This window comes from Phyllostomus hastatus, unplaced genomic scaffold (genome assembly GCF_019186645.2).
Source record: "Phyllostomus hastatus isolate PE091 unplaced genomic scaffold, TTU_PhHast_1.1 phas_scaffold_1674, whole genome shotgun sequence".
In the NCBI taxonomy this organism is placed as follows: domain Eukaryota; kingdom Metazoa; phylum Chordata; class Mammalia; order Chiroptera; family Phyllostomidae; genus Phyllostomus; species Phyllostomus hastatus.
The window spans coordinates 31,331,458-31,475,636 of record NW_025334011.1 but is presented as its reverse complement, the minus strand read 5'-3'; the positions used below and the strand labels follow the sequence as shown (position 1 = coordinate 31,475,636).

Genomic DNA, 144,179 nt, shown 5'->3' with positions numbered 1-144,179 from the left:
AAGAGAGGGCCACGTTTCCCCACACAAAAGCCTGGAGCCACCAGAAGCTGGAAGGGGCAAGGAAGGATCCTCCACTCCTCTAGAGCCTTCAGAGGGAACATGGCCCTGCTGACAACTTAATTTCAGACTTTTGACCTCCAGAATCATGAGAAAATACATTTCTGTTTTTTTTATGGCCCCCAGTTTGTGGTTATTTGCTAAGGCAGCTGTAGAGAACTACTATAGTACACTAACCTAGATGTTGGGAGTCCTAACCTCATTCTTTTAAATCATGTCATTGAAAGTATGCCCAAAGCCAAGACACCTACTTATTCTGGATCTTGGTTTTCTTCATATCTAAAAATGAAGAGATTGGGCCAAATAATCTACAAATTTCCTTGTAGGCCAAACTGTTTTCAACCTAATTATGTAAAAGATATGCACCCTTAGAAGGTGAAACAACACATGGGCATGCATGATGGATGATAAATCAGTGAAAGGGCCATGCACCCCAAGTTCAATGAGAGTGGCTTCCATGGACAACGTGGTGAAGGTTCATAATAGGGTGGAGGAGAGGAAGGAAAGCCATGCTGGGTGATGACTGAGGTCAAATGTTAAGGTGTGAAGTATGATGAGTGATCTAGAGAAAACTTGATTCAGAAGGGCTCTTACTGAACCGGGACTTGTAACAATAAAATTATTTCCCTTACTTTGGGCCAGAGATAAGTGGCATTAATGAGCAGAAATTTGTCCTGAGGAAGTTAGCTTTGACTGTAAAGGGGACAAGAAAATTTGGGGCACTTTAAGTTTGGGGAATCATGGGAAACACTTGGAGAATGAGCTTTAGTTTTCCAACCACATGCAATTGGGTAAGGTAGACGGGGAGTGGGGTTATCTTCAAAATTGCACACAGATCTTGATCATTAGAAAGAAACCAAGGAGAAAAGTACTTATTTCACCAATGGGGTTTATTCTGGGTGATGAGCATATTTTGGAAATAGATAGAGGTGCACAATATTACTAAATGCTACTGAATCGTTCAATTTAAAATGGTTAATTTTATGTGATGTGAATTTCATCTCAATAGAAAAACAACACAGAAGCCTATGAAGTTGCACATGAGTTATATAAGTATAAACCACAGGAGAAAACAGGTGACTAAGTGTGTGTTAGGTTCAGGAAGGCCTCTCTGAGTAACAAATTTTCTCTGCTGATGTTTTGTCTGAGTGACTGAGGTAAGTGCAGTTGTATGTAGGGCCCCAAAGTTCTTGTTGATTTTGAATTTCCAAGGAGGCCAGTGCTTCTCCCCATGGAGGTGGGTCTTCATTTCAGGGTCAGACCTGGAGTCCGGGCTGTGTTTGTTTGAGTCATTCTTTGTGCATGTGTTACTATGATTTAGAAGCTGGGATAAAGAGCTATTATCAAAGGACTGCGTGTTCCCTGCTCGATCACGGCGGGCCTGCACAGCATCCCCAGAGGCCACAAGTTTACCGGGCAGGAACAAAGCTGCTGTTGTGTGGATGAAGCAGCTAGAAAGGACATTTTTCTCCGGGGTGAACTGCTGGCCCTGCAAGGCAGAAAAATATCTTTCCATTTCACAGAGTAGCTTGCTTCATGTCTGAGGGGTGGTGGGCCATCATGTCCACTCAGGTCTAGTCAGTATGGAGTGGAGAAACAGGGAAGTGAGGAGCCACTGGTTGCCCTGAGCCCCAAGGTTAGGTTGTCCAAGTGTTCAGGCCAAGTTTGAAGTTTTCCTTGGTAGGTCCTGGCTGGGTAGCTCAGTTGATTAGAGCATTGTCGAGCTACTTGCAGGTCTGAACCCTGGTCAGGGCACACACAAGGATCAAACAATGATAGATTAACAATAGGGTTGTTTTTTTTTTAAGAATCAACCAATGAATGCATAAATAAGTGGAACAACAAATCAGTATTTCTCTCTCTCAAAAAATCAATTAAAAAAAAAAAGACTTTCCTGGCAATCCCTTGATGACTGAGGACAGAATCACAGAACCAAATGGCATACGCTCCCCAAAAGGAGGGGCAGTTGGCCTGGCAGAGGTGAGGCACGGCCAGTTCTGCCATTGTCCACCTCCTCTGTCATTGTAAAGCCCCCATTCAGTTGCCTGGCCAAACCTGCCTGTTAACAAACACCTGACCACTCCTGGCTTCTCTTCTTCGCTAATGACAACCACTTGTTTTGTATTCCATTGCTCCATTCTTGCAAGGTCTTCTAACAAAAAAATCAAACTAGTTTCAGTTTCTATTTTGGCCAGGCACTAAGTAGGTATTTATCATATGGTGGTTCATTTAATCTTTGTTATTACCACATAAAGTAATATGTGTATTACTAAATCCAATCTATAATTAAGGAAACAGATTCAAAGAGATTGAGATTTGGCCAAGGTGAACAGCTAGTGAGTGGTGGGATAGGATTCAAACTCTAAATTTAATGTTCAATAAACTGATCCCTGCTAATAAACCAAATATTGGAGAAATTATCCCTTCCAAGTGACATAATGTTTCAACAGAGAACAAGTAACAGACTTTTGTGGTAGTAGTGGTATGCAGCGAGCTCTCACTTAACAGCATCAACAGAATTCTTGGAAATTGCCACCCTAAGAGAAACAACATATAAGGAAGCCAACTTTACCAGAGCTAATAGGTATAAACAAGAGTTAAGTTCCTATGGTGTAGTCCTGGTCATGGAAACATCACCAAACTTCTTAATAAAGACCTCGAACATTTCTAACAGTAAACATTGAAATAAATATGAATTACACATATATCTAAGAAAAATGACTATGAACAAGTAAAATTATTATTTTCCTACCTGCTGATTGCAGTTCAGGGTCCAGGGTGCCAGAATTGTTCCAGAAGCTCAGGGCCAAGGCAGGATCCACCCTGGACAGGTAACCCTTCCATCACAGGGCCACTCACACCCACCCACAGTCACTAGTCAGGAAACGATGTAGACACGACATTGACTTCATCTGGACATCTTTGGGATGTGGAAGGAAGCTGAGTTCCCGGGGCAAACCCATGCAGAAATGAGAACATACAGATGAGGCTGAATGAGCACAGGTACACTGAAGGCACTTCCTTCACCTTCTTACCTTATACTGGCCCATCCCTGACTTAAGATTTTTTTACTTTACGATGGTGCAAAAGCGTCTGTATTCTGCTGATACACCTTCAGCAGAAACTGGCCAAGCTAAAGTATCATTTTCAGTAGGTTAGGTGTATTAAATGCAATTGACTTACAATATTTTCAACTTTTGATGGGTTTATTAGGATGTAACCCCATCCTCAGTGGAGGACCATCTGTACACTGGAGAACTGAATCAAGAGTAAGACTCACCTGAGCTCAAGGTGAACTGGAACGCTCTTCCCAACTCACTTCAGGTGCTGTCTACTATGAAGCCCTTAGACTACCACAAAAGAAATGAAAGTGTACGCATATGATTGCACAAAAACCTGGAAAAGAATATTGCCCTGGCTGGGTAGTTCAGCTGGTTGAAGCATCATCCCATAAACTGAAATGTTGTGGGTTCGATCCCTGGTCAGGGCACATACCTAGGTTCTGGGTTCGATCACCAGTCAGAGTGTGTGTAGGAAGCAACCAATCAATGTTTCTCTCACATCAATGTTTCTCTCTCTCTTTTCACCCCTCCTCTCTCTCTAAAAGCAATGAAAACATTTTCCTCTGGTGAGGATAAAAAATAACCTTTAAAAGAATGTTCATAGCAGCATTAATCATAATAGCCACAAGAAGAAAACAACCCAAATGTCCATCAACTGTGTGGTCCATCCATGAAATGGAAATTCTGGTACATGCTGTAACAGGAACCTTGAAAACATTGTGCCAGTGAAAGAAGTCAGTCAAATAAGATCATGTTAGTTGATTCTAGTTATATGAAATGTCCAGAATAGGCAAATCCATAGAGATGGAATGTAAAATAGCAGTTACCAGGGGCTGGAGGTGGGAGTGAGGAGGAGTGAGTGTGATTGCTAAAAGGCATGTGGTTTCTTTTGAATGATGAAAATGTTCTAAAATGTGTGGTGATAGCTATATTTATCTGTGAGTATACTAAGAAACACTGAATTATATACTTTAAATGGACAAGTTGTATGGCATGTGAATTGTTTACAGCTGTTGTTTTTTTTTTTTAAGTTTCCAGAAGCCACTATACGCCTTCCCATATTTCTTTTCATGCATATTAAACTTAATTACTTGAGCCCTGGCTGGTGTAGCTCAGTGGACTGAGCGCCCACCTGTGAACCAAAGGGTTACAGGTTCAATTCCCAGTCAGGGCACATGCCTGGGTTGCAGGCCACATCCCTAGTAGGGGATGTGCAAGAGGTAACCACACATTGATGTTTCTCTCCTTCTCTTTCCCCTTCCCTTCCTCCTCTCTAAAAATAAATAAAATAAACTTAATTACTTGAATAGCAACTTTTAGTAACCTGATATATATTTTTAAATGCCTCATAAGTATTTTAATACTAAAATAGTATTTAATATCAATTCTTGAGTTTTCTAAATATATAAGCCATTTAATTTCTTAACATATGGTTTATATTTTCACAAAATAAAATATCTACAAGGAATTTTACATCCCAACTTCTTATAATAATCCAGGCCCTTAATTTTTTAAAAAATTGATTTTAGAGAGGGAGGAAGAGCGAGAGAGAAATACAGATTTGTTGTTGCACTTTTTTATGCATTCATTGGTTGATCTTTATATGTACCCTGACCGGGGATTGAACCTACAACCTTAGCATATTGGAACAATGCTCTAAGCTACTGGGCCAGGGCTCCAGGCCCTTGATTCTATCTTTATGTTTAGTGTTAAGAGTAATGTGTTTGCAGCATCTGCACTTGACATATCTTATAGGGTGTCAGTAGGGTGGTTCTGCATGAAAAAACAGTCTACTTCCTGCCTGGCCCCTAAGGAACAGAACACAGAGTGAAGTAAAATTACCAGTTAGCTATCACAATGCAATGGACACCCAGTCTAGCAATGCCCGCACCACCCATCCCTAGTATTCCCATGTGCTGTTGACTGAATAGCTTCCCAAAGAGGAAATGAATTCTACCCTTGAGAAAAGTGTCTGACAAAAAGAGCCTCCTCCATACACCTTGACTGGAGATTAGAGCCTTTTGATTTTTTAGGAAGACATTAAATTATAAAGCAACTAAAGATTCTTAAAAATGACATTTTGGCATGGCTGTTGCTGTGTGCTTTATATTCCTTCACAAAACTAGTCATGCCCACTTTTTAAGAAATGTCGGGACCTAGCCTTACATAGTGAGATTCAGAGAGAAGTTCTTGATTAAATGATCGACTGATGAAAACCTGTGTACAGATGGACAGAGGTATGAAAAAAAAACATGAAAAAGTAAACATACTATATTTTTGTAATGAGATTATGATTAAACTGAATTCCCTAAAATTGCTTTTTGGTATGATTAGAATATAGTTAAATGAAGTTTGGGTTAAAATACTCACTTGTACCCTGACCTGTATGGCTCAGTGGTTAGGCATTGTCCTGCAAAGCCAAAGGTCACAGGTTTCGATTTCCTGTCAGGGCATATGCCTGGGATGCAGGTTCAGTCCCTTGGTCAGGGCACAAGCTAGAGGCACCCAATTGATGTTTTTCTCTCACATCTCCCTCACTTCCCATCTCTGAAAATAAACAAATAAGATCTTAAAAATATATTCACTTGCAGTTATACCCACTGAGTGGAACCCTTCACAGCAGTTAAAAAGTATAAAGTATGTATATAAAGTACTAGCATGGAAGCATGTCCAAGATATAGTTATGAGAAAAGAGAAAGTAAATTTCAAAAAGGAAGTACTTAACTACAGTCATTTTTTTTATTGTACCCTCCCTGCAGTGTGTATTAGATTCAAAACATACAGAGATCTGGAAGCTGTCCACTGAGCCATTAACTCTGGTTGTTCGTGGGAAGGAGGAAAATAGGGAACTTTCCCTTTCTGTGTTCATATTTCTATACTGTTTGCATTGTTTACATGTATATGCATATATCCCCATTTGAGTAAACTTTTAAAATGTATTCTTTAAGTTTTTATTCTTTTTTACATTTTTTCTCAATTTAATTCTATATTAATTTTGTGGCTAGCAACAAAAAAATGGAAATCACCCATTTCAGCATTACGTTTTGGGGGAGGAATTTCATTTTAAAAATCTAATTCTTAGAACTTGTGTTGAAGTTGAGACTTACAATTTATAATTGAACAATTTCAAACCAGCTCTGTGTGTGACTTTTCAAAGGTCCCCTAGCTCTCATGATGGAAAGAGCAACTCTCTATCAAACAGCTTCTCCTTCTTGCCTCAGTGAAAATATGAAATCACTGCAGGCATTTTCATCTGCATAAGTAAAAATTTCCTTTCATTAATCTGCCTTCTATCTCTTATTTGCTATTTATTTGAGAGGAAACCTATGTGTATATTTGTCTTACTGTAGTTGGCCATCAGAAAGAATGATGACCAACCTTAGAGGAGATAACAAGAGGAAATGGACTTAATTGCTGGTGTTGTTTTTTCCTTTAATCCTCACTGAAGGACACACTTATTGATCTTAGAGAGAGGGGAAGGGAGAGAGAGAGAAACGTAACTTGACCAGGGATTGAACTTGCAATATTTTGGTGTATGGGACGATGTTCAACCAACTGAGCCACCTAGCCAGGGTATTGCTGGTCTTTTTATTAACAGGTATCATGTGAAACACTCTCATGTGTTAAAAAAAAAAAAAAGAGTAGTTAACTGTGAGTCTTTGTTTCTTCTAGGTATCCCTCAATTTTGAGGCATAGGAGTTGGTTCAGTGGCTCCTAATGATCTTTTCTCATTCTGTATGTGGCTCCCCTGAAAAAGCACCCCTTCTCTCTGGGTGCCTGCTTTTCCCTCAGGAGACACAGAGCAGACAGAATGTCATCATGATTCTTTCTCAGGGAATACCCTTTCAAATATTGTTCCAAAGGAACACTCTAAATCATAAACTTCACCTCATTCCTGTCAAAGATATTTTTTGAGCCTTCCTGTAGAACTAGATACTTCACTTATAGCCTTGAACATATTTACTTGCCACTCTGCTAGGGGGGCAATCTGTGTTGTAATTTGCCCTGAAATCTCTATACTAAAGAGTGGTATCTTGCTTCCCACTGAAAATAACTTGTAAAGAAGAACTAGTTCTAGAAGTTCTAATGGGCCAATCATTTTGAAGGGCATGATTTGCCTACATATTGAACCTCCTCATCTTTGTGTTAAAAGGGAACTGTTTTATCTCTAAGATCAGGGAGAATTTTTTATTGCAACCCCTGCCCCATTCTTGGGCACGAGCAGATAGGCAAGAAAACCCCAATAAGCTAGCCAAAGTTGCTGCAATCATTTATAAAGCTGAGACGACTGAGAAGTTCATGTCACATCAGTGGCTTCTTTTCCTGACCCACCCACACTCCCTTGTCACTTGAGAAAATATGGTGAAGACACATTCACCCGCTAACACAGTGCGCTGACCTCAGAAGGTTCTAAGTTACAGGGTCTTAGGTCCTGCTGTCAGGTCATGGCCAGTTGAGCCCCCTTAGCTGGTTCCTTGACATGGCATAATGAAACCAAGTTCAAAATAAAAAACACCAATAAGCAAAACAGGGGGGGAAATGTGGTCCAGCAGGTTGCCTGTTGTCATGGCAAACCATTTTTGGTCCAGATTGACATCTGAAATCTGAACAGTGGAAGTGTTTTGTTGCTATTACGGGGGTGTCATATGTGCTGAAAAAATAAGTAAGATCTCTGGAGGGTAAGTTCAGTCTTGCTGAGAAGTTGCACATGGTACTGAAGCTAGTGAGAAAGGCCAGAAATTTATCAGGTTTTCTTTCACTGGATTATATTCAGGCAATTGTGGTGAAAACTGAAATTCTAGCCCAGGCACAATTCTGGTACTTAAAAGAAAGAAAAAACCTCCCAACTATTTGGAAAAAGTAGCAAATGCAGCTGATCCATTCCTGTGGAACCACATGACATTTGTGAATGTTATACCCTGTTTACAGGGCAGCTGCTGCTCTCTGAGACACTTGCTCTAAGGGCTCAGCCAAGTTACTGAACTTTGCTGAGCATCGACTAGAATCGATGGTTTCTTCAACTGAAAAATCTACAACGTGAAACATTTTGATACTGCTTTCTGTGTTGCTATTGGGGAAACCAACACCACACAGCAAGTCATGGAGATACTTTTAATGACAGGTCACAGACAAAATAATAATACTGTAGTAACAACTCTTCATCTAGTAGCTTCTATGTGCCAGGCACTGTACTGACAGTACTGCAAGGTGGGTCTTGTGGCTTTTTTACAAATGAGAAAACTGTGTAACTTTGTCCAAAGTCTCATGAATAGTGATTTAAACACAGAGTTCTCTGGTGCCAAAGCTGTGTTCTTTCCTCCCATTCCACCCACCTGTTCTTTCTCGCTACTGAGGGCCCGATCTCTGGGAATACAGGAAGACATTTTCCAGCACTCCTGGGTCTGGGTGGAGCAACCTGTCTGGTTTGCTACTGGAATGTGGCCAGGGTTGAGGTGGATCATGTACAGGCCTGCCCACAGAAGAGCCAAATGACTTTTCACGCCATCTTTTCCCAGTTTGTGAGACCAGAAACCAAGATCTTCAGGTGGTGGTACACTTAGTGGACAGCTGCTCAGAAGAGACAAGGTTGCTATGTGAGTTAGCATCTGATTCAGTCAGGGTTGCCAGACCTTGAAAATGAACATACAGGACACACCCAAATAAATCTGAATTTCCGATCAACAACAAATCCTTCTTTAGTATAAGTACATTGTGTGCAATACCTGGGCCATACACTAAAAAGGTATTTGTTGTTAATATGGAATTCAAATTGAACTGCATTTTATCTGGTGCAGTATTGTGATTTATGAAATAGTGGGTCTTCACCAATAGTTCCTGGCTCACAGTTCCCCAGACCCTTGGAATGTCCTAAGTGCTGAGAGTGAAAAAGCTGTCTTTTGTTAAGGAGTGACTTTGGATCCTGCCCAAAGGTAGGGGCTGGTTGTCAGGAGAACCAACCCTATGATTAGAGGGTTGGAAATTTCAGTCTCATCTCCCTTAACCCTCCAGGAGGAGGACAGCAGCTAGATGTCGAGTTCAGTCTCCAGGGGCCAATGACTTGGTCAGTCATGACGACGTCATGATCCACAAAGCCCGGGACAGCTCATTGGCTCTTTTTTGGAGCTGATACATTGGAGAACAAGAACGCTTCCCAAGCTTCTTCTTTGGGGACCTCACCCTATTTCTTCATCTGGCTATTGATTTGTACCCTTTATTTTCATTTGTATAAATAATAATCTAGTGAGTAAACAGGTTTTCTGAATTCTGCAAGCCATTCTAGCAAATTGAATCAAATTAATTGATTCAGGGATTATGGGAATCTCTGATCTAGGGTTGGTCGGTCAGAGGTACGGGAAACGATTTGGACTTGCAATTGCCATCCTGAGTTGCAGGAGGTTGGAGCCCAGACTTGTGGTTGGCATCTGAATGTCTGTGTGGGGGTGGTAGTGGGACTGAACCCTTAACCTCTGCTGTGGACTCAAACGCTGTCCCCTGGTAGAGAGTGTCAGAATTGAGTTGAAATCTTGGACACCCTGCTGGTGTCTGAGAATTGTTTTCTGGTGTGGTAGAACCCCAACCCAAGCTGGGACTGGGTCCAGGAACCCTATTCACCTGACAACCCCCGTTTCATTATATCACATCCTTGATGTTGACTCTGTTTAATTAATTAATTAATTAATTAATATTGAGAGAGGGAGGGAGAGAAACATCAATGTGAGAGAGAAACATTGATTGGCTGCCTCCTATATGGGCCCCAGCCAGGGACCAAACCTGCAACTTAGGCATGTGCCCTGACTGGAAATCAAGCCTATGACCTTTTGATATATGAGACAATGCTCCAACCAACTGAGTCACCCTGGCCAGGGCTATGCTGACTCTGTTTAGAATGCTCTTTCCCATCATCTCCGCAAATCAAAATTATTTCCATCCTGCAAATCCCAGCCCAAATGCCACTTCTCTCATGAAGCTGTCTCCTGTAGTCCTTCCTGTGTACGGTAGCTTTTTCAAGGCCCTTATCCACCAGGTCCATCACACAGTTCACTACAACTCTTGCTCTTTTAGATCATATTCTTTTCTGGGGGGATTTGAGAGAACAATTTCTTGTTATAATAAACAGGAAATATAGTACAAGATTCCACTGAAACTCAAATAGTTGACTGAATATGGTTGAACTTAAACTTTCAAGGGAAATAAGAGGGTCATACAAAGCTAATGTATGAAGAAGGTCAAGATTGGTTGGGAGTAAACATAAGACTTGCATTCAGCATGGGTATCTTCTGACCCTTCTCTAGCAGGTATCTGCTATAGTTCCCCCATCTCTTTCCCTTCTGAACTTTCTACTTAACCAAATGGCTTTTTCCCCTCTACTCCAGGTATATGGCAAACCAATAGTGTCCCTTTATACATGATGCAAAGCCAAGAGGAAAGTTTATAAATCTTATTCCAGGGTAGAAAGTGTACACATACCCAACCCAGCACACATTATGTGGTGTCAATGTACATGGTAGCAACTTTACTCAAGTGAGAGCTGCTACCATGTATAACCTGTTATGCAGCCCTGTTGCTAGGTCAGTGTTTCTAATTTACTGTATGTGACAGAATGCATTTTTGAACTCCAGATTTTCTAAACACTTCTACGAGGCTTGATACAGAATAGAATGGTATCTCGGAACCTAGGCATTAGGGAGGAACATTGATGGGTTCTCTCTGGGAAGTTTTCAGGGGTACAGAGATAAACAGAGGAGACGTTGATGTTAGAATGTCAGAGCATGGATGGCAGGTGAGGGATGGCAGAGGTGGACAGAGGGTCAACATATGCAAAGAGAAGTCTTGAAGAAGGAAAAAGAAACCAAAACAACAAAATGAAACCAAACCCAAGTCATAGGGAAAAAAAGTTTCATATAATACAATATCAAAAAAGTAAAAGGAACACACTAAGTGCACAAACTGGTGACAAGTCCATAACTTATTGTGATGTTTAGAGAGGGAGGGAGGGAGGGAAGGAGGGAGGGAGGGAGAGAGATAAAGAGAGATCAGGTAGGTTTCCTCTCATTTGTTATCGCAAGGTTTTATGACATGATAACTTTAACAAGAGTCTCTCAGAGGAGGGCAGGCAAGCTTTAATCATTGTTTTCAGGATCTGTCTGTGCCACATAGGCATCCAACTCAGCCTCCCAGTGTCCTTTTGTTTTTTACATGTATGCATTCAGCTGTCTGTCCAGCTGCTCCTTGGTTAGTATAGTGAGAGCAAGAGCACCTCTCCCTTGTCCACAGACATAGCCTCGGCCTCAGCCTCCAAAGCTCTCTTTCCCAATCTATCATACCCCTACCTCTACCACCAATTCTGCCATGGCCCATAGTTCCATTTCTTGAGCCTCTCTTCTAAGGACCTCTACAACTTTGAACACCACCTCTTCCCAAGCCCATTGTGGGAACTATGGCTTGTCCACCTAGGAGCAGGCTTTGACCAGTGAAATCTTGCCCCTAAGAACATCTCTATGTAGTCCTCCTCTGGGCAAGACTCTCTGGATTGTGGGCAGGCCTCATCTTCCCATCACTTGCCTGGCCAGGGCCTCTATAGGGTGCCTGGATGTTACTCTTACCCAGGTGCTGCTTTAAACTCTTAGTTGAATGGCACCACCCTGCAGATGCCCAGCCACAGCTTGGACATATATCCTTCCACAGCCACTGTCCAGACTTGCATGTAAAGTCTGCTTAAGTTTTGATGCTGCCTAAATGGAGGGTCTATTCTCCATCTTCTGGGCCAGTCTTCTCTTTCTGGCACTGGCTAGTTCCTGTTGTTGCTGCATGGAAGCCAGAATATTCACTGGCATCTCTGTTTGTTTTTCAGCATATAAGCAAAGTGCTCATTTAGAGACACCTTGGTGGTGCTTTTTAGCACAAATTTTGGTGCTGAATGTGTGGCCATCTTCATATTCTGAGAATCAGAGGAAAAAGATGCCAGTGCTCCTCTCGGGGGTGTCATCATGGTGGCAGCAGGCAGATCGGGCTGGTGGAGACTGAGTTGACGGTGGAGGTGCTCAGGTTAACTTGTTTGGAGGATGGTTAGATACAGAAGTGGTTGACTGCTAGGTTAGCTTGTTGTTGATGGCTAGCTATCTGGTCAGCCCCTCTGCCTGCTCACCCAGTCTGCCCTTTCCTGCCTTTCCTCTGTCCTATCACAGCCGCTGCCTGCTTGGTGTCCAAACCTAGACCAGATTCCTGAGGTCAGAGACATTCTTAGTGCAGTAATCCTTGCCTATACCATCCATTCATTCAACAGATTTAAGAGGGCCTACACTATGCTAACCACAGACATAAAGACTGATCTTACAGTGGGGTTTACAGTTTTTTTAGGAAAGATGAATTTTATTCAAGCAATCCTGAATAGTTACATGAAGAAATATTACAAAGTGCTACAACAGAAAGGCCTCATTTAGACTGGGGTTAGGGAAGACTTCTCTAGGGGATGATATTCAGGAACCAGTACCAATAGAGTAAACCACATGACAAGACAAGAAGAGAAATTTCCAGGAAGATAGAGGTAGAAAAAAATTTGGTCTGTTTGAGGAACTGAAAGGTCTGTGACATGAAGTGTGATGTAGAGAGAGGGACGCTCTACACTGATGTACATGAGGCAAGCTTGGCTTTGTGGCCTTGTAGGCAGCTTACCACTGAGTTTTATCTCAAGCGAAGGATTGTGAGCCAGGAAAGGACATGATCTAATCTGTCATAGGCCTTTTCAGGCTGCTACATGGGAATTATATGAAGGGAAGTACAAAAGTGGAAGTAGCAAGACCAGTTAGAGGCTATTATAGTAATTCAGGCAAGAAAGTGGCCAAGTCTAGGTTTGAAAAGTGGTCACACACTATTTCCGGTCCCACCCCCTGTTTTAAAACTTGACCACTCTCTGTGAAGAGGCGGAGTTTATTTCCTTCCCCTTAAACCTCAGACCCAGACTGTTGCATTTAAGATTGTTGATCAGCTTTGACAAATGGGATATGGGGAAGTGAAAGTGCTTGATTCTCAGCCGGGTAAGAAAGGTGAGCAGCTTCTGCCTACATGCACACATACCCCTTCCCCACAATCCCATATACTCACCCTGGGAACCAGCCTCCACCCTGTGAAGCTCACACCAGTCTGTATGGAGAGGCCTCTGGGAGGAGCCCATGTGAAAACCTCAGGCTCCAAACAAGAGCGGCATGGACCACCAGACACAACTGAGACCACAGTCACCGTGAAGCAGATATGAGTTACCCTGACATGCCTTATCTCAGTTTCCAGCCCACAGAATCCATGAGTGTGTTTTACCCTCTTAAATTCTGCGGTCAGATGTTATGCAGCCACAGCACCTGGAACAAGAGGACACAGGCTGGAACTGGTGTAGTGACAATGGACGTGGAAAAAAACAGACCTATTTGAGATGCTGAAAGGAAAGAAAATTTACAAGATGGTCACAGAAGGGACAGAAAAATCAATTGAGAAGGCTCAGATGGAATACATTTTTAAAAATTTTTCTTTACATTTTTAATGATGAACTTTATCTTGAGAGCTTCATTCATTTGATTTAATAACCTGATCTCAGGGATTGGAAAATGTTTACTAAGGTCATATCCTCTTGTTGGATTGTTCCCTTGATCATTATGTAATGTCCTTCTGTGTCTCTTATATAGTCTTGGTTTTAAAGTCTATTTTATTGGATATAAGTACTGCTACCCCAGCTTTTTTTCCCTTTCCATTTGCAGAAAAAGAAAGAAAGAAAAGAAAGAAAGAAAGAAAGAAAGAAAAATATCTTTTTCTATCCCTTTACTTTTAGTCTGTGTGTATCTTTCAATCTGAGATGTGTCTCCTGAAGGCAGCATATATACGGGTCTTGTCCCTTATCCATTCAGTTACCCTATATCTTTTGGTTGAAACATTTAAGCCATTTACATTTAAGGTGATTATTGATAAATATGTACTTAGTACCATTTTATTGTTAGACTATTTTCCTCTTCTTTTTTTTTTTCCTTTCTTCTTCCTCTTAAAGCAAGCCCTTTAATACTGGTTTGGTATTTATAAACTCCTTTAGTATTTTCTCATCTGGGAAGCTCCTTATTTCTCCTTTGCTTTTAAATGTAGCCTTGCTGGGTAAAGTAGGCTTGGTTGCAGGTCCTTGCTTCTCATCACCTTGAATATTTCATGGCCCTTGCTTCTGGCCTGAGATGTTTCTGTTGAGAAATCAGATGACAGTCTAATTGGTGCTCCCTTTTATGTAACTACCTGCTTTTCTCTTGAGGCTGTTAGGATTCTCCCTTTGTTTTTAAGCCTTGACATTTTAATTATGATGTGTCTCAGTGTAGGCCTCTTTGGGTCCAACTTCCTTGGTACTCTCTGAACTTCCTAGACTTGTGTGTTTTTTCCCTTCACCAAATTAGGGAAGTTTTCGGTCACTATTTCATCAAATAGGTTGTCAATCCCTTGCTCATTCTCATCTCCTTCTGGTATTTGCATGATGTGAATGTTGTTATGCTTCATGTTGTCCCAAAAGTTTATTAATCTCTCCTTATTTTTTAAAATTCTTTTTCTTTTTGCTGCTCTGCGTGGGTATATTTTTTCTACCTTGTTTTCTAAATCACTGATTCAATCCTCTGCTTCATCTACCCTGTTTATTCCTTCCAGTGTATTGTTTATTTCAGATATTGCATTCTTTATTTCTAACTGGTCCTTTGTTAATGCTGTTGAGTGTTCTTATAATCATTACTCTAAATCTCTCATAAATTGCTGTCACCATTTCATCTAGTTATTCTTCAGAATTCTCTTGTTCTTTCATTTGGGGCCTGCTTCTTTGTCTTCCCATTTGGCTGTTTCTTTGTGTTTATTTCAATGTATTAGGTAGATCTACAAAGATTCTGTGGCAGACCTATGTCAAACCCTGCATGTGGCTGGCCCTGGGAAACCTCTTTGGAGCTATTAGCGATCCACAGCTTGTGGCTCCCTCTGCTGTGCCTAAGTGTGTGCAGAAAGAACCAGGCTGCACACCGAGGTTGGCTTTTACCAGCACCAGGCCCAGAGGAGGGACAGCTAAAGTCTCAGACCTCCCAGAGATTCACCTCTGCCTGCAGGCTTTCTGCCTGCAGTGTCCAACCCACAGCCTGTGAGCCAAATGTGGCCCAGGATAGCTGTGAATGTGGCCCAACACAAATAGTAAATTTACTTAAAAACTTTTTTTTTGTTCATCAGTTTTTGTTAGTGTTTGTGTATTTAATGTCTGGCTCAGGACAACTCTTCTTTCAGTATAGCCCAGAGACACCAAAAGGTTGTACACCCCTGCGTAGGATTAATCAGTGAATGTCTTCCAGCTGTACTCCTCAGCATCAGGGCTTAAGCACCACAGGGTGGGGCAGAGTAATTACTATGGTTGGAGCTATTGCTTCCCCTCAGTTGGATGCCACTTGGAGAAGAGTGCTGTGCCTGAGAAAGATGGCCTCTGCAGTATGGGGAATGACTCAGCACAGGAATCCTGGTGGCTCTTCCTTCAGTTCTCTCCCTAGTGCCACCCACCCCAGATTCTCCTCACGTGTCTCTAGTCTACTCTGAACCACCCTCTGCTGGAGCCCAAGGTAAGTGGCTGCAAATGGAATTTTGTGTGTCGGCAATTTATGAGGCTCTCTGTGTCTCCAGTTATATCTCCCTGGTGGACAGAAACCTCATTGCTTTTCACAGCTGTATATTATTTGGGTTCCTTTCCCAGTTCTGGTGCTACAGGCTGGGGAGCCATGGTTGGGGTTGAGACACCACACTTCTCAGGGGGACCCCCCTGTCTGTTGAAATATCCCTCCAGGATTTCAGCTGCTGCCTGTGCGAGTCCAGCTAGCCCTCTTGTGCCTTCTCTGCACTCCCTACCAGTCATGTTGTAGTGATGTGGCTTCTCCCATCTGTCTGTAGTTACAAAGCTTCTCTCCAGCTAGTGTTCAGTCAGTTATTCAGGATGATTTCTCTACAATTTGGTTGTAATTCCAGTGTGGTCCTGGAAGGAGGTTAGTGTAGCTTCCACTTACTCTTCTGCCATCTTGGGTTTCTCTCAGGGATTGGTAAATTTTGATTTTTTTCATTAATTAACATGTTGGCATGGATAAAGATTGAGCCCAAGTTTTCTTTTTGATAAAGAAAATGGAGCTTCTGGCCAAGATGGAGGCATAGGTAGATACACTGTGCCTCCTCACACAACCAAAAGAAGGACAACAACAAATATAAAAACAAAATGCAACCAGAACTGCCAGAAAATAGTACTGTATGGAAGTCCAACAAACCAGAAGCTAAAGAAGAAATGTTCACCTAGAGTGGTGCGCTGAGACAAAGAAATATGACCCAAGTGAAAGAACAGATCAAAACTCCAGAAAAAGAACTAAGCGACAAGGAGATAGCCAGCCAACTCTGTATCAGATCCAGAGTTCATACATTGGTCATCAGGATGCTCACAGAAATGGTTGAGTATGGTTGCAAAATAGAGGAAAAAGTTAAGGCTATGCAAAGTGAAATAAAGAAAAATATGCAGAGAACCAACAGTGAAGGGAAGGAAACCAGGACTCAAATCAATGATTTCGAGCCAAAGGAATAAACATTCAACCAGGACAGAATGAAGAAATAAGAATTCAAAAAAAATGAGGAAAGCCTTAGGAACCTCTGGGACAACTTTAAACATTCTGACATCTGAATCATGAGGGTGCCAGAAGGAGAAGAGGAAGAGTGAGAAATTGAAAACTTATCTGAACAAATAATGAAGGAAAACTTCCCAATCTGGCAAAGGAACTAGACATGCAAGTGTAGGAAGCTCAGAGAGTCCCAAAGAAGTTGGACCCAAGGAGGAACATACCAAGGCACATCATAATTACATTACCCAAGATTAAAGAGAAGGAGAGGATCTTAAAAGTAGCAAGACAAAAAGAAACAGTTACCTACAGAGGAGTTCCCATAAGACTGTCAGCTGATTTCTCAAAAGAGATGTTGCGGGCAAGAAGGGGCTGAAAGAAGTATTCCAAGTCATGAAAGGCAAGGACCTACATCCAAGATTACTCTATCCAGCAAAGCTATCATTTAGAATGGAGGGGCAGATAAACAGCTTCCCAGATAAGGTCAAGTTAAAAGAGTTCATCATCACCAAGCCCTTATTATATGAAATGTTAAAGGGACTTACCTAAGGAAAAAGAAGATCAAAACTATGGACAGTAAAGTGACAACAAATTCACAACTATCAACAACTGAACCTAAAAACAAACAAAAATAAAAACAAACTAAGAAAACAACTAGAACAGAAATAGAACCACAGAAATAGAGATCACAGGGAGAGTTATCAGGGCAGTGGGGGGACAAATAGGGGGAAAGGTACAGGGAATAAGAAGCATAAATGGTAAGCAAAAATAGACAGGGGAGGTTAAGAATAGTGTAGGAAATGGAAAAGTCAAAGAACTATATGTATGACTCATGGACATGAACTAAGAGGGGGAATGCTGGTGGGAGGGGGGTGTAGGGCAGAGGGGAATAAAGGGGAGAAAAAAAATGGGACAACTGTAATAGTATAATCAATACAATATACTTTAAAAATTAAAAAAAATAAAATTTCAAAAAATAAAATAAAAAGAAAGAAAATGCAGTTACCTGAGCACTAAGAAGGGGAGTTCCTGAGGAAGGAAGGGGTCAGAAATAACAATGGTGCCTCTGAAACTACTCTGGTGTTAGCCCTTCCTTTCCATCTTGCTGCTGTTAATGGTGATGGTGCTGGTGCTACTGTTATTAATGACACCAATGGCTAATATTCATGGTGCCAGGCATCCCAGGCATTAGGCCATCTCATCCTCACAATAAGCATGGGAAGCAATTGCCATTGTTGCTCCTTTTACAGGAACTGAACAGCAAGGAGTTGAAGTAAGTTGCGTAAGGTCACAGAGCTGGTAGCACTAGCGCAGGTTCCCACACTCAGCTCTGTGTGGCTGCAGACTGTTCTTCACCCTGACACCATCTTCAGAGATAGCCTCGTGTCCCTCACAACTTCAAAAGTCTTAATAAGAGGCACTCGCTGCTCTCTAGAACTTTAAAGCCTGAGCTTAAGGAGTGAATGTGTGTGTCTCTGCTAAGGGCATGTGGCAGAGACCCTAACTGCCCCCCACAACTTTACTTCTCTTCTGGGATAGTAGGGCTAAGCTGTGGTCAGTGGGACTCGAATGGAAATGATACATTTGCTTTCTTAAGAAAGGGGTGTGACTTCTACCCTGATCCTCATCATTGGCTGATGAGCAATCTGGGACCCCAGAAAAAAAGGGCCCTGTGCTGAAGATGGCAGAACCACCAGGAGTCTGCCTCACTGACCTAACTCACCCCAGGCTGGTTTTGCCCAGGCTTTTTCATAGGAGAGAAATAAACTTGTGTTTTATGCTTCTGTTATTTTATATCTTAGCTGTAGAGAATTTATTTTCTAATGTAGGCTACCAAGAAAGTGTGAATAGAGTGCTGTGGAGTCTCTGAGAAGAAACCATTATTTTTTGGAGTATGTGTTTTTCTTCACTTGCACACCTCTCTTACTGAGTGATTTTTATTTGTCTAACATTAAATAGTAAAATTTAGTTAGCTAAGCATGGGAAGAATGTGAGACACCCAGGGTGATGTTCGCAGAGGCAGGACTATCTTCAAGGTGGATTTTCTCCTTGGGTTTTTACATATACCTGGATCTTAGTTGTTGAGGATTTTCAATAAAACAGGGAAAATAAGGCCTATGCATACTATAGGCTGGCCCTGAGGAAAGCTCTAAGGCTCTGAGAGCTGCTTTAAAGTCATCACAGACTATAATCAAAACAGAACTAGCCCACCTGATCCTTGTCTGTGTCTTCCCATGCCAAGCATTTAGTTATTAGCCTTCTGTAATATCCATATTGAGGCATTTTTTAAAAAGGAGATGTATAGGTTATTTCTGTAATGCTGTAGTCTGTTTTTTTTACCTGTAAATATATACCAACAATTTTATAGTTACTTTCTGAATTTTGTGTAGATATAATTAATTCAATATAAAGAGGATTTTTATAAATCAACAAGACAAACAACACACCAGTCGACATATAATGCAAGAAATGAATTTCATAAATGGTCCCAACCAATGGCCTCTCCGTATCCAGGCACAGGGTAGTGCCCTGCCACACTAATGCTAATCTTGGCTAATGGGATGGGAATATCTGCTCAAAGAGAGCAGAGAACAGGAAAGGACGTGAGTCTTTCTCTTTCCCGTCATGGTCATGAAAATAAGCCTGAGCCAGCCTAATAAAGAAAGAGACCACATAAGCCAGCCAGCTTCATCTTAAGCCTGCCAGCTTGAGTGACCCACCAGCTGACCACAGATGCATGAGTGAGCCCAGCTACCGGCTGTGCTCAGCTAGGATCATCAAAACCACCAGGCTGATCTGCAGACTCTGAGAAATAATTAAGTTGTTGCTGTAAGTCACTGAGTTTTGAGGTAATTTGCTACTAGGTAGTGACCTACTAATATAGATGAAAATAGGAAAAAGAAATAAAAATGGCCAACAAACAAATCTAAAGATCTTCAATCTGACTTATAATTAAAGAAATGCAAACCTAAATCAATGAAACATTATATCAAGTTAGTAGAAATGAAGAGTGGTAGCACACAGCTTTAGTGAAGGTATGGAGGAGGAATCAGCACTTTCATAAAAGGCAGATTTTGGCGATTCCAAGTCTGGTGGGTGGACATGGCACTCAAGATCCACTCCAACCTCCATTTATGATTTCCTACATTGCAAAAGCCTTAAATTTATAAACTACATTTCCCAGGCTCTCTTAGAGCAAGATTTCTGGATGTGAACTGGATTCTGCCAATGGCTTCAGTTTGAAGAGGAAATGTCTCATGCTGGCAGACAGTGCTGGTCCATAGTCTACACTGATAACTAACCTCTGCTGCCTCGCCTCCACTCTGTGAAAGTCTCTGAAGCCATAAAACCCTGCACAAGGGTTAATTAGCACTGCAACCTTCTTTCTGTTGTTTGAAGTGCCTGAGATGTACTTCTCCTTTGTGATTATGCACCGAGCCTTTGCCAGCCTGGGAAGAAGCAACAAGAGATTGGCTGATACTGAAGGCTGGCTGATATCCCTGCACTCGGGCCAGATAAGGTGCAGTGGCAGAACCGGGGTGGCTGATAACATCATTATTTCCCTGTGTTTTTCTCAGGAATACCTAGGCCTGTCCACGTTATACAGTGAATTCCCTTTCTCAGGGATGTTGTAAAAAGTTTTGTCATGCACACACCAGGCAAATTGTTCCTGTTCAGCTAAGATCAGAGGCTAGCCCTCACGTCTACCTTATTTTTTTCTTAAAAAAAAAATCACATCACTCTAATTGGCTTTTGATCCCTTCCATACCCTTGCTAGCTCATGAAAGCAATTTTAAGAAATCTAAAGACTATCAGATATTCATTATCATAGAAACTGTACTGGGTTGGCCAAAAAAGTTCTTTAGTTTTTTCCCAGACAATGGCTCTAGTAGTGCTTAGTTATCTTTAACTTCATTTGAAACAATTTTGTTAGATTGTATTCTGACAGCTGTCTCAGCATCATCGTGCATTTTAAAAAACTTACCAAAATTGGTGAATTTTTGTGCAGCCATTTTAATACTGAAGTTGGAAGAAAATATACATTTTCAGTGTATTATGCTTCATTATTTCAAGAAAGGTAAAAATGCAACTGAAACACAGAAATTTGTGCAGTGTGTAGAAAAGGTGCTGTGACTGGTCAAACATGCCAAAATTGGTTTGTGAAGTTGCTTGGTACTATTGACATTTTGGCCAAAGAGTTCCTTGCTGAGGGTCTGTCTTATGAATTGGAAGATATTTAACAGCACTCCTGGGCTCCCCCCACTACAAGCCAATGTACTCAAAAATACCCAAATCAATAAAGTCATAGGTAAAAGTAAAAAGTATATCTTTTACTTTACAGAAAAAACTAAATGGACTTTTTGGCCAACCCAATAACATACATGTTCCATAAGTCCCACACCCTCCAAATAGTGATGTTAAATGAAATATGGGGGTGGCTTCCACCTGAAACTTTCCTATATCTTCAGCCTTTCTCCCCTTCCAAATGTTCCCTCTGTACTAGGAGCTCAGCCTCCCCCAGCTGCCTGCTGGACCTGCCCCATCAATGAGCCTTTGTTCTCTCACTGCTCCAGTTTCCTCCTATCACTGGATCCTCTCCACGTCTCATCTTTTCTACAAAAATCTATCCTGTCAAACTACCTTCTTATGTATTTCTCTTTCTTCGGCACTTGATGCATTAAAGAGCAGAGAGGCCTGCACAAGCTGCACCATTTCCCCAGTCACTTGCTCAGCCCTGACATTCTGGGGATGGGATCCAATAGCCTTTCTTCAGTCCACACCCCTTACATGATTGCTTTAAAACAAACAACAACAACAACAAAAAAACCCCAAAAACAAAAAACCCCAATGATTACAACATAAAAGACTAAATATGGACAATAATATGGTGGAGTACTAGGGAGTTAACAATGACAGTTCAGCATCTGGCTGTTGTGGCTCAGTGGATTGAGTGATGGCCTGTGAACCAAAAGGGTGCCATTTCGATTCCCAGTCAGGGCACATGCCTGGGTTGTGGGTCAGGTCCCCAGTTGGGGGCAGGCGAGAGGCACCAGATTGATGTATCTCTCACATTGATGTTTCTCTCCCTCCCTCCTTCCTCCTCTCTCTGAAAATAAAATATTTAAAAAATATAAAATAACAGTTCACAAAGTTTTGAAGAGCATCAGGATATGTTTGCAATATAACATTAGGGGGAAACTGCATAGGTAGCATCATCTCAACTATATACATTTAAAAGACTAGGAGAGAAAAAAGTGGTAACTTCTGAGTAGTGCAATTACAGGTTATTTTTGTTTTCTCCTTTACTTGTATATTTTACAATAAGCTGTAAAAAAATCTGGAAGAATAAAAGGGACATTTCTTTGATTTGCCACCTGCTCGTAAATTCTAGCAATGCCACCGTTAGGTTGACTTTAGTGACTGACTCTCGTATCTCATCACCTGAACTTCCTTCACAAAAGTTCTCCCTTTTTTCCTTTTAGCCTGAGTTTTTTCATTCTTTTCTCATTTTGTAATCCCTTTTCTATTTTTTAAATTTTAAAATATATTTTATTGATTATGCTATTACAGTTGTCCCATCCCCTCCCCCATTCCCCTCTGCCCTGTGCACCCCTCCCGTCCACATTCCCCCCCCCTTTAGTTCCCGTCCATGGGTCATATATATAAGTTCTTTGGCTTCTCCATTTCCTATACTATTCTTAACCTCCCCCTGTCTATTTTCCACCTACCATTTGTGATACTTATTCTCTGTACCTTTTCCCCCTCTCTCCCCATCCACTCCCCAGCTGATAACCCTCCATGTGATCTCCATTTCTGTGATTCTATTCCTGTTCTAGTTGTTTGGTTTGTTTTTGTTTTTGTTTTAGGTTCAGTTGTTAATAACTGTGAGTTTGTTGTCATTTTATTGTTCATAGTTTTGATCTTCTTTTTCTTAGATAAGTCCCTTTAACATTTCATATAATAAGGGCTTGGTGATGATGAACTCCTTTTACTTGACCTTATCTGGGAAGCTCTTTATCTGCCCTTCATTCTAAATGATAGCTTTGCTGGATAGAGTAATCTTGGATGTAGGTCCTTGCTTTTCTTGACTTGGAATACTTCTTTCCAGCCCCTTCTTGCCTGCAAGATTTCTTTTGAGAAATCAGCTGATAGTCCTATGGGAACTCCTCTGTAGGTAACTGTTTCTTTTTGTCTTGCTGCTTTTAAGGTTCTCTCCTTCTCTTTAATCTTGGGTAATGTAATTATGATGTGCCTTGGTATGTTCCACCTTGGGTCCAACTTCTTTGGGACTCTCTGAGCTTCCTACACTTGCATGTCTAGTTCCTTTGCCAAATTGGGAAGTTTTCCTTCATTATTTGTTCAAATAAGTTTTCAATTTCTTACTCTTCCTCTTCTCCTTCTGGCACCCCCACAATTCAGATGTTGGAATGTTTAAAGTTGTCCCAGAGGTTAAGGCTCTCCTCACTTTTTTTGAATTCTTGTTTATTCATTCTGTTCTGGTTGAATGTTTATTTCTTCCTTTGGCTCGAAATCATTGATTTGAGTCCTGGTTTCCTTCCCTTCACTGTTGGTTCTCTGTATTTTTTTCTTTATTTTACTTTGCATAGCCTTAACTTTTTCCTCTATTTTGCAACCATACTCGACCATTTCTGTGAGCATCCTGATGACCAGTGTTTTGAACTGTGCATCTGATAGGTTGGCTATCTCTTCATTGCTTAGTTGTATTTTATCTGGAGTTTTGATCTGATCTTTCAGTTGGGCCATTTTTTTTTGTCTCAGTGCATCTGTTTTGTAGTAAGGGGTGGAGCCTTAGGTGTTCACCAGAGCAGGGCACCCCATGTTGCTGCGTTGTGATACTGTATGTGGGAGAGCGGACAAAGAGGGAAAAATGCTGCTTGTTCCACTCTCAGTCAGTTTTCGGTCACTTCCCCCTCTACCCATAAGCAAATTGGGCCTTCTGACGCTGATTCCCAGGTGGGTGGGTTTGTGTACTTTCTAGGACCCTGTGGGTCTCTCCAGTGAACTATCTTGTGAGCCTGGGAGTTTCTCTCACTGCCTCAACCCCCACAGGTGTTTTCAATCAGAGGTTGGAGGCTTTATTTCCCACACTGGAACCCTGGGTTGCTTGGTCCGTCTCTCTCCCCAGTTGTTCCTCCTGGTTTATCTGTGCTTGAATGTGGGACTGCCCAGTCCGCCAGCTACCACCTTGTTGAGAGTCCTTTCTACCCAGCTGCCTGTCTCTGCCCCTCCTACCCATCTGGATGAATGTTTCTTTAACTCCTTGGTTGTCAGACTTCCATACAGTTCACTTTTCTGTCAGTTCTGGTTGTTTTTTGTTTTTAAATTTGTTGTTGTCCTTTTGGTTGTGTGAAGAGGCACAGTGTGTCTACCTACACCTCCATCTTGGCTGGAAGTTCCTCCCTTTTCTATTTTTGTCTTGTAAATATTTCTTGGTAATTGATATATGTCAGGGCCTGGCTATTTTCAAATATTTACAGTTCTTACTTATTTGCATCTCTTCCCAGGACTTCTGCCTGATCAGTCTCAGGAACAGACTGTCACAGTGGATCAGGTGCTCTTTCAGGACCAGCCAAAAGCTCTGAGGAAATGACTCTTTGTTAGGGCACTGAAAATCCCAGTGAGTGTGCAGGTGTGTTCTCTGGAGGGGAGACTTGGTGAACCCCCACAACTCAATGCACTTGGTCATGTGAGTGGGAGCTCAGAGCTGTATGGAGGATAGATTTGAAGAGAACAAGACCGAAAATAGGAGGAACAGTTAGGAAGCTGCCACAACAGTGGTGTGGACAAGAGTCTGAAGGCTTGAACCAGGGAGTCTTAGTAGGGCTGTAGCGGAATAGACTGAGCAGGGCTTCCTGCTGGAGTAAGAGTCATAGATTCCTGGTTTCCAACTTTGGTGACTGGGTGACTTGCAGTGTCATCAAGTTAGGCATTGAACATGGGCACACATGTAAACAGGTTAAGAGGAAGCCTAGGTTTTGAATGAATTGAGTGTGGGATAGTCTGAGAAGATCTATGCAAAAAAAAAATGTACAGCAGGCAGTAGAAAATAAAGGTTAGAAAATGGAGTGTCACCAGCATTAGCATGCAGGTGAAATGAGGAGAATGGGTGAGATGGCTCTGGGAGCATATGCAGAATATGGACAATGGTGAGCTGGAGACAGAAGCAGGCACACTAGCATTTACAGGACATTATGGAGATAAAAAAGGAACAGTCAGAAAGAAAAGCCCAGGAGAATGCTATTGGAGGTGAGAAGAACAAACTTCTAGAAGGTGAGAGTGATAGATAATTAAAATTAATGGATCAGTCACATGGCTAAAACTGTATTACTTGATTTGGTTATTGGAAAGTCTCTGGTAACCTGATAGAGAAAAGCTTTACACAGATTAGCAGCTAAACTGGACTGCAGTGGGTTGAGCAGTGCCTATGAGTTGATGGAACCGAGGGTAGCCCCTTTAAGGGATGCTGGGTGAGAAAGGATGCTTGGGATGGAACAATAAATAGGAGGGGCTGCATTGTGCAAGGGCCAAGGGATAAAATGAGACCATCTAGGTAAGGTGCTTGGCAAAGAATCTAGGATATAGTAAGTGTTCAAGAAACATGAATTGATACCATTCACTTGTTGATCATATAATAATTTCAAACATTACAATGTGCCAGGCTCTGTTGTGGGCCTGCAGATTTAGTAAGTAAGCAAGAGAGACCAAAGCCCTGCCCAAGGAGCTGACATTCTAGTGGGGATACAGACAAGAAACAAGATGAAGTAACTCCAAATTTATAGTATACTTGATAGTGGTAATCGCAAAGGAGAAAAAAGCTAAGGAGATATAAAATGCTGAAGGGAACAAAATTTTAGATTGGGTGGCTTGGGAAGGCCTCACTGAGGTGACTTTTAAGACTCAAAGAACTGAGAAAAGTACCTACAACTAGAAGTAGGAAATAACATTAATTATTATCACTATTGTCATTAGCATTCTTAATACATTATTACAGTAAGATGGTTATTATATTATCACTACTCTCTTTGTCACAATTGATGTTATCATCATTACTGCCATCTCTGGAACTCCTGGGAACAAACGTGTAACCAGATATTCCCTCATTGCTGCCTGGTAGTGAACTAGTACTAGTGGGTTCAGTAGAAGCAAGGCTGCATTTGTGAATGGGTCTCACACGTAGTCATTGCAAATTAACAGCAGCTTCACACATATGCTGAAGCCAGCACCAGACTGATCTTCTATCCTGCTTGCACATAACAGGGCCATCTTCATACCCAAGGGGCAGAGACACAGACATCTCTGAAGCCACCATGACTGCAGCTTGAATCAGCGCAGATGCAATGTGTATGACGTAGAGGTCACAAGATTATATAATCAAGTTATGTTACTGCCAGATGTTTACCTGATTGCTGGGGACAAGACTCAGCCAGTACCACCTGGGAATAATGAAGAAGAACTGGATTTTCTGGCTGTGCACCTAGCCTAGCACACCGCTGAGAATAGCTGGGTGTGTGACAAACTCTTAAGGGATTACACCGAACATGGGGACCAGGCCTTGCTTGTGATGAATGCAGTTGATCTTTCCACAGATTGACTTGGACTAATTACTATCCTCTGCAATTCAGAGAAAATCACCCCCCACCCCGCAAAAAGGAAAAGAATCCAAATGCCTGAGGACTCATCCTATTTTTAATATGTTTAAACTGCTACAAATTTTTTAGAAGGTACAACATCAAGTGTTCATTCCTTCACAGTCACAGGCTTCAGCGGCAGGTGGCATGGGACAGATGCACCCTGCAGGCTTCAACAACAAACCCCATTCCTCACTGAGGTAATAGAAAAGTTCTGAAAATATCTTAGATGCATTTTTAGGTGTATTTATTTTCCTAAGGGACTAAATATAGAACTTGTCTAATAAAAAAAATAATAACCTCAAGATCAAAGCATAGCTTAACTAGCAGTGCCTAGAATACAGAAATGTTTTCATTAATTCCTTGCAAATGTCTGTGTAAATAAAACAGATTGTAAGCACTTCTTTCCTGGCTACAACTAAAACCATTGTAACAACCAAGAAAATGACTATGAAAGAAAGTAAATAGGCCAATTATTTATTCAAGCTAATAGTAATCTGTTATATTTTAAATGTTATTATTGCCTAACCATATAATATTTACCATAAAACATTTCACATACACAAACATACATATATAAAAGTATGTATACTATATTATATTCATGCACATTACATGCTTCTCTAAGGAGCCCAGACACTGACTTCACAAACACCTAGTCTACTTGAAGGCCATGATGAAATGCAGGTAAGGAGAGATTCTGAGTGTGCCTGTCCCCAGCTAGGCAGCCAATGTCCACATCTTCTGCAAATTTCAGATGCAGTAGAGAGTGTAGGAGAGGGAGGGCAGAGATTTCACTGAACCTGGTAAAGACTAAACAGCAGGATAGAAGTTACCATGAGTTTATTGCCTTTGTTTAGAAACAGCTTCATGCTGTCACACTGTGGCTGAAGCGCCGAAGGATGTCTGCGCTCCGTGTGAGCTGCTGAGCCAGGGTGCCTGTGATGTCTGCAGAGTCCCTCAGCCCAGACCGCAGAAGAAGCTCGACACAGGCCACGTGCTGACCTGCGCAGGCCAGGTGCAGGGCTGAATAGAGAAAGAAGTCACATGAACTTAGTGCACGATCCCCAAAGCAATACTGACCTGGTTGGTAGGTTGCTCCTAACAAAAATACTGATTCTTTCAATTGTACAGGTTTTATTTTTCCATAATCTGCCCGTATGACTGCCTATACTAGATAAAACATTCTCCCTTTTAACCTGATTGGGTTAGAAATGGCTTAAAAATAACAAGACCAACTGGAGAGGATTTAAGAGACTTGTCTAAAGCAACAAAGCAAGTTTATGAGAAGTAGGAGACTTCAAGTGGTACAGAAAACATTTTCAAAGTTTCGTGAAATTTCTGTGTAAGTAAAAATATCACCACAAATAAGAATAACGTGTCCAAACCCCTCCCTCGCCCCCCCAAAAAGCAATAAAACAAAAATGGCTGACAAATCTTCCTGTTCTGGTTAGAAATTAGCACTGGAGGGACTCTGGCTCTGTTCTCATCTTTAGGACAAATCCATGTCCCTGGACTTAGTGACCACCTTCTGTGGCGGGACAGTGAGTAATTAGTTATCTATGAGGCTTTTTTTTTTTTTAAAATTCTGAGTCTTTGAAGCATCATGAAGCTCCCACTAAACTCCTGAAGAATGGTGCAGAGAATGTTACTGAGGTCTATTTTAAAGTCCGAGTTTAAACAATTAGCTCTGACAATACCCTTTTGAGCCCTAAATTAAGAAAATTGTAATGGCTGTAGTTTTTACATACATTTCAAAGAGAGATGACCTATGAAGAATCTATAGAATGAATACCTGGATAGCTAGTAGCATCATGGGTGAAAATAAAAAGTGCTTTTATGTCACATATATTGTTGCAGTTTAAAATAAAAACAGTAATAGTAATAACAGTAGTAATGAATAGTAGTCACCATCACTGCCATGGTAACAGCAATAGTTCTATAGCTTTGCAAACACAGATGTTATTTTAAGGAAGTTGCTAGCTAGCATTAGCTCAGTATTAGTTAGGATTAAAAAAATGTACAACTGTAAAAAAAATGTTTTTAAAAGTCCATGTATTGTTTACATGCCACTGACTGATAATTTCCAAGGCACACAGAAGTCGTACCTGATCGATTTCTTTCATCTTTACAGTTAATGTCAGCACCCAAGGATACGAGCATCTGAACTGTGCTCACGTGTCCTTCCTGAGGGTTGAAATAAACTTGTTATCACTGTGACAAGGACCTTTCAACATAAACACTAATGTGTATATATATATATATGTTAGGTCCTTTTTCTAAAATTCTCAACTGCTAAAGCTGAATTTTCATATCTAAAGGAAAACTCATTACATCACACTCAAATTCCAGTATAAATCATTAAAGATAGATTTTGGTGATAACTATATTCTAATAGTTATTAGAATATAGATGGTCAACTTTGTAGGCCAAACTATCAACTAAAATAGTTGGATTTCCTTCAGTGTAATGAGTGTAATTATTGTGATTGCTTGTGAACATACAATTCCAAATCATCTCAAGCACATACATGCTTTGCTATAATCTTCAGGGCAGAAATAAACTAGAAAAGATGGTCACTTCTCCTGGGTAGAATTCTTACCATAGCTGGCATTATCATTCATGAGGTAATTCATACACTTTCTGTCTCACCAATTAGTCCATTAGTGTGTGGTGAGACTAAAATTAAGGTTGGAGGTTCAATTTTCCTGTGGGTAGACCCAACAGTGTCCCACTCTCCCTCCCCCGTGGCCACAGATCACACTCATAGCCCACCCTCGTTTATCTATCCACTTTCTCAGGGGAGTGCAGGCAAGAATGTGTAGTTCGCCAGAAAATATTTATTCTTGTTGCTAGAAAAACAAGAAAAGGAAAGTAGCCAATTATGTTAAAGACAATAAGCAAAAGACTCCTAGTATTTAAATGGGAGAATATAAGCAGCTGCTTTTATAGTGAGAACTTTTTACATGTATTAAATATTTTATACATCGGAGAGGCCAGTAAATGCAATTCCCTTGCCTTAAAGAAATTTTAACTTCTGAAATCTACTTAGGTATAGAGAGCTAGGAATTTGATCCAATGGAATTTTATAGCTTCAAATAACACTATTCTTGAAAACAAAAAAGGGCTGGAGGAAACATAAACTCTGGGCATTTTATGGAAAAAGGAGTGTTTTCAGTTTCTACCTAGCAACAAATAAAAAGGCAGGTTTCTATTTAAAGGGACATGGGGATTCAGAATCATGAACATTTCGGGAGCATATCATGAGCAATTTCTTTCTTCCACAGAGATGGAGCCAGAGAAAAAGGCTGTGGAGCTGTTCATCAGTGGAGTAAAGCAAGCCTAAGGAACTGAGGACAGCCTTATGAAAAAAAAAACAAACCTTAGCTGCATAATGAAGTGCTGTGAGGTGGGTTGATGTAGCTCTCACATCTACATCAATGCCAAGTTCAGAGACCAAGAATCGGATGGCTTCATTCTGCCCAGTGACTGCTGCCCTGTGTATAGCCTGGGCCCCCAGGGAATCCTCAGCAGAAATGCAAGCCTAATAGATTGGGAAGAGATAAGAACAAAAATAAGCAGAGAAACCTGGGTGCACAGATCTTCTGACATTTTAGCTAAACTTAATGGGTTATGTGCATTTTTCTGGGATGATGTTATATAGCTTTTGTCAGATTCTTAAAAGACTCTGTAAACAAACAAACAAACAAATAAAATGGTTAAGATTTAATGCTCTAAAGCAGGGGTCCCCAACCCCTGGCTGTTAGGAACCAGACAAGGGCAGGGAAGCTTTGCTCACATTACAGCCTGAGCTCTGCCTCCTGTTCCCCACCCTCCCTTCACCCCCTCCCCCGGCCCTGTCTGTGGAAAAACTGTCTTCCACAAAACCAGTCTCTGGTGCTAAAAAGGTTGGAGACCACTGCTTTAAAGTGTGCTAACAGTGCACTCAGTGGGGAGTTTGTTGTTATTACTATAAAACAGCCACTGTTTATTAAAATCTTACTTTGCTAATTGCTTTATGTACATTGTATTATTTATCCTTTAGAATAACCCTCTGAAGAATTTAAATTTGTCAGCATTTTACACATAAAAATACTGACGCTCAAAGAGGTCAAGGGGTCCCATGTGGGGACCATGGCAGTGCAGGAATTTGAACCCAGGATATGGATAACTATAACTTCTGTTTATCCTATGACCTAAACTCATAGGAAATAACAAAGGAATAAAACCAAACCATTACTATACCTTATGTTTTTCAAGGAGCAGCCTGGCTATGTTGATGTATCCACACTGAATTGCATCCATAAAGGGTGTGAGGCCACACTTGTCTCTGCAGTCTGGTTCATACTGACACCTAGGGCCCAAACCCAAAATAACAAAGCTGAGAAAAGCCACTGCTTCAGACCCAATGAACAGTTTAGTCTTGACCACCTGCAGTAGGTGACATGCCCTACAAATGATCTGTGAAAATCCAGAGCACTCTCCCTCTTTCCACCCATCTCAATATCAGAACTTAGGTCTTCAACAATGCGTCCATTTCTGGCAGTGAATCTGCTCCTCCTGTAACCTTTGTCACCCCACGTTATGGACTAGCAGCTGTCCAGCTTCTCGTGCCAGAAGCCCCGCAGTCATCCCTAGGCCCTCATGACTGATATATGACCAAAACCTCTCAATGCTTTCAGAATTTTTTTTTAAATGTATCTTTTTATCTCTGCTTTCTCCCCTTAGGACCAAGTCAATAGACAATAACCTCCTAACCATTTTCCTCACCTTGGCTTCTGCCTTGCTAATCCATTCTCACAGCTACCAGAATAATCTTTTCACCATGCAATTTGGGCGTGGCCACTCCTGTTAAAAACCTTTAACTATATACTTTCCAAAAACAAAGCACAAAATCTGGAACCTCAGCACAACCTCTGGTGGCCAAGATAATGTGGCACAAACTTACCTCTCCAGGTTTCTCTCACCCACATACCCCGAGCTTACAGCAAACTGTGTTCTTCCTGGTTGTCCTTTTTTCTAGGTCCTGCTTATTTCCTGGTCCTATCTGTCCTATCATCATCTTAGTCCCACCTCCTACCTATCCTATCTTCTTACATTCCTACCTTCCTTACAATCCTACTTGCCCCACTGCCTTCCTGATCATACCTTCTTCTTGGCCTATCTTCTCCTGTCCCACCTCTCCTTTTCCCGTTCCTGCCTTCAACCTCCTGCCCTATCTTCTCAGTCTCACCTCCCATAAGTCCAGTCATCTTCTCTCCTACCTTCTTCACGGTCCTGCTTTTTAACTGCTCTCTCATTTGCCCAGATCTTTGCTGCCTTTGCACTTGCTAATGCCCCTGCTTGGAACATTATTTCTCCATTCTTCAGCAAACACCAACTTATCATCACAGCTTCAATGTGACCTCACAGAGGCCTGTCTTCTCTCCTGCATCAACAGTACCCTTGCTTCCCCACACCGTTGTATACATTTTTTGTAGTATTACAGGTTTCCCATTATCTGAAAGTAGAGCATTCCTATGAAACCATTTGTAAGCCAAAATGGCATAAAGTGGTATCTCTAGCTTCCTGAAAGTTTGCATTACCTATACCACTTACTCCACTTTTATGAAAGACCTATATTAGTACAGTAACTGCTTTTCTTGTTAAGTAAATTTCCTCTTTGGATTTCTTTTGGTTAGTGAAAACAGGTAGTAATGTAGGTCTCATGTAAAGGCAAAGTGGGATAATGTGAACTTTCAGAAAGTTGGGATACCTGTATTACAATTTATAATTTTATGTTATTTATGTCTATGATTGCTTACACTTGGCTTCCACACCAGCCTACAGGGAAAGAACTGTTTGTTTTGCTTACCACTGAGCATCTAACACATAGGAAGTGCTTTAAAAAATGTCTGTTCAATGGATGAATACTTAAAAATTTCCAGACAACCAAGTATGTTCCAATATGCAGCAGATAAGCTTTACACATAAGCAGTGCTTTCAAGGTACTGCATTAAGTTCTCTTCTTGTGTTACTATATATTGTCTCCTCAGGTAATCTGTTGTACTCTTATGAATTCAGTCATCATTTCTATGTTGATAAGGCCCACATTTCTATCTCAGTCTATACCTTTCCTTTGGGCTTCATATCTGTGCCTCTGACTGTCCCCTTGATGTCTTTGCTTGGATGTCTCACAGGTACATCCAACTCAATGTGTCCAGAAGTGAAACTGGCATCTTCCCCACAAAACCTGCTCCTCCTCCACTGCTCTCTACCTTAGTAAATGGCACAAGCATGATCATACCAGCTGCTTAAGTGAGAAACCTGGAAGTGATCCTTGACTTTTCCTTCTCCCTCATTTGTTTTATGGAATTATTTCCCTAGATCTATTGATTCTATGTAAACATCTCCAAATCTTTTTCTTCATCCCTACAGTCAGTTTCTCAGTCCAGCAACCACGGTTTCTCTCCTGTCTAACTACAACAGCCTCCCAACAGTCTCCCAGCAACCTTCATAGCACCCACTGTTGCTTCTCCTCCAAGTCATTCAATATTTTGCAATCAGAGGATCTCTGAAAAATGCAGATTTCTTACCACCCATCTCTGTGCTTAAAACACTTCAGTGGAATCTTATATGCTTAGAATAAAGCCTAAAACCTGGCCTTCCTCTGCAGCCTTACCCTGCACCATTCCCCCATCATTACGGGCTTCAGCGTATATTGAGCTTTCAGTTTCTTATGTGTACTATGTTTTTTCTAGGCTCTGAGCATTCCCAGGTACTGTTTCCTCTGTTTGGAGTGCCCCCCTGCTTCCTACTGTCTGCCTCCTTCAGGTCACAGTTTAAATATCACTGGGGCTGAGATTCCTTACTCTTAAACCTAGTTGTGTCTTCCTGTCATATGCTCCTGTAGGGATCCTGCAACTCTTTGTAATGGTCGCTAGACTAGCACGACTTGTGCACTGTCTGTGACTTCCATGAGAGGGAAGCCACATTGTCTCATTTCTGTTGCAGCCCCAGCATCTGGTACAATTCATAATAGGTACTGAATAAATAGATGAATATTGTTGAATTAACAGACAAATGAATGATCTTCTCTCATGTTTGTCAGCTATTTTTGTTTTATGTTGAGCTATCTGCTTATATCCTTTCTTCACTTCTCCCTTGGTGCCTTAGTTGCTCTATGAACAATTTGCTTGAGTTCTTCATGTAGCATTGATACTAACTGTCATAAATAGCAAGTATCTTCCTCAATTTGCTGTTTTATTCTTACCTCTGAAGAAGCACCTTTACTGCTTCTAAACAGCCATGCATTGCTGGGAGAAGAGAGTGGAGAATTAGAGCTTTTAGGTGGACATATAAAAGGCTTCTTTCCTCCTGGCACTGGTCTCTGTCCCATTTTTTAGCTATGACTTACAGGAAAGTATAATTATATTAGGTACATAAATAAAAATTTGGCTGGATAACTGGTAAAGAATGTTTTTACTGAATAGGTCTATAGCCAAAACTGATTCTCTTTTTTAGTACTTTTACAACAAATTTTCAGTCCTAAACTTATCTCCTCACTTTTTTCTGCCTAGAAAATGTAAAACATTTTAAGAGTAATCTATGACAAAATAACCAGGAATTTAATTCTCCTACTAAAAATAACTATAGTCAATAATAAAGATTTTTGACTCTCTGTGCTCTAGTACTTTGTGTGAACGACAGGGTGCTGTTTCTCCAGAAGGGTAGGGGAGCTTGCTGGACAATCTGCGAGCAAGGAAACATTTGCTACCCACTGGCAAAGTTTTAAAAAGAATTCCTTGGTCTCTACCTGCCCACTGTAGGTAGAACAAATGCATGCTTATTTTCTAAGCTATATTATGTCACGAGCATTGACTTTTAGAGAAACTAACAATCCTGTATTGTAACTCAATGCACTCTCTAGAAGGCTGAAGATTATTTTCTAACTTTCTTGGTCTGGATTGTTGAGCTCATTAACATCTATTTCATCTTATGCCATCGCATTTTTGCTTGTTACTAATTTTAAATACTGTACAAATAGATAATTCAGAATTAAGAATAATTATTCAAAACAATGAAAGCTATGCCCCAAATTTATGTTTGACATCATCACTAGATAAATCAAATACACTCAGATCCAAGTATTAATTATAAGCACCCATATTTATTTAAATGGGTAGTGCTGTTGTAGGTATTGCTGAGGATATTTAAAAAAACCATCTCTTTTCCTACTGCCTTTAATAATACAAACAATGTAGAAATGATAAGGTAGTAGCAGCTAGTTCTGTGCTCACGTGTTAAGCACTGTGTTATGGGTTTTACATACATCTGTCTCCTTAAACCCTTTAAGAACCTTGTGATATGGGTATCAGTATCATCAATATCTTGCTGATGAGGAAACTTGCTAGTGAGGAACAGAACCAGCTTGCCATCTAGCTGGGGAGAGTAGGAATGATATGCACGAACAGTGACCTAATATAAGAAAGAAGAGCATGTTAAGTGCCAAATGGCATTAGCTTCAGAAACTAAGTATATGCCAAAACACCCAAAAGCAGCTCTTATTCCCTGATCTCTTTTCCAAAACCCTCCAACTTGGTGACATTCGCCAGTGCTGGGAAGGCAAGCTGCACATCTGTGCTTGCATGCCTGCCGAACTCTGGACCATACCTGCCGTGTGCAGAGGAGTTCTGCCAATTTTGCTCTCTGTCTTCCAGGAATCTGGGCAAACAGTGAGCAAATACTGGAGGATTTGAGGGTCACCTTCTCGGCAGGCAATGTGGAAGCTGTTCCAGCCATCTTTGTTCTTCAGAAGTGGATTTGCACCATGTTCCACAAGGTCCTGGATCACCCCAAGATTCTTCCTTGTGCAAGCCATCATCAGAGGAGTCCTGAGGCCAAATAGGACAAGCTGTCAGGTGGAGGGGCAGCTGAGACATGAGAAGGGTGTGACCAGGTTTTTAGAGAAACATACATCCTTCATAGAGATGAAAAACCTAGAGAACTCAGCAGTCTTGGAAGCTGGAAAAACTGGCAACTTCTCTGCCTATCCTGATGACCCTGGGTGAAATAACAAGGGGAAAATGGTTGTGATATAGGCACGCCTACAGGAAGGGGATACTGAAGAGGCAAAGCTGCTCCTGAGCTAGTTTATAGTATGGCACCGAATCTGGACTGAGCTAATACAAACCATAAAGTATGTCCTGAAGAATACTGCATAAGAAGTACTCTGCTGGCCTTATCCCAACCACTTCAGTCAGAAACCATTTATTAATTACATTGTGCTGAAAAGGAGTTTAAAAAGAGCATTTGACACAGCATCTAGCCATAAAAAGCATACACTGGTGAAGCAAATAAAGCAATGTGATTACAATAAGTTTCTGAACTGACTTGTGTCCACAACTATAGGAGAGTGAACATATGATTTGGGGTAAGCCATTTCACTTCCATGAGTGTCTTGGTTTTTTCTCTGCAAAACAAAGGGGCTATGATTTCTGAAGAGCAGGGGCAGGTCTTGTTTATCTCCTCATTCCCAGGGTAAGAACCTCTGTCTGGCACACAGTGGGAGCTCACTATACTTGAATGATCTCTAAAGTTTCATTATAAAAAAGGTAATGTGGTAATGACAGTGAATGAGAAATTATGGGGGGAAACCCCAGATAAATGAAGGCTTAAATCTTCAGGAGCTTCACAGAGGGAATGAATCTTGAGCAAGGTATAACTGGATAATTGGAAAAGCAGAGAATGTATTTCAGAAAGCCAAAAAGGTAAGAATGGGAAAAATGTCTTACTGTGACTACACATATCCCAAATACATGATCAAATAAACCTCCTCCTTTTAGAGTGTGTGTGTGTGTGTGTGTGTGTGTGTGTGTGTGTGTGTTTGGAGGCTCCTTCCTTATCTGAAGAATTACTTTAAGGAATATATGAGGTCATTGCCTCTTGGAACTGTCTTTATTTTATTTTATTATTTATTTATTTTTTAAAATATTTTATTTATTTATTTTTAGAGAGAGGGTAAGGAAGGATGAAAGAGAGGGAGAGAAATATCAACATGTGATTGCCTCTGGTGTGCCCTCTACTGGGGACCTGGCCTGCAACTCAGGCATGTGCCCTGACTGGGAATCAAACCAGGGACCCATTGGTTTGCCAGCTGGTGCTCAGTCCACTGAACCACACCAGCTAGGGCATATTTTATTTTTTTAAACATCACCCAAGGGTGTTTATTGATTTTAGAGAGAGTGGAAGTGGGAGCAGGGGGCGATAGAGGTAAGGGAGAGGGAGATAGAGTTTGGATCAGTTGCCTCCAGGGACCAAACCTGCAACCTAGGTATGCGACCTGACCCAGGATTGAACCCACAACCTTTTGGTATATGGGACAAAGCTCCAACCAACCAAACCATCCCGCCAGGGTTTAGAACTGTCTTTAGATCAATTTACTAGCAGCACAAGAAAATAAATCTTGTGCTTAGTCACAGCCAAAGTGCAACCCTCAAAACACAACCGGGCCTACTCCCCTCATTACTGTAAATACTCTTTACTGCATATGGTTGTATGCTGTGTTTCTTATTTATATCACATCAGGAATTACTTGTAAGCAAGAACTTCATTATGTTATGAATCTTAAGGCCTTCATAATCTCTAAGGAGCCGGACTCAGGGAGTACTGAAAACATTGGTCTAACAAAATGCAATTGGTTTGTGTGATAGTAAACGTGAGTATCTTTGACTATGGAAGTGGTTATGCAAGGTTTTATACATAACAAAAACACAGAGAGCACCACCTTCACACAAGTGTATGTATAATCTGGTGGACTGTGAATGAATATATTGTTTGCAGCAATGTCAGTTTCTTAGTTCTGTTATTATGATGTAACTGTGTAAGATGTTAACTTTGGGGGAGCCTGGGGCAAGGGCATGTGGGACTTCCCTGAACATTTCCTTGAATATAACTTTCTGTGAATCTATAACTATTTCAAAATAAAAAGTTAAGTCAATGCCATTGGTGAAGTAATCATTTACCTAGATGTCCCTAGAAGAACTACATATCCTGGGGCTCACGTTTTATGTAGTACAGACAATTCATTGTTTTATATTATTCTATCTGGTAATATTCTGTACTGTTCCCTGCTTTTTAAAGGGAAGCAAATGCCTGGACCAGTTGATTCTCCAAGGGTAGGAACAATGTGTCCTAATGGGGAAGGCTGAGAAGCTATGCAGTAGAGGCAAAGTAAATGAGAATCTATGATTCTGCGGGAAAGGGGTATCTTTCTGGATACCCCTAAATATTCCGCCACCTACCAGTCACCCCTCTTCAGGCAGTCGACCATGGCTCCCCCGCACAGCAGGTACCGCACGCAGTCCCGGTGGCCCATGGAGGCAGCTTCGTGTAGAGGCCGCTTGTAGTCTCGGTTGGCCGACTCGATGTCCAAGTCCCAGTCCTCAGCCAGACAGGCAAGAATGTCCCGACGCCCGTGACGGGCCGCGCAATGCAGCAAGGTGTCGCCCGCTAGCCCGGGGCAGCCAGCGCCCCCAAGTCTCTGCAGTTCCTCCCGCAGGATGCACAGCCGGCCTTCTTGCACCAGCCTGAAGAGCCGCCTCGGGTCCCCGGGTGCCGCCATGGTCACTGGGGCCAGACGAGGTGTCAAGAGTCCCCTGACCTGCCCTGGGGTGGGCGTACTGTACGCCACCCGGGTGTCCGTTTCTCACTCTGGACCCCACTCAGGGGTGGAGCCGGGAAGAGACCGAGCTTCCCTAGGCTGGGTGGTTAGTGCACCTGCAAACTCGCTTCGCAGGTCGCTGGTAACCTGTGCTCCAGGTGTGGGCAAAGCAGTGTTCCCGGAAGCGCGGCACTTAGGGAAGCTGCCGCCCATGTGGGTTTCATTTTGGGGCAAACCACTGGATAGTGCGTTAGCTGTTGTCAAACCCACCACCTGGCCGCCCCGTGCCCGTCGTGCCGCCTGGCGCCCGTCGGGGACCGCTCTCACTCTGCGTCGTATCGGGGCAGCCCGGGATCTGACTTCCTCCAGGGAAGGGGGTTAGTGAGGTACCCGCACTAGCGAAGAGCTCCGATTTTGGCCTACTGGATGGCAGCTCCGCGCCCACGAGACACTGGTGAAGGAGCCCGCTGGGAGCCACCGCCCACACTCTTTACCAGGGAGACGCCGCTCTTGGGGATGGGGTGGGGTCCCGCACGTCCCGATCCACGGCCAAGCCCTCATTAAACCGTAAGCAACCTCCACCCCACTGCTGCCGCTCCGTAGGTCCCCGAGAGCTCGGAGGAACTCTGGGAAAGTTTCCATTGGCCACTAATCCGTAGCGGAAGCACGGGCAGGAGGGGCCGCTGGCCTAGGCCGCGCCCCCTCCACACTCGCTTTCCGATTGGCCGCGGGGGAAGTCCGTCAGCCCAGGGCTGGCCCTTCCCGGGGCAGCTTTGGGGCCGAGCTGTCAGAGGAAGTCCGAGGCCTGCTCTGTCTAGCGCTGCCTTGTGGACGCCAGGGCTGGGAGTCGAGACTGCCCCGGTCCGGGGGCGACGGCGGTGGCTGCAGCCCCCGTCCGGAGCGCCATAGTGCGTGAGGCCACGGACGTGGCACGGAGCGCGGGCGGGACCCTGAGCTGTGAACACTTAATCTTTTGGGGTCCTGAGCAAGGGTCTGGTATCTCCGGGCGGGGGGCGGGTCTGCGGGGGGTGTGAGGACCCCGGGCCTGGGCTGTCGGGAGGCGGGTGAGCTGACGGCTTGTGGCGGGGTTTGCAGGGTGGAGGCCGAGGGGCGCACCTACACTATGTTCTAGCGCTCGGGAAGTGGGGAGGTCGTCGTTTCTCGGTGTTTCTAGGAGTCACGGGGAATGTGGCCTCTGCTGCAGGCAAGACAGCATTCTTTTTTTACTCTGGTATTTTGACCTTGGGCAAGTCATTTTATTGCTTCCTTTTGCCTCTTTTACTTGTAGTCTCCCTCCCCCTTACCTGAATACTAAGAAAAACTGAGGTAATGTGGGAAGGCCTTGAGCTTGTGGAAGATACGTTAAGATCTCAGCAAGCTGTATGGGGGGCTGGAAGGAATTTGAGTAGGTGTTGAGTTCTTTCTCTTTCTAATTAGGTACTAGTTATTTAAACCTCTTGGTGTTTTCAGTTCCTTTAAAGGTAAAATGGGAGTTGCTACTATTTGCCAGACCTAGAAACAATTATGCTCTACATATTATTTTGCACTCTCTGGTGTACAAAGCACTTTATGTAACCTGCAAACAGCCCTTTGAGGCATCATCATAGATGGGGCCTAAAAAGTTAGTGATTTTGCCATGAAAGTATAGATTATAATAAAGTCCGATGGAAGGAAGGATGGTAACAGCTAGTGAGTGCCTGCTAGTTCCTGGCCCTGCGCTAAAGTAAATTGAGGGGATAAAGTGGAAAAAAAAAATGCCTCTGGTATGGGCTTATGAAAACCCATTTTAACAGTGAGCAGATTAAATTCGGTTAACTTACTGAACAATATCGACATTCACTGGAGACAATACCAGGTCCTCTATCAACTTTGCCAAAATGTTTGCCATTGTGTCTTGCCATTTAAAAAAAAAAATAAAGAAGGCACGAAAGTGATTTGAAATACATGAAGTTTTAGAAAATGCCAAGCATTGTTCCTTCTGCTGCTGTTGGAGTCAATGTAAATGGAAGTTAAGGCATCTGGTAGCTTTACAGTTTCTGCTGCAAATGCTCTGCTCGTCCTAATTACAAATCAGTCCACCTTCTCTTGCTTCATGCCTCCAGTTTCCCTGTTTTAAAAACAAAATTGAAAGACATTGGATGCACGATAGGATGATTTTAAATCCAGATGATTAGTTACTTAGCTGCTATCAAATGCAATTATTCCCTTGTCTTTTTAGAAACTTATTTTGATCTGTATCCCCCTTTAGATAACTAATTGATAATGTATGTAAATATGTCCACAGTCCCTGTGATTTTCTGGAGCAAAAGCTTGGTGTACAGGAAGCAAATGGATGGAGCTATTCTGGGCTCTTGCTGATTTTCCATTTGGGTTGCCCATTTCCTTTGTACAGGCTTTTGATATTTGTGGTATTTTGTGGTCTGGCCTTTACTGTGTCATTATGCAGGGAGTCATGTTGCCATTGTGGTTTGCCTCTTGTCTGTCTGAGTTCCTTTCTCCTGCATTGTATTTCATGGTCATGTAGCATTCAGCAGTAGTCATTGGTGTCTTGATCATTTGACATGTTTTGTGATCTGTGAATGTGTGAACACCAGACTATTGGTGTTGGACTTAGAGCTCTAACTTCAGACCTGTTGTCATCATCTTTTCTCTGCTTGTCATATCCCTCTGTCCTTCCTGGGCTGACTTTGTTTGAAGACTGAATTTGGTTCTGTCTTTGCCCTTCTGGCTGTGGAATCATCTTCTAGAAGCATCTCACCAAAACACCTCAAATCTTATGTCTCAACTGTCATTCACATGCCCTTTGAGGACCAGTCTCATCAAAGTACTTCCTGGAGCTTTACTTAGTATTCCACAGATAACTTTTTTTTTTTTAAATCTCACCCAAGGATATGTTTCTTATTGATTTTAGAGAGATGAAGGGAGAGAGAGAGAGAATGATGGATCGGTTGCCTTCTGTACATGTCCCAGGTAGGGTTCAAACTGGAGACCTAGCCATGTGCCCAGACTGGGAATTGAACCCATGACCTTTTGGTGCATGGGACTACACTCCAACCAACTGAGCCACACAGCCAGGGCTCCACAGATAACTTTAAAACAAAAACAAACAATTATTTTCAAAACTGAAAACTTTTACCCTCCCCTCACTCCAGGAAAAAGTGATTAAAAGAAAAACACTGTCTCTCCTTTATTTCTTAATGTGTTAATGACATTATCATTAAGTTCCAGCTGGAAATGTCAGTTATCTTTGTTCTTTCTTTTTTTATCTTTCTCTTCTAGTCTTGTTAGAAAAGATTCGTTGATCTTCACTTTTCCCTACTCCTTATTTCTGTTGCTGCTCTCAAGCCTTTACCAACTCTTGCTTTGGTTAGTAAACTCATGTTCTGCCTTGTTTTCCTGACAATCTTCGTGTTTACCGTATATCCAGTGTTACTGTTCTAATGCGTAAATTTGATTCTATAATATATCAACCCTGCTTAAAAACTAGATGGTTCTCTGAATTGCCTACCCAATAATGTCCAATTTCCTTAACATTATACAGGTGTGGGCAAAAGTAGGTTTACTGTGTGAGTACATGAAACACAGAATTTATGCTTGTATTATTTATTAATTATTATAGTATTTTCCATATGAACAACTGTAGACCTACTTTTCCCCACTCCTGTTAAGGACCTTTATAGTCTGTGCCTCCAAGTTCCTTTTCCAGCTTTGTCTCCCATTCACAAATCCCTTGTTCTAATGAAACTCAACTTCCCATCACACACTTGCTGTGCTATGTCTCTGTGATTTTGAACATATTATTTCTTTTGCCATACTGAATCCTACTCATGTTTTGAGGCTGAGCTCTTCATAAAGGCTTTTTCAACTTTCCTAACTATTCACTTTTGTTTACATATTATCATAGCACTTCATGTGTGCATTTGTGTGGAACTTATATTGCCTTATGTATAATAATTTGCATTTGTTTTGGTAGTTGCCTTGTGGGCAAGCTAAGTCTTACTGATTTTTCTACCTTCAGTGCCTAAAATGACATTTGACGCCAGAGATACCAAGAGAAGAAGCATTTGTGGTGTTTATAATGAATTTTGGACATAGTGAATACTTAAAAGTGGTTGTAGAATGAATTGACCATAGAAAAAGTCTTTCAAATATATAAAAAACATGCTTTAGCCTGTAAAAAAATGATTATTTTCTTGTATTTCCTTATTTAAAAAAATCATTCTTGCCCTGGCTGATGTGGTTCAGTGGACTGAGTGCTGCCGGGCCTGCAACCAAAGGATCTCCGGTTCGATTCCCAGTCAGCACACATACCTGGGTTGCAGACCAGTTCCCCAGTAGTGGGTGTGCGAGAGACAACCACACAGTGATGTTTTTGTCCCTCTCTTTCTCCCTTACTTCCCTCTCTCTAAAAATAAATAAATGAAATATTAAAAAATCATTCTTTTCCTGTAAGAAGCATTCACAGAGAAAAGCTCCTGCCATCTTAGTTTGCGGTGTTAAGTGAACGTGTCTCTAAGGGAGGAGCAGGCATCTGCAAGATGTGTAAGGACTTAAGGATGAGTGAGCCTGGAGCTTAGTTTTCAGTTTGGAGAGAAGTAGGCTGTGGTGCTGGGGAAGACCTGGCTTTGCATCAAGAGTGGGTACTTGGGAAGGAGCTAGCTTGGTAGTGTTTTCTCTCTGTGTTTGTCTCTTTTAGAACTAAAGGGGACAAAAATATTTTGAAGTTTTTCCATTTTGAGTCTACAGTATTTAGTAATGTTTTCCCTGTAGTTCCATTATTCATATACTTGGTTGTTATTAATTCATTGGTTATGATATTGCACAATGATTTTTAAAAAGTGACAAATTAAACCTAAGGTTTTTAGAAGCTGCTTTAAATCTTTCTGGGCATGGAAGGGAGGATGTTATAGCTGGAAGAACACTGGACTCAGGGAGTCAAAGGAGCTACGTTCTATCATCTACAAGTTGTGTTGTGACTTCAAGCAAGCCTTCTCCGAGACCCAGTTTAATCATGGCACAATTGTAGGATTGTGTGAAGATTGAATGAGAGTATGTGAAAGAACTTTAAAAGCTAAGAAGCATTTAGGAACTGAAAGATACTACAGGATTTTGAAGACAAGCTAAGTTTCTTTAGAGGAAAGTGCTGTAGTTGGGCAGCTGTTCATGTATTTTACCATTATTTATGGAGGGATATGCAGTCGATGCTGGGGCGGCATGAGTTTCTCATTCTTTCCTCCCACCAGACCATAGACGTTTCAGTCCAGGGCTGGAAGGCATATCAATACACACTTACACAAACAATTGTTAATAATACAATAATAAAATATGCCCTAGTAATAATTATTTGTATATGACACATATTAACCACATAGTTATACAAATAATTATGACAAGTATCTCAGAGACATATGGGGTGGTTTTATTACAGCAGAGTGCTTCCTGACTGGAAAGAATATTTTCTCCTCTGTTAGAGTTGAGGAATCACACCGTTAACTGTGTTTAAATAGTGCTCTTATGTCTCACAGGTGGCATCTTGGCCTGTGAAGTACTTGAATCCTGGTAATAATGAGCTACATTGCAGTTCTCTTCTGACATCTCCACAGGAAATGCAAGAGGGGAATTATCTACTTGTTGATCTTTATGGAGTCCCTCAGAGAAAAGTGAGAGACTTGTGGGGCACTAACAAGATGAGGTTAGGGAGTCAGTAAGTTTTCTAGATTAGCAAAACTGCCCTCAGTGGTTTCTTGTTAAGGGGAAGGGAATCTCTCTCATCAGGTATCTTGTACTAGAATTGCCTTGATTAAAAAAATAATAATAATAATCTTTTCCTCCAGGAATTGTAGGTATTTATTATCTTCATCTTGTCCATTTAGGGTTGTAACCTATAAATTTTAGAGGACTTTTTGGTATAATTATGATTAGTAAAGTTAGGGGAAGAAAGGAAATTATTTGGTATCAATTTCAAATGATCCAGGAATGATTAAGGTAAGCCTGGCTACAGTAACAGATGGAAACATACAGGAACCTCACAATCAAGAGTTCAGTCCTCAGTCCCATAACAGTCTAAGGTATGTCCAGATTGCCGGGGGTGGGGGAGAGAGAGAAAGTGTAAATTCATCACTCTGTAGGCTATAATCTGAGGACCCAGCCTGCTGGAGGCTCTTTCTTTTTGAATGTGTCTTCTAAGGATGCCCTGGGGAATTTGCTTCCCCGTTCACTAGAAGGGGAGCAGAGAATGGAGGAACAAGCGTGACAGGTATCTATGGGCTAGGCCTGGAAGAGAGACACATCCCTTTATTCACTTTCCTTGGGCTAGAGCTCAGTTAAGACAACATCCTTGGCTAGCAGAAGTGTAGACTAGCTGTGTGCTGAGGAAGAAGAGGAATTATGGTCTTTAAAGACCATAGCCACAAAACACAGAGCAGTCTATTTTACTTTCAGCAACTTGTTTTGTAAATTGTTTTACAATAAAAAGATTAAAAACTGGAGCCAGGCGGGTTAAAACAATTGAGGAGTCAGCCACATACTGCTCATTCAACAAATATTTGAGTATCTGTTATTTGCAAAGTATTCTGTGAAGTGCCGTGGGGAATAAAGTGATGAGACATGTTCCCTGTCTTTAAAGGGCTTGTAGTCTAATAGAGGTTTAGTGGTAATTATAGGCCAAGGGGGGCTGATCAGAGTCTAATCTCGTCAGTGGGCCTGACTGGTGGAGGATGGGGTGGGGGCTGGAAGTAGGGTGAGGATGAGATGATCATCATCATAGTGAAGAAGAGATTGATGATGGGTAAGGGCCAAACTAGGTAATCACCAGTTTGAAGTCATATGGCAAAAACCTGGGACCAGCTGTCTGAGCTGGGGGCTTTAGAAAGGGGGCCATGGGAATGGGGGAATCAGAGGGATGTCACCCTGTAAGAAAGCCATTGCAGAAAAAGTGTGGGAAGGGGAAATTGTGTTTGACAAAGTGATTTTCATATGGTCTCCATTTTTTAATTTTTTTGTCCTAACACCTGAGGGATATGACACATTTCTATTAGTTACTGTGGTAGAGTCTCCCATAGGGGTTCAAATACTGACTTAGGTTTGGAAGAGACCCAGTTGAGCATCTTTGGGGCCTTATAGATTTTGGAAGGTCCACAAGTGACTCTGACTCTCTCTCTCCCTTTCTTACTGGTGCACATTTATCATGGAGCCCTCTTTGACTTTGCTCCTTTAAGAATCTTGAGCAGCTTCTAACAATAAGTGTCCTTTAAGAGAGGTGCAAAGTGCACTTGCTGTGTAGAAGAGGGAGGGAGAAGTACGATGGGCTTTGGGGGACTCAGGAGGAAGAGGTAGTATTTGAGCATCTTTATTTTGATAAAGTTATATTTGTACTGCTGGTTTAAAAGCATATTAAGAATAGAAGGGTGGTTAGAATTTTACTATAGTTCTAAAAATAATGTTGCAAGAGTATTAATGCTATTAAACCTCATGCACCTTCTAGAAGATACTCAGAATGGTGTGGTTGATTTATAATTCTGACATTTCAGCTGATTGGTTTTGTCAGCTTCAATGTGGGTGTCACAAAGCATTTTCATCTATATTGTCTCATTTGAACCTCATATAATTATTCTGTGAATTCAGTGTGGCGGGTTATTATAACCCTCCTTTTTAATAGTAACGAATTCAAGGCTTTTAGTGATTAATATACCTACCAAGTGGAGGAGGTCTTCTGGCTCCAAATCTGAATATACTGTGCACCTTTTAGTGAAATGATTTGTTCTACACAGGGCTCCTGATTTCCAGTTCAGTGAATCATAGCACCTCCTCTCTCAGAGATCTGAGAGGCAGACAAAATGCAGTCCAATTTTTCTGAATGCTATGTAGCTAAAGTCAGACAAGTAATTTTGGACATATAAATACAATGAAAGTGTTAGCTCCGCATCCCAGGTAAGCAGTCATGGCTCAGGTGATGCCATTCCAAATCGACAATATAGGTAGCCATTTTTAGTGCCCAGAAGCCAGATTACCCTGTCTAGGTGCCCTTCCCCTGATTTGTTAACCTTATACTCTTCCATGGTGGCTTCCTGCCAGAACACATTGGAATATACAAGAACTCTGGAAGCAGAACTCTGTGTTCTTCCACTCCCCTTATCCCTTTTCTTTGGCTCCTGTGCCTTTGTTAAATTTTAAACATTTAATCTTTTCAACAAGCATTTAAAATTCAGACATATTTTACAAAATACATCCTTAAATAAAAGTCTACCTTTGTTCATATTACCTACTTTTCCAGAATAGTTTCTTTGGGCACTTTTTAAAAATTTTATTTATTTATTTATTTATTTATCTATCTATCTGTCTATCTATCTATTTATTTATTTATTTATAGAGAGATGGGAAAGGAAGGAGAAAGAGAGGGAGAGAAACATTGATGTGAGAGAGAAACATCGATTGAATGCCTCTCGTGGGTGTGCTGACCAGGAACCGAGCAAGCCAGCTGGCAACCTAGGAACATGTCCTGACCAGGGATCTAACTGGAGACTTGTTGCTTTGAGAAATGATGCCCAACCAACTGAGCCCCACTGGTCAGGGCTCTCTGGGTATTTTTGATGTACTTGTGTCTGTCTGGTGTACTACATTTAAGGATACTCCCATGTGGTTTGCCCTTGCCAAGTTCTAAATGAATGCAGTTCTAGAGCAAATTTCTAGTGATCTAAGGCTTAGGTTCCTCTGCCACCCAACTTTACCATTCTGACTTTTCTGTTTTCTCATCATCCTTCATTCTTTCAGTATTTATTGAACATGTACTGTGTGTCTGGCATCATGCTACATGCAGAGGGTACAACAGCGGAAAACACGGAATACTTCCTACCTTCTTGGAGCATGCTTTGACTCTTAGGCATGTTATTAAAACATCACTATCTTGTTAATGGTTATTTTCAGTGCTTCTGTGTTTTTACTGTGCCATCATTATTATAGTTAGTTGGCTGGGGAAAGATGGGATAAAGCCATTCTTATGGACTCTTTACAGAAAATGTTCCAAGGTACATTATGTATGTATGTGTGCCTGTTCCATACAAATCTGCTGACAGCTTCTGTCTTGTATCATTCCAAAAACTGAACTTAGAGGTATATTGTATATTTGGGTGGGTGACTGAGGACTTGAGACAGAATTCTAGGTACAGTTGCTAGAATGTGTTGCTAAGAGAGAATATGAGATTTTCTCCTTTGAGATTCTTACAGGTAGATTTAATCATCTTCTACTTGGGAGCCTTGCTTCTATCCTATATCCAATGCTGAGATCCTCTAGATGCTGAAAGGAGGACAGTGTGGTCTTCTCTAGTAATTTACAATGTTTTACTAGTCACTGCATTCTGGTCCTGAGACTTGGAGAAGCTGGTATATACCGTGTAGGGGATGATTAATGAGTTTATTTTTGAAAAGCTATAACCTACTCTTAAATATTTATGGTTATTATGGGAACATAAACATCTGGCTAAAGTCAAGGAAAAGATGCTAGATCTTTATCCATTAGTGATAACTTCTTTTTGAGAGAGTATTTTATGATCTGGGCTTGGAGAAAGTACAATAAGTGAAAAAGATGTCTTTTTAGGATCTTATTTTAGAATTCTTAAATTTTGAGGAAGAAATGCTAACAAACTATGAAATGACTAAAAGTTGATGGGAATATAAGCAAAAAGAAAAGGGCTGTCTGGGGTGGTCCACAGTCACTGTATTCCTTGAAAATGAAGGACAATTCGCTGGCCTGCTTGTAGAATTGGTGGTAACTAACAAGTGTCCCATTTCTTCTGCCTTTTTGTACAAAACAGTGAGACGGTTTAAGCGGAAGCATCTTACAGCCATCGACTGCCAACATTTGGCTCGGAGTCACTTAGCTGTGACCCAGCCCTTCTGTCAACGATGGACAAACAGAGACCCAAACCATGGTCTCTATCCTAGACCCAGAACAAAAAGAGGGACTAGAGGTATGTCTTCCAAAAAAGTACCTCGCATGTCAGAATCTGTAGTGTGTATGGCCTTTGAATATCTCCCAAGTATTTGTAAGTACTACTGCTGTGTTTCTGTCATCCTGTTGCAATAGTTAGACACTTTTTGAAAAAATTATTTGTGAGTTTTCCATGAAAATCCCATCCTATTATAGTTGTTGGTAAAGGCCTCAGGAAAATGTGAGCAAATGAACTGCTTAATTATAACATGGTAGGAAAACACATACCAGTATCACCACCATTCCAATCTAGAACCATTATGATTTCTTGACTCTGCAGTAATTATCTTTGTCCAGTTGTTACTGGGTCCACTGTGTCATTATTTTTCTTCAAAATGTTCCCTCATTCAGTGACTTCATGGTAGGCCATGCCCTTGGTCACCTCAGACCTGGACTGCTACAGTGACCTTTCTCCTTGCCTTTAGATTTGTTTCTTTCAAATCAGCTAGAATATACATCAAGTTAATACTTTGAGTACCATTTCCTGTCACGTCACTGCCTCTCTGAAGACCCACAATGAAAGGTCTCTCTGTTACTATTATGGACTCAAGCTCAAACTTGCCACCACCTGATATGTTGTACTGATTACACACAAGTTCTATTTCTGACACTTTGGTTTTCTTATTACCTCTCTATGTGCTAGATGAAGTCCTACTTTTGCTAATATCTATTAGTATGATCCAGATTACCTTAGTTCCCCCTTGAGATATCTAATCTCAGAATCCAACTCAAATCTTAACCTAATTTTCTGTAAATATTGTAATTTGTGTTTATCACATTTTGGAACTGCCATAGCAAATTTATGAGGCAGTTTTAAACTAAATGGTTATATTTTGTTTGCTTTGTGTGTATATTATAAGTCAACTTCTCCTCTTTTGTGAGTTCTTTACCAGCAAAGACTTTGTCAGCATGTGTATGTTTCAGTGCGGAGTCCTAGCACTGAGAATGCAGTAGGCTCTTAATGGATACTGCTCTGATTGAATTCCACAATTAGAAAAATGTCAAAAAAATATAAAAGATTTTATTTGTTTATTTTGAGGGAGAGGGGAAGGGAGGGAGAAAAAGAGGGAGAGAAACATCAATGTGTGATCAGTTGCCTGTTGCCAGCCAGGGGACCTGGCCCACAACCCAGGCATGTTCCCTGACTGGGAATCAAACAGGTGGCCTTTTGGTTTGCAGTACAATGTCCAGCCCACTGAACTACACCAGTTAGGGCAGAAAATGTCAAGATTTAACCGAGGCCTGTTGACTTCAGAACTCTGGGTTTTTATCAAATTGCCCCAGAGAATTGTAGGTTTTCTTTTTCCTAACCTAGGAAAAAAACATTAAATTCTATTAAAGGCCAGACTTAGTTTTGCTCTACTCTCTCATTTTCCAAAGTAAGAATTCTGGCTATAGTCATTTCAGAAAGGAACCACATAGTTTGTTGTATGTGATAATGTGTTTAAACACTTCATTGGCATTTTACAATAATTTATAGGAGTTTAAAATGCAGTGGTAATCTGTAAAATCACCATTTGATTTTCCTTGGTGCTTGAAAAGCCTGTGAGGTCAGGGACTATATATACCATTTTTCATCTTATTTTTGTCTTAGAATCATAGGTGCTTATGAATAAAATGTGTAGATTAGGTAGCACTCTAATAATATGAAGAGAATTATGACTCCCTCCTTTTTATTTCAAAATAATTGTGTCAGCTTCACAGGAAGATATGAAAATAAATGGGCTTTAACTCTGTCACAGGAGAGAGTAGGTTTTACTGAATCCTGATAACATAAAGTACTTTTCTTTCTACTTGAGCAAACTTAGATTTTTTTATAATAGCAAGCCAAGAGGCATAAATTTTTATAGGTGGATGTATGAATGAATGTGAGCATTTATTTGGTTTTTGTCTGTCCACGCATGTATTCAGTTCACATGTATTACAAGGTATAGTGTTGTCCTCACATCATCTGAAGATAGGTCTCTGTCTCACTCCATATGTGTTTGACTATATGATAAAGCCAAATATAACTTTTTATTAATTTTTTTAAAATTTATTTTTTTAATTTTTATTTTAATTGTTGTTCAAGTACAATTTTCTGTCTTTTACTCCCATCCCAGCCCACTCCCCAGTGCTCCCCACCTCCCTCCCATTTCCACTCCCCCCTAGCTTTTGTGCATGTGTCTTTTATATCTGTTTGTGTGAACCCTTCCCCTTTTCCCCTGAAATTCCCTCCCCTCTGCCCTCTGGTCACTGTCAGCCTGTTCTCTATTTCAGTGTCTTAGGTTATATTTTGATTGTTTGTTTTGTTGATTAGGTTCCTGTTAAAGGTGGGATTATATGGTATTTGTCTTTCACCACCTGACTTATTTCGCTTAACATAATGCTTTCCAGTTCCACCCATGCTGTCGCAAAGGGTATTAGTCTTGTTATATAATCAATTAGCCAATAACTATGTACTTGTTTCTTAACTGAAAATTGTATCCTTTGGGTCAATAATGGTCAGCAGTCATTATTTATTTCTCATTATTCTGTTTGGGTTCTCTGTACAGGTCAAGGATCTCAAAGATACATCACTGAATTCCTCCTACCTGGCCAGAAGCGATGCACCAATGACATGGCTAAAAGCAACTCTGTGGACCAGGACCACTCTCAGGACTCAGAGGATGAAATGATCTTTGCTGCAGAAAGCAATTGTGCCCTGCCTCAGGAAGGTGATGGAGAAGCAAGGGTGGGCTCATCAGGCTCTGCTCTGCCTGCAAGGAAACGCTGTCGGTCCCTTGAGGATGAGAGGAATCAAGCTATAGGGACCAGTCAGTGGGGTGGGGTTTCTAAGAAAACCCTACGGCATCGATTTTCCCTGTCCCGCTCAAAGGCCAGGGAAGCCAGGCAAGAAGTAGAGGGCACTTTGTCATGGCTCTCTGCAGAGTTGGAAGAATCCAGCCAAGAAGTAGAGGACATGGGTCCTGATCCCATCCCTGACTCTTACTATGGGCTTCTTGGGACCTTGCCCCGCCAAGAACCGCAGAACCACATCTGTAGCTTGCCCAGTGAAGTTCTAAGGCACATTTTTTCTTTCCTCCCTGTGGAAGATCTCTATTGGAATCTCTGCTTGGTGTGCCACCTCTGGAGGGAAATAATTAGTGATCCACTGGTATGTAAAGCACTTGGAGTTCTATGATGTTTTCTCTAAAAATACATAGATTAGCTTCCTTTAATGTATACTTCTGATCTTAGTGTTTAGTTTCCATTTGCTTCCAAATAAAATCCCAATTCCCTGGAAGCATGTAAGCCTTTCCATGTTTGTCCCACCTTATTATCTCAGCCTCTTTGCTCACTTTTTCTCAACACATCCCTGTGTTCTGTCCACAACAAATGATTTGTTGCATCCTAACCAAAGACTGCATATTGCTTTTCACATGTTGGTCTAATGCCCTGACCCATACGCCAATGTAAGGACTCCCTCATCCCCGTTGGCATCTTACCTCTTCTTCAGGGCTTTATTCTATGCCTTCCCATTTCACTCTCTCTTACTTGCACTACTGGAGCAATTTTTACCTGTTACAAACTTATCACATTCTGTATTTCACTTTAGAGAGCCTTCCTCCCCCCTTTAAATTATTAGTTCGTTGATAGAAGGCAGTTTGTCCTATAAATGTTTTCTGCATTTTCCATTGTGCCTCATGACATTTTACTTATAGGTGAATTATAAATGAGTATTATGTCATAGAACTCTCTTAATCCTTTTTATTTCTCTGATAGAAGTTGTAATGTCCACTTTCTGATTTCAGTTATTGAAATTTCTTTTCTTCTTTATCTACTGAAGGATTGTCAACTTTGTTGATCTTTTTTAAAAAAACCACTCTTAGTTTTATTGATTTTTAATATTTCTTCTATCCCTATTTTAATTGTATCTGCTTTACTTTTTATTATTTCCTTTTGTCTGCTAGCTTTGGGTTTAGTTTGCTCCTCTTTTTCTGGAACTATTTTTCTAGTTCCTTTGGGTATAAAGTTAGGTTGTTGATTTGTAATCTTCTTTTTTTTTGATTGTCAATGTTAATTTATTTTTATTTTGTTTTTTAGTTAAAATTTATTGCAGTGACAATGATAATAAAATCATACAGGTTTCAAGTGTACAATTCTGTGATACATCATCTGTACATTGCATTGTGTGCCCACCATCCAAAGTCAGATTTTCTTTTGTCAACATGTATTTGAACTTTCTTCTTTTTACTGTAAGTTTTAACAGCTATCAATTCTGTGATACATCATCTGTACATTGCATTGTGTGCCCACCATCCAAAGTCAGATTTTCTTTTGTCAACATGTATTTGAACTTTCTTCTTTTTACTGTAAGTTTTAACAGCTGTAACTTCTTCCTTAATACTGCTTTCATTTCATCCCATAACTTTTGGTATGCTGTGTTTTTGCTTTCATTTGTCTCAAGGTATTTTCTAATTCTTTGTGATTTCTTTTTTGACCCATTGATTGTTTTAAGAGTGTGTTGTTTCATTTTCACGTATTTGTGGGTTTTTAGGTTTTCTTTCTGCTATTGACTTCCAGTTTCATTCCACAGGGATTTAAAAAGATTCTTTCCATAATTTCAAGCCTTTAAAATTTGTTAAGACATGCTTTGTGGCCTAGCATGTGATCTATTTTGTAAATTGTTCCATGTGCACTTGAGAAGACTGTGTATTCTGCTGTTGTTGGGTGGAGTGTTCAACATAAGTCTGTTTGGTCCAATTAGCTTACTGTTGTTCAGGTTCTTTGTTTCCTAATTGCTCTTCTGACTGATTGTTTTGTCCATTCTTGAAAGTGGAATACTGAAGTCTCCATTGCTGTTATGTTGCTGCTTGTTTCTCGCTTCAATTCTGTCAGTGCTTGCTTCTGGGATTTAGGAACTCTGTTGTGGGTACATATGTGTTTATAATTGTTATATCTTCTTGGTGAATTGACCCTTTTATCATTATATAATCTCCTTCTTTGTCTCTTATAATAATTTCTGATTTAGTCTCTTTTGTCTGGTATTAGTATAGCCACAGCTTTCATATTATTTAATCTTTGTTGAAGCTGTGAGCCTTTGTGTCCCAATATTTCAACAGGGAAATTAAAGCACTATCTTTTGCCAGATTCTATACCAAGTTAGTGTTCAAACCCAAACCAAGACCTGGTTCTCCTAGTTTCCCACCAAAATTTGTGTACTGATTGTACCATACTTGCTCAGCTTTTAAATTGTTAGCTATAATTGCTTTTTTTAAAAAAAACAAACCTCACCTCTGGACATGTTTAGAGGAGAAGAGAGGGGGAGAGAGAGGGAAACATCGATGTGAAAGAGAAACATTGATCGGTTGCCTTGCATGTGTGCCCCAACCTGGGACTGAATCCACAACCTACGCATGTGCCCTGACTGAGAATCAAACCTACCACCTTTCGGTTTATGGGATGATGCTCCAATCAACTGAGCCACACTGGCCAGGGCTGTAATTGCTTTTTAATTGGTAGGAGAGTATCCCTATGTTTGTGGTCTAATCTGCTAATAGTCATTTCCTGCATGTTATTTTGGATTTTTCAACTATATAGTTCATTCCTTGGAAAAAGTTGTATCATCGATACCTGATGAATGAAGAGCAAGCCGTCAGCAAAGTAGATGGCATCCTGTTGAACTATGGTATTGAGAAAGAGTCAGACCTCTCTGTGCTGAACCTCATCCGGTGAGTTGTTTTTCTTCTGCAAGGAAGACAATTTCTGAAGTCCTTTCCCATATATTATCACTCATGACCATCTTTTTCATTGACTCCTCTGTGAATGTCTTACAGCTATACAGCCACCACTAAATGCTCCCCAAGTGTGGATCCTGGAAGGGCTCTGTGGAGTCTGAGGGATCATCTCCTCCTTCCTGAGGCAGAGGCATGTGTGCGTCAATACCTCCCTGACCTTTACGTTGCTGCTGCGGTATGTGAAGAAGCTGTGGAGAATTACTGGGGAGTTGACACATTTTTCTCATTTCTCAGTGTATTGGTGATGAAGTTTGGCTGAAGGTTGTTTCAGATTTATTTTTAAAATCTTTCTTTTATCTCTTTCAAAGCCTTAATCTTGTCGTTGGTCCCATTAGAGAAGTAAAAGGCCACATTGTAGATGCTTATATTTGGAAGAAATTTTTAAGAGAAGTTAGTCCAATGCCCCATGCTGTTGAGAAATCCTCAACAGAGGATGGTCATCAAACCTCTGAACACTTTGATTAATAAAGATTTCTTTACAGGACAGCCCATTCCATTGTCAACAATGTAGGGTGTGTGAGGACCAGAGAAATTCAGGGTCTTGCTATAGATGCATGTGAGTTAATGAGAAGGTAGAAATAGTCCTCAGTTTCCTGACTTGAGGCTCCTCATTTAGATCATGGATTTTCAAAACTTATTTTAGAAGCTATATGCAACCCCAGCCTGCAACCAATATACTGAGAAATTAATCCATGTGCATTTTTCCTTCTGTCTTCAGTGATTGTTGATGATGGTAGAGTGAGTTTTCTTTCACAGGATAATTGTCATGAAGGTACATGGAATGTACCTTTTTTGGAATGCATTTTTATTTTTATTTTTTTATTTTATTATTTTTATTGTTTATTCTATTATAGTTGTCTCAATTTTTTCCCTTTTGCCTCCTCCACCCAGCCCACCCCTTTAGCCCAGTCAATCCCCTCTCCATTGTCCATGTTCATGTGTCTTTCATCCATGTTCTTTGCCTAGTCCCTTCTCCTTCCTTCCACCATTCCCTCACCTCTCCTTTCCTCCTACAGCTATCATATTTCCATGTGCCTCATTCTATTTTTCTCATTAGTTAGTTTTGTTTATTATATTCCAGTTATAAGTGAGGTCATATGGCATTTCTCTTTCACTGCTTGGCTTATTTTCTTAGCATAATGTTCTCCAGGTTCATCCATGCTGTCACAAAAGGTAGGGCTTCCTTCTTTCTTTCTGTTGCATAGCATTCCATTGTGTAAATGTATCACAGTTTTTTAGTCTACTCATCTACTGATGGGCACTTAGGCTATTTCCAATGCTTGGCTATTATAAATTGTGCTGCTATGAACAGAAGGGTGCATAAGTTCTTTTGAATTGGTGTTTTAGGATTCTTAAGGTATATTCCCAGCAGTGGAACTTCTGGATCATGAGGAAGTTCCATTTTTAATTTTTTGAGGAAATTCCATACTATTTTCCACAGTGGCTATACCAGTCTGCATTCCCACCAGCCATACCCTAGGGTTCCCTTTTCTCCACATCCTTGCCAGCACTTATTGTTGATTCATTAGTGATAGCCATTGTGACAGGTGGCAGTATCTCATTGTGGTTTTAATTTACATTTCTCTGATGGCTAGTGATGTTAAGCATCTTTTCTTATGTCTATGGACCATCTGTATGTCCTCCTTAGAGAAGTGTCTACTCAGGTCCTTTGCCCATATTTTAAGTGGGTTATTTGTCTTCCTGGTGTTGGGTTGTATGAGTTCTTTATATATTTTGCAGATGAAATTGGAATGTATTTTTAAACAGGGAGATTTGTAAAGTTAAGATTGATAAAAATATATGTCCATTATTGACTATTTCCAGGTCAGTGAACATTTTCTTAGACATTACTAAATAGAGCATACTGTGTTTGTAATAATAACTTTTCAATAATTTATTTAATATTTATTTAAATTAATATTTAATAATTATTAAACAATAATAACAAAGTAAATTGTAAATTAATATTTTAATACCAGAGAATTGTCTGTCTTGCTTTCACCCCTGTGGCCTACTGTCTTCTTTTGTATCTCTCATCTTTTGTGCCTTGCAGGCAGACACACATTTAATAATGATCCTATTGTGATGCTGTTGAGTGTGTGTGGACCTGAGAACTCACACTAACCTGGAGAGGAGGGGTGGGGAGATGAGAGCATCATCTCTCGCAAAGTTCTATGTTAAATAGTTTATAAATGTTATTAAATTACACTAAGAACTTAAACCCAGAAGTGATTAGAAGAAAGGAATCCAGGGCAAAAGAAAGGGTTCCCATTGTTTCCCTCATATCATTTGGGAAGTTTGCACTCAGGTCAGGCAATATGTACCTGGCACCTGAACCCCAAACTTGGGTTTCCTCACTGATTGTCTGATGTGATATTTATTAATCGTGACCTGTATTTTTGGGTCTTTTCTCCCTTTCCTGATCCATCTCCCTCCAGGGTGTCAACGTGTGGGCTCTGGTAGCAGCCATTGTTCTCCTCTCCAACAGTGTAAATGACATCCAGCAGCTACTCTTCTGCCTCAGGAGGCCTAGCTCCACTGTGACAATGCCAGACATCACTGAGACTTTATACTGCATCGCTGTGCTTCTCTATGCCATGAGGGAGAAGGGAATTAACATCAGCAATAGGTAAAGTATTGGGAGGGAGGGTGGAGACTCTGACAGAGTGAAGGTCCTAGACTTGTGACAAGTCCCAGCTCCACCACTTTAACACTGGGCAAGCCATAAAAGTCACACTGCTCAGTTTCTTTATCTGCAAAATAAAGGAATTGTGAGATTTAAGTGGAGTGGCGCAGGTAACAGTGCTCTGCAAATATAAAGTGCTGTACAACTGTAAAAAGAATACCCTTACACGCAGTTACATGTAAGGGTATCAAAGCTCCAAGTGAGGTCTCCTCACTAAAAGATGCCTTCTTTAGTCATTTGTGGCTATATTTTCCTAGGAAAATGTTAGGATTTGGTTCCCCTATTTCTCACTTTTTTTGGGATATGATATAAAAATTGTGATTAAGTCTTGTCTGTTTATCATCTTAGTGTGAGAAAGGCTATAGCTAATGGGTTGCTAATTCTGACTGACCATCATGGTTTCACTCACCAGCAGATATTCACAGGTCGGTTTTGAGAGGGATGTGTACATTCAGCAGAATTTTGAACACCTATTACATGTCAGATAGGTTTCCAGGCACTAGCAATGCCTTTCATGTGGACTGTGTGTTCTAGTGAGGGGAGACAGATACTGCATAAGTAAATAATTTAAACAAGATTATTGTAATGAGTGATTAGTGGTGCAAAGGAAAGAACAGATGATGGTCAAGGGCAATGGGGAATAATGCTTTAGAACGGGTAAGAAAAGTTTCTCTGAGGAGGTAACATCTGAATTGAAACCTGAATGTCAGGAGGAACTGGCCATTTGAAGATTTGTGGGGAGAGCACTTTAGCAGAAGGCATAGATACTTTAAGGGCCCAAAGATGGGAATAAATTCAGTGTATACAAATAACAGAAGAAGCCTAGTGACAAGAATGTAGTGAATAAGAGGGAGACTGGTATATGATTATGAGAGGTCTACAGTGACCAGATAAAGGAAGTTGTAGATTGTATTAGCAGTTAGAATGAAATCCAAGGTATGAAGGGCAAATTCTAGGAGGCCCTGACCCCTGGCATGGAGACAGGCAGTGTGACAATGCAGCAGATCTTGGAGAAGGAGACATTACAGAGAGGATTTCCAGATTTCCTGTTCTGGAGTTAATGAGCCTTAGGAGGAGCTTCTGGAGGCACCAGGTGAGCTGTGGCCCAGCCATTCATGGTGAAATTTAAGTATGGAACATTTATTCTCCAGAAAAGAGTATTTGCTGTGTTTCTGAGATATATTTCAATTCATTAAATATAGTTTATGTTGTATCCCACTCCCTGGCATTGAGATGTGAGGCAAGGAGCTTTATGACACAATTAGGACTAGACAAATACAAAAATGATGAATAATGACCATAAGTACAAATAGTAACCTGTAAATAATCTGCATGTTTACATGGACATAGATGAAGAATGAGAGATATGATATGTTGTGTTTATATATTTTTTCCTGCTTTACCTGGGAGATAATCTTTTTTTTTTTTCATTTGTAGCAAGGATTACTATCAAACTCCAGTGGCTGGGCCAGAGCCCCTTGCAATGTTAGCAAAAACTTGCCCCTTATGTAGCACACTACCTCCACTCATGAGTTCCTCACCACCAGCGGCCTCTACTCTGAGCTCTAACAATGTGCAGTCCTGAGAAATAATCTTAGTATGACCAGAGACTGAAATGTTGTATTATTAAAAGTATTTGTTTCATCAACAAGATTGATGTGTGGAAATCATCTCTTCTCCCTTTGGGAATGGGGTGCAATGCCCTAAATGGTGGGCAAAGGGTGATAGAAGGATATGAGTTTGGGTTCATGTAAACACAGAGAGGTTTGGAGTGGCTTGTGATGGGACATGTTTAACCATGTCAGGTGCCTCTGTTGAGTGCACTGTGTCATCTTTGGTCTCTCTTGGTGACTTGCAGGCTGTCTTGTTTTCTAGTTCTTGGTAATCTTATCTTTAAAAAAAATTTGTTAGGGTGACAGTATTTAATAGGGTCATATAGGTTTCAAGTGTACATTTTTATGACATATAATTTGTATATTGCATTGTGTGCCCACCATCCAAAGTGATATCATCTTCTGTCAGCATATATCTGACCCCCTTCCTTTTACTACCCCTGACCCCTTCCTTCTGGTAACCACCATAGTGTTGTCTGTGTCTGTGAGTTTCAGTTTTATATCCCACATATGAGTAAAATCATATGGTTCTTAGCTTTTTCTGACTGACTTATTTTGCTTAGCATAATATTCTTGGGGTCCATCCATGTTGTCGCAAATGTTGTATTTCATCTTTTCTTATGGCTGAGTACTATTGCATTATATATATGTACCACATCTTCTTTATCCAGTCCTCTATCTAAGGGCACTTTGGTTATTTTCATATCTTGGCCACTTCGAATAACGTGCAGTGAACATAAGGGTGCACATATCTTTGCAAATAAATGTTTTTGAGTTTTCAGGTAGATACCCAGAAGAGGGGCTGCTGGGTCATAGATAACTCTATTCTTAATTTTTTGAGGAACCTCCATACTGTTTTCCATAGTGGCTGTACCCATTTACATTCCCAACAGCAATGAATGAGGGTTCCTTTTCCTCCACAGCCTCCCCAACATTTGTTATTACTTGTCTTGTCTAACAGCCATTCTAGCAGAAGTGAGGTGGTATCTCATTGTAGTTTTGATTTGCATTTCCCTATTAGCTAGTGAAGTTGGAAATCTTTTCATATATCTGATGGCTGTTTGTATGTCTTCTTGGGAGAAGTGTCTGTTCAGGTCCTCTGCCCACTTTTTTTAAATGAATTGTTTGTTTGATGTTGAATTGTGTGAGTTCATATATTTTGGATGGTAATCATGTCTTGTTACCCATGTAGCAAACTTTCTTTGGAACCTTAAAAGTAGGAATGTTCTTCATGCTTCTAAACCAATATTACCTCATGAGACTCAGGGAACAGAGCAGCAACGGAGGCTCGGAAAGATAAGATGACATTATGTTGATGCTGAACAAGAATCTCACCAGTAGGAACAGAAAATAGATTTTTTCAATTGGTTCATACTGCTCTTATAATTATTTGTCTCTTATGATCACAGCTAATGCCTTGTTTCCCCAAAGGGCATGCCCTGGTCTCTCTCCTTTTGTCATTGCACCTGGAGCTAGGTGTCTTTCCTAGAACTGTGCTCTCTGAGAGAGCTTTGGTGAGCTTTAGGTATACTTAAATTCTTTTCTTTCCTTTTTTTCATAAAATGGTGGTAGAGTTTTATTGATTTTGGGTTTTTTTTTTTTTTTTTTAAGAAACAGTAAAGAGTCTAAATATATCTGAGAAAAAATAAGATACAGATTGGGACTTAATTTGATAATCTCTAAATCTGCTTTTTCCCTGTTAGGATCCACTATAACATTTTCTATTGCCTGTATATTCAGGAGAATTCTGGCACTCAGGCCACAACAGTTAAAGAGGAAACGTCAGTTTGGCCAGGGTATGTACACAGATAAGTAAGTGTGTGTGTGTTGTCTTCCATTCTTGACTCTCATACTTAGGAGGAGAGGTGTTTTAACAACTTTATTGAGGTATAATTTACATTATGTAAAATTTATCATTGTAATTGTATAATTCAGAGATATTTATTAGTTTTACTAAGTGTGCAGTCAATATCATATTCCAGTTTTAGAACATTTTTATCACACTAAAGGGAGGTCTTGTTTTTGGTTAAATTTTGTTCATCTGATTTAGCTGTTTGCTTTTTGACAGTCCATTTCCTGGTCTTTTCAATTCCTTTGTATTTTTCTAATGTTTCTTCTGTAATGATTACAGCAAGAAAACAACCATCCAACTTACACATGAACAGCAACTGATTCTGAACCATAAGATGGAACCTCTCCAGGTGGTAAAAATTATGGCATTTGCAGGTAAGCGAACTCGCCAGTACTGGAATAGAGGGTCAGGGTCATGACTCATATCACTACACCCCGCTTCCCTGTTACCTTCCAGAGTATCTTTACTTTGATCTGTTGTTAAACTACTGCAATGAAATAATCATAAAAGCAGTTGCCAAGTAGATCTTGCTTTTTCTTACAACTCCAGGGAGCATCCACACTGGAGTTCCCTGTGAGACCAACAGTTCATAGGAGTTAGTTTGCTGGGTAGTTACCAAAGGGGTTGATCCAGCCTGTCATTTATCATTATATGTGCTCAGTCACTGATTGCTTATATACTGGCAGGTCGTGTTAATCTCTTCTCAGAGAGTTTTAGTAGCTCCTGATTTCTATCGGGTGAAGTCTAGAAGGCCTTTCCACCATTTGTTTCTAACCTACATTCCTAAATATATTGTGTACTGTTCTCCTGCTTCAGTCAGCTCATTGTCCTCACAGTCTCATAAAGTGTTGATTATTCTTTTGTCTGAAACTTAGCTCATTCTATTTTCTCTACCTGGAATTCCTTCCCTTTTTTTTCTACCTACATATCCTAGTAAAAACAACAACAGCCATTTCTTAAATGCCTGTCACATGTCTGAGAGAAATTAAAATGACTTGCCCCAGGTCCTGGCTGGTGTATCTCAGTTGATTGGGTGTTGTTCCATAAACAAAAAGGTCGCAGGTTCGATTCCTGGTGAAGGCACATGCCTGGGTGCAGGTTCCATCCTTGGGCAGGCACATGTGGGAGGCAACCAATCTATGTTTCTCTTTCACATCAATGTTTCCTCTTTCTCCCTCCCTTCCTTCTCTCTAAAATCAATAAGCATGTTCTGTGGTGAGGATTAAAAAAAAGAAAAATGACTTGTCCCAGGTTAAATAGCACAGTAAAGTGAAAAAGAACATGAATTTAGAAACAAAAAATTGTCACCAAAGAAGAAAAAATAGTACCGCTTTTTCAACCTTACAGGGTTGTTGAATATGAATGACACAGAGTGGAAATATTTATAAAATGTGCATTTTAGCTATTCTGCCCTGGCTAGCATGGCTCAGTGGATTGAGTCCTGGCCTGCAAACCAAAGGGTCGCCAGTTCAATTCCCAGTCATGGTACATGCCTGGTTCGTAGGCTGAGTCCCCGGTTGGGGGTGTACAAGAGACAATCACACATTGATGTTTCTCACCCTCTCTTTCTCTCTCCCTTTCCTTCTCTCTAAAAATAAATAAAATAAAATATTTTTTTAAAATGTGCATGTAGGCTATTCTTACTATATGGTTACTATATGCTTACTATATGATTATTCATACTATATAACCATATAGTAAGAATTATATAGTACATAATATAGTATATAATATATGAATTAAAATTCAAAGCTGGATTCAAAGTGTGATTTAAATTAGAATTCAAAGCTGGATTTGTTCCTCTCCAAAAACCTTTCCCCCTCTTCCTCTCCTTCTCTGTTTCCTCCCTTTCTCTCTTATTCTTTGCCCTACCATGGTGACTCTCGTCATTTCTGGTTTTCCCTGATGGAGGCTTCTTTAGTCATTTGAGTCCTACATGATCTCTGAACTCTTCCCTATAACTAATTATTCATATTAACTATTTGGTACCTGATTATATAGTAAGAATAGCCAACACACACATTTTATAAAATACTTCTACACTATGTCATTCATATTCAAAACAGCCCTGTAAGGTTGGAAAAGAGGTACTATTTTTCTTCTTTGACTGGTGAGAATTTTTTGTTTCCAAATTTATATTCTTTTTCACTTTATTGTGTTATCATCATACTCTCATTTTGTTCTAATTGTTTCAACTGTGTTGGTATTTTATTTTCAACTAGATTATAATGTAGGAACATTGCTTTATGTCTTTTAATATACTCCCAATACTTAACATACAGCTGAACATGTAGTATTACTCAATAAATATTTTTAAATGAATGAGAATTGAATAACTGAATGACTGGATGAATGATGGAGAGGTAGGGCAGACAGAGTTCAGAATGAATCTCATTTGCATGCCCTTGCCATCAAAGCGTTAATGAGCCGTAGGCCAGCCATAGCTACCATGTATTGAGTTCTTCTGTTGGGTACCTTGATGATTATCTTCATCCTGCCTGCCGCTACAAAGTCATTGTTACCCACTCATGACTGAGAAGCAAACTGAAGATTGTTGAGGCCAAGTAGCTTGCCCTTCATTCCTTGACTAAAACCTGACAGAGCCATAATCCCCACACAGGTTAACCTGGTTTAGAATCTATTTTTTTTTTCACTATACCATTGTTCATTTTTATCGGTATTGGAAAACTTGTCACAGTCTGGTCTCAAACAAGAGGCGAGATAAGCATGGATAAGCCCTGATAAAGGCATCCTTTGGAACAGTTTTTCCTGGTCAGAAGGTCACTTCGTTTCCTCTTGGCTTCCCCAGGCACTGGGAAGACCTCTACCCTGGTCAAGTATGCTGAGAAGTGGTCTGGGAGCAGGTTTCTTTATGTGACATTCAACAAGAGCATCGCAAAGCAGGCCGAGCGAGTCTTCCCCAGCAATGTCACCTGCAAAACCTTTCATTCCATGGCATATGGACACATTGGGCGGAAGTGAGCATTACATTGCCACCATTGTTATTATATCTAACCACTGTTTTTATGTTGTAATCCTCATGATCACATATGGACTTACACCACAATGACACTAAGAAAATTTAACCTTTTTGTCTCCATTTATAGGCAGGAAATATAGATTTAGCAATTTGTACTTTTACTCAATAAAAACACATTGTTTACAAATAATATCCAAAGGGGGAGCCAAACTCATTTCTCTGGAATTGAAGCACAGAAACTAAAAGACTTGTCTAGAGTTCAGGGTATCGGCAATCTGATTGGTCACTTCTAGGCTTCCTTGGAATGGGGCGAGAGGGAGAAAACTAAGCTGAGGTATACTTGCCCCAGGTCTCTCAAGGCCTCTGAACCAGCATTCCCTTAGATGTGAAAGTTTCAAGAAACTTTGAGTTTCTGCCCTTAGGGGCCTCTTGGGGAGTCTGTTTCACAACTTAGAATAGTAGTGTCTGCCATGACCCACTTCATCTTCTGAGTTACTGTATGCAAATTCCTGAAAGCTTAATGTGAAGCCATTTCAAATGATACATGGACCTGGCTCAACCTCTCTGGTTTTCTATTTTCCCTCATCTGTATGTGACACTGAGAGTGACCTTGTGGTGTCATTGTAGAGAAGGGGATTGGGAGTCAGGGGGCACATTTTATTAGCATTGTCAATAAGGCCAAATACTATTCATTTGGGGTATGTATTACAGGTACCAAACAAAGAAGAAATTGAATCTCTCCAAGTTAACACCCTTCATGGTCAATTCTGTCCTTGCTGAAGGGAAAGGTGGATTCATAAGAGCCAAGCTAGTGTGTAAGACTTTAGAAAACTTCTTCGCCTCGGCTGATGAAGAGCTGACTATTGATCATGTGCCTATTTGGTGTAAGGACAACCAGGGACAGAGAGTCATGGTTGAACAGAGTGAAAAACTGGTGAGTATTTAAATATCTTTAGAATAAGGGATCAGGGGTTAAATGAGAAGAGTTGATATGATACAGTGTTATGTTTGTCTTTCATTTCTTCATAAATGCTGGTAGAAGATAAAGGTAGAGGGGTGACTGTAGGTCAGTTATAGTTGTGGGTTGTAAAGCGTTTTCTGTGAAGAGTATTCATGGACAGCTCACTCCATATGGTCTTCCCATTCAGCAGTGAGGCACCTACCTAGGATTTATAAGAACTTTTCAATGGGGCTGCTAGACAAATCTAAAGATTAGGAATCTCTTCTAATTTTTAACAAGTTTTTTCAATCCTTTCCCATTCTTTTTATGAATTAATTATTAGTCATAAATCTAGAGAAATAATCTAGCCTTTTCTGGTCCATCAGATTTTGTGCTGTCTGAGCAATGTTCTGTCACTGGGCTGTTGTGAAGCCGGAAGGAAGTTAGGGAAGTGACTGCCACTCATCGAACTGTGATGGTGCCTTTATTCTGACCTCTGCTCTGTATGTGGAAACGAGAAGTGTGATTTCAGGGTGCTATCTTTTCCAGGGCCTTAAACTAGGAATTACCGATTACTTGTTTTCTAGAACAGTGTTCTTGAAGCAAGCCGCCTTTGGGATAACATGCAGAAGCTGGGGGAATGCAAAGAAGAGGCTTACCAAATGACTCATGATGGTATGCAAGTCCCCAAATCTCAATATCTGTTAGATGTAACTGCTTTAGTTATAAGTTCTGACTCTTGCTACTCCCCTTTTTTAGGCTACTTGAAACTTTGGCAGCTGAGCAAACCTTTGCTTGCCTCTTTTGATGCCATCTTTGTGGATGAGGCCCAGGACTGTACCCCAGGTGATAAACTATTCAGGACGTCAGTAGTCTCAAATACATAGAAACAACATCATGATTATATAAGAGGACATATGCATGAAATGAGTTGATCATTCTTATTTGTCCTAAAGAAGAGGAACAAATGATATTCAGTCACTCAGAAATCTCTTATTGACTTTGGATTTCAACAATTGTCCTTTTCCCCCACCCAAGGCAGATTAATTTTCCTCTAATGTTTTGCTCTGGGTTATTTTTAAATGTTGACTAAGCATAGGTCATCAGAGGGTAGGGACCTAGGCTCATGCCGAGTGGGAAGAGATTGTCAGTTTAGAGTGAACAATTTGTGTTATATATATTTCAGATGGCTAGTAGAAAATAGTGTGACTTTGTAGGTCATTTGGGGAGTTTAAGTTATAATATTAAGAGAGAAAAGACAATCTACTTCACTTTATATTTGCCTATGTGGTTTCTTATACACAAAAATTTGTCTAGGACTAAAAATAATCTACTTTCCTGGGATCAGAAACTGTTCTTTTGTCTGTTCTTAAATGATTTCTTTGGATTGACTATGCCTATACTGCAGGAAAACACAACTCTGTTAGACAGTGTGCCCTGGCTTAGTTTCACGAAACCATTTTTATCCTTTCTGTCTGAAATGTGGTTTCCTTTTGCCATGTGGGTTGGTACTCTTTTAGATCTCTTACTTTTTCCATCTTATTGGTTGCAGCAATCATGAATATAGTCCTGTCTCAGCCGTGTGGAAAGATCTTCGTAGGGGACCCACACCAGCAGATCTATACCTTCCGCGGTGCAGTCAACGCCCTGTTCACGGTCCCTCACACTCATGTCTTCTATCTCACACAGGTAAGAGTTCTCTTTGCTTCCAAGTCCCCAGCAGTACGTAAGTAAGCACTGTGGTTCTCCACCCTTGTTTTTCAGTGCTTACCATGTGCCAGGACCTGTGCAAGGTTTTGTATCAGATTCACAGTATGTAGCCAATCCTTGCTTCTAAGCAGTGGTTCTCTGGTTGTTAGGGGACCTCCAAAGTCAAAACAGTTTTCATAATAGTAATTTGCCCTTTTCACTGTGTTGACATTTGAACTGATAATGCAAAGCAGCGTGGGTGAAACTGCCCATGCCTTGCCATGAATGAAGGCATCCGCACGAAATGGTACCAGCAGTCATTGTGTTCTTTACTGCCATGCACTCATACGGGTTTAAAAACAAACAACAACAACAACAACACACACAGTTCACTTAAGAATGTGCTTTACATAGCAAAAATGATTAATTTTATTAACTCCTATTTCTTGAAGATGTCTCTTCAGTGTTCTGGGTGATGAAGTGGGAAGTATGAATAAAGTACTCCTGCATACCAAAGTATGTTGGTTTTCTAATGAAGAGCACTTTTGTAACTGAGGCGGGAGCTACACTGGCAGCTTTTTTTTCTTGTAATACCACTTGTCATTGAAAGAACAGCTGACAGACTTACGGTTATTCAGATTTGGGTTTTTAACATTTTCCCAAAAAGGAATGAAATGAGCTGTGACTCAAGGAAAACAACTTACAATTTTTTGTTGCCAAAGATAAAACCTTTACTTTCAAGTGAAATGAAAATTTTGGAAAACTTATGTCTGCCATTGTGAGCATGACAACTCATGGTGTCCTTGATTGTCTGGAAAGGTTATTAAACTTCCCCCCCCTTTTCTATATGCATGTGTGTAAGGCTGAATTTCCTTTATGTCGTTCAACTAAAACACCACAGCATCGCAGATAGAACACAGACAGAATGAGAACCCAGCTATCTTCTGTTCAGCTGGGCATTAAAGAGATTTGCAAAAATGTAAAAGAGTGACATTCTTCGTGCGAAATTTTTTTTGTTTTGGAAAATATGTTTTTTAAAAAATGTATTATTTATATTATTATGCAGTGGGTTTCTTATTGTCTTTTTATTATTTATTTATTTTTGTTGATTGATTTGAGAGAGAGAGAGAGAGAAACGTTGACTTATTGTTCCACCCATTTACTCATTGGTTGCTTCTTGTATGTGTCCTGATTGGGGATCAAACCCACAACCTTGGTGTATCAGAACAGTGCTCCAACCAAATGAGCTACCTGGCCAGAATCATTATTGTTATTTTTATTTATTTACTTTTTTTTAAGAGAGAGAGAGGAAAGGAGGGAGAAAGAGAGGAAGAGAAACATCAATTTGCAAGAGATATATTGATCAGTAGCCTCTTACATGCCCCCATGTGGGGACAAGGCCCACAACCCAGGCATATGCCCTGACTGGGAATTGAACCAGCGACCTTTTGGTTCACAGGCCAGTGTTCAATCCACTGAGTCACACCAGCCAAGGCTATTGTTGTTTTTAAATGAATCCAAGTTTCTAGTGATTACTATAGTTAGATATAACTCATGTAATTAAAACTCTTTTAGGGCCTCAGCAGTTTTTGGAAGTGTAAAGAGTACTGAGACCAAGAGGTTCAAGAAACACTGCTTTTAAGAAACTCTTTTCTAGTCAGAGGATATAAGATGTGCCAGCTATTCAAGTATAATCTGAACTATTTTGTTCTGTTATAGAAAGTTCTGTAACCTACTCTGATACTTTATTCCTTTGAGTTCCTGTTGTATCCTACAGTGATTTGGGGTAACATCAACTCAGAGTAACTTTTTTTAATAGGCTGTTTTTAGTTTCAGATTTACAGAAAAATTGAGAAAGTAGTACGGAAATTTCCCATATACCGTGCATTCAGTTTGCCCTATTATTAACATGGTAGTGTAATGGGTTTGCCACAGTTAATGAACTAGTATTGACACATGATTGTAAAGCCCTTTGTTTATTCAGATTTCCTTAGTTTTTATCTAATGTCCTTTTTTGTTCCGAGATCTTGTGAGGGTTACTGTATTACATGTAGTTGTCATGTCTTCATAGCCTCCTGTTGGCTGTGACAGTTTCTCAGACTTTCCTTGTTTTTGAAGATTGACACTTTTAGAGAGTATTGCTTAGGTGTTTTGTAGGATACCTATGTTAAAATTTGTCAACTGTTTTTCTTATGATCTTATGAGTGTTGAGGAGGAAGATCTCTCAGAACAAAAATTGTCATTAGCATCATAATATCGAGGGCACATACTATCATTTTTATCACATAATATTGAGGGAATATGATTTATGACTGTTGATATTGACCTTGATCATCTAGTGGAAGTAGTGTTTGTCAGGTTTCTCTACTGTGAACTTACTCTCCTTGCCTCTTGCCCTTTCCATACTATAATATATACTTTGGAAGGAAGTCACTATACTTAACCCTCACTCAAGGAATAAGTGTTGGAATGGCTACATAAATTATTTGTAATTCTTCTGCAAGGGAGATTTGTGTCTTCTTTCCCATTTATTTATTCAGTCATTTATTTATATCAGCACTGACTCACAGATACTTATTTTATGATTTGGGTTATGGTTTACTCAGAAAAGCTTTATAGCAACAAAGTACTATTTGTTGAAAGTCTCATTTTTCTTAGACTGTACTGTTAATGTTCACCAAAGCACATCATCCTTTATTACCTTAAATTAGAAATGCATGGAAAAGATAATGAATATCATGAGTTTGGGGAAGAATGATGTCTTTCCAACTGCAGTGGTCAAGGAATTAGGGTGTTAGGCAGAATTTTGAGGGGTAGGTAATTGTTTTGCCATGCACCAAGGCAGAGAGTGGGCAGGGAATGCTCAGGAAATTATTATATAATACTTGTGTATATGGTTATATAGGACAGTATTTTTAGAATAATGTAGAGATAATTTCAAAGGCAAGGAGAGAAGCCTTCCCTAATTTCCCTTAATCTTTTGTATAATTTAATACTTCTTAGATTTGATTTGGAAAGAAGGGTAGAGTTGCTTAGAAATGTTTGCTATTGGTTTTGGGAATAAAAGGAAATAGGTTGTTGAGGCTGTGATAAATCTTGAAAATGTATGCATCACTTTTTCCTCCTGTATTGCTCTTCCTTTTTGAGCAAATGCATGGCTTGAGGACAATGTGTGGGAAAGATTGATCTAACTGCCCTGGCTGGTGTGACTCAGTTGGTAGGGCATCTTCCCACAAACCAAAAGGTTGTGGGTTTGATTCCTGGTCAGGGCACATGCCTGGGTTGCAGGTTAGGTCCCCAGTCAGGGTACATGTGAGAGGCAATCAGTTGATGTTTCTCTGTCACATCTGTGTTTCTCTCCCTTTTTCTCCCCCCCTTCCCTCTCTGTCACTAATAAGCATGTTCCTGGTTGAGGATTAAAAAAAAGATTGATCTGACAGAGGTGTAGAGGTTTTTGGCAGTGGGAAGAAACTAGAGGGGAACAGACCAAGTAGGTGAGGCATGAAGTTTGAGTTTCTGAGCTGACCTAGCAGCAATGGTAAGAAAAATAGTCTAAAAAATTTGGTGGACAAATTGTCAAGATTTGGATTTGGGGACAAGAGGTAAAGAAAAATAGGTAACTCTAAGGTTTCAAGATAGAAAATGCTATTCTGAAAACTTAGAAATAAAGTCTTTGATTCTTTGTCAAGTTCCTATTCAGTACAAGTGAGTTCACAGTAGAGAATTTCCAAATATACTTTCCAGGTAAGATGAGTCAGGAAGGATTAGTTTGGCAAGGCCAGGACTTGGCAGTGATAGAAATATGCTAACATACTTCAGGGGGAGGTTGTTAACTCCTTTCATTTGCTGTTTTCCAACAGAGTTTTAGATTTGGTGTGGAAATAGCTTATGTGGGAGCTACTATCTTGGATGTCTGCAAGAGAGTACGGAAAAAGACTTTGGTTGGAGGAAACCATCAGAGTAAGGCTTTCAGTTACTTTTCTCTTATTTGTTACAAAAATTGGTTTTCCTCTTTATTTGGGTTTGCTGTAGAGTTTGTGCTCTCTCCCAAAAGGTGGCATTAGAGGTGATACAAAGGGGCAGGTGGCCCTGTTGTCCCGGACCAATGCCAATGTGTTTGATGAGGCTGTACGGGTGACTGATGGAGAAGTACCTGCAAAGATACATTTGATTGGGGTAAGAGTAAATTTCTCTTGACTGCTTCATGCACAGAAACATTTCAGACAAACATAGACAATGAAAACGTTTGATTTTAATTAGGATTATTATGCAAGCAAGCATTTGGGTTTTTGACAATTTTCACCATCTGCACCATGACTGAAGTCTTTCTCCCTGAACATTCTGATTATGCTAGCCAAGTCGGCTCCATTCTGTAAAGTCGGATCCAACAAGCACTTGAGGATCTTTTCTCTTACTCTTTAAAAAATAAAGCCCTTCTCATCTTTAACTATGCAAAATGAGGCCACGGGCTCTCTCTGAGTGTCCCAGTGTGTGTTGTTCATTAGTGTAAGAACCAGTGAGGGACAGCACAGCGGGACAGGCTAGCGGGCTCCAGTGAATAGAGTGTGTGTACCTGGTTCTAGCTCGGGTTCTGTCACTAACTTTGTGTGGCTTGTGGCAAGTCACAGCCTCTGTGTGCCTCATTCTCTCCATCTCTAAGATAAAGATAATGCCTTTCCTTTACCTGTTTCACGGGGAAATTAGGGATCAGTGACATGTATGTGACACTTTTGACTCTTTGAAGCCAAGATATGTAACTAAAAGATATTCACTCATTCATTTATGAAAAAGATATTTTCCATGTGTAGGCACTCAATAAATGTATCGAGTGAATTATAATCAAAAGATGTTCTGACTTCTCCTCTTTATTTATAAAGATTATATTAGGCAAGTTATAGGAAAAACTTCAGCATTAATCTCAGTATTTCATATCATTCTCTTTTTGCTAATTATTTCTCATTGTTCTTCTAGATGTTTATTTTTACATAATTATAATTATAGTGTACATTAAAAAGATGCTGTTTTAACTCAACACATAAGCATATTTTTGTTCATGTTGCCACCATAATGACTATAATATTTCATGCAGTGGGTATAGTATAATTTAGCCATTTTTGTTACTGTAAGAAAATAATACATACTTGGGGAACATCATTCATGCTGGGCATGATATAACATAAGTTGCTCTCTTCCCTTCACCTCATCACCTGTAGCATGGATCATTACACATGATCACATCTGATTTCCAATTATGTATACTGTCTTATTTTGGTCTCTGTTTTATGTTAATGTGTTATGTGTCCCTTCTCATAATTATGCTAAAGCCTTTGACATATGTTTCTTCTGTACTGGGACCTGGTGCCGTGCAAATGCTGGGCCCCAGCCAGTGCTCAGTACACACTTCCAGGTAGAATTGGGCTGAACTGTGGTACAGTCAGGCCCTCTCCTCCAGGACCTAATAACCTTTTAAAACACAATAATCTGGACCTATAGACATTCTGTAGTTCTTTTCTCAAAAGAAACAATGGTAAGTATTCATATTTCACTCTTTGTCTTTAGGTATCATTTAGGTATATTCTTCATTGCAACCTTTTGTATTCCTACAAGATAGATGATTTAAATTGCCCTTTTTTTATAAGAAAGAATGCAGCTGGTTTCTTGTCTTTTTTAAAATGTAGAAGGAGTTTGAGTAGCAGCTAAAACTTAGCATTTGGTAATCCTGAATTTCCAGGCTGCATTATAGCCTAGTGTTTTTATGCCCGATGAAGTTTCCTGCTTACTATTGCATTGCTCTGGATGCAATTTGAGATTCGTTTCCAAGAAAATATCTAATTTCCAAAACCACATCTCTACATGTGGTTTACTTTTGTTTTGTTAAGACAACAGCAAAAACAAAAAATGAAAAACAACCAAAAAACCTCAAAAATCCCACCAAAAAAACTTTTTCAGGGGATTAAATCATTTGGATTGGACAGAATCATTGATATTTGGATCCTTCTTCAGCCGGAGGAAGAACGGAAGAAACGTGAGTACCTTCCTGGCTGTGGTGCAGTGGATGGAAGCACTCCAGTGATGAGGGATGGGAGAAGGATGGGCATGTTCTAAGTCAGAGTTTTTTAATTCTGGAGAAGGGTGGAGCTTGTATTGCTCTTTTCCCCATCAAGACTGGGATGCCTGAGGCCTTCTGTTTTCAGAGGTACTGATAGCCTTTTCCAGATCCTTCTTTTAGGAGTCTAATTTTTTTTCTATTGTTGGCCCCTTAGGCTGTTTTCCCTCATCATCTTTTCTGTCTGCCTGGGCAACTTTACACGTGAAAACTTCTGCATGTGCCCCAAATAATCATTGCTAACATTTGTATAGCACTTTTCTTTTCATTACTGTGCTATTTCAAATCCCTGTGAAGTAGGTAAGGATCTCAAAGGTAGGGCTCTTGATCCTCAGTTTGGAGACGGAGAGGCTAAAGCACAGGTCATTTCACTGACTTGCCCAGGAACACACAGTTGGTTAGTGATGTAGTCGTGACTAGAACCTGGATCTCCCAATCTTAAGACCATTCACTTATGCTATTAGGAACGTATAGGTTAGGAACGTGTAGCTGCTGCCACCGTATGTCAGTGTAGCCTGTATCACATTAACTTGTGTTTGTATTTTCCATAGGAAACCTCATTATTAAAGACAGATTTATTAGAAGATGGGTGCACAAAGAAGGCTTTAGTGGCTTCAAGAGGTATGTGACCACAGCCGAGGATAAGGAGCTTGAAGCAAAGATTGCTGTTGTTGAAAAGTATAACATCAGGATTCCAGAACTGGTGGAAAGGATAGCAAAATGCCACATAGAAGACTTGGACTTCGCAGGTGAGGAAAAAGTTCTTCACTTCTCACCAGGAGAAGGAACAGATGGTCTTCTGATGCTTCTTGCCTATATGAATATCCTGTGTAATCAAGGGCAACTTTGTTGCATTCCTGGCATTGCCTAAGAATAGGGAGCAGAGCTGCCATTCTTTCTTAGGGGTCCTTTGCTTCTGCTCTACCTCCAAGCTGGTAGAATGGGACTTCCGGGTGCCAACTCTGTTGCCGTTTGACTTTGGGCAAAACATTCACTCCTTTTCTGGGCCTCTGTCCCTTTGTGTGTGAAGCATAGGAGGTGGGCAGGTCACTGTGAGCTCTGGAAGGTGGTTCTGAGATGCATTAACTGACCTGCAATGACTTTTCTACTTTTCCCTTCATCTTTTTATTTTTCTCTTTTTTTCTTTCTGGCTGTATTTTCCTCTCTCCTCCTTTTCCCACAAAGCAACACACAAGTGGGAAAATGAAGTTAGAGTCTTAAGGGTACAGTAGGAAGAGTACATTTTTTGCCTCTTTTGTTTCTCTTCCTGTCTCTGCCCCATCTAATGCTATGCTGTGTTTTTATTCCAGAGTACATTTTGGGTACTGTGCACAAAGCCAAAGGCTTGGAGTTTGATACCGTTCATGTTTTGGATGATTTTGTGAAAGTGCCTTGTGCCAGGCACAACCTTGCCCAGCTGCCCCACTTTAGAGTTGGTAAGACTGGTTGCACTGAAGATCCTCTGTAAGAGTTGACTAGAGATGCTTCCTTAGGATGACTTCCTTTTTGTTGGGTTGTGTAGCCTCTTGGAAGGATTCTCCTAGAAGGAAAAAAAAGCACCTCCCAGTCTTAAATTTGTTATTCATATACTACATTTTTAGAAACTGTACTTCCAGAGCCCACCTCTTTTGGTGCTGCCTCTAGGGCACTTCGGTTTATAGTGTCCCTTAGTTTAGATTGCATCAATTCTTCAACTTTCGGTTTTCACCATCAGACTCGTAAAAGCCTTAAAACGTACAGCTTACCTGCCCACCAAGGTGTTTTTTTTTTCTTTAACTAACTCTCCTTTGTATTAAAGAGGTCATAAAATCATAAAATCATAAAAGCTCTCTGTTATTTGTCTACTTTTGTATAAATTTATACTCATGGCTAGTAATTAAACTGTAAGCATAAGTGCTATTGCTTTAATTTTAAATTTTAGAATAAAATCATTTGAAGTTTCCCTACTAACAAACAAACAAAAGCTCTCACATAACTGTGGATTCAAAATTTGGGGCATAGCATACATTGGTGGGCTAAAATAAAAATACTAAAACCTCCTTATACTGATGAATATATTCATAAAATTAAGAGAAAGGAATGGTATTGAACATAAATTAAAGTGGGGTGTGGAAAAATGGCTGTAGAGAGTTATCAGTTGCTTTATATTGGGGAAGAGAAATTTATTTAATGTACTACTACCTTTTTTCCCCTCTGCTGATCATTACACATTTATATATGGACAGCTCTTTGAGATACCATCCATTGGCATTCATTGATTTAAAGTATACAGTTTAATGGCTTTTAGTGCATTCACAGATTAACTGCTCTTTAATGAATTTTTACCATTGTGCTAAGTATTATAAATGAGAGAATTGAGGTGTACGGTAGGCAATAAAGACTTGTAAGCTGTTTCTCTCCTCTGCTTGTCCTGTAACAACATAAGGCATTTCCCCATTGGCCCAAGTAAGAAAGTGTCAGGAAAAGGAAAGAAGTTGGGTTTTAGAGACTTGGGTTAAACTCCTGGACCTTTGACTAGCCAGGGCCTATTTATCCAAATGCTTTACCCTCCTTAAGCCTCAGTTTCCCTATCAGTCCCGCAGGTCATACAGGAAACTGGGAGAATGAATAGAAAATATACACTGGGGTCATCATAGGTATCGACTAACCAGTGAACCAATTCCCAGGATTTACCAGTAATAGCACTAACTGAAACTCAGCATTTTGTGCCACTAGTCTTTAGGTTTTTTTTTATGTTTGGAGTTGGTGTTTATAGGAAAATTTTGTATATATAGCCAGCAAATCTTGAGTGGGTTTTTTTTTTCTTTTTTGGCAGGGCTGGGTGAGGGGTAGTTAACATTTAGATGAGAACATAAATTTTTGTGAGCAGGCTTTTGAGTTGATATATTTCTCCCCTTTACCTTATTTTTAGAGTCATTTTCTGAGGATGAATGGAATTTACTGTATGTTGCAGTAACTCGTGCCAAGAAGCAGCTCATCATGACCAAATCATTGGAGAACATCTTGACTTTGGCTGGGGTAAGAGGAACTGGTAGCACAAATTAGCTTACCACATTTGGATTTTATTGGGTTTGAATAAGGGATCAACCTACCCTGGGTTGGAAGAGAAGGGCTTCTCTTTCTTGAGTGCACAGAGGCCTACTGCTAGTGCAGGAGGCGTCTTAACTAAAGAAACAGAAATGTGGGTTCTCTTTTAAATTCTTTCCTAGTTCAGTTTCAAAAGTTCTTTTAGCCCTGGTCTGGGGGCTCAGTTGATTGGAGCATTGTCCCATATACCAGAAGGTTGTGGGTTCAATCCCCAGTCAAGGCACATACCTAGGTTGTAGGTTCGATCCCCAGTCGAGGCATGTATGGGAGGCAACCAATCAATGTTTCTCTCTCCCCGCCCCACTCCCCTCTCTAAAAGTCAGTAAATGTATCCTCAAGTGAGGATTTTTTTTAAGTTCTTTTAAAAAATATCAACTATGTTCATGTATTTTTAAATTTCTCCCTTACTCAATTAGTGCTCAACATTCCTAGGGGGCGCGGGGAAACAGCAAGAATGTTTTCTGCACTTGAACCTTCTCCCTCTTACTCCCTAGTTTCTCTTGAACTGGCAACTGCTGTTGCCACCAGTAGAATTCTCCAAAAAGAACATGTCCTTGCCCGGGAGAATGAGTATTCCTGCATCTGGCCTCTTGTCCTGAGTGAGATGCAGGAAAGTATCAGCACTCACCCTTTACCCTGGCAAACCAGCCTTCTCCCACACTCTCCCATTTCTACTGCCTTTCTGCCTGCGATGGGCTGGGGTATAAGCCAACTTTACAACCCTGCTGGAAATTAGAATGGAAATTTGAGCTAACAGTTACTGCTTAGTCCATCTTTCCCTTAACCATAGATACTTAAGCCTGAGATCGAAAACTTAAATATAGAAGTTATTAAAAAATTCTCCTTCATCCTTACCTATTTCCAAAACATGTAAAATTTTTTACTGCAGGATGATTTAGTCCCAGTGCTATATTTCATGTTCTCTCAAGGAGCGGAGAATACGTGGAGCTGTAGAATCTAAGCATTGCTACCAGTGGCTTGGAACCTCTGGATGGGTTGGAGGTGTGGGACAGTAATCATTTTTAATAAATGATATTCACAGTCTCAAATTTGTTAAGTGGTGGTAAAACAGAACCCCGACCCTCAGACTTGAGTATCTATTGAGTGCCTAATATGTGCCAAGCACATTTCTAGGCACTGGAGCTACAGTGGTGGGCAAGGGAAATTCCTGCCCTCACAGAGCCTGTATTGTAGGTGAAAAGATAGTAGACAAGTAAGCAAACAGGGCTTCTCTTCACATTTTGAGGAGGAGAATATCAGCTTAAAAGGGAGAACTTTGCAGGTAAATACTCTATATGACCAGTCAGAACAGCAAAAACTTCTTGCCTAAGACTGATTACCTTGCATTTTTATTGAACTTTGTTCTTTCAAGCCTCCTTCTCACATTTTCCCCATACCTCTCTTGAGTCAAGCCTACTTGGCCATAAGAATGTTTCCGGAATTTGAAATCAGCTGCATGTTCTCCCAAGCAGTTTTGCTTCACCTGGGCCTCACCTTGTGTGACATCTCACCTTGTGTGGCAGCTCACATGGCAAAGCTTCTACTGAAGACTTTTTGCTTGGTTGGATCCTCAGTGGCACCTGGGTCACCATTGCAGATGAGTTAGAGCAGAGCTCTGTGAACTTTTCTGTTAAGATCCAGACAGTAAATATGCTTGGCTTTGCAGGTTATGTTATCTCTGTTGCATCTACTCAGCTCTGTTGTTGTAGTAAGAGAGCATCCACAGGAATTCATTAATAAATGAGTGCAGTTGTGTCCTAATAAAACTTTATTTACAACAGGTGCTAGTCTGGATTTGGCCCCCAAGTTGTAGTTTGCTGACTTCTGGTCAGCAATGGTCTAACCTCTGGTTAGAGATAAATGTGGCTTTTCCCAATTTTAGGGAGTGCAATAGAATAATAATTATTATGTGCAAATAATCTATACCTATCACATAACTTTTTATATAAACTTTGATCTTGAGTATACCTGCAGTATGCTTTTCTCATAGAAATAGTGTTACATTAGTGGTTAGATCTATAAAAAAAAACAAATTGTCATGTTCGTAATTTTTCAGATTTTATTTATTTATTTTTAGAGAGAGGGGAGGGAGGAAGAGAGGGCAAGAAACCAGTGTGTGGTTGCCTCTCTCACGCCCCCTACTGGGAACCTAACCTGCAACCCAGGTTAGGTTGTGCCCTGACTGGGAATCAAACCAGCGACCCTTTGGTTTGCAGGCTGGCACTCAATCCACTGAGCCACACCAGCCAGGGCTCATGTTGGTAACTTTTAATGGAGGTATTGTAGAGCAGTAATATCATTTCACAACATAGGTTAAGTAGAATTTTCCTTTAACTTGAGACATTTAAAAGTTGAGAAAATGATATATTAAATTACCATATACAAATTATCTCTGTATATATTTGGAGTATGCATCTCTAAAAAAATGAGCCATCTTTTTTCATAGCCAAAGAACCATTATCATCTTATAAAACTTATAATAGTTTCATGTAGCCTCTACTGCTCAATGCATAATCATCCATTTTGTTGTTAGGTCTCTTAAGTTTCTAACTATAGAGTGGTCAAGACCCCCTTCCTCCTTTTTAATGCTTCTGAGTTTTTGCAGAAACTGAGTTCGTTTTCTTACATAATGTTTCACATTCTAGATTTGCTTCTTTTTGTAGTTATATAGCTTATTTTACTATTACCTACTTTGGATTCCCTCTAACTGGAAGTTGAGGCTTAATTAGATTCAGGCTTAACTCTTCTGGCAGGAGTCCTTTATTTGGGGGTTCTAGAGGGGTTTTGCTTTGTATTGCCTAACATCAGAAGACAGTGATATCAGGTGATCTCCCTTTCAGCGATGCTAAGATCATTCAACTTTTTAGTAGACAGAACTTGGAAATCCATATTTTTGAAAAGAAAGAAATGTCAAGCATTCATACTGATAATTCCAACTTTTTGTTTAAACTCTTTGTGGTTCAATATAACACAAATGGAGAAAACAGATGTGCACTTTGCAGTTCAGATGATTGACTGTTTCCCCCAGGTCAGGAGGCTGGATTTGCCACCAGTCCCAGCTGCCCCCCAGGGAGCCTCGCACAATCAGCACCCTACCCAGCCCTCTTGAGAGTAGTACCATCCTAGCTTTCACCATGAGGACTTTTTTTTACTTTTTCTCATAGTTTCTTCCCAAGTGTGCACCACCAACAATATGAGTAAGAAAAAGATTTGGGCACACGCCGTCTTCATCCTTTCATTATTGTAAGGCTGCACTGTGTCTGTATCGTCAGATCCAGAAACCATTTTTTACATTAGAACTCTTAAATCGATTATAGTTGTACAATCCAAGTCAGATGAGCATTAAGGGATTTTTACTTCTTTTACATTTGAAGCTTTTCTCTTACCCTGAAAATCTTGGTTCTAAACAGTATTTATTAATTGCTTATTTATACTATTCTACTGTATATAAGATATTTTTAAATAATAGCAATATTACTGAATGCTGAATGGAATTTATGATTTCCTAACAGCCCCATTTCTCCAAATTCCACTAAAGATGTATAGTCAGAATATCATATTCTTTTTAAAATTTTTTGTTTATTTATTTTTAGAGAGAAGGGAGGGAGGGAGAGAAACATCAATGTATAAGAGGAACATCGACTGGTTGCCTTTTGCATGCCCCCAACTGGGGACCTGGCATGTGATCCAGGCGTGTGCCCTGACTGGGAATCAAACCAGGGACCTTTCAGTTCACAGGCCAGCACTCAGTCCACTGAGCCACACCAGCCAGGGCAGAATATCATATCTGAAGGCAATTGAAATAAGTCTTTTTACCCCTGTAGTTTGAGCATCAATTTAATTACAGTTAGATATACATTTGTTTGTTTATAATCCCTATAGGAATTGGTGGCTTCTTTTTGACTTAATGATCTGTTTTGAATGAGTGGGACATTTATGTTTTCAACATCAAAATTTGTAACAGATACATCAGAGAAGTCTCATTCCATCCCTGTCCCCTTCAGATTTTTTCTCCCTCTGTCATTAATAGCTTATTTTTAAACTAGTTTTTGATCTATTCTTTACGGGGTTTTTTTTGTAAAAATGTATATATTTTTATATTCTCCTTTTTCACAAAAGGTATCATTCTATTTATAGTGCTCTATATCTCACTTTGTCACCGAGAAATATGCATGGAAATCACTGTCAGTCTGTGAAGTTCTTCCTCATTCTTTGTACAGCTGAGTAGTAGTCGCTGTGTTGACACATCATGATTCATGCAGTCTCACACTGACGGGTACTGGGTTCTTTCTGATGTTTTGCTTTAATAATAATGCCACAATGCAGTCATTTTCTATTCTTGCTTGTGCATTTTGGGGAATACATTTCTAGAATCTAAATTTCTGGGCAAAAGATAAATAGTTGTATGATTTTTCTGGATATTGCCAAATCCTTCACAGAGATTGTATGCCTTAGAGTCCCACCAATTTATGTATAAGAATCAAATAGGCTTTTTAAAGCTAACTGGAAGCTTATCAATTGGGTACTGCATACATTCTTGGAGGGAAGCGAGTTTTCTTCATAAAGAGTATGGACTCTAGAGAGAGACTTACCCCTTATGAGTTGAAGTTGGGAAACATCTGTTGGCTCCCAGGGTGCTCTGTGGAACCCCCTGATACATGGCCCATTTTGTGAAGATGTTTGTAAGTCTCAGAGACCTTGGGTGAGGTATGAGTACTTCTGTTTTTTCTTTATCATAGCTTATGAATCAATTTGGGGACATCCTGTTTCAGAAGTGGCTAAGTACACCTTCTGCTCAGAGAGGAAGACTATAGGGGATCTCAAAGGCTCTGACAGAGGGGAGGAGGGTTAATAATTTAGAGAATATGAAAGCGTGTTGTAAACAGTATAGTCATACATGGTGAGGTTTTAGAACAAAAGTGAGCCATTGTTTCCCACTACATAGAGTGATAAATCATTTGGTCTCCCCTGTAACCAAGAGTAGGGCAGCCAGTCTACTTTTTCTCTGACATTCTTAGAGAATCTAGCTAATCACCAGGAACCTATTTATTTGTCCTTTGCTTATTTTAGTTTTTGAGGAAATGAAGGGAATCACTACACTAACGAATTGTAAAGTGACATGTAGTTATGCTAGTTGCTCATAAATAGCTTCTTAGCCTCCTAGCATCTTAGATCCTTAATCCAAATCTCACAGGCATATCCCTACAGTAGTGCCTGGTTGGTGCTCAGTTGAATGGTTGAAAGCAGCATCCCCTCGCGTTCTGAGGCTGAACATAATCAGGCCTCAGACCAGACTGCCTCCATTCACATCCCAGTTTTTCCAGCTGGACACTTGGTGACTTTGGGTGAGCTGCTTATCGCTCTGTACTTCTGTTGACTGTACCTCTGAGGAGGGAGGTGAAGGGCCACATGGAACTGGTGAAATAATTGTTCTACAGTCAATTGGGGAAAGCACAGGGGACACTCAAAGGTGGTTAGTTGTCTTTGAGACACTGAGCCCCAGCAGTGAAGCATCAAGGGGAGAACTGGCATTTTCAGCAGAGCTGTGTGGTCATGGCATGCATGTGCTCATTTATTCAGCAGTAATTCTGAGCACTTTCTACACGATAGAAGTGCTGTTGAGTCAGTTTAGCTTTGTATCTGGAGATGATAAGAGAGATGGAGAGACTCTCTGTTGCTTGGTGATTAAAAGCACAGGCTCTGGACTTAGGCACACCCAGGCCTGATCCTCACATCTGCCACAGTCTAGTTCTGTGATCTTTTGCCCAAGTCACCTAATTTCTTGGCTCTCGTGCCCTCATATGTGCAATGGGGATGAGGACAATATCACCCCCAAGAAATCATTGGTGAGGATTATATGTACAGTGCTTTATAAGCAAAGAACCTGACTGCTAGTAGGGAAGCGAGGCATTTAAAAACAAAACAGCCTGGCATGGTTTAAGGAGGGAGGTGTAGGTGGTGGCATCATGTGCCTTTGGATTCCTGAAGGCCAGGGGTTCCAGTGAAGCTTTTCACCTGTGATTGTGTTTGCAACAGTTGGCAGCAGTCCCTCTGCCAGTGTGTAACATGATTTGATGTATGCCCTTCGCAGTTCTTTGAGTGATGGTGTTTCCCAACAGTTACTGGTCTTCATACTTGTGAAAGCACTGGGCACCCAAGATGTCACTAAAGAATGTGGATGACTTGATTAGTTGATTTACCTATTCATTTAATTGACAAATATTAATTTATAGAGCCCTGTTCTCACTGTAGTTAGCACTAAGAGGTTTTGGTAACAAAACAAGGTGCTTTGTGATCTCATGGAACTTATAGTCTAGGAAGGAAGCCATAAGGCAGTTTCAGATCTAGCAGCAAGATTTTGGGAGTTGGAATGTTTCCAGTTCCTTAGCTATTAAGAGCTTCCAAGTAGCAGAGGTATTGCTATTGTTCTCTTTCTCACTCTTTTCTTTCCAGGAGTACTTCTTGCAAGCAGAGCTGACGAGTAATGTTTTAAAAACAGGAGTGGTTCGCTGCTGTGTGGGGCAGTGCAACAACACTATCCCAGTGGACACTGTGCTCACCATGAAGAAGCTCCCCATCACTTATGTATGTGGTCTTGGATGCAGCTCTGGTTTTCTGTAGAATTTAATCTAGTCATTTGTGTTTTATTGCATGTGTGCTGTCTAGACTGTGGGTGAGGGAGGTAAAAAGAAATTGATATAATCTTTCTCGAGGGCTTTTCATATATAAGGCACAAGAGATGCCGGATCTACCTCTGTATCAGAGATGATGATAACAAATTAGTATGGGTAGCACAGGCTGAGAGGTTGGATTGTGACTGACACTCTGAGGAGAACTACTTACCTGGTGAACTTGTTCTTGTCTCCTCGTCCCCTGCCTTAATAATTCCGTTTTCTGCTGTAAGGGAAATTGATAGAGTTGAATCTACCCTAGATGACCATGCAGTGGGAAGTACAGTAGTGCCTCGGTACTCGTCGTTCATTCATTCCAGAACTTGTGACAAGTGCTGAAACTGACAAGTAGTACTGAGCAAGCGACAAGTGATGAAGCCCTTTCTCTTGTGGGGCAGTGTTGTGACTCATCCAGGTTCTAGCAAGTGAGATGAGTCTCTAGCAAGCGCCAAGTGCTGAAACATTTTTTTCTTGTTAAAATGTGACGAGTACAGGGTTTGGTGAGTTCCGAAGCTAATAAGTGCCAAGGTATGACTGTATTACCTAAGGGTTTTGCGCAAGTCTGAAAATATCAGAATCATAACACAAAGTTCCTTGGCAGTGCGACAGCAATTCAGCACTTCTTGGTGGAAAATGCTTGTTTTTTGATTGTTTCTTTTCCCTCTTTTCCTTATCCCTCACTACAGAGCAACAGAAAGGAAAACAAAGGTGGCCACCTCTGCCACTCCTGTGCAGAACAACGCATCGGGCCTTTGGCCTTCTTGACTGCCTCCCCTGAGCAGGTGCACTCCATGGAACGCACCATTGAGAATATAGTGCTTCCCAGGCATGAAGCTCTGCTTTTCCTTGTCTTCTGAAAGCCAGGAGGAGCATTCTCCATGGTACAGATTGCCTTGTGTAGACTTCAGTTACTTGAAGAAAGCCAGTAGGTAGGGTTCTCATTTGCCTGAGACTCTAAATTCACTCACAGAACATTTTTGGGGAAGATGAAGCCAACCAGAGTTGGACCTGCCATTTCTCCATTCCTTAGAGGTTGCCGGTTTCCACTGCCCCTCCTCCATGCACACAGGCTGGGGACAATCGGGAAGTTCTTTTGATAAAAAAAAAATAAGAATACAACATTTTATGTATTTAAACTTTTATTACAAGGTTTCAATTAAACAAGCATTGTAGAACTGACATACCAGTGTGTGACACCTGCCTTCAGCCCTGCTGTTTTGAGCTTTTTCCAGTTCTCTTTTTTTCACTCACTCTTTTTAACAGCTTGGTCACTATTCACACAACACACCAAGCAGAATGTGAGACTTAATATCCAGGGTGACAATTGCTGCTTCAAAAATGAGATTTACATGCCGGGGAGACTCACACATGTATGACATAATGCACACTTTTGTCATCATGGAGTTCACATTCTAAACGAGGAGGCAACATCATACAGAAAAAAACAACCACAAAGTGACAATAGCAAGACTTCTTGTGTTTCCAGAAGTAGAACTAAAGATCAGAAATACCTGAGAGGGAGTGGGTGAAAGGGGTCAAAGGTAAAGAGATAAATAAATAAATAAATAAATACAGGCATTACTGAGCAATACCAGAAAGTAGCTTACTATTATCTAGTAATTTGTAACCAAAAGAAAAAAATACTTTAGAGGGAAGTGGAGTTAGCCAGCCAAGGGCTTGGGGGTGGAGGAATGGGAACAGGTAGAGATGGAAAGTTGGTGCCTGGATGGCTGCCTGGGGATTTGGGGTGGTTTTAATAAAGCTATTGTGATAGAAACCAGTGAAAAAATCACATTGCTTAGATGTACACAGATTTAGTATTTTTACATTTTTGCCATATAACACTTCAGGGATGTAGATGGCAGGTGAGGGGGTAGGCATGCCATTGCCCAAAGAGTTCACCACATCTGGTGTCTGAGCCAGTTGAGTGGCGTCTGACAGCATCCTCAGAGCTTCGGTTGTTGCAGCCTCCCTTTGACCTCTCCTACCTTTGGGCTCTAGTGGAGCTTAGAGAGTGGGCGGTGAGTACAGCAAGGATGATGTTGGATTGGGCCAGGGGTGTTTGGAAAGGGTGAGTGCCAAGTCAATGTTTGCATATTGAGGAAAATTCACAGAATTGAACTTGAAGACAAATTTAATGAGGAAGAGGTTTCATCAACTTGGCTGATATTCCTGGCCTAGCTTCATTTGATGCTTATGGATAACTTGGAATAAAAGAGCAGGTAAAAGGAAGTTATTTGAATTTAGATTGGTCACAGTATTCAGTGTTGTTCAAAAGAGTGGTTGGGAGGAAAGGTGGCAAGGGATGGCGCATTAACATGTTTCATAGAAATGTAGTTTTGCCAATCAGAGAGGAAGCAACTTACATCTATTGGAAGACAACTCATTAACTCAGCAAAACTTCACTGAGCACCTGTGGTGTGTCAGGAGCCATATGAGTGGGTATATGGAATCAAAATGTGGTCCCTGACTTAAGGAGGTTGCAGTCAGTGTACCTGCAGTTCGAGCTGAAAGTGTTTGGAGAAAGGGTTGCATAAGTGCTCTGGGGATGGGAGTCCAGGGCCAAAGGCTGCCACGAAGTGGGTGGTGCTGCAGCTGTGTTAAATAATAGCCATTAAAGAATGGAAGAATGTTCTGGGAAGAAGGAGCAATATGAAGGGCACAAAGGATGTGTGTGGTAATAGCCCTACAAGAGCAAAATGTCAGTCAGTACTAGTATTTTGGAACTTATTTTGGAAAGTAACAGAATCTAGGAATTAGTACTGGTATTTCATTTTTAAAGAATTTTTTAAAAATCAGTACAACTAAATATTTGGTATGTTTCAAACAGAAAAGCATTTTTAAATACATAGTGAAGTATGAACTTTTAAAGTAAATTAAATGCCTGTTATCATTTTAATATAAGTAATTAGATGAGAATAAAAACATAATAAAAAATAAACTTTTAACTACATAAAAATGAAAATATGTTAGATCTTCTAAAAAGTATAGTCTTTAAAATAAGAGGCTCCCATGATTTCATGTTGTGAATATACAGGGGTAGGCAAAAGTAGGTTTATCATTGTTCATATAGAAAAAGACATGAAAGTTGTGATTATTATAGTAGCTTTATTAACTCTGTTTTGACTAACAACTGTAAACCTACTTTTGCCTACCCCTGTATTTTTGTGCAAGATTTTCTGTAGAATTTTTTTTTAAACCAGTGATTGAGAGAATGAATATAAGGAAAATAATTATAAGCTAGTTCCCAATATATTTTTTGGTTCAATGATATTTGAGTAGTTCCTTTTATTTGATAACTTAGAGGAGATCTTTTTAAATTTAAAAATCTGCAATATATTGATAGTAAATTCTAGTTTATTGTTTCAGAGAAAGCATTTTTTATTTGTCTTTATCTTCTTTGATTTTTATCATGTACATGGATACCCTGATGCAGTTACCTATATGACAATAAATGTTTTGTCATATTCCATTTATTTAGAAGGTATTCGCATAAAATAAAAATTATTTTTGCAAGAGAAATATTAAAATACCATAGTGTATTGTAGACTATATATTAGTTTGTCCTTTCACATAATTATTCTGAAGACATATTTCAGATTTTAGATTTTTTTAAATAATAAGGTGATAGTATTAGACAAACCTAAAATATTGGTATATGGATCTTTTAAAATATCACAGAATACCAGTAACTGAAACTTCAGTCACTAAGGGTATGAAACTAGAAAAATCTTGAGTAATTAGATGCATATGTGGCTAGGGTGTATCTTCTTCAGTAGTAGCAGGCTAATGAGAGAGCCAGGTAATAAAGGTCCTTGAACACTAGGCCAAGGATTTTAAGTGGTGTTCTGAAAAATTATGAGGAATCATGGAAAAATTTTAAGACATTTTTTTTTTAAGGAAGAACATTCCGGTTGTAGATTGGAGGATGTTTTATGAAGATCAGATAAATTAAGAGGTTAAGAGTTGTAATCCCAGCAAGAAATGACAGCTGATGGGCTGGACCAAAGCATTTGAAGTGGGACTGGTGAGGAGGGGGTGGATACATAAGTTAGTGGTTCTGAAAGTGTAGTCCCCCAGTGAGCAGTAGAGTTCTCAGTCCTCACCCCAGATCTACTGGTTCAGAAACTATGAGACTGAGACCCAGCAATTGGTATTTAACAAGCCCTGTAAGTGATTTTGGGAACTTCCACTTCTTTTTAAAGATTTTATTTATTTTATGTTTTAGAGAAAGGGAGAATGAAAGAGGGGGAAGGAAGCATGGATGTGAGAAAGAAACATCTATTGGCTTCCCCTCATACATGCCCCAAACAGGGACCAAACCTGCAACCTAGGCATGTATGGGATGAACTGCAACCAACGGAGCCACACCGGTCAGGGCTGGAGAACTTCCGCTTTGAGATTAAGTGGTAGCCTCACTGAGACTCAGAGAGTGCTTACATGGAGATGGTGAGCCAGTGAAAGGAATCACAATAAAACCTTCAATTTCCTGGCTTGTTCTACAAGGTAGTTGAGGGTACCTTCATTCAAACAGAAAATAGGAGATGTAGTAGGTTTGTGTAAAAACAGTGATAGATCTTGTTTTTGACATGTTGAGTTTGGGGTGCTTTTGAGAAATCCATGTAGAATTGTCCAGAGGGCTATTGGGAAAATAGGTCTATATTTCAACAGATTGCTTTGGGATGGAGATACAGGTTTTAGGGTTTTCAGTATATAAGTGATAGTTATGTACTAAAAAGGTAGTCCAGTTTAAGAATCTTAAATTTTTTTTTAAAATGTATTGACTCTGAGAGAGAGAGAGATTGATTGATTCATTTTTCTACTTATTCATGAATTCATTGGTGTGTGCCCTGACTGGGGATCAAACCCACAACCTTGGTGTATTGGGATGATACTCTAACCAACTGAGCTACAAAGCCAGGGCCATTTAAGGGACTTGATGACTTTTTTCCTGCATATTATCAAGATTGAAAAGAGCAGAGATCGAAGAAGCAAACCTGAAGGACATCAGGTTTGGGATTAAAAAGGAAAGAGGATTTTGTGAAGAAAGTGATAATGGATTCCAAAAGATAGACATGCCACCAAATTTGAAAGAGGAAAAGGTTTAAGCAAAAGGGTCTGCAACATCTAGTGCTATAGAGAGACTAAGGAAAATAAAGATGGACAGGTGTTCTTTTAACTTACACTCAGAGTCATGGCAACATTAGCATGGTCAATTTCAGCAAAGCTAGAAGCCAGACGGCTGTGGGCTAAAGTGTGAGTGGAGGACTTCAGGTATTCTGATGAACTAAACATCTGTATTTACTTTGGTTGCTTTCTGGAACCATATTAAAATGACAGTAAAAGGATTTTTTAAAGGCCTAAACCCATAAGGGCAAAGAAAGCAGAAAAGATGACAGTCTCAAAATTTTTGGAAGTTGGAAAGCAGATAAATGAGTAATAACTGAATTAGCTCACTGATAAAACAGTCTTCAGCCTGAGAACTCTGAAAACATGTGGAAATTGATGGCACTGGGTTAGTCTGGAAGGAAAGTGTAAAGGTGGAGCAAAAAACCAGGAACATTGGAAGAAAGTTTATTTAAATCCTTTGATTTTTTCCCCCTGTTCTGTGTATCTGGGCAACTTCTCATCCTCAACACTGGTAGAAGACTAGAGGTTTAATCTCTGAAGAGGATAAAATAGAGGAATACCTTATGTAAGACACTAGCCACAGCTAAGGACAGGGGCTATATTAACTTAGGCCACTATAACAGAACACCACAGACTTGGCAACTTATAAACAACAGACATGTATTTCTCACAGTTCTGAAGGCAGGAAGTCCAAGTTCAAGGCACCAGTAGATTTGGTGCCTGGTAACAGCTTGCTTCCTGCTCCATAGACAGCCAGCTTCTAGCTGTGTCCTCTCATGGCAGAAGGGGTAAGGGAGCTCTGTGAGGTCTTTTTTATAAGGGCACTAATCACATTCATGGGACCACATCCTCATGACCTAATCACCTCCCGGAGGATCCACCTTCTAATACCCCTTGGGGGTTAGCATTAACATGAATTTTATACACACAAAAACATATGCACATATATACATGTGTATACACATGCTTACAGACTCTAGGTGGGAAACTGACATTTTCTTCTCTAGGGAATATGACCAGCTTTGGGAGAAGCACTAACAGTGACATTAAAGGTTCTTAAGGAAAGTGGCCAACTGTGTTACCCAAGGAAAGAGCCTACAATCTTAAAACTACCCAAGTGCTCAGTTTCAAATATGGTTTTAGTGCCTCACTCTTAAATCAGAGCACTAAACCAAGGATAGCCAAACATCTTTTTTTAAAGTATATTTTATTGATTATACTATTACAGTTATCCCATTCCCCCCTTTATTCCCCTCTGCCCTGCAGCACCCCCTCCCACAACCATCCCCCCCTTAGTTCATGTCCATGGATCATACATATAAGTTCTTCGACTTCTACATTTTCTATACTCCTCTTAACCTTCCCCTGTCTATTTTGTACCTACCCTTTATGCTTCTTATTCCCTGTACTTTTTCCCCATTCTCCCCACCCTCACTGATAACCATCCATGTGATCTCCATTTCTGTGATTGTGTTCCTTTTCTAGTTGTTTGCTTAGTTTGTTTTTTATTTTTTTTTAGGTTCAGTTGTTGATAGTTGTGAGTTTGTTGTTATTTTACCGTTCATAGTTTTGATCTTCTTTTTCTTAGATAAGTCACTTTAACATTTCATATAATAAGGGCTTGGTGATGATGAACTCCTTTAATTTGACCTTCGAAGCACTTTATCTGTCCTCTCATTCTAAATTATTGCTTTGCTAGCTAGAATAATCTTGGATGTAGGTCCTTGCCTTTCATGACTTGGAATACTTCTTTCCAGCCCCTTCTTGCCTGCAAGGTTTCTTTTGAGAAATCAGCTGATAATCTTATGGGAACTCCTTTGTAGGTAACCGTCTCCTTTTCTCTTGCTGCTTTTGAGATTCTCTCCTTCTCTTTAATCTTGGATAATGTGATTATGAAGTGCCTTGGTGTGTCCCTCCTTGGGTCCAATTTCTTTGGGACTCTCTGGGCTTTCTGTACTTCCTGGAAATTTATTTTCTTCGCCAAATTGGGGAAGTTCTCCTTCATTATGTTTTCAAATAAGTTTTCAATTTCTTGCTCTTCCTTTTCTCCTTCTGGAACCCCTGTGATTCAGATGTTGGAATATTTAAAGTTATCCTGGAGGTTCCTAAGCTCTCCTCATTTTTTTGAATTCTTGTTTATTCATTCTGTTCTGGTTGAATATTAATTTCTTCCTTCTGTTCCAAACCATTGATTTCAGTCTTGGTTTCCTTCCCTTCACTGGTGGTTCCCTTTATTTCATTTTTCACAGCCTTCACTTTTTCCTCTATGTTGCAACCATACTCAACTATTTTTGTGAGCATCCTGATGGCCAGTGTTTTGAACTCTGCATCTGATAGGTTGGTTATCTCTTCATCTCTTAGTTGCATTTTTTCCGGGGCTTTGATCTTGTCTTTTATTTGGCCCATGTTTCTTTGTCTCAGTGTGCTTGTTATGCGGTAAGGGGTGGAGCCTTAGGTATTTGCCAGGGCAGGTCAACCCACATCGCTGGATTGTGGCACTGTATGTTGGGGAGGTGTGCAAGAGGAAACAGTGCCACTTGCTCAACTCTCAGCTGGCTTTCAGTCACTTCCCCTGCTACCCACAAGCAAATTGGGCCTTTTTGGTGCTGATTTCCCGCTGAGTGGTTTTGTGTACTTTCTAGGATGCCATGGTCCTCTCCAATCCACTCTCTCGTGAGCCTGGGAGTTTCTCCTGCCACCTCAACCCCCACAGGTTTTTTTAGTCAGAGGTTTTGGGGCTTTATTTCCCTGCACTGGAACCCTGGGTTGTATGGTCTGTCTCACTCCCCAATTGTTCCTCCTAGTTTATCCACATCCCAGTGTAGGACAGCCTGCTCTGCCAGCCACCACCTCACCCAGTCCTCCATCTTGCACCTTGCCTCAAGTATTCTCCACCCCTGCTACCTATGTACACCTCTCCTACCAGTCTGGATGAATGTTTCTTCTTTAACTTGTTGGTTATCGGACTTCCATATAGTTTGCTTTTCTGGTAGTTGTGGTTATCTTTTGTTTTTAAATTTGTTGTTTTCCTTCTTTTGGTTGTGTGAGGAGGTGAAGTGTATCTACCTATGCCTCCATCTTGGCTGGCAGTCCACAATTTTTTTTTCTCTTTTATCATTTTTTATTAATGTTCCACTATAGTTATCTCAATTTTTCCACCATCACTTTCCCCTGTCCACCCACCCCCATCTCCCACCCTCAATCCTCCCCCCTTTGGCTTTGTCCATGGGTCCTTTATACACATCCATTGATGACCCTTTCCCTTTTTTCCCCTGTTATTTCCTTCTCCCCTCCACTTACTGTCATTTTGTTCTTAATTTCAACATCTCTGGCTATATTTTGCTTGCTTGTTTGTTTTGTTAATTAGATTCCACTTATAGGTGAGATCATATGGTATTTGTCTTTTACTGCCTGGCTGACTTCACTTAGTATAATGCTCTCCAGTTCCAACCATGCTCTTATGAAGGGTAGGAGCTCCTTCTTTCTTTCTGCTGTGTAGTATTCCATTGTGTAAATGTGCCACAGTTTTTTGATCCACTCATTTACTGATGGACACCTAGGCTGTTTCTAGAACTTGGCTATTGTAAATTGTGCTACCATGAACATTGGGGTACATAGCTTCTTTTGAATTAGTGTTTCAGGATTCTTAGGATATAATCCCAGCAGTGGAATTGCTGGGTCAAAAGGCAATTCCATTTTTAGTTTTTTGAGGAAATTCCTTACTGTTTTCCAGAGTCTCTGCACCAGTCTGCATTCCCACCAACAATGTACTAGGGTTCCCCTTTCCCAACAACCTCACTAGCACTTATTGTTTGTTGATTTGTTTATGATGGCCTTTCTGACCAGTGTGAAGTGGTATCTCATTGTGGTTTTAATTTTCATCTCTCTGATGGCTAGTGATGCTAAGCATCCTTTCATAAGTCTCTGGGCCCTCTCTGTGTCCTCCTTGGAGAAGTGTCTGTTCAAGTCTTTTGCCCATTTTTTAGTTGGGTTGTTGTCTTCCTGGAGTGGAGTCATATGAGTTCTTTATGTATTTTGGAGATCAAACCGTTGTCTGAGATATCATCGGCAAATATATTTTCCCATACAGTTGGTTCCCTTAGAAATACAGAACACTTCATGAATTTACATGTCATCCTTACACAGGGGCCATGCTAATCTTCTCTGTATCATTCCAGTTTTAGTATATGTGCTGCCAAAGTGAGTGCAAGGCCTCGATTTGTTGTTCCATTTATTTATGTGTTTATTGGTTGCTTCTGCATGTGCCAGGACCTGGAGGTTGAACCTGTAACCTTGGTGTATCGGGAGATGATGATCTAACCAACTGAGCTACCTGCCAGGGCCCCAGGCCCATCTTTTAAAGGACCTTACCTAAGGCCTTGGGAAATAGCCAACACAGCGTGAACATCCTGGGATTCCCCCCTTTTTAAATGTCCAATTCAATGGTTCTGAATTTTTTTAAGTAACCATTTTACTAATATTACATTTCCCTAATCTGTACCCAGGGTAAAACAGGTAACATTTTAATCAGTTGTTTCAGAACTGCATAACAAAGGGACACTGGCTTCCTAACCTAAAGTGGTAGGCACCTTACTAGCCTCTGTCCCACCTCCTCTGCTCAGCAGTTCCTCATTTTAGGGTCTATTATAATACCTCCACTTACAATTACTAAATTCAGTATCAGGATATTTGGGCTATGAGTAACCCCAAACAAAAACTCTTGACAGGCATTGAAGAGGTGACATCAGCTGTTCAGCACTGTTGTTAGGAAGCCAGGTTGTTTTGCCTCTCCCTGCCCCAGGCTGGCTTCTCTGCAACAAGCTGTTTGCAGCAGTTCTGGCAGTTCCAGGTATAGCAGTGTCAGAGGGAAGAAAGCCTGTCTTCTGTGTCCCTTAGGAGCAAGGAAACCTTACCCAGAAGCCTCCCTAGTCAATCTCACATCTCAGTGGTCAGAAGCAGGTCACTTGCCCATTCCTAAGCCAATCACTAGCAAAAAGTATGGTTTAAAATAATGAGCGTTTTGTTTCTCGAAGCTTGAGATGAGGTCAGCTTCCTTTGATGCACATGACTGTGTGGAAGAGGGTAAGTATGCAAAATGTTGGGACTCACTAGAGAAGGAAGAAGAGGAGTAGGCAGCCACCCAACCATATTGTCCAGTATACAAATAGATCTCATTTAGGAAATGAATTTAGCTTTTATCAAGTACCTCCTACATAGTAGACACACTTAGGAATTTGTGTATATTGTTTCATTTAGTCATCACAGCAAACCTGGAGGAGCAGGTGATGGAACAGGCCATACAATGACTGGGCCCAGACACCTGTGCCCTGGCACATGGAGTAGAGCTTGGGTTAAAATTCAAGTGCCATTCCAGACCCATGGTTTTTCCACTACTATCATATAAACAGTTGGAGCTAGACTCTTAAAAAAAAAAACCCACATTTGTTAAAAACAGAAGGCATAGATGTTCTTAGCCGCGACAATCTTTAAGCCAAATTTTACCCCTGTTTGAAGAGTGTAGCTGCTCTAATTAGACAGGACTGGAATTCTTTCTAGGCTCCCCCCTGCCCCTGGGTAACCACTAAGGTGCTTCGGGAGCCTCTGAAACTTCATGAAACATGCTGAAGACACCATCAGCCACATGCAACTCAGGTGAGCCCGGGCCACTGGGTCCTGGAGCAACTCAGGTGCCCTCTGGATTGCATTGATCTCAAAGGGGACTTTAAAGATTACATATTTGTTTTATAATCAGTTCTTTGGCTCTCTGCCCAGAGAAGTGACGAAACAACCCTGGAATTTAAATAACCATCTAACTTTATGATGGTGACACCTACCAGGAGGGGGCCATTGGGTAGAACCAAGGACTTGGGGTGAGACCCTACAGTTCTGCTGATTGTATTCAGTCCCTGCAATACCTTCATTCTTAAGGTTTCTTAAAAACAATTCATTTGACATATAGTTACTGAGCAATTCTCCTGGAACTCTAGCTAATGTCATATACAATCCCAGGGGGTTATAACAGAAGCATGATTCTTCACAAATAGACTCCTGCCTTGTCTGTAATGTCCTACAAATAGTTTGTCATTCCAACTGCCTTGCTCTTTCTTTTCTGAACCTGTCACTTGCATTCCTGTCTGTCTTTGCCTTGTCAGTCCCCGTGGGTAGAACCCTCCCTCCCTGCTTTTGTTTATTAAGTCACACCCACCCTTCAACTCAAGTCCCATTATGTGTGAGATACTCCTCAAATATCCAGGCCAATAAAATGAGCAGAAGCAATACATGGCAGTTCCTTCTCCAGCCTGTAAGGGGCCTGGCAGTTTCTTCTTTGTTACCATGTTAGCAGTCTGACTGCCCCAGGCCACCATACTGTGAGGAAGTCAAAGCTAGCCATGTGGAGAGTCATGTAGAGAAGTGCTGATGCAACAGACAAGTGAGTGAAGCCTTCTCAGACCTTTGAGCTCAGTCCGGCCTCTAACTGAATACAGCCAAATGAGTGATTTTAGTTAATTGCACATAAAACAGAACTGCCTTGCAGAGCCCAGTCAGCATGGAGATAGGAAAGAGTGGTGTTTTGCTATGCAACTAGAGCAAGTAGCATCACAGCAGGTCAGTTAGCAGGATTCTTCCCAGATAGGCTGAGTCTGAGGCTTTCAGGTAGCATGGGAAAATGGTGATCTTGGAGATCTCTGGCAGGCAGTCTACTGGTAGGGGGAAAGGGGTATGGGTTAGGAAGGGGGCACTGATGCAACAGAAAAAGTATGCCTCAGTTCCCTATGTACTATATATCTTCCAGCATAGCTTTTTATTGCTGTCCATGTACAGCCCCTCACTTCCAGGTCATGTTGTGCCTTCTCAAGCTAAACCCTCTGGGCAATTTTACAAGCCCCATTGTGTGTAAAAATGGGGACAGCGATATAGAACTTGAGGCAGTGCTTGGAACTGTCAGAGAAGCATGGGGAGATGGGATGCACAAAGAAAAGAAAAGTGGCTGAATGCCCCCAAATATCACCTCCTTTGTAGCTGTGCCTGGCAACAGCTTTCCCTGTCCCAGAAAAAATTTTCATACTTCATTTAGGAAGCTTTTAATTTATTGATCTAGCATTTCTTAATCACCTTCAGGGCACTGCATCAGTCTCTGAGAATTCAAAGATGAAGATACAGTCTTACTTTTGAGATGTTTATCACTGCTTGATAGATAAATTCTGGGACCATACTATATTTTGGCATTGTAAAGTTATTTAAACATTTTTTTAGAAGAACTACACCACCTGGTAAAAGAGTTCATTTTACCCCTTTAAGTCTTTGGGAGAAAAAAATCCTGACTTGTTTATTTAGTCATTTATCCACCCCACTCCACTCTCCCTGGTCCTTTCAGACCTCAACTCCACCCCATCCTGCTTGCTTCCATGTCTAGATCTAATTATCTAGATATAATTTTTGTCATGTAATTTACCCAGCTTGAACTCGATTTGTGACTGATGGCCCATGGGCTGCCTCTGTGATGGACGTGAGCCAGTGATTTCAAAGCTCAAAAATGGGCCCCCAGAATCATATCACTCGCTTTTCCAAAAGCAGTGGTGAATTCAAACCACAAATCTGTGAACTAGCCCTGTGACTTGGCCCTCTTACACTTTATAGAAACCTGTCAAAATTTGATTCCACTGAATATCTGCCCAATTTTTTATGTAAGTTGTGTGTTCTGTCATATTACTTTTACAAATAACAAGGATCAGACTCTTAAAACTCCTTAAAAAGAACAAAGTGGATCCAGCCCTAGAAACTTAGAGCCAAGGAGCTAAAGAGTTTAAGTCAGGCAGCTTCAGGATAATGGAGTAATTAAAGCCAATAGTGAATAAAATGGCTCAGCTCACATGTTAGTAGTGAGTTTTCCACTCATTGAAAGAGGTATTTGCACATAGTGAAAATGTATGGCTCTAAAATTCCCAGCACCAGCCATTTAAATTCCTACCCTTTGCTTTTGATGAAACCATCTAAATTGGTAACACAAAGAAGTTAAGAAGAAATGACACTTTGAGAGCTTCTAGCAGAGCATGAATTGATTGCTATATCCCGCCTCACAAATGCTTGGCTACCCCTGGCTGTGTGATTGGGCAGCTGATCCCAGTTTACCAGACAGAGACTACTATTCCCCACCCGCCCCCTCCCCATCCTAAATTCCATTCAAACTCTGGCATTAATTGAGCCATGAGTCTTGGGCAAGTCAGCTTCTCTGAGCCTCAATTTTCTCATTTAAAAAATGAGGAGGTGGAAATAGAACCATGATTTTATTTTTAAAATTTTATAAACAGCAAAGAAAGGAAGAGAAAAACAATTCAGCACAAGAGCATGTTTTTACCAGGCATACCTGCCATAACCTGCCACTTGTGGCTTCTCACATGGAAACCTCATAAGAAATTCTCTAAAACTGTGATCTGATCCAGCTTTAGGCAAGAATTTCTCCTTTTTTTTTTTTAAATAAATATTTTATTTATTTATTTTTAGGGAGGGAAGGGAGGGAGTGGGAGAGAGAGAGAGAGAGATCAATGTGCGGTTGCTGGGGGTTATGGCCTGCAACCCAGGAATGTACCCTGGCTGGGAATCGAACCTGGGACACTTTGGTTCCCAGCCCGCGCTCAATCCACTGAGCTATGCCAGCCAGGGCTAAGAATTTCTCCTTTTATAGAAGCTGAGCTCAACCATCTGGGATTCAATATTCCTGTTCTTTATCCTCTTGTTTTTTTGTTTTGTTTTATGTGTGTGTGTACATTTCTTTCAGTGATTCTTTTACTACATTTTTAATTGAAAATAGACATTTTATTTTGTTTATACAAGGTACAATTTCAAAATAGAGGTCACATAATATGTAGATATAATAGATAAGGGAATATAAATATAAATGTATATATACAGAAAATGTCACTGAGTTCAGTTTTCTTCCTGAATCCTTAAATCAGGAGGATTCACTGGGCACAATATCTCTTTCCTCCCTTTCAGTAAATGCAGAGCACCTAACTGGAGAAAGTTTTAGGAGCTGAAAACCTGATGCCATCCTTATAGACTTTTCCCTGCCAGAGGAGCCTACTAAGTTCACTTAGAGCCTCAGGTATATTTCTTTTCTTTGTAAAGTGCAAGCCAAGAGGAGGGACAGAAGAAATAGTGAAGCTGATAAGCTATCCTGAGTAAATATCATAATGAATAAAAGCCCTGATAGGAAGACCTGAGGCCTTCAAGCTGGGACTTTGGTAACTCGGCCCTATATCTGAAGCAGGGCCTGGCATGTGGTTTTTGTGCTAAGCCTGGAGAACCTACTCATCCAGGCAGTGTCTAGGGTAGGCACAGTTGATAAAATAATGCCCGGTCATTTTAGCATCCCAGCAGCTTTCCTTGGCACCCAACCTCTTGAGTCTTTTCTAGGTTCCCTCTGGCCAGAGCAAAACTGGTGCCTTCACTCAAGCCCTTGCTGGTCCCGCTGGCCCCTGGAGTTTCCTAGGCTATGTGGTGGTTTTCTGTGTCCTCCTCTCTGCCGTCGGTTCCCCCAGTCATTGGTCTATCTTCCATATTTTCCATCTGAACGCTGGGTGTCCAGGAATTTTGCCTGTAAAGCAGGTAATTGACAGGTTTTAAAAAGAGGACTTGCCCTCAAATGAAGTACATAGTCCCTGTTGAACACTCAAAAGGAGAAAACTCCATTCACAGATACTGTTTAACTCACATTTTGGTATTTTTAATCCCCTCATTCACCAGAGTTCCCAGTGCTGTTGGAGCAGCTTCCCCCACTTTGCCAACTCTCTGCTAAAAAGTGGTAGTTCAGACAGCGAGAACAAGAGGAGAGAAAGACTAGGAGCCCGGATAAGTCCAATGTGATAATCCTGATAAAAATGATGTAGTGATTTGGCACTTAGTGTTAAATAAATAAACAAACAACTACATTGACAGTTCCTGAGTAACCAAGAGAAGGGGAGGCATAATACTTTAATTCCATATTTCTGCCATGTTTTTTAGGCCATGAGTATCTGAGTCACTGATTTCTTTCCTGGATTATTGAATCCACTTCCTGTGGATAAGCACTTTTTAGGACTTTTAAAAATAAACACTTGGAGCTTCTTGGAGGTCAACCAATTCTTAAAGATATATTTATGAATATTTCTCTAACATAGTCTGAGGATATTGATATTTCCTCTTATGAGTATATTTATTGGCCATTTATACCACATTTTCAAAAACTTTTAAGAATATACTTTTAATGTACTATTCTTTTAACATATTGTGTGTGTATTCTTTTTTAAATATAGTCAATTAATATAGTCATTACAATTTCTTAAGAGTGTAACTCCAAATGCAGCATTTTATATGGAAATTATTATAAGGACATTTTGAAAATCCTTTTAAAAGTCATATTTTTGCCAACATTTTAACATTTTTTGTTTTTTGACAAGTGTTCAAGTAATATATTATCTTTAGTTTATTAATTTCTAAACTGTGAGGTTTATGTCACTTCTTGTTGGTTGCGATGGTATTGCCAGATTTTGAAGATTTATGTAAATTTTTATATGATGTTTTCATTTTGGTTTTACAGTAGCATTTCATGAAATGTTCATTTTTTTCAGAGTTAGGCTGAAAGGGTGGTATAGTTTTATATGGATAAGATATTTAGAAAAGAATTTTTTTTACTAGTAACTAAAAGTTTATTTTCAACAAATCTGATATCCATTCATTGTGTAATGCTGAGGAAGGATCCAGAGCAACCACATTAATCTGGAGTGCTGAAATAGTGATTACTGATTGATAGAAGTATAAAATTAAGGCTAATATATCATTTAAAGCTTTAATGAAAGAATGATGAAAATGACTGAAGACTAGAAAAGTAGTAAAATCTGAAATTTCAGCAAGTGGCAGAAATAATCTGGTCACAAATGCTGACATGTCCAATTTCAATTATTACAAATATAAAAGTAAGGCTGACATGAAGGAGTATATTTATAAAAAGTTATATCCATATTTAATATGTGTTCAAGAAGAATATATTCATGACTATATGATAAGAATTGATACAAATTGCATGTATATCAAATTGGTTATTTGGCACAGCCTTTCCTTCTGAGCTGGCTCTCAGTAAAATTGGCCCCATGTCATCAGTTAGGTTCTGGTGGCCCCATTTCTGATTAGTGGCTTGCTTTGGAAAGTGAAGGGCTCTCTAGGACTGGCTCAGTGACTCCTCAGCTCCAACACTCCTTTTGGCCAACACAGAAGGGGGTGAGAGTGACAGCCAGCGTCTCTAGCCAGGAAAGGGCCAGAGTCATGATAATGAAGCTTTTTTCTCAGAGGAACGGAAGAATCTTGTCTAATGTGATTTTCCTGTGCCACTCACCTTGATTTTTTGCAGTAACGTACTAGAAGAAATGCCACACACACTCCACAAATCACAAGGACAGGTATGGATACTGCCAATGTAAAACAAGAGAACTAAGTTGGTATCATGCTAAAAGTCCAGGTAGCAGATTCATTTCCAAGAATCTAAAAATTCTTTACAATTTACGTTCCTGAAGAGAGATCCAAACACCTCCCCAACCAGCTTACTGTTGTTAACATTTCTTAAGGTCCATGAAATCCAATCTATTCATCTGGGCAAAAAGTTCACTTCTTTCCCACTGACACTGCCAGTTCAAACTGTCCCCATTCATCTTATACCCAGACCTCTGCTCCCAATCCTTGTGCTTCCTGAGCTGAGTGACATGGTGATGGGAAAGGACAAGAGTAAGTCAGGAGGGGATCAGAAGCTGAGGTGGACATATGAGGATGAGGAGGCTAGCACTTTGTGAGAAGAAATGCTTGCTGCTAACTCCAAAGTCAGGAAAACAACAGACACAGCAAGGGTCCTCCTTGGTTGTCCTTTGACATGACCTCCCCCTTTTCTGCAGCTTCGCAAAAACCTGAAATGATAGCTTAATCAGTGCCTTCTGGCCAAGATGGAGGCATAGGTAGACATGCTGTGCCTCCTCGCACAACCAAAATAAGGACAACAACAATTTAGAAACAAAAAACAATTAGAACTGACAGAAAATTGAACTGTGTGGAAGTCTGACAACCAAGGAGTTAAAGTAGACACGTTCATCCAGATGGGTAGGAGGGGCGGAGTTGGGGAGCTGGGACGGAGAGGGGTTGAGGCAAAGCTGCAGCTGGCAGATGCAGTGAGGCAGTAGAATGTGGACAGGCACGGTGCACAAGGTGGCTGGTGGACTGGGTGGTTCCCACATTTGTGCGCAGATAAACCAGGCAAAACTGGGGAGCAAGACAGACTGTGCAACCCAGGGTCCCAGCTTGGGGAAATAAAGCCTCAAAATGCTGATTAAAACACCTGATTGAGAAACTCCCAGCCTCACAGGAAAGTTTGTTGGAGAGACCCACAGGGTCCTAGAATGTAACAAACCCACCCACATGGGAATCAGCACCAGAAGGACCCAGTTTGCTTGGGGGATGTGGGGGAAATGACTGAAATGTGGCAGAGAGCAGAGCAAATGCCATTGTTCCCTCTCAGACCCCTTCCCCACATACAGCTTCACAACACAGCGATGTGGGTTACCCAGTCCTGGTGAACACCTAAGGCTCCACCCCTCACTGTGTAACAGGTGCATTGAGACAAAACAAACAAACAAACCATGGCCCAAATGAAAGAACAGGTCAAAGCTCCAGAAAAAAGTACAATTAAGCAATGAAGAGATGGCCAACCTATCAGATGCACAGTTCAAAACACTGGTGATCAGGATGCTCACAGAATTGGTTGAATTTGGTTGCAAATTAGATGAAAATATGAAGGCTATGCTAAGTGAAATAAAGGAAAATGTGCAGGGAATCAGTAGTGATGGGAAGGAATCCTGGACTCAAATCAATGGTGTAGGAAGGAAGGTGTAGGTGACCAGAAGAAAGAAAAAAACATCCAATCAGGAAAGAATGAAGAAATAAGAATTCAAAAAAATGAGAGACTTAGGAACATCCAGGACATCTTTAAACGTTCCAACATCTGAATTATAGGGGTACCAGAAGGAAAAGAGGAAGAGCAACAAGTGGAAAAGTTATTTGAACAAATAATAAAGGAGAACTTCCCCAATCTGGCAAAGGGAATAGACTTCCAGGAAGTCCAGGAAGCTCAGAGAGTCCCAAAGAAGTTGGAACCAAGAAGAAACACACCAAGGCACATCATAATTACATTAGCCAAAGTAAAAATGAAGGAGAAAATCCTAGAAGCAACAAGAGAAAAGGAGACAGTTACCTACAAAGGAGTTCCCATCAGACTGTCAGCTGATTTCTCAAAAGAGACCTTACAGGCAAGAAGGGGCTGGAAAGAAGTATTCCAAGTCATGAAAGGCAAGGACGTACATCCAAGACTGCTCTATCCAGCAAAGCTTTCATTTAAAATGGAAGGGCAGATAAAGAGCTTCCCAGATAAGGTCAAGTTCAAGGAGTTCATCATCACCAAGCCCTTATTTTATGAAATGTTAAAGGGACTTACTAAGAAAAAGAAGATGAAAAACATGTACAATAAAAAGACAGCAAACTCACAATTATTAACAACAACATCTAAAACAAAAATGAAAACAAACTAAGCAAACAACTAGAACAGGAACAGAACCACAGAAATGGAGATCACATGGAGGATTAGCAACAGGGGAGTAGGAGGAGGAAAGAGGGGGAAAAGGTACAGAGAATAAGTAGCATAGATGGTAGGTAGAAAATAGACAGGGGAGGGTAAGAATAGTATGGGGAATGTAGAAGCTAAAGAACTTATAAGTATGACACATGGACATGAACTAAAGGGGGGGATGTGGGTGGGAGGGGGGTGCAGGGTGGAGGGGAGTGAAGGGGGAAATGGGACAATTGTAATAGCATAAGCAATAAAATATATTTAAAAATAATAAAGTAAAATCAAGAATGAACTGTAAATAAAAGGCTAGAACCAAAGGAAAAAGAAAATAGAAATGATAGCTTGCAGTGCCATTTGTCTTCCAATTTCATTATCATTATTTATTTATTTGCTACTTTTTATGACAGAGGAAGGGTGATAAGGAGAAGGAAGAGGTGTTATAAGAGAGGTCCTACAGATGAGAGGAGAATAAGGTAATGTTTAAGAAAAGGAACAAAACATGTGGACTGAGTTGTAAGGGACAGCACAGAGGGGTGGGAGGAGTTAAGGGTGGAAGGCCAGCAGTGATGACAGCTTTTAGATTTATTAGACCTGAACAGTGGGATCTTTGTGTGGAAGCAAAAGGCTTATCCTGTGGGCAGGGTGAGCATAGCTATTTTTAAAACACTTGTGTAAATAATAAGCTCCAAGCAAATTTGGCCAGTTTGACTTAATGTTATGAAATCTCCCTGCAAAAATCACCTAGCTGCCCCATGACAACCCTGAACATCTGGACAACCAGCTGTCTCACTGGGGGCCATGAGTCACTTCCGTCTCCTAGACTATTAAGCTTTTTGGACCTGTGCCTATACAACCAACACATAACTTTGTAGGCAAGAGGAATATCCCATGGCTCAGCTTTCAAAATACAACCATCTTGAAAAACAGCTAAATACATGGATGTGTGGCAAAACCAGGTTCTCTCCTGGGTAGGAGTGTAAATGTATGCAGTTTTCCTCAAGGGGAGTCGGCAGCATAACAAAAGCTTTAGAGAAGACTATCTCCTTTGACTCTCTAATTCTGCTTTTAGGAATTCTAAGGACATGAGAAAGGACCATATTTTGCCATATATGATGCACACCCACATTTTTTGGTCCACACTTTCAGGAAAAAATCTTTCATTTTAATTTTTTAATTCAATTAATTATTTACTTGTTTATATTTAGAAACTAAACCAGTTATTGTATTCCAGGGCATTGTTTTGCATACAGATATACAGATGCTTTTTAAAGTTACATTTTAAACACATCAGCATAAATAAAAGAATTAAAAACATTTATATAGATGCAGAATTACTAACACCCATATATAATACGCACCCTTATTTTTCCCTCAAAAATTTGGGCAAAACTTTACAACTTTACAAGTCTTCAAAACTACTTTCAGTAGAAGTAAGCATAGAAAACTTGTTCCAAAAGAAGGAACAGAAAACGTGGGAAATTGGTGACAGATGTTTTGAGTTTTCCAACTTAATATTACTCATCAGCAGGACTAAAAGTCAGAAATCTGTTATCAGCAAAGATATTGCAGCCTATGATAAGCTATTTCTTCACACTGACTAATCCGCTTAGTGTGCATTTACTGTTTATAGAGAGATTTATTGGAAAAGGCAAGTCAATGTAAACAATAGTTGTGTTTCACAATGCTTCTTCCGGTTTCCTTTTAATGAGAATAAAAACTGCAGACTCAAACTCAAGTGAGAAGAGGTCTTCTGAGCCAGTGATCCAAACAAAGCAATTTGAATTTAGTGAATTAAACTCAAATGCTTGGCCTCTTCCTTAGTTATAACAGACAAATTTAGTAGAGAAATTGAAACCAGAATCACTAAAACAATGGACTAAAATATCAACTGCCACAATTCTCCACCCTTTCATGTTTCCTCAGGGTTGGGGGCGGTGCATGGATTAGAGAAATAGGAAGTGAGAGAGATTTGGCGAGATGGAGGATGAGAGAAGAGGATTAGAGTCTGGGAAAGGGAGGAGAAAAAGTGGATTATTACACAGGACGCCAAGAAGGTCAGTGCTGCTGCCTTGAGTTCAACCTACAGTGCATGTTGGGTCTGAGGCTGTGAGGCAGTCCAGACACCCAGTGACTACTATTCCACGTGTTTGATGAAAGGTCCTTTGTGAATATATAGGGAATTGCCATTCCTTAGCAACACCTGCAAACTAGGTCATTCAGTACGCATTTCTTTTTTTTTTTTTAACACATCTGTCCCTTTTTTTTTAAAGATTTTATTCATTTATTTTTAGAGAGGGAAGGGAGGGAGAAAGAGAGAGAGAGCGGAACATCAATGTGCAGTTGCTGGGGGCCGTGGCCTGCAACCCAGGCATGTGCCCTGACTGGGAATCGAACCTGCGACACTTTGGTTCGCAGTCCGTGCTCAATCCACTGAGCTAAGCCAGCCAGGGCTTAGTACGCATTTCTGATGTTGCTGTGCCCAGGATCCTTGTGTGTTTGTATTTGATGAGGGCAATTTTGAAAAAGAATGTCAATTCATTATGCCTGGGCACTTTTCCTAGTTTCTTTTCTATCTCTTACTATACTGAGAACATTCTAAGTGTTGCGGTCAGAGTAGATAATCAATATTTAATTGATTGAATAAAATCATTAACATTCCATAAGTTGAAGTATGCACATTTTAAGTACCATTTACACTTGACTTGGGGAGGTGCACACACAGCACAGTGTACAGATGATGTGCTGTGGGACTATGCACCTGACACCTGTAATTTTGTTAACAAGTCACCCCAATAAATTCAATAAAAAGGAAAAATGTTTTTAAAAAAGTAAGTGCTATTTGTTTTTTAATGAGAAATCTGCATTTCATTGCAGTGTAGGACCATATCTGGCACAAAATAGGATCTCAATTTGTATTGACTGGACAGATGAATGACAGAGATGCAGCTCCTATGAAAGGTCGAGCAGACTGAGCACAGCGAACTTATTTCCGATGGCCCGACTACAGCTGTAACGCATTCAGAAAATCAAACTCCTGTTCTCAGTGTACTACATGAATATGGCTATGTGAACACTGTCATAGGTAGCATTTTTTTACCTTATTTTTTACAATTGAGACTCTTCAAGAATACCTTAGTCGAGAATCAGAGAGCAGATATTGGAATTATTGAATAAAGATATTGATGAGGATGACTGCCAAAGGAGGCGGTAGATATTGAAGGCAATGAAATGATGAGTCACACTTTAATATTTATTCAAAGGTTAAAGCCCTCAAATTCACTTACCAATTTGCAAATTTTTCAATATTTATTCAGCATCTACTATTTACCATTTTCTATAGCACCAAAAATAGCAACTTTAAAAGTTGTGATACCTTTTATAAACTTATTTTAAAAAAAAGTGATATTGGTAGTATCAATGGGCTGATTAAAACATTAAACATTGACTTAGCGACCACTATAGTGAAGCATTATTTATATTTCCTTACAAAGATGAACTCAACTGATTGCTTATTCATATAGAAATAGCAACACCCACTGATGCCTAGGGCACCAGCAAGTACCTCTGTCACTGGTAACAGTCCTGGGCATACTCTTAGGTCTCAGGTGCCTGCAATTGTATGTGACATACTCTGAATGCATTATCACTAAGTGTTTTCATAAAATAAGCATGCTATTCATTTTAGCATATACCTTCTTAGGAGATGAAACTCAAGTAATATAAATGAAATATATCTAGTTTTTATCTCCCTGCTGAAATTACTTGCTCTGTCCTATAATTGTTAACATGCTATCTTTATATTTTAAGCAGCCTGAAAGAAGACTTTCTTATTCATGTAATATGAAAGGCTTAAAGCTATTTTTTTCTTTTAAATCTCTGTATTTTAACAGTTCCTTGCACATAGGTATCTTTGTCTATTGTACATGTTTAGTTTATGTTTATCATATTACATTTCAGAATTTAGGAGTGACTTTCTCATAGTTTAACCCAGTGGGAGACACGAATTGGAAAAAATATATATTCTAGATTATAGCCCACAATAAATAGTTTGAAAATCTATATAGAAAATATGGTCCCAAAATTTTATGTGTAGGATTTTATCCTATAGCTATACTCACACATATGCAGAACAATACATGGTTTTCCAATTAATCATGTAACATAGCCAATGAATGTAAGCAATCACATGTCCAAATAGGGTTTGGCCGAATAAATTGTGGCAAATTCGTGCTATGGAATATTTTGAAGCTGTTAAAAAGAATAGCATGGTTTTATGTGTTGATGTAGAAGGATCTCCAAGATATACCACTAATGGAAACAAACAGGGTGCAGAACAGTGACAATAAAACACCTGACTGGCCAGCACCATTCATCCTCTGTGTGTGGTTACATCCTGACTTTCTCTGAAAAGGCCCACAGAAATCTGGGAACAGGAGTTTCTTCCTTCCAGCAAGGGGATTTTTTAGACACAGGGCTTACTTTTTACTACATATATCCTTTTGTAATTAAAAAAATTTTTAAACCCTGTGCAAATATTATCAATTTAAAAAAATGAATAAAAATTTTAAAACTGTAGAAAGATTAATGCAGTATAAGACATAAAAAGAAAAATTAGCTTGGCTTCTTTATTTATTGGTCTCCTCTTAAATGATAAACATATTTTTGTTTCCACATCCTTGTTATTAAATGCCATAGCTTCTCTATGAAACTACTCTACAAAGAGCCTTTCTGAAATGTCTTGCCTTTGCATATATGACTGATTTTTTTAAAAAGCCATTTTAATCAACGAACTGCTGAAATGACCAAAGCCACTTGACTTTTTCCAGATGACACTAATGCAGATAAAATGTAACCACAAAACTATGAATCCTTCCCTAGCAGGAAAACTTGGAAATCAGAAAAAAAAATCATTTTTGCCCATGTGAAATTAGTAGTTTTTTGGGTTCATTTGAAAACCTGTCAGACAAAAGTATTAGATCCTTTCTTACTACTTGCATTTCTCTCTTTTTGCTTCTGTTCCTCTTTTTCTCTCTTCTGAGCTCTCCTCTCCTTTCATCTTTTTCTTTCATTCTTGCTAACACTTTTTAATTTTCCTACTTACATTTCCTGAGGCATTCGAACTTCTAGCCTTAGTGTTCTTTCATCTTCTGTAAAAAGAAGCCTTCTAGCCTGAGAAATTTGAACAGTCTGGCTGTACGTACGTGGTGCTAACACTCTGGGAGAGTAGTGTAACCTATGTGTCGGCAGGATATCATCTCAATGAAACCAGCACTCACTTGTGGTTCCTAATAATTCTGGACAGAAGTCTGGCCCTGCTAGCAGAACTGAATTGCTGAATACGCCTTTTTCATGATGTGTCTACTCTCTGGTTTCCATATCAGGAGTCTGACAGTGGGAAGGTACCAAGATAAAGATAACTGATGTCAAATAAAGAATTCTATAAATAGGGTGATCATGTAACTTTGTCTCTAAACTGAGATACTTTTGAGAGTGAAAGGAAATGCTAGCAGTGATCGTGCAGGGACAGCTGGCACAAACCAGGACTGTTCAGCTTCCTGGGACCATGGTCCTCCAAGCATCAACACTGCCATGACAAAGGTAAATACTTACCAGAGACGGCTGTGGAATTGTATGCATGTGCACCTGCAGAGAAGAAATTGCATCTCAATTATGACTGTAGTCCTAAAGGCATTATTCTCATTAAGCAGGAGAAATTCTGGACAATTTGTTTCTCACCTTAAAGCCTTGAGAAATTCATCTCTGGCAAAGCCAAACTCATCTTAGCAAAGAACAAGCAAAGCAATTATTTCTTTTAGATGCTGGGCCACACTTAGGAATCAGATATGCCCTTACAAGTAAAGGCGGGGGGGGGGGGGCGGGCGGAGAGGGAAATGGGGACAACAGCTGTAATTGAACAACAATAAAAATTTTTTTTAAATGAAAAAGAAAAAAATATAATCAAATATGCCCTTACAGAAGATACAAATTACCGAGAGCTCCTCCATCCCATAGATCATGACTCCAGATGGTGAAAAGCTTCCTCTGTCCTCCTATATTGCGAGGAGGCAGATGTTCAGATTCTTGGCAAATCAGGTTAATATGGTGAGCCTTGTCACACATGGGAGATGGACTTTTTTTTTCCATCGGACTGAGCCAAGATGAAGCACAAAAATAGAGACCAGAGCAAGAAGGCTGCAGCAGACAGAAAGCAGGTGGCAGAGGGTTGCTAAGTTGTCCTGACTTTGGATGGTATAATGTCATGCAGGCAGAGGCTGACTGCTCTGAAAGCATGCGAAGTCAATGCTAACCTGGCTTCTCCAGAGAGGCAGAGACAGTGTGTTCCAAGGCCTTTGCTGTTGTTTGAGATTGGTCTTGGGAGGGCTCATTCCCAGTGACCTCTGTGGTTTCTGCAGAAGGAGGATTTGGTGTCATCAGCCTGGAGTGGGGTGTAGTACCTGGCTTTGTGGCCGTTGTGGTGTCTGACTTGAAAGTGAAAGCTGGCTCTGTAGGAAGGTGCAACACATGGAGAACACCAATGTTTAGAATAGTCACTTTCTTAGCTCCAGAACCGAGTGAACGTAATACCTGCTGTAATTGAGCCCACCCTGGGCCAGTTCTCCCCCAGCACATGTTCCATGGCTCTTCATGAAAATTCCTTAATGGCCACAGACTTTTGAGAATGCTAGAGAATTTATAGTGATATGTCATGGTACATGTAAGTTAAATATCTCAAAGATTAGAGTAGAGCCAGACTTGTTTACTAGGGGAGATTGATCTCAAGAAAATAAGTGATACAGTATTTGCCAAAGACAACTGGGATGTGGGTTTTAGATTCTTTTACACATGTTTTCACAACACTTCTAAATAAGGGGAAGCCTGATATCAGGCCATCTCAACTACAAAGTGTATTTGAAGAATGTCCAGCTTTGCCCCAGTCTCAGCATCTTTGGCTGTCTGACCACACTGTTGGGGCCACTTCCCCATGCGCTTCTAGCCACAGATGCTGTGAGAAGTTATCATGCCTTGTAGTCCTGTGTCACTTCCTCGAACTTCCCAGGCTGCAGGCACGCCAGGTACTGTGCAGATCAAGTTCCCCCAGGGCCATCCCATCCAAGGGCCCCTTGCCACATCACTCTGCATCAAAGATGACACCCTCACATCTGAGATTTCAACTGTGCAGTTTCATCTGATCAAGTGTTTGGCACATGAAGGCAGGACCAGGAGAGGCCACTTAATTATTCTTATCAATTGGGTTAATCAGATGTGACTCTGATCAAAGGAGCTTTAGAATTACCCCGAACTTAAATATAGCCAGTACCTCAACCTCTTCCTTCTGTCTGTAGCCAACTAACCAGGAGGGAACTTCCTCTGGCCCCTCCCTTCCTCTACCCCCCCCCCTTAGCAGTGGTTCTCAGCTTTGGCTACCGAAGAATCACCCGCAGAGCCTCTAGGATTCTGATTCCCAGATGGCTGTCCAGAGTTCCAAGGTGATCTCGGTGGATAGCCACGTTTAGGAACCAGTGCCCTCGGGAAGGCATGTCAAGCAGGACAGGGTGGCTATGCCTGGAGGGGAGGAGACAAGGGCCAGGAAAAGCCACAAACTGGATAATGGGACACAAAAGGTCAAGAATTAAGTGTAAAGTGAGGGTATCATAGGTTATGGGGCACATTGTCCCATGATATTTTGGCACCCAAGATTTTGAATTTTCTTAACATGACACAGTGCTGAGGAAATTGGGGTAGATGATTGCTTAAGACTCGGTGGAAATCTGGGACACTGGCAGCGCTGTGCAATGCTTCTACACTAGAGCCATCACAGTCAATTTGCTGTTGTTCAGGATTGTTGGGAGGCAATTCTGCAGGGCTCTCTCACATTTCTGAGAGCCATTTATTTCTTTATTAACCCTTACAGAGCTCCTTATAGGACCAGAACTCATGTACTGTTTTCTGTTGTTGATTTAAAATAAATTATTTATAATCGACATACAGTATTAATTTCAGGTGTACAACACAGCAATTCAACATTTACATACTTTAGAAAGTGATGGCCCCAACAAGTCTCTGATCCAGCAGTGTTGTGTCTTCTGCCAGTACCCCTGGAACTGTGGCAGGCTAACACGTGGGACAGGTAAAATCCCAGACCCTCCCCAGTTTTGACGAAGGTAGAAGTCTACAATTAAGTTAGATCTGACGTAGTAAGAGTGGATTTCAAACCTTATTAATCATGCACATATAAAACCTGGATATGAAGCACCTTTGATTTAAAATGGAAAATGAAGCTAAAGTTAAGTTTTTTTCTTGACTTTAAAAGAATGTTTCCTATTACATAAATTCGTAGTGGAACTCCAGCAGTGGTCCATGAATCTGAGGGCTGTGTGGGCACCTGAGTGTTAAAAGAGAATGAAAGTCCTTAAAACATTTCCAACATTCCTACCTTTTCCAGAAGGGGAGGGGCTGTCTGGCTCTGGGGTCACCCCTGTCGGTGCTACTGTGGAGTGTGGCCTCGGGCGAGTTAGGGAGGGGTCTCCTAGAGAGAGGACAACCACATGACATTTATGCTCTTGAGGGTAGAACCTGGGGTAGCTGCAGAACTGGATTTAAATAAAAAATAAGTATATGTATTTAAAACAGATACCTCTGGCTTCCTAGGCTAGATCAGAAGCACAGGAAATAAACTACAGTGTTTCCCAACCTGCAGTTCTCATGCAGATGCAAACACAGGCTGCAAATACAGCAGGCAGCAGTTACATCAGTATGTCTGCATCAATTCCCTCATCTCCAGGCCCCCCAGGGGCAACATGGCTGGACCTAAACAGATACATCCAGCAGGCTTCATCACAGCAGAGGAAGCCTGAGCTCAGGGGATCTAAGTCTTTTATTAATGGCATCACCATGTCTGCCTTTTTCCCAGAAGGAGGTGCTATCTCCAACTTCCAAGGGTATATATTTAAGCATCCTTGATAAGATAGTTCAGGGAAAGGATCTGTCAGTCTTCTGCATCGAGGAGGAGGGTTCCTCATTGCCCTGCCTTCGACAGTAATGCAAAGAGAGGGGGAGGGGCCGCCAGGTGATCTAAACACTATGAATTCAATGAGGAAGTCTGGCTCTTCAAGGAGTCCTTCAACAGAATGAGTTTGCTATGGAACAACCTCCTCTGGTCAGCTCCCCCCACAGAAAGATTGAGAATTTTCACAAATGTTATATGAGAAAGTATCTAGCTCGCTGTCGGACATATACCAAGTGAGCAATAAATGTTAAAACAGAATTCTCTTGGAAGGCTGTGGGTTCATCTTTATTTTTCTAGAGTAAAGGGATTAGTATTTCTAGACATGGCACAATTTGGCTTCCACAGCAAGATTATTCAGCTCCTTCTGGCATGGTTATTCAGTTGTAGATGGTTTAAAAAAATTGATTCTGGCAACTTTCCCTCACATTTGCTCTGGAGCACTGACTGGACACCAGACTTGGGTAACTGAGTAAAGGGAATCTGTGCCCTGTGTCTCCCCAGTCTTCTCAGGTAGATACCAATGGAGAAAAATGGCAATCATTTTCCTCCAGGCTCTCTCCTAGGGAGAAATTGGAAAAGCTCTCTGGGAAGCAAGCATGCTTGAGAACATGCCCTTGTCCGTAGCCAAATTCTTGCTACCATAATCTTAAAGCATTGATGGTAATAATAGTTAATATTTACCAGGTTTCACTTAATTCTCCTACAAGCCACAATGTTGACATCAGATCCATTTTCTAGATGAGAAACCTAGAGTTCTAAGGTGTTAAGGCCCTTGCCCAAGGTCTCACAGACTTAAGTGGCAGAGCCAAGATATGAACCCAGAATTGTGTGAGCCCCCTTTTCCCCACCAAAGCCCATGTATTTCCACCTCCAGGAGGTGTTTAGAGCCCCGTTGCTGTATTTAGCCTCAGGTCTCAACACAAATCCCTTGGCCTCTCCGATGGACTCAATTAGGGACCCATATTGCGGCACTGCTGTCTGTGTGTCCTTGGCAAGGGTGGAGGGGAGGGATAGGGCAGGGATGGCTACTCACTGATGCACTTGAGACTGGGAATTGTCCACTGGGTAATGTTTGTATCTTCATTACGCAGGCACTTAGTCAGGCTGGACGTCCCAGCTTTACGCTTGAAACCAAAGTTACAAGTATACCGCTCCCTGGAGTTCTCATTGTAACTCTTGACTTGGATGTTTGCATGTTCAACATACGTGGGGGTAGAGCATGTGGCACCTGCAAAAGTACAGATACAAGGGGAGAGATGAGCACATTTCAACTTGTTCAGAAGCCTCCCAGAAACCTTGCCTTAAGTGCCAGCCATCCAGCATAGCTAGAGAGAGAGGAGTTATCAGTGAAAACCTCCTTTGCCTCACCCTCCACTTCCCATGTGCCAACCTCTATCTCTCTAAAAGGTATCCATCTCTGTCTTTCTCTTCTGCCTCATCCACACCAAGCCTCTGAGCTCTCTTGCCTAAACAAACACCAGTAGCCTCCAGGCAGCCAGCATCATCTTCAAAAATGTGTATCTCATGGCCTCACTCTTACTTGACTTTCTGCTGCTCTTAGAATAAAAATTAAAATCCTTAAGTCTTTAAGAATCTTCCAGAACTGGCCCTGACTGCCTCACTAGCTACTCTTCCCTGGCCACATGGGCCTTTGGTCCCCCCATGCCACTCATTAGGTCCCCAGTCTTCCTCTTAGCCCACTCTTGGATGGCCATCTGCCGTCCTTCCTCAGGAAAGCCTTCCCTCACCCCCATAGTCAGTCAGGTTGCATAGTTCTGTGTTCTTTCCCCATGTAGTTTTTTCACGGTTGCTTTTAAGATATTGAGGTAATGTAATGAATACATGTCTCACCATCTGCACTGCAAGCCAGAGTGGACAGGGGTCATGTCTGTTCTGTCAACATTGTATTCCCTGATCCTAATGCAGTACCTGGCAGGAGCAGGTGCTCAAGAAATAGTTGTTCAAAGAGTGAATGGATGAACTCTCTTCCTCAACTCCAGGCCTAACTTAAGTCTGACCTAATAAAAGAGGCAAGACGAATTTCCCCAGACAGCTCTACTTTTGTGGAAGCTGGAATTAAATTCTGACTCCAAAACTTCAGCTAAAAATTCTGGCAATGGGGCTCTAGCTCTGTTCTGTGGAAATGAGGAGTTTTACAAGTTAGTGTCTGAGGATATTTGCCTTAGATTGAAATGTTGGCCACTTCCTTTTGAGGATGCTTTATTTATTACTGACTTTTTGTTGCTGTTAATTATTTATGGAAAAATTCCATATTTATGGAAGGAAAAATTCCATTATTTATGGAAGGAAAAATTCCTTCCCCACATAAAAGCATCCAACATAAGTGTTGAAGACATTTAATGAGTTAATGAGTTGTAGGAGTACTTCAGATGTTTTTCTACATTATGAAACAATAAAACTTGCAAAAAAGAAAAAATAACTTTTTTCATTATGCAAAATTGCTATTATTTATTATGCACCTAGTGTAAACTGCTATAAAACTGTGTTAAAAATTCCTCCTTCCTCCTAATTAGAAATTGACCTAATTGACCAAGATTTAGAACCCAAGATTTTCTTGGTTTGAAACTTAATGGCTAAAATCAGTGTCCTGGGGCTTGCTCAGTCATGTCTGTTCATTTCATTTTGTGGCACTGCTCTACAGACAAATGCTCAGTAGATCTTCAGGATAAGCCCAGAGCTGGTCTAATGGCTAGTTAGCACGACACCTAGTATTTGTTCTCATATCTGAGCTTAGGAATGTGCCAGGATCAGGCAATTCTAGCTGAAAGTCTGATGATTTAGCTACTGGGGAGGGCTGTGAATAGCCTAACTCCCAAATGGATGAGGTGAGCTTGGCCATCTATCTGGATTAGACTGTGTGCTAGGCCTGGAGGGGGACAGATTCTGGAGAGTTTGATCATCTTCCACAACTCTGAACGTCATGGTGAGGATTCTGGATTCTGGAATACAAATCTCCATCCATCCTGGGAAATGTCCCTGATCTTTACCTGGGTGTTTAGGTGATGCAGATTTATTTTGGTATCTTTCAAATATGCCAATCTTGTTTGATTTACTCCAATAAATTGGTACCTGCTTTCCAGCAGCCAGAACCTTCTTTTGGTCAGGCAGGATCTGTGTCAGCTTTGACTAAATAACAGTTTTCTCCTTCTATCTCACCTGCTTCCTGTGGATTTGCCTGCCTCTGCCTAGAAACTCTAGCTTTCTACAAGAGGACCCTGACCCTCTGCCCTGGTCTTGCACACCTTTTTCTCCAGAGAGCAGTTCCTAGATTTCCACACTCTTCAGCTGATGGCTAGGTTTGGATGTCAGAGAATGACTGCCAGAATCACCAGGATAACTATTCACCTGACTCCCAGGATCATAGTCTCCTGGACCCCTTATACCATGTCCTACTGGTCAGGTGGGCCTCTGCAGATTTCAGAATCAGAGGGAGCCATCTTAGAAGTCAGAATGCTAAGACAATCTACTGTCAAGTGCCTGACAGGCTCCAGACAGGCAACCCTGTGGGCCAGCTATCAGACCCTCTCTTCCTGCTTCAGAAATTCTTCCTCCTCAGGCTCTGACTCCAAGGTTTCAGCATACCTCATACCTGAGCCCACCTGAGCTATGACAGCCCAGGGAGTCAGTCACCCCAGGCTTTACTTGGTCTTCCTAATCTCAAGAGAGAAAATGGATTACTGATTTTTGTTCTTATTTGTTATATATATAATCTGTGTCATCCTTTGTCACTCCATGCTGCTAGTCTCCATGTTCTCTTTTCACTTATGTGGCTTCTATAGTGAGCTTGAACATTTTCATTTTCTTTTCAGTGAGATCATAGGATAATCATTTTACCTTACTAATTTCTGAAAAAAGTATTTCTTCCTCACTTCTCTGAACAAAGTTATTAGAGAGGAGAAATCTAGCTACTAGTTTACTTCATTTACCATCCTCTCTGTGTTCCATCTGGCCTGTGGGTTGTACCTTACTTGCCTGAATCCCGTCCAAAACATTGTTATTTGCCAGAGAGTCCTCAAGTTCAATTTTCCAACTGATTTTAATTTTAAATAATGTTCTGAATCTTAATTGACTTTTGATCTCTCCTTGGTTGCCTTTTTTCAGTCTTCACTGTCTTCTGTGTTATTTTCAAATCGGAGATTTTTGTCGGCAAACTGTTCTATGTCTTCTAAGTGTTAAAATAGTCTTCTCCATTTAGGACAGTGGTTTTCAGCTCTGAGTGTTTGTAGCTCATTTTGAAATAAACATATGTGGCCTGTCACTTGAGGGGATTTAAAAAGTCAAGGCAATAGCAACCATGTCAGCAAGAGCTTTAAAGCATTGCTGCTATAGTAGAAGGGCATCAGGGCTAACATGTGAATCATGTGGTTATCCCTCAGAGCTCATTCTCATGCGGGTGGGACAGTGCTGTGAATCTAAGAGCCCAGAGTTCTTACAGCTTCCCATAAATATGCAGTCTTTTGAAGGGATGGCTTGACTTACTACTCTTGACCTTAGATTCATAGGAGGTAGTACCCCTCTCAGCTCAACATCCCTTCTGCCAAATGTTATTGCTGCAGTTATATGCACTTATAGCAACAATGAATTTTACACACCAGGTAGGAAAAGATTCACAGGAGACGTGCTATGCACACCGTTGAGAACCACTGCTGTAAAAGGGAAAACAAGCTTTGCCAGATCCTGAGTAAATAGTGATTGTTTGAAGCTTCTGCATATGTTCTTCCCATGCCCACCTCTGCTGTTAAATTTGAGGGCACAGGTCTTAAATCACTGTAATCTCTCCTTTTCTTCTTGAAAAATCTATAGGAACCAGTCATCATCAATGAGTGGAACAAACCCAGCCAAACCCAGTAACAGTGTTGGAGGAAGAAGTTACAACTGTGGAAAGGGGGAGGGGATCAGAAGAATGTACCCTGTTGTTGGGAACTGCCCTGCCTAGTTTCGGAAACTGTAACCGCCCATGGCTAAGGCTGAGTAAGAGAACTTGTGACCACAAGGCACTAAGGATACAAAGCTTATCTTCCTGGTAGGGGTACCACCTCTGCCTGTTTCACTTCACCCTGCTTGGCCCTGGGCAGATGACTGGTTAGCCAAAGAAGGGTAAGATTCCTCAAGGGAGAGATGACAGTCCTGGGACAGGACTCCTAAGACAGTCATGGTCACAAAAGGGCCCTCAGGGAAGGGCTTGGGGGCTATAGAAAAACAGGGTGATGGACCCTCACCCCTGAGCTTTGACATAACCTAGTCCTCATCCTGCCTGCAAGAAGTCTCTTAATCTCTTGGCTGGTACTTCTCCTGCCTGATGTAAGCCTGAAACAATGCTAGATGGTGGTGCAGCCCAGGGCAGGCATGAGCAGTTCCCTGGGGTGATCAGGCCTAAGAAAGCAAACATAAAATCCTGTGAAACCTGCTTTGCTAAGTTTCCTCAAGTTTCTGATAAGGGTCCAAGCATGAAATGAGTTTGTTTCCCAAAGTTTTATGGCCCTTTAGCTATCTGACCCTGACTCAGAATAAGCTCTCAGAGTTCTTTGTATGCTATCTATTGTTTGATCCTTACTGCCTGACAACGACTGATGAACTTTACCTGTATTCCTGTGCAAATTGAACCCAATAAAAGCTCATTGAGGAAAAGACTCCTGGCCCTTCTCCTTTGAGAGATCGGCCACTTTTCCTCCCTAAGCAGATCATGTCTTGGTAGACTTATTCTCATCTGGTCAGAGTCCCCCCACACCCTATGGTGTTGGAATAGAATTGAGGTTGGAGGTATCAGTATATAATTAGTGTGTGTACGTACCCATGTGTGTATGTGTGTCTATGTGTGTGCGTGTGAGTGTGTACATGCAAGTGTGTATGTGTGTGTGTGTGTGCTAGCTCTGTCCTCTGACAGTGCTTAGAAGTGATGACATACTAGCAACAAACATACTTGGTACTCAGGTTTTGGTCTGTGCAAAAAGAAACCATGGATCCTTGGAGAAAAGTCTGGTTCCAGGGTTAGGACAGGAAAGCACAAGGTGAGCTTGGAATATCTTGCACCAGAAAGTAAGGAAGTGCTCAAAGAATGATGGAAACATGCCAAATGGAAATAGGGCCAGGTTGAACCCCATCTTGCTCACCAAATTTGGGCTATTGGAGTACTAAAACAAGATAATAACAGATTATGGAACAAAATAAAATTCCATAAGTTTGTACTAATATAAATTAATAAATTTATTACGGGACAAGAGAAAGCCCTTCTGACAGTAGATCAAAATTAACATTACCAATGTTGGGATAAATCAGTGTCATCTGCCTCCTGATCTAACTCACTGAGAAAGACACAGCATCAATTACATCTGTGGTATTTTCCCCCAAAATCCATGACCTGAATCTAAGCAGGAGGAAACACTTAATGAACCTAAATTGAGAGACATTCTAAAAATAGTCTGCTTGTATTTAAGATCAAGAAAGACAAAGAAAGGCAGACGGAGTGTTCCAGACTGAAAGAGGTTAAAGAGACATGAAAATGAATGGCCCTGGATTAGATCCACAATTAAGGAGAAAGTGTCTAAAAAGGACATTATTGGGACAATTGACAGAGTTTAAATATGGACTGAGTATTAGGTAAAATTTCCTGATCTTAATAATTGTTCTGTAATTATGTTGTATTTTAGGAAGGTATGTAGGAGAAAGTTGCTCTTAGGAAATGTGTATATACTGAAGTATTTTGGCATAAAGGGACATAATGCCTCTCAATTACTTTTAGAAGAAAATGCATATGGGTAGAGAGGGGGAATGATAAAGTAAATAAGGCAAAGTAGAAACAGGTGGTGAACCTGGGTAAAGGGGTATTCAGAAGGTCTTTGTACTATTCTTGCAACTTATAAGTTTGAAATTATAACAGAATAAATAAGTTAAAAAATAAGCAAAGTTAGCATCCAAATAAAACCACTTCATGAGTAGGGCCCTTTTTTTGAGGATTCCTTTCAGAGGAAACTCTAAGGGCCCTTGAAAATTCAGGCCAAGGTTATCTTCTATCAGGAAATTTTTCTTTAGTTTCTCTAATTGTGGTTTTCATAGTGCTAACTTTTCCTCTTTTCTTGTCAGTATTCACATCTCGTAGAGTTCCTTTTTTCATTTCCAGCATCCAATAGTGGTGTTTCCACTCTTTCTACTTTTGGTATTTGATTGTAGCTTTGGTTCGCTGTGTGCATTCACCATTGCCATACTGAGTCCTTGCTCTGCTACATGAACTCTGTGCCTACCTTCATCTTCATCTTGGGCCCTCTAATGTGAGCATGCATCAGAATCTCCTGAAGGGCTTATTAAAACACAGAATGCTGGGTCCTCCTCCCAGAGCTCTTGAAGCGGTAGGACTCAGGGATAGCTGCTTGTTCATACCTTCCTTAGGTAATGGCATCAACTCCATCACTGAGGGTTTCTTTTACATGTTCCTCTTGCTGTGCTCTTCTCAATTTATTTTGTAATACTTTTTAATTGGATCTAATTACGCCTTTTCCATCTCAAATCTTTCTCTCTCTCCCTCTCTCTTTTTCTATGTCTGTTTACCTTGGTTGTACCATAGTTTTAGTTTCATACTTCCAAAATCTTAAATCTGCATCTGATGTTCTTTCCTGTATGTTAACATATCTGGGAAAATACTTAGAGGTTCTAGGATAGAGTGGGGAGGAATAATCATGAAAACTCAACTCGAGAAATTTGACGGTAGACCAGAATGGATAGTTCCATAAAAATGCTAGGCTCTGCTCTATGGTAAAATGTTCCTTCCTTCTGAGGGAACTGGAATTGACCTTGGATCTTTGGACCTCTCAGGTAATAATATGTTATCACTGCCTGGACAGTCTCCATCCAGACACAAATCAATGATTCCAGAGAACATGAGACATGAGCTCCCTAGTGGAAAAGGCTGGACACAGACTGGATTCTGTTGGTAGGAATGTACTTAACTGGATTTTCCTCCCTTGGCCCTTTCCTTTCATACATCAATTCTGCTCTTTGGAGCTGACAGTGTCATGGCCGTGGACCTGGAGGAACTTGTAAGATCACAGAGTCAAGCTCTCAGTTTTTGGAGGACTTGCCATGCTGTGGTGGCCCCTGCCACATGCAATTCCAAAACCTCAGGAAAGAGAGTCTAATCCTCTATGTTACCTGAAACACCACTCACATGGTTACCTGCAAGACCAGTCACTTTAGGATTGCAAAGACACCTTGCTCAAACCTTATTTCCACTTAGCATAATGTCCTTAGCATAAAATACATCATAGCATATTGAAAAATCTTCTTCCTTTCTAAGGCTGAACAATACTCCATTGTTTGTATATACCACATTTTGGCTATCCATTCACCTGTTGATGAATGGCTTGCTTCTACATTTTAGCTGTTGGGAATAATGCTGCTATGAACACGGGTGCACAAATATCTCTTTGAAATCCCACTTTCAAATCTTTCGGGTATATACACAGAGTGCAATTTCTGGATCATATATTAATTCTATTTTTTAATTTTTCCACATTTTTTTAATTGTTGTTCAATTAGAGTTGTCCCCATTTTTCTCCCATTACTCTCCCCTACCCTGCCCACCTCTCTCTGGATACTTAAGATCTTCTGTTTGTCTTTGATGTCCTACAGATTCATTGCAGTGGTTCTTGGTATGGGTTTCTTTATCTTACTTGGTGATGTTTCCCCAATTTGATCTTTTGTGTCTTGGTAGCTTTGACCAGTTCTGGATGATACTCAGCCATTATTATCTCCTTGACTACCTTCTCTTCTTTGTTGTTTCTATTACCCTCTTCTGGAACTCTGATCATATGATTCTTATTCTAACTGTCTTATTCAGTTCAGACTGCTAACAAAATATTATCGACTAGGTGACAACAAACATTAATTTCTAACACTTCTGGATACTGGAAACCTACAATTAGGGTGCCAGCATGGTAGGGTTCTTGTAAAAGCCCTGTTTTTGGTTTACAGACCACCACCTTCTTGCTATGTCCTCACAGGGTGGGGAGAGAGAGCTCTGTTCATTCATGTTCTTATAAAAGCACTAATCTCAACATAGCTCCACCCTCATGACCTCGTCTAAACGGAATTGTCTCTGAAAGGCTCCACCTCCAAATATCATGACATGGGGATTACCGCTTCAACAAATGAATTTGGGGGGACACAGACATTCAGTGGGTGGCTCTATCTTTCATATCTCTTAAACTCTCCTGTTCACCCTCTGTTTCTCTATGCTGTACCCTGAAAAATTTCTTCAGATCTATCTTCTAGTTTACTTATTTCTCTTTCCTGGTCTATAATTTGATTTTTAGCTTCTCTATTGATTTTTTGAATAAGTAATTGAATATTGATTATTTGCAGTTGATTATATCTGTTTACTGTTGACAAGCATCTACCAGATTAGGTCAATAATCAGAGAATTTGTGTTTGAGTCAGGATAGCAGCCTAAGAAGACCTCTTCTTCCTTTGTACATTCTTAAAACTATTTTTATTGTGAAAGTACACATATAAAAGTGTATAAAATGTTTAAGTGAAGTTTAAGGATTAATCATGAAATGAAGACTCATGTGTGTACCAATCACTTTATGAAATAGAATATTTCAGTAACTAAGAGGGTACTTGAGCGCCATCTCCAGTTCCAACCCCAACTTTATCTCCCCAAGAGATGAACACCAGACTAATGTTTGTGACAATCATTCCTTTTTTGTTTATGGCTTTACTGCATGAATAAGCACTCCTAAATAATACACTGTTTAGTTTTTGTGTTTTTGAGTTTTTGTACATTGAATCATATTACACATATCATTCTATACTATGCTTCTCTCACACAAGGTTGTGTTTTTCATTTGTATGGATACACATAGCTATAGTTCATCCATTTGGGGTATTGAACTATTCTATTGTGTGAATATGCCACAATTTATCCATTTTGCTATTGTTAGACCTTTGTGTCATTTCCAGTGTTTTTGCTATTACAAATAATAAGGCAGTGAATATTCTTGTATATGTCTCTCGATGCACATAGAAAGAGTTTCTCTATGGCATTTTCTTAGTGATGGCATTGCTGGGATATAGCACATGCACATTATCACTTTAACTGAATAATACAAAATTGTTTTCCAAAGTGACTGTATGAGTTTACATTTCTACCAGCAGTAGGTGAGTTCTTGTTCCAACATGTCACTAACAATTATTCAATTAATTTTTGTTAAATTGGTGAATATGACATTGTATTGTATCTCATGGTAATAATTTCACTTCTCTGTTATTAATACAAATAAGTAGCTTTTCAGGTGTTTACAAACCCCATTTATGTTTCTTAGTAAAATTCCTGTATGATTTTTGACAGTTTTACTATTATATTTTTTTTTTTGCTTTTTGATTATTACAGGTTTTAAAAAATGTATTCTTGATACAAATAACTTCTCTCAAGTTGTGGCTTGTCTTTACTGTCTTTTTGGTGCAATTGGATGAACAGAAGTTTTAAATTTAAATGTAGTGAAATCTATCAGTGTTTTCCATTTAAGATCAGACTTTTGGTGTTTTACTTAAGAAGTTTTTCCTTACTCCAGGTTAATAAAGAGATTCTTCTACATTTTCTCCTAAGAGTTTTATATATTTGTCTTTCATTAAGTCTTCTCTCATTCTCCAGTTGACTTTTGTATATGATGCAAAGGATTCAACTTCATTTTGTAAAAGAAAGCCAATTATTTCAAGATTTCTTATAAATAGTACATCTTTTTCTGCTCTATCATTAAGGTGCTATATTTTGTTTCTCTTTAGGCCATTTTATTTTATTGATTTGGTTTTCTATCTCTACACCATAATTTAGGTAGTCAGTCCTGACAGTTAATAGAGTGAGGCTAGTTTCGGGAGAATTGACATCTTTATGATATCTAGTCTTACCTAAAAACAGTGTAAATCTTTTTTACTTATTTAGGCTTCTTTTAAAAAGTTTTATAATTTTCTACATAAGGGGCTGACATATTTTGTCAATTTATTACTAGGTACTTAATTTTTGGTGGTATGTGCTTTTATAAATTAATTGTGTATTCTGCAACCTTGTTCTAATAGCATTTTGGTAGATTCCATAGGATTTTCTATGGAGATAATCAGGTCATAGATTGCATTTCATGATTCCATTTAATCTCTCTTATTGGTTTACTAACTACAACTCTTTGTTGTATTATTTTAGTGGTTGCTTTAGGATTTATAGTATATATCTTTATCTTATCATGGTTTACCTTCAAGCAACATTACACCACTTCACATATATAGTGTAAGAACCTTGAACAATATAGTTCCATTTCTCTCCTCCCATTTCTCTTTGTGCTATTGTTGTCATACATTTTGTTTCTATATATATTATAAACCCCACAATACATTTTTATTATTTTTGCTTTAGGCAGTTATTACCTATTTCATTGGCTAGGGATTTTAATAGATGTTTGCTCTGTTTTATTAATCATTTCTGGGTGTTTTGTAGCAGAAGGGTGTTTCAGAATATCTACTTTGTCATTTTGCTGAAAAAGGAAGTCTACTAGTGGTCTTTCCATTATAAATAGTCCTCAAAGACAGATAAATACATGAATAGTTGGTGTATGGATGCACAAGAATATCAATATACTACATGTAACCCAATCAGCCAGTTACTTACTTTACAAAGCTAGAGTCTCTCATAAACATATTATAGATAATGCAGTTGATTATATTAATAACCTTTCATTGAGGCCTTAATTACATATTTTGATACTTCAATGATAATTTCTCTGTATAGTCATTCTTTTATAACATTGTTCCCTAGATATTCAATGTAAGCAAGTTTCATCTTGTTTATAATATTGTAAGCAACTTGAAGGTGGTGAATATATTTTAATGTCCTCTGGTACACAAAATGTCAAGCCTGACATGCAATAGATATTTTCTGAAGTAAGTTAGTGGCTTATGAATATATAGAGTGAAATGAATGAGGTCATGGAAATAGGATAAAACTTAAGGTTCTGGGATTTTCAAAACTCTAAGTAGCCAAAAACATATACAACAAGTCCTAACAATCATTTAAATGAAGTCACTAAAATAGTGTTTGGGGTCACACCTCTTTCTACTTCACAGAACTTGTGAATCAGGCTTTTTATCAAGTTGGTTTATATAATCTAATATGAGTAAGTAGCTCTGGCCTAGTTTCATACTCAGAGTTCCAACATTATCAGGTTTAACATGCCTCTCCCGTTCTTTAAGGAGAGTTAGAATCCATTCCAATATTTCCTTTCTCTTATTCTACTATTTAAATGCCTACAGCTTGCTAATTGTAGGATACAAAGATGTATGCCATGTGATTTCTGCTTTCAACAAGTACAGTGTGAAGCTGGCATATTAAAAGAGCAAAGGCCCCTGTGTTCACAGTAATCTATTTCCTTTCATTATTTTTATAGTTGGAATGCCAGCCAAGCCAACATACTTCCTTCTGGCACTCATTGTAAGTATGGACTGTACTCAGGTCATTGCCCTTAACTCATCTATTCTTGTCTCAGGCTCATTAACTGAGTTTCCCAACCCACTTTTTGTGTGATAAGCAAATTCATCATAGTTCAAGTCCTTAAGTAATAACTTTTGAAGGCTTGGATGAGTTGAATGGCTACAAGTTGAAAAGCAAACAAAAGGAAAAGAATGAAATATGTTTTATATTCATAGAACTCAGCAAGAAATCTGCCCACTCCTCTCTTCCTTATTGACAGTGGCTTGGTTTAGGATTTCACCACCACTTACTGGAACTATTGCATAAGGCTTCTATTTAGATTCCTGTCTCCAGGCCCTCTTCACTATGGTTTATTCTTTACATTCTTTATAAGAGTAACCCTTATACCATTTAACTCCAGTGATGTTACCTTTGCCCAGAAGCTGTCAATGGCTCCCCACTGTGCAGAAGAAAAATCTTTTCAAATAGAAAATATTCAGATCACATCAACCCTATGTAATGAGTAACACTCCAAGAGTATATACTTGGAGTATGTATGATTCCAAGAGTATACAGTTAGGGATTTTATATATTTATTCACATAGTTATATACTGTTTGGTAAAATCAATTTGGTAAAAGTGATTTAGACTGAAACCAGTTAGTTGAAATGATGATTTGATTGAAAAAGAATATCCCCAGAAACACTGTAAATTTTTAGAATTCAAGGTGATTCCCTTTGCCTTTTTTGCTCTATCTAGCTAGTTTTCCTCCAGTTATTCCTACCTACTCTGTGCTGTTTAGAACATCAAATATTAACAATAAGGAATTGTTTAAACAAATTATAAAGGATTATAAAGTGTATGTATAGTATGCACAAATGTTATATGTAGTAACTTTATAGTATCTTATTTTGAGCAATTAAAAAAATATAAAAAGTCATGAAAACATTGCCAAACAAGGAGATCAGCTATAATTTAAAATTAATATAAAACCCCCAAATTCTAGATCTTTTAGTATTATTTTGTGGTTTTATTTTACTTTTATCATTACAAAAATATTTTTTAAATATTAGCACCATGCTCTAACCAACTGAGCCAAGCACAATAATTCAAAATATGATAGAAAAGTGGAAATGGCAAACAAATACACAGGCACACACAATCCATATCTCCCTGCTTAATGACAGCCACTTCTAGATCTTCCAGTAAAAACTAAATCATATTATGCATACTGTTTGAGGGTAACTCCATTTTATTTATGCAGTCCTCTGCTTTTAAACACTTAGTTTCATTTCAACACATCCTATATTTTTGTATATTTAAGTTTTTATCACTTTTTTTGCTATCAGTAGTAGCACAAAGCAACAATAACTACAAAAAACTGATTTGAAATAACAAAATAAAGGTTTGGGAAAAACTCCACAGACTGCTGAAAAATGATTTAAAAATGTTGAAAGACATTAGTTGTAAAACCACACCCAAGTGTACTAACATTCTTTTCAAACTAGAACTGGTGAGCAGCAATATTCACCTTCTTCTTTCAGGTTGTAAGCACTTCTAAGAAGTAAATGACCTTCTGCCCAAGGTGATAGATTCCTGCCTAAATCAGGCCTTTGGAATCAGAATAGATTGATCACAACTTTCTGTCTAGTAGCACTGTAAACTAGCAGGATCAATTCTGAGATTATATTATTTTCTAAGCTAAGGATAAGGAATAAGCTGCTCTTTATACTCTATGACCAGAATCATACTACTAAGTAGCAAATTTAATCATCTGAATCTCTTCTAAACTCACTTGAAAAACAAAAATAGACTTCCAGCCAAGATGGAGACATAGGTAGATACGCTTCACCTCCTCACACAACCAAAAGAAGGGTAACAACCAATTTAAAAACAAAAACAGCCAGAACGGCAAGGATATCAAATGATATGGAAGTCTGATAGCCAAGAAGTTAAAGAAGAAATCCAGACTGATAGGAGGGGTGGAGACAGGCACCTAAGGCAGACAGGACACATGGTGAGGTGGTGGCTGGCAGGCCAGGCAGTCCTGCATTCATGTGCAGATAAAAACCAAGAGAAACAACTGGGGAGCAATACAGGCTGTGTAATCCAAGTTCCAGCACCAGGCAAATAAAGCCTCAGAACCTCTGCCTGTAAAAATCTGTAGGGGTTTTGACAGTGGAAAAACCTACTAGCCTCTCAGGAGAGTTCCTTGGAGAGACCCACAGGGTTTAAAGTGTACACAAGCCCACCTGGGAATCAGTACCACAGCAGCACCTGCAAGGGCACCATTCACTTTCAGGAAGCAGGGAAGTTACCGAAAGCTGGGTGAGAGCTGAGCAAGTAGCACAGTTTTCTCTCTGACCCCTCCTCATAAACTCTGGCTGTAAAAAGCTATAGGGGTTGCAGTGGCAGAAGAAACTGCCAGTCTCTCAGGAGAGTCCATCTGAGGGGCCCACAGAGTCCTAGAACATACACAGGCAACTCACTTGGGGAATCAGCACCAGGGCAGCAACTGGAAGGATATCAGTTGCTTTCAGGAAGTGGAGAAGTGACTGTAAGCTGAGCATGAGCCAAGCAGGCAGTATCCTTATCTTTATGACCCCTCCCCCAAATACAGAACCACAGCACAGCAAAGTGGGCTGCCCTGCCCTGGTGAATACCTAAGGCTCTTCCCCTTACAACATAATAGGTGCCCCAAGACAAACAAATATGGCCCAAATGAAAGAACAGATCAAAACTCCAAAAAAACAACTAAGCAACAAGGGGATAGTCAACCTACCAGATTCAGAGTTCAAAACACTAATCATCAGGATGCTCTCAGAAATGATTAAGTATGACTGCAAAATAAAGGAAAGAGTGAAGGCTATACAAAGTGAAATAAAGCAAAATATTTAGGGAATCAACAGTGAAGTGAAGGAAATGTGAACTCAGATCAATGATCTGGAACAAAAGGAAGAAATATTCAACTGGAACAGAATGAAGAAACAAGAATTCAAAAAAATGAGGAGAGTCCTGACTGGTGTGGCTCAGTGGATTGAGTGCCAGCCTATGGACAAAAGGGTCTCTGGTTTGATTCCCAGTTGGGGCACAGGCCTGGGTTGCAGGCTGGGTCCCCAGTGGGGGTGCATAAGAGGCAGCTACACATTGATATTTCTCTCCTTCTCTTTCTTCCTCCCTTCCCCTCTGTCTAAAAATAAATAAATAAATAGTTTTCTAAAAATAAGGAGGGGCTTAGAAACCTTTGGGACAACTTCAAATATTCCAACATCTAAATCATAGGGGTGCCAGAAGGAGACAAGGAAGAGCAAGAAATTGAAAACTTACTTGAACAAACAATGAAGGAAAATGTCCCCAATCTGATGAAGGAAATAGACATATAAGTCCAGGAAGTTCAGAGAGTCCCAAATAAGTTGGACCCAAAGATAGTCATACAAAGACACATCATAATTAAGTTAACCAAGATTAAAGATAAGAAGACAATCTTAAAAGCAGGAAGAGAAAAGGAGAGAGTCACCTACAGAGCAGTTCCCATAAGACTATCAGCTGATTTCCCAAAAGAAACCTTGTAGGCAAGAAAGGGCTGGAAAGAAGTATTTGAAGTCATGAAAGGGAAGGACCTACATCCAAGATTACTCTACCTAGCAAAGCTATCATTTAGAATGGAAGGGCAGATAAAATGCTTCCAGGATAAGGTCAAGTTAAAGGAGTTCAACATAACCAAGCCCTTATTGTATGAAATGTTAAAGGGACTTATCTAAGAAAAGAAGAAGATCAAAACTATGAACATTAAAATGACAACAAAGTCACAACTATCAACAACTGGACCTAAAAACAAAAACAAACTAAGCAAACAACTAGAACATAACAGAATCACAGAAGTGGAGATCACACGGAGGGTCATCAGCTGGGTGGAGGGATGAATGGAGGAAAAGGTACAGAGAATAAGAAGCACAATTGGCAGGTACAAAATAGACAGGGGGAGGTTAAGAATAATATAGGAAATGGAGAAGCTAAAGAACTTATATGTATGACCCATGGACATGAACTAAGGTGGGGGAACGTTGGAGGAAGTGGGGGTACTCGGCAGAGGAGGATAAAGGGCAGAAAAAATGGGACAACTATAATAGCATAATCAATAAAATATATTTCAAAACAAAACAAAATACAAAGATATCCTTGTTCTGTTAGCTCTTCATGCACCTTACACCAATACCACATTGTCTTGATTATGGTAACTTTATAATGTCTCAAAAATTAGAAGTGTTCTTCTAATTCCATTCTTTTTTAGAGTTGTTTTAGCTATACTAGGTCTTTTGCATTTTCATTTGAATTTTGGATTCAGTTTGTTAATTTCTGCAATAAAGCTGCTAGAATTTTCATATGGGGAGAATTGACACCTTAATGATATTGATTTGTCCAATCCATGAACATGGTATATCTCTCCATTAGTTTAGATCTTTAAATTTCTCTCAGCAATAGTTTGTGGGTTTCAGTGTACAGGTGATCGTTTCTAGTCTTTTGTCAGATTTACCCCTAAGTATTTCATACTTTTTGATGCTATACCTAATGATATGTATATATTTTAAATTTCATTTTTCCAGTTACTCATTGCTAATGTGTAGAACTATAATCAATTTTTTTATATTGCTATTTTGTCTAATGCAACCAACCCAGACATGAAGGGACAGCTATGTTTTTTAAAAAAAGGGTGTAATAGCAATTCAGCAGAGATAGTCTTTTTACCAAATGGTGCTAGAACAATTGGATGGCCATATCCTCCCAGCCTCCCAAAGAAAAAGCCCAAACCAAACCAGTACAAAAGTTTCAATCCATACTTCACATCACATAAAATTAACTCAAAATGAATCATGCACATAAATCTAAAACCTACAGCTAAAAAATTCTAAAAGAAAACTTTATGGCCTTGGATTAGGCAAATATTTCTTAGATGTGACACTAAATGCATAATTCATAACAAGAAAATTAATAGGTTGAACTTAATCAAAATAAAGTTTCCTGCTTTCATCAGACACCATTAAAAGATTAAAAAGACAACTCACAGACCTTGAGAAAATATTTTCAAATCATATATCTTATAGAGGATTTGTATCCAAAATATATAAAGAACTCTTATAATTCAATAATACACTGAGTTTTAAAATGGTAAAAGATTTAACCAGATTTTTTACCAAAGAAGATATAGAGATGCCCAATAAGCACATGAAAAGATGCTCAGCATAGTTATTAGGAAAATTAAAATTAAAAATATGAGAGACCACTACACCCATTTTAGAATGAGTAGAATTAAAAAAGGTGGACCACACACACTACACACCCAAAATTGGTAACTATGTGAGGTGATGGATGTGTTAACTAACCTTATTGTGCTAATCATTTCACAATATACTGTATATCAAATCATCATACTGTACACCTTAAATTTATACAATGTTATGCATCAATTTTCTCTCAATGAAGCTGGAGAAATCTTTTAAAAAGCTATTTAAAAATTGATCATACCAGGTACTGACAAGGATGTGGAGGAATTAAAACCCTCCCCCACTGCTGGTGGAAATGTAAAATAGTACAATTACTTTGGGAAATAGCTTGGCAGTATCTTTTTAAAAAATTAAACATTCACATGTCATATGATACAGCCATTCCACTCCTAATCATTTTCTCTACCCAAGAAAAATAAACTCCTATGTCCACACAAGAACCTAAATGTAAATGTTCATAGCAACTCTATATGCGATGGCCAAAAACCAAACCAACACAAATGTCCACTAACAAGTGAAGTGGACTTCCAGTGAAGATAGTGGCATAGGTTAACATGGCTCACTTCCTCAAACAACCACATCAAAATTACTACTAAACTATAGGACAACCATCACTCAAAACTGTCAGAAATCGAGTTCAGTGGAAGTCTGACAACTATGGAATTAAAGAAACCACATCCATCGAGGTTGGTAGGAGGAGCAGAGACACAGAATGGGTTGGTCACATGCCCACATGTGGTGGATAAAAATTTGGGGGAGAGATATCTCAGGAGCAAGGAGTCCCAGCCCCACATAAGGCCCTAGCCCAGAGTTTTAGTGCCAGGAAGTTAAGTCCCCACAACTTCTGGCTGCAAAAGCTATCAGGGACTGAGTTGGTAGAAGAAACTACTGGAGTCCCAAGCAGTTCCTCTTAAAAAACCCATTTACAAATTTACTCAGACTCACTCCCTCATATCTCTAGCAGCTTGAAAGGCACCAGTGGCATAGAGAAAGGAACTGAAGTGTCTGGCATCAAGACAAGAGCTGAGGGACAGCTTTCTCCCAGACAGAAAGGTGGGCAGAGGCCATTGTCCCTTTTCGAAACCCTCCTCCACAAAGCCACAGAGCCAGCAGGCAGGTGCCATGTCTGAGACTCTGTCAACCTGGCTAACACTGTTTTCCTTGCTCTGAAGATCCTCTGAGACTCTGCCACCCAATTTATGAGCCCACCCAAACTGTTAACCCTGACTTTTCCATATGACTAGCTAGTTTTAGCTCATGCTTCACAACTTCCTAAATACTCTCAAACAAGCAACAACTGGTCTCAATGAGCCCCAGTCCCAGACTGGGCACTAGCAGCAGCCAGCCTAGATTCATAGCTTGGCTTCACCTGGGAATCTCGAAGCTCAGCACACATAGCTGCCATCTCAGATTGCTTTATAGCTCAGGCAAGCTGGTCTCAGGCAAAACACAGGTGGGAGATGACCTTGGCCTACACCACCCAGGAGACTGCAAGGCTAGAACACCCAGTGGACAGCTACAGACCACTTCAGAGTACCACCATCCTACCCCTGCACAGCTGATCCATGGAGTAGGGAGGTTGGTGGTTAGTGGTCACAGGTAGTCTTACAGTTGACTGGCCTGGGTAAATGCCCCCCACTGACCTGCCAAAAGCAATCAAGCCTCAACTACAAAAGAAGGGCATACCAAGCCCACACAAAGGGCACATCTCAATTACCTGAGTGATAAGGGAGGCTGTGCCACTAGACCCTACAGAAGCCCTACTACATTAGACCATTCAATAAGGACAGGGAGTCATAGCAGCTCAACCCAATACATAGAAACAAACAGAGGGAGGCTGCCAAAATGAGGAGACAAAGAAACATGGCCCAAATGAAAGAACAGATCAAAACTCCATAGGAAAAAAGTGAACAAAATGGAGATAAGCAATCTATCAGATGCAGAGTTCAAAACACTAGTTATAAGGATGCTCAAGGAAATTCGTGAGGACCTTAACAGCATAAAAGATCCAGTAAGAAATGAAGGATACACTAATTGAAATAAAGAACAATTTACAAGGAAACAACAGTAGGATGGATGAAGCTGAGAATCATATCAATGATTTGGAACATAAGAAAAACAAAACAAAACAACCAACCAGAACAACAAGAAGAAAAAAGAATCCCCCAAAATGAAGATTGTGTAAGCAGCCTCTGGGACAACTTCAGGTATGACAACATTTGCATCATTGGGGTGCTAGGAGAAGAACAAGACCAAGAAATTGGAAATCTATTTGAAAAAAATAATGAATGAAATAGATTGATCTAATTTGGTGAAGGAAATAGATATGCAAGTCCAGGATGTACAGAGAATCCCAAACAAGATGGATGCAAAGAGACTCACTCCAAGACACATCATAATCAAAATGCCAAAGGTCAGAGGTAAAGAGCACCTTAAAAGTAGAAAGAGAAGTTACTTACCTACAGTTGAGTTCCCATAAGACTGTCAGCTGATTTCTTGAAAGAAACTTTGCAGACTTGAAGGGACTGGTAAGAAATACTTAAAGTCATGAAAAGTGGGGAACTACAGCCAAGATTGCTCCACCCAGCAAAGCTTTAAAATTGAAGGGGAGCTAGATTCCCAGAGAAGAAGAAAAAAAACAACAACTAAAGGAGTTTATCATCACCAAACCATTATTATATGAAATGTTAAAGGAACTTATTTAAGAAAAAGTTCAAAGCTATGAACAATAAAATGGCAAAAAATACATATCTATCAACAATTGAATCTAAAAAACAAACTAAGCAAAAGAGAACAGAGACAGAATCATGGACACAGAGAGTGTTTTGATGGTTGCCAGATTGGGGGGGATGTGGGGGGATGGGTGAAGAGGTGAGGGGATTAAGAAGTACAAATAGGTAGTTACAAAATAGCCATGGGGATGTAAAGTACAGCATAGGAAATGAAGTTGCCAAAGAACTTACTTATGCCTGTGACCATGGACATGAACAATAGTATAAGGATTCCCTGAGGGAGTTGGGGGTGCTGGGTGGAGGGGAGCAAAGGGAAAAATTGGGAAAACTGTAATAGCATAACCAATAAAATATAATTAAAAAAGAAAACTAGAAGAAGAAATACAAAGATAAAGGTACTTTAAAAAAAACAGGTGAATGAATTACCAAACTGGGTGATATCTATGCAATGAAATAATACTGAGCAATAAAAAGAAAGGTACTATTCATGCAAGTAACAATGTGGATTAATTCTTAGAATGGTTACTATGAATGAAAGAGTACATACTGTGATAGCATTTACATTAAATTCTATAAAATGCAACAAATTAGTACTGACAGAAAGCAGATGGTTGTTGCCTGTGAGACAGGGCTATTTGGGAGGAAAGGCATATGAAGGACATGAAACCTTTGGTAGTGACTATGATGTTTATTCTCTTGAACATGGTGATTGCTATATGAGTGTATACAATTCCTCTAAATTTATTGAATCATGCAATTTTAATGTATGCAGTTTAGCTGTCAATTATCCCTCAGTAAAGCTGTGTAAGAAAAACTAGGAAACATCAGGAGTTACAGCTGGCAGCATTAACTTTGTAAGACAAAAGCTGTAGTCGATGAGCTTTAGAGATCTGGACTGCAGCGTTCCTCTTTGCACTTTGATAGCTCATTTTTGTTGGGTTCTGACTAAAGCTACATTTCATTTACATGGCTGCTGAAATCCCCTGGCTATCTCCTGCATCTTCTAAAGGTCATGTAGGATACTGGTTAGTCAGCTGGGAGGACCCAACAACATAACTCAGATAACCAGATGGGGGTGGGGGGCTCCAAAGACAGTCTTATGAAAATAAAACTTCATGGAATTCACAGAGCTGTGGGTTTCACACCAGCCCAGCCAGGGTGGATGTCTGTGATCAGGTAGTGGCTAAACTGGTCTGACTGACTGGATGTAAATGATGGGGAGTATTGCCTTAAACACACACACACACACACACACACACACACACACACGGAAGTGAGAGATAGAATGGATTTACTAACTCCCTTGGGGAGTCCATGGATGGCCTTCAGTGGGTCCATGACCCCAAAATTATATGTACGTTTTGTAAATATATGCACTCATGCATTTTTCTGGGCAGAGGGTTCGTAGTTTTCATCAGACCCTCCAGGAGCTTTCAAACTAAAAAGCAGCACCAACATGGATAACACCAGACCCATCTATATCTATCATCCTTTCTTCTCCCTCCACTCTAGCTCCCAGGAGAAAAATCTATCACTCACTCTTTCGATTCTTCCCCCCTGCAATTACATCTCTGTGAACCACATCAAACTATCACCGATTTCATTTCTTCCCCTTTGCGGGGGAGCGCGTACTCCAGGCTGCCCCACTACCCTACGCCCTCCCACAGGTTCCTGCTGCTCAAGAATTTGGAGCTGTTTCCAAATTCCCCGGATGTACAACCTGCCCGAGACGTTTTCTCTCCCAGGGACGCAGTCCCTACCCCGTCCTACCACTCCCCACCCGGGTGATTTGCTTTTTTTCTGAGGGTTTTGATGGGGTCGTCTTCCTCCGAAGTCTACGGAGACTGCCTGCTTTGCAACGTTCGCACAGCTTTCCTCCTAGGACTCGGAGAAGAGCACTCACGATTTCTACAAATTGCAGTAAAACTCCAACTCGGATTTTCCACTGCAAACTCCGAAATTTTTCTTTTGCCTCGGAAATCGGGAAGAGGTCGTATTAAAAGCCTGGCCTCGCAGCTCTCTCCCTTAAGTGACCTGGACAGCCAAGGTGAGTGGGGGCGTAAGGACTCGCGCTCTGCCCCTAGCCACCGCTCCTTCCACGTGTTCCCCGCCAGGAGGTGCAGCGCCCGCTCTGAGGTCGGCTCACACCTCTTTCCTCCCAGACCGACTCGCTGGCGCCGTAGGTGGGGTTCCCAGAGCTGTCTACAGGCGGCGCCCGGGCCTCTTTTCCGCCGCCCCGCCGAGGGCGCACGCCTCTCCTTACCCAGCGTCGCCGGCGGCCGGAGCAGCACCAGCAGCAGCAGCAGCGTGGGGAGGTCGCTGAGCCAGCAGTCCCGGATCCGCAGGCGGGCCATGGCTTTACCCTCGACCACCATCTCCTCGCACTGGCGGGGACGCCTTGCCTCGAGCGTGTGCAAAAGCCCGACGGTCCCTGAGGAGGTGACCGGCGAAGCTCCCTGGACTAGCCGCCTAGCGTAGCATTCGCTTTCGCTTTTGCTTTAGCCCCCGGAGGGCTGGGGAGAGGTGAGAAGCAGGAGAGATCTGTGACTCAGCATCCCCACCCCCTCCTCTAGAAAAAGCCCCGGCTGATGCCCGTGCCGCCGCCCCAAGTCCCTGGAGCACCGCGGGCCGCTCAGAGCAGAGACCCGGGCTGTCACCTGCGGAGGACTGCATTTCTCCCCCCTACTCTCCTCGCTTCTCGTGACCCCAAAAGTACATTCGGTCTCATGTACCCACGCAGAGGAAGTGGGCAAAACCTTCTGGAAGCAAGGTCTTTCCAGGAATCGCGGCCAGTGGACGTCCACACTGGACTCCTGCCCCTCTTGACCTTCCTTAGCTTGTCTCCGCCTGTCGCTCCGACTTCACCTTTTCAAGTTTCCCAGCACTTGTGAGCCTTGGGCTGGCGGGCAAGTGGCCCTGTGCTTCACCTGTCCCTCCAATCACAGTGAGGGAACAGACCTCACTGGTGTGTAACAGCGGAGGGGTAGCCGTGGTGAGGCCGACTGGGGCAGCTGCCCTGGGAGTGCAGCCCGTGCCATCTGCTCACACCTGCTGGAGAAAAGCAGGGGGAGGTGACCAAGTAGAGCCGTGTTCACTGGAAACTACAGTACAAGATCACACTCAGGAAACTGACACTGACGCAAATCATAGCTATATTCAAATTTTGTAAGTTTTCTATGCATTCATTTCTGTGGATTTAGTTCTGTGCAGTTTTCACACCCCCCCCCCCCCACACACACACACAGCGAGAGGGAGATTGAGACGGAGAGAGACATCTGTGACACTGCCAAGATTCAGAGTTCCTATTGCAGAATCATTCACAGCTACCTCCCTGCTCCCCACCCCCAACCACTGATCTTTTCTCCATTGCTGTAATTTCGTCATGTGAAGAATGTTACATAAATGTAATCATACAGTTTGCAACCTTTAGAGGTGGGCTTTTTTCCACTCAGTATTCCCTGGAGACCCATTCAAGTTGCCGTGTGTATCAGTAGTTTGTTCCTCTTTATAAGTAGTACTGACAGTTTCTCTTTTTTAAGTATATTTTACCGATTATGCTATTACAGTTGTCCCATTTTTTCTCCCCTTTATCCCACTTTGCCCGGTTCCCCCACTTCCTCCCACATTCCCCCACTTTAGTTCATGTCCATGGGTCATATATATATATGTTCCTTGGCTTCTCCATTTCCTACACTATTCTTAACCTCCCTGTCTATTTTGTACCTACCAATTATGCTTCTTATTCCCTGTACCTGCCCCCTATTCATCCCCCCACTCCCCTGATAACCCTTCATGTGATCTCCATTTCTGTGATTCTGTTCCTGTTCTAGTTGTTTGCTTAGTTTGTTTTTAGGTCCAGTTGTTGATAGTTGTGAGTTTGTTGTCATTTTACTGTTCATAGTTTTGATCTTCTTTTTCACAGATAAGTCCCTTTAACATTTCATACAATAAGGGCTTGGTTATGTTGAACTCCTTTAACTTGATCCTATCTGGGAAGCACTTTATCTGCCCTTCCATTCTAAATGATAGCTTTGCTGGATAGAGTAATCCTCACCTTTCATGACTTCAAATACTTCTTTCCATCCCCTTCTTGCCTGTAAAGTTTCTTTAGAGAAATCAGCTGATAGTCTTATGGAAACTCCTCTGTAGGTAACTCTCCTCTTTTCTCTTGCTGCTTTTAAGATTCTCTCCTTATCTTTAATCTTGGTTAACTTAATTATGATGTGTCTTGGTGTGTGCTTCCTTGGGTCCAAGATCTTTGGGACTTTGAGCTTTATGGACTTCCTGGAGGTCTATTTCCTTCACCAGATTGGGGACATTTTCCTTCATTATTTGTTCAAATAAGTTTTCAGTTTCTTGTTCTTCCTCTTCTCCTTCTGGCACCCCTAATATTTGGATGTTGGAATGTTTAAAGTTGTCCCAGAGGTTCCGAAGCCTCTCCTCATTTTTTTGAATTCTTGTTTCTTCATTCTGTTCCAGTTGAATGTTTATTTCTTCCTTCTGTTCCAAATCATTTATTTGAGTCCCTGTTTCCTTCTCTTCATGGTTGGTTGCCTGTATATTTTCCTTTATTTCACCTTGCATAGCCTTCACTTCTTCCTCTGTTTTGCTTCCATCTCAACCATTTCTGTGAGCATCCTGATGACCAGTGTGTTGAACCCTGCATCTGATATGTTGGCTATCTCCTTGTCGCTTAGTTCTTTTTCTGGAGTTTTTATCTGTTCTTTCATTTTGGCCATATTTCTTTGTCTCGGTGCATCTATTAAGTTTAAGGGGAAGACCCTTATGTATTCACCAGGGTGGAGCAACCCACTTCATTGCATTGTGGTTCTGTATTTGGGGGAAGGGTCAGAGAGGGAACAATGCCACTTGTTTGGCTCTTTCCCCACTTTCAGTAACTTCCCCCACTACCCATAAGCAAATTGGGTCTTTCTTGTGCTGATTCCCAGATAGGTGGGCTTGTGTCTGTTCTAGGCCTCAATGGGTCTCTCCAAAAAACTCTCCTGTGAGGCTGGGAGCTTCTCCCACTTCTGCAATCCCCACAGGTTTTTACAGCCAGAGGTTTTGAGGTTTTAGTTTCCTGTGCTGGAACTCGTGGGTTGCATGCTTTGTTTCACTTTCCAGTTGTTCCTCTCAGCTTATTCACACATGAATGTGGGACCACCAGGTCTGCCAACCACTGCCTTGCCTGCCTGGTCTGCAGCCTTACTGCCTGTCCTCTCCACCGCAGTTGCCTATCTTCATCCCTTCTACCAGTCTGGATGAATGTTTCTTCTTTAACTCATTCCATACAGTTCAATTTTCTGCCAAGTTTGGTTGTTTTTTGTTTGTAAATTGGTTATTGTCCTTCTTTTGGTTGTTCAAGGAAGCAAAGCATATCTACCTATACCTCCATCTTGGCCAGAAGTCTTTGATAGTTTCTTTTTTAAATGTGTGAACCTGTGCCATCCACACCCAAACAATCTGCTGCTTTTATATTTGTATTAGTTTCCTAGGGCTATCACAACAAAGTACAAAAATGAAGTAGCTTAATAAAAAATTAATGGAATTAATAAGAGAATTTGGTACAGAACCAGTATACAAAATTAATATTTGTCTGTTGAATACAGATCTGTCATCTTCCAACACACTAATAATGAACAATCAGAAGGAGAAATGAGGAAAACAATTCCATTTACAAGTGCATCAGAGAATAAAATATCTAGGAATAAACTTAACCTAGGAGGTGAGAGACCTCTATTCTGAAAACTCTAAGACACTGAAGAAAGAAATTGAAGAGGATACAGACAAATGAGAGTATATACCATGCTCACAGGTAAGAAGGATTAACATTATTAAAAAGACCATACCACCCAAAGCAATTTATAGATTAAGTATAATTCTTATCAACATACCAATGTCATTCTTCTCAAAACTAGAACAAAGAATCCTAAAATTTATATGGAACCACAAAATATCCCAAGTAACCAAAACAATGTTGAGAAAGAAAAATAAAGTTGGAGGTATCATGCTCCCTGATCTCAAACTGTACTATAAAGCTATAATAATCAAAATAGTGTGGTACTGGCACAAAAACAGACACATAGGTCAATGGAACAGAATAGAGATCCCAGAAATAAACCCTCACTTATATGGTCAAGCGATCTATGGAAAAGGTCAACTAATCTACTTCTAGAATGACAGTCTCTTCAACAAGTGTTGGGACAAATGGACAAATACATGCAAAAAAAATGAAGTTGGATCACTCTCTCACACTATATGCAAAAATAAAGTAAAAATGAGTTAACAACTTAAATGTAAGGCCTGAAACCTTATGATTTCTAGGAGAAAACATAGGAAGTAAATTGTTTTATATCAGTCTGAGTAATATTTTTTTTTGGATACATCCCCGTGAGGGAGGGAAATAAAATAAATAAGCAAATGGGACAACATTAAGTGAAAAAGCTTCTGCACAGTGAAGGAAATGAAACCTTCAACAAAACAAAAAAGCAGCCTACTGACTGGGAGAATTTATTTGCAAGTGATATATATGATAAGGAGTTGATATCCAAAGTATATGAAAAACTCATGCAACTCAATAACAACAACAACAAAAACACTATGACTGAAAAATGGGCAGTGGATTTGAAGAGACACTTCTCCAAAGACGGCATACAGATGGCCAAAAGACATATGGACAGATGCTCAATATCACTAATCATTAGGGAAGTGCGAATCAAAATCACAATGAGATACTACCTCACACCAGTCAAAATGGCTATTATCAAGTCAAAAAATAATATGTGTTGGTGAGAATGTGGAGAAAAGGGAACCCCATGCATTGTTGGTAGGACTGCAAACTGGTTCAGCCCTTATAGAAAACAATATGGAGATTCCTAAAAAAAACTAAAAATAGATATACCATGCAACCCCGAAATTTCACTTCTGGGAATTTATCCAAAGAAAACAAGAACACTGATTTGAAAGATATTTGCACATCTATGTTCATTGCAGCATTATTTACAATAGCCAAGATATGGAAGCTGTAATATAAAGATGTTGAATCATTATATTGTACACTTGAAACTAATATAACCACTGTGAGATAGTATGTATAATATGATTAAATAAAAAATAAGTTTAAAAAAATGAGGTGGCTTAAAACAACAGGTATCAATTCTCTCATAGTTATGGAGGCTTGGAGTTTGAGATCAAGGTGTTGGTACGGCCCTGTTCTCTTTGAAAGCTCTAAGAGAGGATCCTTCCTTTCTTCTTCTACCTTCTGGTGCTTGCCAGTAATTCTTAGTGTTCCCAGCTTTATAGTTGCATGACTGTACTTATATGCCCATATTCTCCATCTGTTGTTTTACCTCTGTGTGTATGTGTCCAAACTTCTTCTCTTTATAAGGATACCGGTCATATTCAATTAGGACCCGCTATAATACTAATGACTTCTTAACTTTAACTAGATGATTCCTATAAAGGCCACATTCTGAGGTACTGAGGGTTAGGACTTCAACATATTGTTTGGGGTTGGCACTTCTCCCCATAATAATATGGTGTCTTTATTTCTGAAACAAAGTCCAAGATCTATTTTCTTAGGCCAGAGGAAATGCACTGGCTGTAGGATGGCTGGACTCCTGAGGTATAGTGTCCACACTTCAGGGGTGACTCAAGTGGGAGTTAGTTTGGGGGTCCAAATCAGAGGGCCCGTACAGGGGTGGGAAGTTGGTCAGCAGCCATTACTCAGAGCAGAGCTGAAGCGAAGGACAAAGCTGGGGGGTCAGGAAACACAATGCCAATAGCTGGGTCTTCAGCCATAGGCTGTCCTCTGGAAGGGGATACACAGTAGGCCCTCAGAATGGGAGGTTAAGGTGTCAGACTGGGCCACAAAGAAGGGTATAGCTGTGGCTCAAGGCTAATGGACTCTTATCCTTCCTCTTCTTTCTTCTCTTTCCCCTTCTCCTCCTATTCCTGTACAGCCTCTTCTTCCTTCTTGCTTAAGAATATTAAAACTTTAAATTAAGATGTAATTCACATACATAAAATTTACCATTTTAAAGTATATAATTCAGTGATTTTTAGAGTATTCATGATATCATGCCACCATCACCACTGTCAAAGTCCAGAATATTTCCATCACTCCAAAAAGAAACCTGTACATGTTAGGAATCACTCCCAATCTCCCCTGTCCTTAGTCCCTGGTACTCTAACTTACTTTCTGTCTCTATGGATTTGCTATTCTGAATAGTGCACATAAATGGAATCATACAAAATATTCTTTGTGTCTGGTTTCTTTCACTCAGCATAATTTTGTCAAGGTTCATCTGTGTTGTAGCATGTGTTGGTACTTTATTTCTTTTCATTACTGGATCATATTTTATTAACTAGATTTTGCCACATTTTGTGTATTCATTCACCTGTTCATGAATGAACATTTGAATTGTTTCTATTTTTTGGCTTTTATGACTAATACTCCAATGAGCATTCACGAATAACTTTTGTGTGAACATATGCTTTCTGGTTCCTTGGGTATATACCCAGGAGTGGAATTTTGGAGTTACTGGCAATGATGTCCAACCCATGACCCATAGGCTGCCTGCTGCCTACGATGGCTATGAATGCACCCCAGCACAAAATCATAAATTTACTTAAAACATTTTGAGATTTTCTTGTGATTATATATTACAATGTATTTAATGTGTGACCCAAGACAGCTCTTTTTCCAGTGTGGCCCAGAGACACCAAAAGTTTGGATACCCCTGGTACAGGGTAATTCTAAGATTCTTAGAGGCCAATAAGAAGACTCAGATAGCCATTTAGGAACCAGTCACAACTACTTCTCAGCCTGGGAGTGTGTGTGGGTGATGCTTTTATAATGCTCACCAAATTATAGTGTACTTGGCTTTGGGAGGTTCTGACTTAGGAGCTAAGGCAAGGTAAGTCTGTAGGAATCAGCATAAAGGCATCTAGCCACTGCAGCTAACCTAGGAAAACCAAGGCAGTACGAATGAGGAAGAGGAAATGAAAAAAAAAACAAAACAAAAACAAACAAGTCCACTCACAAAAGGAGTTTTGCTTAAGAGCAAAAAAGCAAACATTGGGTATAAGAGGAAATAATTGATACTCAATGCTGAAAGGATTAAGAGTACCGCATTTACTTATTTTTGTAAATCACACTATATCTGGCTTCAATCTTCTACTTGCCAAGATCAACAAAAATCTGATATCATCCACCCCCCACATACACATGGCAAATAATTCTCTTCCCTTTCCTTGGATTTTGCCAGGACCCAGAAAAAGTAGGGAGAAGCCTGTGACCTGCCTTTTTTGTTACTTCCAGATGGTCATTGTCCAGCCCACCCTCCAGGCTTCGGTCTCTGACTCCCTTCTAGGTGGCCCATCTCCATTCCCTTCAAAACACTATTTGTATATCCATTTATCCTCACAGACAGTTTAGGTTGTTTATCTCAAATTAGCCTAGGTCTTCCTCCAGAAAAGGTTTATTTGGGTCAGCCTCCTTGGTGTCCTGAAATAAAAAAACAATATATAAATTGCATCCCTGGGATGGGAGAACCCCAAATTCTAGAACATAATTTGAGGAAATCACCCTTTTCTTCTCTGTGGTAAATCTTTGGTAGCAAAATCTCCAAGAGACCAATTCATTTTTTGATAACTCAATTATATTAATTTGGCGCCTCATAACCAGAATTTAATCACCTTTGTAGTTGAAAATTTAAACTATGAAATAGATTTTTATTTGAAATATTTTTATCAGAGTAGAGTGAGTTCAACTTTTTAAAGTTTCATTATTTTTTAACTAAAAGTTATTTTGGAATTTTACTTATTAATTGTTGTTAAAAGCTTATTCTGTCCAGTTCCAGATATATGAGAATAACAGGACCTATACTGTAGGGTAGCTTTGAAGAGTAAATGAGTTAACAAAAGCGTTTTGAACAGTGTCTGACATATAAGTGCTCAACAAGTATTAAATAAATAATACATAATATATAATGTTTACTATATTGTCCTTTGTAAACTACCTAAGATGATTATAGAGAAAATTATCAACTAAAAATGTTAAATACAAGGTAGAGGTCGAAAAAGTATTAAAAGGAATATTATGTATGACACTGAGCTGAGCCATCTGTCAAGGCAGGACACCAGAGCACCAGGGAGATGAATGGGAGGCCCCACAGACAGATGGTGAGGGTAGAAACTCCACCCTGAGTGGAACTTCCAACAGCTGGGTCCCATGTTCTCACTTCAGTGTCACAAGACTACATCCAATTAAAATGGTAAACTTGTAAAGAAAACTACCCCACGATGAAGTAGCTTCATGCTCCACTGCCAATTACAGCAGGAGCATCCCCTACTGGCCCTCATCTACCTAAGAGTTCAACGTGGCCTCTCCCTCAGCCCCTGGCGCTCTTTCTTCATGTTCACAAAATAAGTCTGCCCTTTCCCTTCTGCCCCACCTCCTCCCTTACCTTCCTTACCCCTCTGCTGGTGAGAACTTGGAAGAAGAGGAAAGCCTTTGAAGAAACTTCTGCTTTCATCTTTGTTTTTTGTTTGTTTGTTTTATCCCTAAACTCAGGATAAAAGCAAGAATGTGATGGAATATTAGGGTTTTAAAGATGTAAATCCAAGAATTATTTGGGAGTTCCAAACCCAAATATCTATAAGGGCCAGACAGCAGAATTGGTGAGCACAGACAAGTGGAAGTATGCTGGAAGCGCTGGTAGACTGCAAGGGAACAATTGTGTCCATTGACGCTAGGTGTTTTTTATTTTTTAGAAGAAACTTTGAAAATACGGGACCTTGTGTGAAATCTCCTCTTTTACAAGTACTAGTGATTGTTTTGGAGAAAATATCAAAACACCAAGCAAACCAGATAAAGCCCATCTGTAGCCTTTGCAACATCTGATTTATAGTAATTTTTTATTTAGACAGTGATTGTTTCTATTCCTCCACCATAATAGAAACCAGAAATGTTAACTTACTACAATGAGTTTGGTTCATGAATTTTAAAATTTTAGATCCATGACCAATCAAAATAGGTGGCCTTTGATCTCTTAGAACTTTTTGCAAAAAGTTTATTGGAGTGTGCACTTTTTGGCAGAAAAGATCTATAGTGTTCATTGGCTTTTTCAAAAGGGCCCTTGACCTAAAATGTTAAGAATAAAATGTTTACAATGTAATAATATGTGTAATATTTTATACATATTGCAATTTTTAAATGTAAGAATTTACAGATTTTTAAATTTCTATTTTTCTGTTAGAGTTGATATTCAATATGATTTTATATTAGTTTCAGATGTACAGCATAGTGTTTAGACAATTTTATAATTTATAAAATGATCTCCCTAATTATTCAAATACCCATCTGACCCCATACATAGTTATTAAAGTATTACTGGCTATATTCCCTTTGCTGTACTTTTTATTCCTGTTACTATTTTGTAATTACCAATTTGTGCTTCTTAATCACTTCACCTTTTTCACTCAGCCCCTCCAAACCCATCTTTTCTGACAACCATCAGTTTGTTCTCTGCATCTATGAGTTTGTTTCTGTTTTGTTTGTTCATTTATGTTGTTCTTCAGATTCTACATATAAGTGAAATCATATGGCATTCACCTTTCTTTATCTAACTTATTTCACTTAGCATAATACCCTTTAGGTCCATCCATGTTATCACAAATGGTAAGGTTTTATCCACTTTTATGGCCAAGTAATAGTCCATTGTATATGTGTACAACTTTTTTTATACACTCATCTTTTGATGAGCACTGGCTCCTCTCATATCTTGGCTATTGTAAATTACACTGTAATGAACATAGGGTTGCATATATTCTTTCCAATTAATGTTTCATGTTTCTTCAGATATACTCCTAGAAGTAGTATTGCTGGGTCATAAGACAGTTGCATTTTAATTTTTTGAGTAACCTCTATACTGTTTTCCATAGTGGCTGCACCAATTTGCATTCCCACCAATAGTTGCACTAGAGTTCCCTTTCTCCACATCCTGACCAACACTTGTTGTTTGTTGCTTTATTGATGCTAGCCATTCTGACAGGTTTGAAGTGATATCTCATTGTGGTTTTAATGTGCATTTCTCTGAGGATTACTGATGTAGAGTATCTTTTCATATGTATATTGGTCATCTGTACCCCTGATGTAGAGTATCTTTTCATATGTATATTGGTCATCTGTACCTGTCCTTGGAGGAGGTACAGATGACCAATCCAGTTTTTAACTGGATTGTTTGATTTTGGGGTGTTGATTTGTATGAGTTCTTCATAAATTTTGGATATTAACCCTTTATTAGGTGTAACATTGGTAAATATCTTCCCGATTCAGCAGATTTTCATTTTGTTCATGTAGTCCTATTTATTTACTTGTTCTTTTGTTTCCCTTGCTCAAAGAGACATATAAGAGAAAAATATTGCTAACAGAAATGTATGAGTTTACTGCCTATGTTTTCTTCTAGTTTTATGGTTCTGAGTTTTACATTTAAGTCTTTAATCTGTTTTGAGCTAATTCTTGTATACAGTGTAAGAAGTTGGTCTAGTTTCTTTTTTTTTTTGCATTTATTTGTCTGATTTTTTAATGCCATTTATTGAATAGATTGTCCTTAACCCATAGTATATTCTTATCTCTTTTGTCATATATTAATTGAACAATAGGCATGGGTTTATTTCTGGGCTCTTTATTCTGTTCCATTGATCCATGTCTGTTTTTATGCCAGTGCCATGCTGTTTTGATTGTAGTACAGTTTGATATCGGGTAGCATGATGCCTCCAACTTTGCTCTTTCTCAAGATTTCTGTTGCTATTCAGGATCTTCAGTGGTTCCATATAAATTTTTGGAGTATTTCATCTAGTTCTATGGAATACACCATTGGTATCTTGATAGGGATAGCATTGAATTTATACATTGTTTTGGGTAGTATGGACATTGTAACAATGTTAATTCTATCTATGAATATAGTATATGCCTCCAATTATTTGCATCTTCTTCAGTGTCTTATGATTTTCTGAGTACAGGTCTTTTACCTCCTTGGTTAAATTTATTCCTAGGTATTTTATTTTAATTTTCTGATGCATTGTAAATGGGGTTGTTCTTTTAATTTCTCTTTCTGATAATTCATTATTAGTGTATAAAATGCAATCAATTTCTGAATATTTATTTTGTATACTTCTACTTTATTGAATTAGTTCTAATAGTCTTGTGGTGGAATTTTTAGGGTTCTCTATGTATAATAACATGTCATCTGCAAATAATGACAGCTTTCCTTCTTCATTTCCAATTTAGATGACTTTTTTTTTCATTCTTATTTGATTGTTGTAGGTAAAACTTCCAACACTATGTTGAATAAGAGTTGTGAAAGCAGACATCCCTGTCTTGTTCCTGATATAAAAACTACTTTTAGCTTTTCCCTGTTGAATATGTGGTTAGCTGTGGTTATGTCATTTATGGCCTTTATTATGTTGAGGTTTGTTCCCTCTCTTCCCATTTTGCTAAAAGGTTATTTTTTTATTATCATAAATGGGTGCTGGGTTTTGTCAAATGCTCTTTCAGCATCTATTGCTAAGATCATGTGATTTTATATTTTATTTTGTTTGCATAGTATATCATCTTAATTGGTTTACAGATATTGAACCAACCTTACATCCCAGGAATAAATCCCACTTGATCACCTGTATGATCTTTTTAATATATTGTATATTTCAGTTTTCTAATATTTTGTTGAGGATTTCTGCATTTATATTCATCAGGGATATTGGCCTATAATTTCCTGGTTTTAGTAATGTCTTTGTTAGGAATTAGAATACGGATAATGCTGGCCTCATAAAGTAAGCTTAGGAGCCTTCCCTCCTCTTGAATTTTTTGAAATAATTTGAGAGCGGTGGGTGTTAATTCTTCTTTTAATATTTGGTAAAAGTTCACCTGTGAAGCCATCTGGTCTAGGACTATTGTTTTTGGGGAGTTTTTAAATTACAATTTCAATTTCATTGATCATAATTGGTCTATTCAGATTTTCTGTTTCTTCTTGATTTAGTCTTGGAATATTTCACATTTCTAGGAATTGGTCCATTTCTTCAGGTTGTCCAATTTGTTGGCATATAATTGTTCATAGTATTTTCTGATAATCCTTTGGATTTTTGTGGTGTCAGTTGTCACTTCTCCTCTATCTGACTTTACTTATTTGGGTTCTTTCTCTTTTTTTTTTTTTGATGAGTCTGATTAATAGTTTTTTAATCAGTTTAATTAATTTTTTAACACACTCATTTATCTTCTTATTTTATTTACTCCCACTCAACTGTATGTTCTATGTAGGGCCTGATACATATGTTATTTGATGTTATTTAACAGCTACTGAAGTCAGACGATCCAAGGCCATCATTATGCTAAAATTAATGTTATTAATGGAAACTAACAGATACTCCCAGAATTGGTTTTTACCTCCTACATGGGAATGTATTCAAGAAACCCAGAACTGGCTTGCTGGTCTGATTCAACCCCTCCCA

At 40.1% G+C, this 144,179-nt stretch overlaps 3 protein-coding genes, 2 non-coding genes and 1 pseudogene across 8 annotated transcripts; 1 reads left to right on the top strand and 5 right to left on the bottom strand.

The window, feature by feature from the left end:
* Positions 1–11,239: 11,239 nt before the first annotated feature.
* Positions 11,240–12,048, bottom strand: LOC123831299 (annotated as a pseudogene).
* A 14,388-nt stretch (positions 12,049–26,436) lies between these two features.
* ANKRD16 (ankyrin repeat domain 16) lies at positions 26,437–38,007 on the bottom strand. 3 transcript variants are annotated; one of them, XM_045858108.1, is made up of 7 exons: positions 37,683–38,007; positions 35,053–35,273; positions 33,653–33,695; positions 30,646–30,754; positions 29,783–29,944; positions 28,509–28,587; positions 26,437–27,426 (listed from the first exon to the last, which is right to left on the bottom strand). In XM_045858108.1, exons 1-7 carry the CDS (start codon positions 38,000–38,002, stop codon positions 27,269–27,271), a joined length of 1,092 nt encoding a protein of 363 aa, XP_045714064.1. In that variant the 5' UTR covers positions 38,003–38,007; the 3' UTR covers positions 26,437–27,268. The 3 variants fall into 3 exon arrangements, with proteins under 3 accessions (XP_045714064.1, XP_045714065.1, XP_045714067.1); XM_045858109.1 differs by having other exon boundaries at positions 35,146–35,273; XM_045858111.1 differs by lacking the exon at positions 28,509–28,587.
* An 811-nt stretch (positions 38,008–38,818) lies between these two features.
* On the top strand, positions 38,819–82,588 carry FBH1 (F-box DNA helicase 1). The gene is made up of 21 exons (XM_045858149.1): positions 38,819–38,949; positions 47,851–48,006; positions 50,561–51,162; positions 53,589–53,719; positions 53,825–53,960; positions 56,224–56,414; positions 59,788–59,880; positions 60,216–60,310; positions 62,746–62,914; positions 63,628–63,850; positions 64,444–64,531; positions 64,616–64,702; positions 65,409–65,545; positions 69,406–69,505; positions 69,600–69,721; positions 71,495–71,570; positions 72,203–72,400; positions 72,962–73,087; positions 74,563–74,669; positions 81,192–81,323; positions 82,096–82,588. Coding segments are annotated over exons 1-21 (3,141 nt in total). The 5' UTR covers positions 38,819–38,948; the 3' UTR covers positions 82,267–82,588.
* LOC123831384 lies at positions 57,901–58,051 on the bottom strand. The gene has a single exon (XR_006787905.1). It is a non-coding gene; the product is annotated as a small nucleolar RNA SNORA62/SNORA6 family (small nucleolar RNA).
* An 8,052-nt stretch (positions 82,589–90,640) lies between the features above and the next one.
* LOC123831374 lies at positions 90,641–90,747 on the bottom strand. The gene has a single exon (XR_006787896.1). It is a non-coding gene; the product is annotated as a U6 spliceosomal RNA (small nuclear RNA).
* Positions 90,748–95,174: 4,427 nt separating this feature from the next.
* Positions 95,175–132,922, bottom strand: IL15RA (interleukin 15 receptor subunit alpha). 2 transcript variants are annotated; one of them, XM_045857990.1, is made up of 7 exons: positions 131,932–132,920; positions 110,219–110,413; positions 108,613–108,705; positions 106,487–106,681; positions 105,789–105,821; positions 97,908–97,980; positions 95,175–96,134 (listed from the first exon to the last, which is right to left on the bottom strand). In XM_045857990.1, exons 1-7 carry the CDS (start codon positions 132,041–132,043, stop codon positions 96,026–96,028), a joined length of 810 nt encoding a protein of 269 aa, XP_045713946.1. In that variant the 5' UTR covers positions 132,044–132,920; the 3' UTR covers positions 95,175–96,025. The 2 variants fall into 2 exon arrangements, with proteins under 2 accessions (XP_045713946.1, XP_045713947.1); XM_045857991.1 differs by lacking the exon at positions 108,613–108,705 and having other exon boundaries at positions 131,932–132,922.
* Positions 132,923–144,179: the final 11,257 nt, after the last annotated feature.

What these genes read in the sequence shown, in the direction of transcription:
- ANKRD16 (XM_045858108.1), bottom strand. Translation starts at nt 38,002, where the DNA reads ATGGCGGCACCCGGGGACCCGAGGCGGCTCTTCAGGCTGGTGCAAGAA. An exon ending in CACTTCATTATGCAGCTAAG is followed by an intron (nt 28,588 to 29,782) that starts GTTTGTTTTTTT and finishes TTCAACCCTCAG; the next exon opens with GAAGGACACGTGAGCACAGT. An exon ending in AGATGAAAGAAATCGATCAG is followed by an intron (nt 27,427 to 28,508) that starts GTACGACTTCTG and finishes TTCTCTATTCAG; the next exon opens with CCCTGCACCTGGCCTGCGCA.
- FBH1 (XM_045858149.1), top strand. An exon ending in ACCTTTACGTTGCTGCTGCG is followed by an intron (nt 53,961 to 56,223) that starts GTATGTGAAGAA and finishes ATCTCCCTCCAG; the next exon opens with GGTGTCAACGTGTGGGCTCT. An exon ending in AAAAATTATGGCATTTGCAG is followed by an intron (nt 60,311 to 62,745) that starts GTAAGCGAACTC and finishes TGGCTTCCCCAG; the next exon opens with GCACTGGGAAGACCTCTACC.
- IL15RA (XM_045857990.1), bottom strand. Translation starts at nt 132,043, where the DNA reads ATGGTGGTCGAGGGTAAAGCCATGGCCCGCCTGCGGATCCGGGACTGC. An exon ending in CCGGCCGCCGGCGACGCTGG is followed by an intron (nt 110,414 to 131,931) that starts GTAAGGAGAGGC and finishes GTACTTTTGCAG; the next exon opens with GTGCCACATGCTCTACCCCC. An exon ending in TCCCAGTCTCAAGTGCATCA is followed by an intron (nt 108,706 to 110,218) that starts GTGAGTAGCCAT and finishes TCCTCTCTCTAG; the next exon opens with GAGACCCCTCCCTAACTCGC.